General features: G+C 44.6%; 2 protein-coding genes and 1 non-coding gene across 3 annotated transcripts; all 3 read right to left on the reverse strand.

Annotated features, from left to right (window-relative positions):
• Positions 1–11,566: 11,566 nt before the first annotated feature.
• PPP1R8 (protein phosphatase 1 regulatory subunit 8) lies at positions 11,567–47,199 on the reverse strand. The gene is made up of 7 exons (XM_040421903.1): positions 47,092–47,199; positions 46,841–46,901; positions 28,704–28,857; positions 27,688–27,905; positions 12,828–12,972; positions 12,453–12,517; positions 11,567–12,370 (listed from the first exon to the last, which is right to left on the reverse strand). The coding sequence occupies exons 1-7, from the start codon at positions 47,139–47,141 to the stop codon at positions 12,029–12,031; spliced, it is 1,035 nt and encodes a 344-aa protein (XP_040277837.1). The 5' UTR covers positions 47,142–47,199; the 3' UTR covers positions 11,567–12,028.
• On the reverse strand, positions 33,422–33,569 carry LOC120996851. Its single transcript, XR_005777949.1, has one exon.
• An 18,859-nt stretch (positions 47,200–66,058) lies between the features above and the next one.
• On the reverse strand, positions 66,059–93,945 carry STX12 (syntaxin 12). Its single transcript, XM_040424339.1, has 9 exons — positions 93,767–93,945; positions 88,684–88,753; positions 88,488–88,587; positions 86,668–86,805; positions 85,088–85,131; positions 74,464–74,569; positions 74,275–74,347; positions 72,868–72,950; positions 66,059–66,840 (listed from the first exon to the last, which is right to left on the reverse strand). The coding sequence occupies exons 1-9, from the start codon at positions 93,861–93,863 to the stop codon at positions 66,745–66,747; spliced, it is 807 nt and encodes a 268-aa protein (XP_040280273.1). The 5' UTR covers positions 93,864–93,945; the 3' UTR covers positions 66,059–66,744.
• Positions 93,946–144,179: the final 50,234 nt, after the last annotated feature.

A 144,179-nucleotide genomic window follows, 5' to 3' on the forward strand; every position in this document is an offset into this window, starting at 1 on the left:
GTTGGGCAATGTGTTTTGGGGTGTCATTTTACATATACCCATGCTGGGTGAGAGAAATATCTTGGTCAAATGCCAACTTTGTATAAAAAAATGGGAAAAGTTGTCTTTTGCCAAGATATTTCTCTCACCCAGCATGAGTATATGTAAAAAGACACCCCAAAACACATTGCCCAACTTCTCCTGAATACGGCGATACCACATGTGTGACACTTTTTTGCAGCCTAGGTGGGCAAAGGGGCCCACATTCCAAAGAGCACCTTTAGGATTTCACAGGTCATTTACCTACTTACCACACATTAGGGCCCCTGGAAAATGCCAGGGCAGTATAACTACCCCACAAGTGACCCCATTTTGGAAAGAAGACACCCCAAGGTATTCCGTGAGGGGCATGGCGAGTTCCTAGAATTTTACATTTTTTGTCACAAGTTAGCGGAAAATGATGATTTTTATATATTTTTTTTTTTCCCTTACAAAGTCTCATATTCCACTAACTTGTGACAAAAAATAAAAACTTCCATGAACTCACTATGCCCATCAGCGAATACCTTGGGGTTTCTTCTTTCCAAAATGGGGTCACTTGTGGGGTAGTTATACTGCCCTGGCATTCTAGGGGCCCAAATGTGTGGTAAGGAGTTTGAAATCAAATTCTGTAAAAAATGACCAGTGAAATCCGAAAGGTGCTCTTTGGAATGTGGGCCCCTTTGCCCACCTAGGCTGCAAAAAAGTGTCACACATCTGGTATCTCCGTATTCAGGAGAAGTTGGGCAATGTGTTTTGGGGTGTCATTTTACATATACCCATGCTGGGTGAGAGAAATACCATCAGCGAATACCTTAGGGTGTCTACTTTCCGAAATGGGGTCATTTGTGGGGTGTTTGTACTGTCTGGCCATTGTAGAACCTCAGGAAACATGACAGGGGCTCAGAAAGTCAGAGCTGCTTCAAAAAGCGGAAATTCACATTTTTGTACCATAGTTTGTAAACGCTATAACTTTTACCCAAACCATTTTTTTTTTTATCAAAGACATGTAGAACAATAAATTTAGAGCAAAATTTATATATGGATCTCGTTTTTTTTGCAAAATTTTACAACTGAAAGTGAAAAGTCATTTTTTTGCCAAAAAATCGTTAAATTTCGATTAATAACAAAAAAAGTAAAAATGTCAGCAGCAATGAAATACCACCAAATGAAAGCTCTATTAGTGAGAAGAAAAGGAGGTAAAATTCATTTGGGTGGTAAGTTGCATGACCGAGCAATAAACGGTGAAAGTAGTGTAGGTCAGAAGTGTAAAAAGTGGCCTGGTCTTTCAGGGTGTTTAACCACTGGGGGCTGAGGTGGTTAAATGAGCCTCAAGTTGTGTGCCATTCATCCTCCGGTTCCGCAGGGCATTGTTCACAATAAAACGGTCATCAGTGTGGGATGTGGCCAAAGGACATCCACTTCTAATGCCTCTTTGTGACTCTTACGGTCTCTCTGTAGCAACCTGCTGATGACACTGACATTCTAAGCTCAGTGGCTACATCTGAGAACATCCTGCGCGAAGCCTTGCATGATGAGGACTGTTTAAACACCAAATATAATTGAACCAGGAAATTTATTGGGCGATTCATAGACCAAACACCTGTTGTGAATTTTGCCGTTAAGCTCCTTGTTAGAGAACAGTAAGTGATGCAAAAAGTACTGAAACATAGAATAGTTGGACATGTGCATTCAAAAGTTTAGAGAAGGTCCCATTAAGCACACCTGTAAAGGTTAGAGTGCATTTTAGATTCATCCAGAAATTTCACCCACAAGCCAACTATCCCTATCCTTCTGTGAGTAGTGTATGTTATCTGTGATACTAGCCCCCAACAGATTATTTTGTCACCCATGTCTATGGCCTTGATTACCACACGATTTTTTATTTTAATGCTCATGTTCCCCAACTCATTCAGATGAGGCTTCCCTAGTGCAAATCTTGTGTTTCTAGGGTACTCAACTCTGAAGAGGTATAGCCTGACCAGCCTCTATTATTATATAAAAGCCTATTTAAAGCAGTCACAAAAACCTAGTCACCAAAATGTCAAATTTTTCTAAATAATTCAGATGAATGAAGGGTGTAGCTGTAGACTTCCCCAATGCAGATCATAGAGCACTCAAGTCTGACAAGACCTGCAGACATCCTCTATTACAACCTAGAGGCCTCATGGACAGTCATGAAGACCTTGTCACAGCCAGGTCTCAATCCACTAAAAAGGCTTACACAAGGCTCAAGTGAATCTATTTAGCTTGAATTCTACTCAAGGAGTGGCTAGTTCCAAACCACAGATTATCAGCCTCATAGACTTCCTGCAGGATGGATTTGGAAAAGGCCTGAGTATCAACATAAATATAAATTTTGGCCACGTCTATCCTTCAGATCTGTATCAAAATGGGACTTTGCTCTTAGTCCTAAAAGGTTTAAGCTCATCTACCTTTCAACCTCTGGAAGAGGTACCACATAAATACCTAACCTATAAAGGGTTATTTCCTCCTGGCCATGACATCTGCCATGAGAGAGAGGAGATCCTAGCCTTGTCATCTGTGGATCTGTATTTCAGATTCCTTCCTGTAAGGGTCTTTCTAATTTAATTGCCAACCTTTACTCCAAAAAATTGATGGCAGTAATTAGCTCAGTGGCTAGTGTTGCTGCCTTGTTAGGCTACTTTCACACTAGCGTTTTGGTCAGATCCATCATGGATCTGCAAAAACACTTCCGTTACAATAATACAACCGCTTGCATCCATCATGAACGGATCAGTTTGTATTATCTGTAACACAGCCAAGACGGAACTTGGGACGGATCAGTTTTCTATTGTGCCAGAGAAAACTGATCCGTCCCTGTTGACTTACATTGTGTGCCAGGATCCATTTTGCTCAGTTTCATCAAGCGGACAGCAAAACGCTGCAGGCAACGTTTTGGTGTCCGCCTCCAGAGCGGAATGGTGACTGAACGGAGGCAAACTGATCCGTTTTGGACCGCTTGTGAGAGCCCATAACAGATCTCACAAACAGAAAGCCAAAACGCGAGTGTGAATGTAGCCTTATGCTAAGGCTAGTTTCACACTAGCACTCATACACTGCCTGTTGCCTGCTGGATCTCTCTGTATTCCAGCCCCGCCAAAAGCTATTGCCATCCAGCCCCATTAAGGCAGCAGTTTTCGTACGGCCAATTGTCCGCATATTTTGCCAAATTGCAGCTGGTTCTCTACCAGTCCCCATTATAGTTAATGGGAACGGATGGCAATGCTGTTGCTTGTTAAGCTTAGGCTGAGTTCACACTTCAGTTATTTGATCAGTTATTTCTATCAGTTATTGAGAGTCAAAACCAGGAGTGGAGGTTACACAGAGATAAGGTATAATGAAAAGATCTGTAACGGTTCTGAGTTTTTGATCCGCATCTGGTTTTGGCTCACAATAACTGATGGAAATAACTGATCAAATAACTGACGTGTGAACAAGGCCTTACTTTGTTCAGAACTCTGATCAATCTAATTTTGTTAGAGCCCCTCTGCTAGAGCAGTGTCCAACTCTTCAGCTTATTTAAAGAGGACCTAGTTTAAAAACTAACTATATCAATGGGCAGAGCGGCGCCCAGGGGTCCCCCTGCACTTACTAGTATGTCTGGGCGCCGCTCCGTTCGCCCGGTATAGGCTCCAGTGTGTGCAGCTCCCTCTGTTGTACGGGGCAGAGTTTTTGTATTAGGGTTGTCCCTTGCTGCAGCACTGGCCAATCGCAGCGCACAGCTCATAGCCTGGGACTCCCCGTACAACAGAGGGCGCTGCAGACACCGGAGCCTATACCGGGCGAACGGAGCGGCGCCCAGACATACTAGTAAGTGCAGGGGGACCCCTGGGCGCCGCTCTGCCCACTGATATAGTTAGTTTTTAAACTGGTGAAAGGTCCTCTTTAAGTCTGATCCTGCTGGATCAGATTTGCATGCAGCTTGGAGCTTGCACTGTATGTTGAATTTGCGGCTGTCAGAGAAAATGGCTCTTAGGTAGTTGATTTTAGGGTTCTTTCTAAATCCCCATCATTGTGCTGCTGGTTAGAACATAAGGGAAGAGTAGATGTCTAAGGTTAAACTGTTTCTCTTAGGCTGGGTTCACACTTGAGCGCATTTTATATGCGCGTTTAACGCGCGTTTTTGTCGCGCGTTTTTATGCACGTTTTTTGCAATAGTAAACGCGCATTTGACGCGCGTTTGTGTGATTGACTGCAGTGTCCTATGGCCACAAACGCGCGTCAAAATGCCCCAAAGAAGCTCAAGAACTTGTTTGAGCGTAGGGCGTTTTTCAGCGCGTTCAAACGCGCTGTAAAACGCTCAAGTGAGAACCAGGGCCATAGGGAAGCATTGGTTTTCATGTGTTGAGCGTTTTACAGCGCGTTTGAACGCGCTGTAAAACGCTCAAGTGTGAACCCAGCCTAAGTCTTAGGGCCCTTGCACACGACTGTATGCCCTCCGAGATATACGGTCTGTGAGTGGGCCACATGTCCCAGTGCGTCAACGATCCACCGCATCATTGACGAAATCCCGCGCCTGCGCCGTTCACTTCTGTCTTCGGCGCAGTGAGTGAAGGCCGCTCTCCTGATGCCGGCTTCCTCACTGTGACGTAGCCGGCGCAGGCGCAGTGAGGAATCCGGCACCAGGAGCGCATCATTCACTCACTGCGCCGAAGACAGAAGTGAACGGCGCAGGCGCGGGATTTAGTCAATGATGCGGTGGACCGTGGCATCAATCAAGAGGAGCGGGGCGGGCAGAACAGGGGACCTGGGCGGCATAAAGCGTGAGTGGACAGAGCCTCTAGGTGCTGATTTTACGCCCACATAGCACCTAGAGGCTCATTAGCATATAATAAAAGTGCTTATTTTTTTACAAAAACAGCTGCAGGGACTGTTAGAAATCGCTAATGTCAGTCAGCTACATAACAGTATTTCTGGTGGTAGAAACCCTTTAACAGCAGCATAAGCTTACTGCCCTAAGTATGTTACTTCTTTATAATAAACACAGGGTAGGAAGACCTAGATATCCTTATGTAGCTGGGGTAGGCAACCTCCAGCACTCTAGCTATTGGGAAACTACAACTCCAAGCATGCATACTTCCTCTGCTCTCTCACAGAAATGAATTAAGCATGCTGGGAATTGTAGTTTCACAACAGCTCAAGTGCCAAAGATTGCTGATCCCTTTTATATAGGCTCATGGATCCATATTTAAATAGTTAAAAATTCCATCTGTCAGACTAGTACACAGGGGCATAAATACCCCATTATTGTGCTGCTGCTAGGACCAAGTGAATATAGATTAACATTAGAAATCAAAGCTTCCTTATCTTAAGGGAAAACTATAACTTGTACTATTATACTCAAGAAAAACATCCAAGCCCCTCAAACTCTTTTAGTGAGTTCACCATCACCACCTCCTCAGGCAGAGAGTTCCATAGTCTCACTGCTTTTACAGTAAAAAATCCTTTTCTATGTTTGTATAAAAACCTTCTTTCCTCCAGACGCAGAGGATGTCCCCTCGTCACAGTCCTGGGTATAAACAGATCATGGTAGAGATCTCTGTATGAACCTTTGATATTTTTATACAGTTGCAAAAAAAAAAGTATGCAAACTCTTTGGAATGATATGGATTTCTGCACAAATTGGTCATACAATGTGATCTGATCTTCATCTAAGTCACAACAATAGACAATCACAGTCTGCTTAACCCCTTAAGGACACAGCCTTTTTACACCTTAGGACCAGGCCATTTTTTGCAAATCTGACCAGAGTCCCTTTAAGTGCTGATAACTTTAAAACGCTTTGACTTATCCAGGCCGTTCTGAGATTGTTTTTTCGTCACATAGTGTACTTCATGACACTGGTAAAATGAAGTCAAAAAAATTTATTTTTTTGCACCAAAAAATACCTAATTTAACAAAAATTTGGAAAAACTTGAAAATTTCAAAGTTTCAGTTTCTCTACTTCTGTAATACATAGTAATACCCCCCAAAATTGTGATGACTTTACATTCCCCATATGTCTACTTCATGTTTGAATTGTTTTGGGAATGATATTTTATTTTTTGGGGATGTTATAAGGCTTAGAAGTTTAGAAGCAAATCTTGAAATTTTTCAGAAATTTACAAAAACTAAATTTTTAGAGACCAGTTCAGGTCTCAAGTCACTTTGCGAGGCTTACATAATAGAAACCACCTAAAAATGACCCCATCTAAGAAACTACACCTCTCAAGGTATTCAAAACTGATTTTGCATACGTTGTTAACCCTTTAGGTGTTGCACAAGAGTTATTGGCCCCATTTTAGAAACTACGGGATAGGTTTGCAGTTTTGTTGGTACATATGATTTTTGGTCGCTCTATATTACACTTTTTGTGCGGCAAGGTAACAAGAAATAGCTTTTTTGGCACCATTTTTTTTTTTTTGTTATTTACAACATTCATCTGACAGGTTAGATCATGTGGTGATTTTATAGAGCAGGTTGTCACGGACGCGGCGATACCTAATATGTATACAATTTTTTTTATTTATGTAAGTTTTACACAATGATTTCATTTTTAAAACAAAAAAAATGTTTTAGTGTCTCCATAGTCTAAGAGCCATAGTTTTTTCAGTTTTTGGGCGATTATCTTAAGTAGGGTGTCATTTTTTGCGGGATGAGATGACGGTTTTAGGGGTGCATATGACTTTTTTATTGCTTGCTATTACACTTTTTGTGACATAAGATGACAAAAAATGGCTTTTTTTACACAGTTTTTATTTTTTTACGGTGGTCATCTGAGGGGTTAGATCATGTGGTATTTTTATAGAGCCGGTCGATACGGACGCGGCGATACCTAATATGTATACTTTTTTTTTATTTATGTAAGTTTTACACAATGATTTCATTTTTGAAACCAAAAAAAAATCATGTTTTAGTGTTTCCATAGTCTAAGAGCCATAGTTTTTTCAGTTTTTTGGCGATTATCTTGGGTAGGGTATGATTTTTGCGGGATGAGATGACGGTTTGATTGTTACAATTGTGGCGTACATGCGACTTTTTTGATCACTTTTATTACCTTTTTTGGGAAGTAAGGTGGGCAAAATTTCAATTTCATCATTTTTTTTTTTTTTATGGCGTTCACCGTTCGGGTAAAGTAACATGACCGTTTTATAGATCAGGTCGTTACGGACGCGGCGATACCAAACATGTGTAGGGAATTTTATTTTTTTCATTTTTAATCAGTGATAAGTGTTTTTTGATTTTTACTTTTTTTTTGACCCAGACCCACTTGGTTCTTGAAGATCCAGTGGGTCTGATGTCTGTATAATACAGTACAGTACAATATATATATTGTACTGTGCTGTATTTTACACTTTGTCTGAACAGATCTATGCCTTTTAGCACAGATCTGTTCAGCACCATGGACAGCAGGATGCCTGAGACGGCGGCCTGTTGCCATGGGAACCTTCCCCGTCTGCTCAGTACTGGTCAGAACTGCGCAGACGGGGAAGGGTAAGGAGGGGATCTGTCGGGGGGCTCTCTCCCTCCCCATCGGGGGGGCTGCAAAGGCACAGCAGCCCCCCGATGGGAGAGGGAGGGAGCTCCCTGCGCTGTTAACCTTTTCCATGCAGCGGTCTGTACGGACCGCTGTATGGAAAGGGTTAAACGGCTGACATCGCATCGCAGATGTCAGCCGTTTATACCAGGGTGCCAGCAATGTGCTGGCACCCTGGTATACCCACTAGAAGCCAACGATTATACAAGGGGAGGCGGGCGGGGGATCGCGATCCCGCCTGCCCGCAACCCTCCCTCTGCACCTCCCACCACCATAAAATCATTCGGGGGTGCAGGGGGGGGGGGGGGTGAATAAAACATTATTTTAGGCATATAAAGTTTCTGATCCCCGCGGTCAGGGACCGCGGGGATCAGAAAATGCAGAAATCGCAGCAAACCGCAGGTCTGAATTGACCTGCGGTTTGCCGCGATCGCCAACATGACGGGACCCCCCCGCGCATTTAGCCTAGGTGCCTGCTCAATGATTTGAGCAGGCACCGGGTTCCGATCACTGCCAGCCGCACGGCAGTGATCGAAAATACACAGGGCGTACATGTACGCCCTGTGTCCTTAAGTACCAGGGCACAAGGGCGTACCTGTACGCCCTATGTCCTTAAGAGGTTAAACTAATAAAACACAAAGAATTAAATGTTACCATGTTTTTATTGAACACACCATGTAAACATTCACAGTGCAGGTGGAAAAAAATATGTGAACCCTTGGATTTAATAACTGGCTGAATCTCCTTTGGCATCAATAACTTCAACCAAACGTTTCCTGTAGTTGCAGATCAGACGTGCACAACGGTCAGGAGTAATTCTTGACCATTCCTCTTTATAGAACTGTTTCAGTTCAGCAATATTCTTGGGATGTCTGGTGTGAATCGCTTTCTTGAGGTCATGCCACAGCATCTCAATCGGGTTGAGGTCAGGACTCTGACTGGGCCACTCCAGAAGGCGTATTTTCTTCTGTTTAAGCCATTCTGTTATTGATTTACTTCTATGCTTTGGGTCGTTGTCCTGTTGCAACACCCATCTTCTGTTGAACTTCAGCTGGTGGACCGATGGTCTTAAGTTCTCCTGCAAAATGTCTTAATAAACTTGGGAATTCGTTTTTCCCTCGATGATAGCAATCCGTCCAGGCCCTGACGCAGCAAAGCAGCCCCAAACCATGATGCCCCCACCACCATACTTCACAGTTGGGATGAGGTTTTGATGTTTGTGTGCTGTGCCTCTCTACATAGTATTGTGTGTTTCTTCCAAACAACTCAACTTTGGTTTCATCTGTCCACAGAATATTTTGCCAGTACTGCTGTGGAACATCCAGGTGCTCTTGTGAAAACTGTAAACGTGCAGCAATGTTTTTTTTTGGACAGCAGTAGCTTCCTCTGTGGTATCCTCCCATGAAATCCATTCTTGTTTAGCTTTTTACACATCGTAGATTCGCTAACAGGGATGTTAGCATATGCCAGAGACTTTTGTAAGTCTTTAGCTGACACTCTAGGATTCTTCTTCACCTCATTGAGCAGTCTGCGCTGTGCTTTTGCAGTCATCTTTACAGGACGGCCACTTCTAGGGAGAGTAGCAGCAGTGCTGAACTTTCTCCATTTATAGACTATTTGTCTTATCGTGGACTGATGGAGATACTTTTATAACCCTTTCCAGCTTTATGCAAGTCAACCATTCTTAATCGTAGGTCTTCTGAGAGCTCATTTGTGCGAGGCATCATTCACATCAGACAATGCTTCTTGTGAAAAGCAAACCCAGAACTGGTGTGTGTGTTTTTTTTTTTTTTTTTTTGCAGGGCAGCTGTAACCAACACCTCCAATCTCATCTCATTGATTGGACTCCAGTTGGCTGACATCTCACTCCAATTAGCTCTTGGAGATGTCATTAGTCTAGGGGTTCACATACTTTTTCCACCTGCACTGTGAATGTTTACATGGTGTGTTCAATAAAAACATGGCAACATTTTATTATTTGTGTGTTATTAGTTTAAGCAGACTGTGATTGTCTATTGTTGTGACTTAGATGAAGATCAGATCACATTTTATGATCAATTTGTGCAGAAATCCATATAATTCCAAAGGGTTCACATACTTTTTCTTGCAACTGTACATAGTTATTACATCACCCCTCCGCCATTTTTTTTCTAAACTAAAAAACCCTAATTTTGATAACCTTTCAAGGTGCACAGACTGGCTTGGATACACCCTCCGTGCACTTAATTGCCTATGGATTAAAAGTACTGTTTCTCCAGAATAAAGCAAAAGAAAGATAATACATTCATCCAAGCTAGCTATTCAAGGCATTGTGTCCAATTTAACATTTTTCCTGGTGGCAGATTCCTTTAATTACTTTACACAGTTTAGAATGGATATTTTACTCTGTAATCCTTCTACAAGATCATTAATAAATACATTAAATTAAGAGAATGGGCCTAATACTGACCCCTGTGGTACCTCACTAGTAACAGTAATCCAATCTGAGTGTGTACCACTAATAACCACCCTCTGTTTTCTCTGACACACACACACACACACATTTTCCTCTAGTCCAAGCATTCGCCTATTAATATCTGGACTGGAGAACGGTTATAAAGAGTACCTCTTGTTTTGGATGACCTGCCCTGTCCTCTATTACACTGAAAACGCACTGATTTGAATGAGCACTGTAATGCTCTCCCCCTGTGGTGATCCAAAATGGAAATAAGACAATATCCACAGACCATAGTCAATTGTCAGAAAACGAACATTTCATGATTTGCAAAAGCAGAAACTTTCCGACAAGCGCCTGCTCATCATTGCTATTACATGCAGCGATCTCCTACTCAGTATGGGGAGGAGTGATCGCTAATGTCATTGCTTGTCCCTATACAGACTTTTTTCCGGCAGTAGATGCTGTGACCGCATGGATGATGTGATTGCCCAATGAACAAGCAGTTTGCTTGTTCATCGGGTAATGGGCAGCGCTTTTACACCACCAGATAATTGCTAACGAGCGTTCCTATGAACGCTTGTTAGCGATCATCTGGCCGAGAATTGGTCCATGTAAAGGGCCCTTAAAGCAAAAGAACAGACTTCCAGGTTCACACTTCCATCAGTCCTTCAGGTAGCTTTGAAGCCTGATGGGCTCTTAACAGGAATCGGTCATCTCCAAAATACCTTCTAAACTAGAGTAAAGGTGCATTTACACCAACAGATTATCTGACAGATTTTCAGACCAATCATTGGTTAGATGGCCGTGTACACACAGATATTTTGTTATATACATCAAGTATTGGTCTAATAGGACAGAAATTGGTCAGATAATCTGTTGGTGTAAGTACACCCTAAGTGTTATATAATGTCAGTGACGCCGAGTTCAATTATGTAATATTTATCTTCAAACTCAATTGCAAACCAGCAGTAAAATGCATTGACAGGACTCTGGAGCTCACGCACATAATGGAGAGGACTCAAAGAGGAGTCCTCTCAATGTATTTTACTGCTGTTCTGTAGGAGCACAGCGTCAGAATGCAAGTGAGTATGATGATATCCGCATCAAAGAACTATAGACTGTTACTCTGGTTTGGGGTGTTTTGGAGCTGACAGATTCCCTTTAATTAAATGGGGTTTGTAGAGTGTGCCAATATTTTTGACAGCAAGTACAGCAGTGCAGACTTACCAGAAAGCCTGACAGGCTCCGCTTACACGTGCTATTGGGTCTTACCCCTCTATATCCTGGATCCATTTTTTTAATCAAATGCATTTTTCAGGTTTTTTTCAGTGGAAAAGCAAAATAAAAACACAACTAAGAAAACCTCTACCTGGTAATGTGGATTACGGAGATTTTCAGATAAAAGAATAACCTGAAAATTCCCTATATAAATCCTTCACCTCCAACAATTCTTTAGTGAGGAGGATGAGGTCATAAACATGTCATCTCAAAATGGAGTAGGTGCCATATTGTAACTGATTTTCTTTAGGTTGTTATACAAACATTTGAATAAAACACAAAAGTAGTTAAAATAGATTAAAAGTATATCTAATCTTACAGATCATTAAAACCACTTACATATACAAAACGTATAGCTGTACATATGCATGTGGGGGTATATCCTATTGTCCTGATAGGAGAAGACATGTTTCTCTGTGGTGAAAGGGTGTACTTTGTCCGGTCTTCATTAGCGGGGCTTATTTATGGAATCCAGGTGGCTGCAGAGTGAAGTGCTCCTTAGCAGTGTAAAAAGTTCCCTGCATTCCCTAGTGCATGCACTAGGAAACCAGGATATACTGAGCTTTTATATAAAGCAATATCTGCATTTAAAAAAAAAAAAGAATTCATCTAGTAGGTCAAGTTCTTTTTTTTATTTCAGAGCCCACAATGTAGCAGTGAGTCCACCATCATGAAAGCCACAGTTTCTGGAATACGTGGAAAAATGACTCCTCAACGTGTGTGTGCCCCCTTAGATAACAGTTTCTATTTGTCTTTTAAATAAGGGGTGTAGGCTTTTTTCCAGGCCATGCTTCCTTTGCATATTTCTTTTTCTTGGGCTCATTAACAGTATCTGCAGTGAAGCTGGATGATGTAGGGGCAGCAGTCATGGGGGCAGCTGTGGGTGTGGTTGGTGCAATATCCACTTCTGGAGCCAAGTTAGGGAAAGGCATGCCACCCATCAGAGCTGTACCATGGCCACCAGCTGTCTGTGCTCCTGACTCAGCATGAGTGGGAGGGAGACCTCCATACAAGCCTCCAGAAAACGGGAAGTTCTGCACACGACGTCCCACAGAGTCTTCTAAGCTAAGAGATCCAGACGTTTCAGTCTTCTTTTTCTGAGGGAAGAGAAATACAGATTTGTATGGAAAAACAAGTTAGGTTTGAAAGCACTAACTCTGGCAAGAAAATGTAATTTACCTTCACTGGAACTACTGCTGTCTGCACCATATTCCTGAACCGACCAACTGAAGGGTCTACATCCTCTGTTAGAAAAAAAAAAAATTATGTGTGATTTACATAGACATTATCATCATAGTGGAACACAGTGAAATTAGGGTCTCAAATATGAGGCAAAAGTGCATTACACACAGATCAGTAAAAGACCGCCAGATGCTCTCCGTCCATATCATAAAACCTCACTGTTACTGGCTTCAGGTATAATCATTTGAATTGACACTTTCATAACAGCAGAACATAAAAAAGTGTTATCGGATGTCACAATAAGCTGTCAAATGATATTCATGGCCCTAATGTGTCCCTTGTAATGTCCACAACTGTTATGCATTTCTTCACCTGGATTAATAACTTCATCATCTTCACTAAAGGCGACTCTGTAATTCCTCTTCTTCCTTCTAGATCTCTGGATGTCCAAGTTGCCCTCTTCTATGGTTAGTGTAGATATTCTCTTGTTGTGAGCAGTGTTGAACTCTGTAAGATTCTGGAAAAGAAAAAATATAGTTTGAAAATCACAGCCCATTTCAAACCTGTGCATATAATATAAATGACTTCACATTGAAATGATCGGTCCATTACAAATTGCTTTACTATACAGTGGGCGGAGCCAGAAGCACAAGGCGCTGTCCACTCTGCAGTGGCTGTGCTGGCGGATGCCAGAAACTGCAAAGATTGAGCCTGCTGTCCACTGTTAACACCCTGAAACAGCTGATCATGGGGGGTGAGAGTTGCAATTGCTAAGTGTTTGTCACCTTAGGCTACTATCACACTCGCGTTTGGTGCGGATCAGTCATGGATCTGCACAAACGCATCTGTTCAGATAATACAACCGTCTGCATCCGTTCAGAACGGATCCGTTTGTATTATCTTTAACATAGCCAAGACGGATCCGTCTTGAACACCATTAAAAGTCAATGGAGGACGGATCCGTTTTCTATTTTGCCAGATTGTGTCAGTGAAAACGGACCCGTCCCCATCGACTTACATTGTGTGTCAGGACGGATCCATTTGGTTCAGTTTCGTCAGACGGACACCAAAGCGCTGCAAGCGGAATGGAGACAGAACGGAGGCAAACTGATGCATTCTGAGCGGATCCTTTTCCATTCAGAATGCATTAGAATGCAAACTGATCCGTTTTGGACCGCTTGTGAGAGCCCTGAACGGATCTCACAAACGGAAACCAAAACGCCAGTGTGAAAGTAGGCTTAGTAACAGAAACCTAATTTAACCCCTTCAAGACCCTGCCATTTTTCACCTTAAGGACCAGGCCATTTTTTGCAAATCAGACCAGTGTCAATATATGTGGTGATAACTTTAAAACACTTTTACTTATCCAGGCCATTCTGAGATCGTTTTCTCGTCACATATTGTACTTCATGACACTGGTAAATTGGAGTAAAAATATTTCATTTTTATTTATAAAAAAAATACCAAATTTACCAAAAATGTTGAAAAATTAGCAATTTTCAAAATTTCTCTTTCTGCTTTTAAAACAGATAGTGTAATTGTGTGATTAGAGATAAGCGAATTTCATATTTAGAAATTCGTTCACGCTTCGTTTACTGGTAAAAGGTGAATAGCGTTATGGATTCCGTTACCACGGACCATAATGCAATTCTGATCGAATGCATAACGGAATGCCTTTAGAGGCATGGTGATGGACCATGTGATGAGTGCAGTGACGTCATCAAAGGTCCTTGGTCCTTTAGCCATGTCCTGAAGAAAGTAGAGGAGATCCGCTACACGATCAAGTGGATGGGGCGAGTTAAATTTGTTTATTATTTTTAACCCCTTAATGGACATTTTACTAAGCATTCTGTATTAAGAATGCTATTATTTTCCCTTATAACCATGTTATAAGGGAAAATAATAGAAGTTCGGGTCTGGGTACCAAACATGCCGATTTTTCTCACGCACGTGCAAAACACATTAAAATGCTTTGCACTAGCGCGGAAAAATCGTGCATTTTCCCTCAACGCACCCGCATCTTGTCCGGCCCTCACACGCGACGCCCCTGTGAAAGAGGCCTAAGGGGCTAGATCTCACAGGCTTCCATAGAAGGCAAGCCCCGATGCCTAAGGCAGGCATCGGGCTTGCCTTCTCTGCCATCGGGTCCCCACAACTGCAGCGCGGGGATCCGATGGAGATGCGGAGGGCACGCATACCCTCCACAAACCCTCTGCATGCCACGGTCAGCAGCATACAAGGGGTAATACACCGGCTTCAGTGTTTTTACTGATGCCGGCATATGCAGCAGGGGCCCAGCAGTCAGCTCCTGCACCCGCCCGATCAGCCCGCCATACATGTACGGCGCTGGTCCTTAAGGGGTTAAAAACTGTAAAAGGCCCTGTTGTGCACATAACTGACTTACAGCCTATACCAAGCCTCCAATTTCATTAACAGCCATGGAGAGATTTGTTCTGATTCATACAAATATGTCACAATGTGTATGAAAGATATATGGCGTCTCAAGTAGACACCATGAGACACATAGGCCCTGATTCATCATGGCTTCACTCCAGAATTTTGGCTTCAAAAGGTCACAAAATGGGCCTTTGGTGCATTTTAGGGCTCAGTTGAGCAAAAATTTTGACTTTTTGCATTTTTACACCACCCAATAAGGGTGGAAAAGTGAGTGTCTTAGTTTCACTCCTGATTTATCATTGAGACTTTTTTTTAAAGTTACAATCTCACTCCAGTAGAGGGTGGAGTAGGAAAGCTGAAGTAGCATTTCTAGACAAAAGTGTTAGGCCCCTTTCAGTATTCCAAGCGGATGCGATGCGCGAGTTGAACGCATTGCACCCGCACTGAATACCGACCCATTAATTTCTATGCGGCTATTCACATGAGCGGTGATTTTCACGCATCACTTGTGCGTTGCGTGAAAATCGCAGCATGCTCTATATTCTGCGTTTTTCACGCAACGCAGGCCCCATAGAAGTGAATGGGGTTGCGTGAAAATCGCAAGCATCCGCAAGCAAGTGCTTGCGCAAGCATCCGCAACCATGTTATAAGGGAAAATAATACAATCTACACAACCCCGAACTTCTGTGAAGAAGTTCGGGTTTTAATACCAAACGTGCGATTTTTCTCACGCGAGTGCAAAACGCATTACAATGTTTTGCACTCGCGCGGAAAAATCGCGCGTGTTCCCACAACGCACCCGCACATTTTCGTCTGAAAGAGGCCTTAGGCTTCAAGGGGTCATCCAGGTGAAGATAATGATGACCTATCCTCAAAATAGGTCATCATCACATTGGGGGTGGGGGTCAAAGTCCTGTCACCCCCACCGATCTGCTGTTTCAGGGAGTCGGCTGTGCTTGGTATTGTAGCTCAGCCCCATTCACTTCAATGGGGCTGAGATGGAACTGGGCCATGTGACTGATCTACAGCTATGTCACGTAGCCTAGAAAGAGGTCGCGGTGCTCATAGAGCGTCCAGCCTCTTCTAAAAGCATGCTTTGTGAGGGTGCTGGGTGAACCACTGCCAATTTTATGTTGATGACCCATCCATAGGTTTGTCATCAAAATAAATTACCGGATAATCCTGTGGCATAAAGTACAACATATACTCATACTGAAACGGTCAGGACTCCATGTGCATTTGGGCAGGCTTTATTGTGTGCGAAGGCCATATAAAGTTACATTTTGTAGCTTTTATAACTTTTGCTAGTAAGGTTTGAATATGTAAAGATGACCTTGATAACTTCCCAGCCAGCCCATCCTTTGGAACACAGCCAAGGGGAGAGGCATGAGGTCAGCAGGAAAGGCCAGATCACGATTAGGGTGTGGCACGTGGCAGATTTTGTTGAAGAAAGTTTTCTGAAACTGAAAATCAATTCCATTCATCTGAATGGGGCTTGCAAAAATCCATGTGCCTCCCACCGAAACAACCCCATTCAAATAAACGGAACTGATATTCAGTGAAGGAATTTTCTGAAACACAATCTGCTGTGTGTGAAGGCATCCTTAGGCCACCTGCGCAAGTGCTGGTGAACGCACATGGAATTTCCACACAGATTTGTGTGCGTTTCTGCACCATATCCACAATTTCTAACATCAGTTTTTAGTGTGCATTTGAGGCAATTTTACCGCAGATATCACCCTTCATTGGAAAAGGGTGAAATCTGCAGCAAAAACTGCAAACATAATTGACATGCTCCTGATTTGGAAATCTGCACGGCAGGTCAATGTCCTCAGTGACAAAATTTGCAAAGTGTACATGAAATTTGTTTAATTTCAAACTTTGCTGGTACTGTGTTACATACATTTGTTCTGCACAGAAATCCACTCGGAAAAACCACACGTATTCCGCAATGTGTGCAGGTGGCCTTAGGGTATGGCCGCACACAGTTTCTTGGATTTTTAGCCAAAGCCAGAAGTGGATCCACCAGGAATAAATATAAATCCTTCCTTTATATTTCAGATTCCTTTTACATCCACTTCTGGCTCTTGGAGAAAATCCTGCAGGCAGATCTGCTTCAAAACCTTGTCTAAAAAAACATTGTGTGGCTGTACCCTTAACAAGTGGCTTGGCTTCACCACTTTAAAAAAATGTAGCTCCCTCTGCTGACCAGTAGTGGAAATTTTTTTAAACCACTTCCTGACCAAGCCTAATTTTGCAAACCTGAGATGTCATTTTACGTGGTAACAACTTTGAAATGCTTTTACTTATCCAAGACTTTGAGGTAATTTAGTTTTTTTAGAATGTTAGAAGGCTTAGGATTTTAGCAGAAGAAAATTTTCAAGAAAGCCTACTTTAAGGACCAATTGAGTTCTGAAGTCACTTTGAGGGGCTTACATAAAAGAAACTACCCATAATTGGCCCTGATTAAGGACTCTGTCTGAAACATGTTAGTGTTACCTGTCTGACCGGGATTGGAAATAAATGTTAGTTTTATTTATCCTACTGCTCCTGCTGCTGGATGCGGTCTTCTATAAAGAAAAATCACCCCACAATTTGTTACTCATTTTCTGATGAATGCAGCAACACCCCATAAGTGGGCACACGTCCGGCAGGCCTGGGCGATTAATTGATAAACAAAACCGACCATCAGCCCGATTAACCAACAGCACTTTGCGTATCCTATGTAGTTTTTTTTCGGTTTAGTGTTTGACACCTTAGTGCCCACCTTTTTATGGCGGTCATTAAGGGGGTTTAATCAAAAGGAAAGACCGCTCACCACCCAAAATTCGCTTGCACGGGAAGGGATCGCTCCCACTACAAAATCAAATAAATCCCAACAGGCGTATCGATTTTCTTCAATGCTTTATTGTTCCATATAGAGGACGCGTTTCAGCCCGTCCAGCCTTCCTCAACTGCATGTTAACAATTGATAATATCAGGTATTTATAGGTTTAGTCACATGACCCTGCCAATCAATTCAAACAGGAAGTGACATCACATCAAAATTAGTATCATATTAAAAACACATCACTTCATAATCCCTATTAAGGGTCTTAATAGGGATTATGAAGTGATGTGTTTTTAATATGAATTTTATGTTTCCTTGCAGACTACTACGACGCGATGATGGGAGGAGACTCTCGTTATAATATTCACAGGGGTATCTTTTCAGCGTAGTATTCGCAAGGGTGTTATTTAAATGTAGTTTTGATACTAATTTTGATGTGATGTCACTTCCTGTTTGAATTGATTGGCAGGGTCATGTGACTAAGCCTATAAATACCTGATATTATCAATTGTTAACATGCAGTTGAGGAAGGCTGGACGGGCCGAAACGCGTCCTGTATATGGAACAATAAAGCATTGAAGAAAATCGATACGCCTGCTGGGATTTATTTGATTAAGGGGGTTTAGGCTGGGCCTGGTCTAAGCGCTGCACGGTTCGCCGTGCTCCTGCTCTAACAGCCCAGACAGACAGGAGTGCCAATCCGGGCTGTTTAACCCGTTACATGCTGCATGCAATGGTGCCCGCTGCATTTAAGTGGTGACATAGGGAGCAGACTCCCACCGTCTCCCATCGGCACCCCGCAAATGCAATTTAGGGGTGCAGATGTGTGTATAGGCAAGCTGGGACCTGGTGTAGGCCCCAAGCCTGCCTTGAGTGTTCCCAAAGAGGCGCAGCCTGCTGGTCAATGTCAGTATAGCTCTGACATTAAAAAGCATTGCACTATAGGGACAGTGCATTGTATTTTAGAAGCAATCAAAAGATTGCCTGTAAGGCTAGGTCTACACGACGACATGTGTCACGCGACACATAGGGCACAACTACACTGCAACATATATCGCACGACAATTTTTATAATGGTAGTCTGTGGTGTCGCATTGCAACATGCAACAAGCTGCGACTGCGACAGTCGCAGCAAAATCCATCTTGGGTTTTTTGCGACTATCGTTTCGCAGTCGCAGCGTGACATCATAGACTACCATTATAAAAATTGTCGCGCGACATTGGTGCGACAAATGTCGTGTAGACCTAGCCTTAGGCTCCATTCACACGTCCGCAATTTTTCTTCCGCATCTGTTCCGCAATTTTGCGGAACAGGTGCGGATCCATTTATTTCAATGGGGGAGTAATTGCTGTCCGCATAATCACTTCTGTGACGCGGTTCCGCAAAAAAAATGAAGCATGTCCTACTTTTGGCCGCAAATTGCAGTCCGCGGCCCCATTGTACTCAATGGGTCCGCAAAAAAACTTCACCAAATGTCATCCGCATATCATCCGTGATTCACACATCCGCAATTGAAGATTCAAAGGTTCCTCCTTCCTTTTTTATTTTTGCTGAAACACGGAAAAACCGAAACAAGGAATGGATGTAGATGCACTTTCGTAAAAAAACTGAAGGTTTTTACGGAAACACGGATCCGCAAAAAAACGGACCGTAAGGAAAATTGCGGACGTGTGAATGGAGCCTTATAGTCACCTTATGAGACTATTAAGTGGTTAAAAATTAAAAAAATTCCAATAAAAATATGCTTTTTTTCCCCCATTGAAACTACGGTTTTCAATGAAAAAGAATTGCAAAAATAAAATCCCCCCCACATGTTTGGCATTGCTGCCTCAGTAACGACACGCACATCATAAATATCATGTAAATTATCCCCTACGGAGAACGACAAAAAAATTATAATAATCCAGAATTGCTCATTTATTCTTAGTCGCCACTGAAAAAAATTTAAGTGATTAAAGTAATAACAAGTGATCAAAAAGTATTATTTACCCCAAAATGATACCAATGAAAACTACAAGTCCTCACACAAATCAAGCCCTCACACAACTCCATAGAAAGATGTGTCTTGGGATGTGGCTATGCAAAAAAAGATTCTTTTTTTCTATTGAACAAAAGTAGTAAAACTTAAAATAAAAAATACATGTATTTGGTATTGCTATAATCGTACTGACCCAGAGGATAAAGATTTCATGTTATTTTTGCCAAAATATGAACGCTGCAAAATTTGACTTAAAACTCAGTTGCAGCATTGCAGTTTTTTCCTCATCTCCCCCTCAGAGTTATTAAAAGATAATCAAAATGTTGTGTGTAGCCCAAAATGGCACCATTAAAAACTACAACTTGTCCCGCAAAAAAAGCCCTCATACAACTACATAGACGGAAAAATAAAGTTATAGCTCTTGGAAGACGACTATGAAAAAGAAATAAAACGTTTGGTCAGGCTGGTCACTAAGGGGTGTACACACATACAATCAGGTCCATAAATATTGGGACATCGACACAATTCTAACATTTTTGGCTCTATACACCACAATGGATTTGAAATGAAACAAACAAGATGTGCTCTAACTGCAGACTGTATTTACATCCAAATCACCTGGCTGTACATTCAAAATATGATCAAACCATTGGTGTCGTATAACACCCTAAGGCTACTTTCACACTTGCGGCAGAGAGATCCGGCAAGCAGTTCCGTCGCCGGAACTGCCTGCCGGATCAGGCAAAATGTATGCTAACTGATGGCATTAGTAAGACTGATCAGGATCCTGATCAGTCCTAAAAATGCCTGATCAGTCGAAAAAATGCATTGAAATGCCGGATCCGTCTTTCCGTTGTCATCCGGCATTTATTTTTTCACCTTTTTTTCAGTCTGCGCATGCGCAGACCGGAAGGACGGGTCCGGCATTCCGGTATTCTGAATGCCAGATCCGGCACTAATACATTCCTATAGGAAAAAATGCCGGATCCGGCATTCAGGCAAGTCTTCAGTTTTTTTAGCCGGAGATAAAACCGTAGCATGCTACGGTTTTCTCTTTTGCCTGATCAGTCAAAACGACTGAACTGAAGACATCCTGAACGGATTACTCTCCATTCAGAATGCATGGGGACATACCTGATCAGTTATTTTCCTGTATAGAGCCCCTGTGACGGAACTCTATGCCGGAAAAGAAAAATGCAAGTGTGAAAGTACCCTAAGGCTCCATTCACACGTCCGCAATGTGTTTTGCGGATACACGGATCCGCAAAAACACGGAAAGCGGCAATGTGTGTTCCGCATTTTGCGGACCGCACATTGCCGACATAATAGAATATGCCTGTTCTTGTCCGCAATTGCAGACAAGAATAGGACATGTTCTATTTTTTTGCGGAAACGGAAGCACGAATGCGGAAGTGCAGATCCGCAAATGTGGATGCGGACAGCACATTCCGTCCCCATAGAGAATGAATGGGTCCACACCCTTTCCGCAAAATTGCGGAAAGGATGCGGACACATTTTGCGGACGTGTGAATGGAGCCTAAGGGTACTTTCACACTAGCGTTTTTCTTTTCCGGCGCCGAGTTCCGTCCTAGGGGCTCAAATCCGGAAAAGAACTGACCAGTTTTATCCTAATGCATTCTGAATGGAGAAAAACGTAGCATGTTGTATTTTTACCTCCGGCCAAAAATCCTGAACACTTTGACTGAACGCCGGATCCGGTCTTTTTCTTATTGACTTGCATTAACGCCGGATCCGGCGCTGTGTGTTCAGTCAAACCGGATCCGGCTTTTGGATGTTAAACACGAAAAATGTGAAAAAAAAGTCCATAAATGGCGGATCCGTTTTTTCCAATGCATTTTTTTTATTGTGATCAAAATCCTGATCAGGATTCAAATGTAATCCGTTTTCACACGTTTTTCCGGATCCGGCGGGCAGTTCCGGTGTCGGAATTGAACGCCGGATTAAAACAACGCTAGTGTGAAAGTAGCCTAAGCCTCGCCCGAGTCAAGCCACACCCCAAATAATCATTCAATAATCGAAATCGAGGTTACATGTTCAATTAATAACGATTTTCATTTTTGTCATAGTCGCCAAGCCCCCAATCTCATGGTTCAAAAGGGATAACAATTCTGGAGGGTAGATTTTGCTGTAATGGTTTTTGGACACTATGTTGCATTTGAAGAGACCATGGGGTACCGCTACAGTGAAAACACCCCAAAAGTGACCCCATTTTGGATACTACAGCCTCCAAAGAATTTTCAAGGGGTGTAGTGAGCACCAACAGGCATTTCATAGAATTTAGAAACGCTTGGCTGAGAAAATGAAAAAATAAATTCTGCATTTTACAGAAACACCCCACATGTGGTGGTAAACTGCTGTTACGGGCACACGGCAGGACGCCCAAGGAAAAGAGCGCCATATGGATTTTGGAGGGCAGAGTTCACTGGGATAATTTTAAGTTGCCATATGAGATTTAAAGACCCCCTGATGCACCCCTAGAGTAGAAACTCCAAAAAAGTGACCCCATTTTGGAAATTATAGGATAAGGTGACACTTTCATTGGTACCATTTCTGTGATATATATGACTTTTGATTGCTTTAGATTACGCTTTTTGTGAGGCAAGGTAACCAAAAAATGGAACCATTTTTATTTTTTACGGTGTTCACCTGACAGGTTAGATCATGTGCTATTTTTATGGAGCATGTTGTTATGGAGTTGACAATATCAGATAGGTCTACTTTTATTTTTATTTTGTTTCAGTTTTACATAAATGCTATTACTGAACAAGAACCCCTAAAATATAACTTTTATTTATATGCAGATAAAATAGTAAACCCCAAGCTTATATCTATTAAATGTAGATATGATGACCTATATCCGATGCCTGCACTGAGGATACAACATCAGCACAGTAAAATAATACAATTTCAGCAAGGAAAAAAGTAACCGGCCTATCATCTGCGTTTATGATAGACCCTACAGAGATGCAAAAGATAACCAGCAGTTGTTTGATAAAAACTCCCGGTTACTTGCATACAGATGATCAAGATGTTAGGAGACTCACGGTTACACATGACCAGGTTGTCTGTGGGCCTGCAGCCGAGAAAATAGGGTGGGGGAAGATCTTCTTTCCCCGGGTTATCCCTGTCGGCTATCTCTGCCTAAAAGCAGAGCACCTGCCCCGAAAAGGTTCCCTAGATGTCCCTGCTGAATAAACAATCCTCCTGACGCGTTTCCCCAAAAGGAGATGTCCAAATGGTTCATCAGGGGACAGCATTTTGTTGATACAAAAATGCTGCAAATAATCAGACACATATGATAAGGGCACCGAGATAAAAAGGACCGCACCAGTGATGTTACGGTTGTTTCTTTTATAGGCTATGTTGAAAACCGCACGTCTGACGTCACTTTCCGGTCATGTGGTCAGACAAAACATTGCATTGCATTGATTTATATGTTTATGATTCTCGATTAGAAATTATATATACCCAGATTCATAAAGATAACGGCGAAGCTGGTTATAATAATCGCAAGCGCTTTATAATGCATACTAATTAGGGCGGAAGGACGTCATCTAGGTGCTGTGGAGCGCATCTGAAAAGCGCCGACAGACGGTGGAACGCATAGTGCGTTCCAAATACCGGAAGTGAGGTAGATAAGACCGGATTTACCTTGTTTAAGACAGCGCAGATGCAGCAGAGTGCTACCATGGTTAGGTGACGCTACCCTCGTGCTCCGATAGTTCCTTCTACTATACAGCGCCTAAATTAAAGTAAATCACTAACAGGCTAACTCTGGTGCCCCATTGGGAAATGGAGACAGGGACAAACTATATTTATGGAATCACTGGTTAAATCACAACCATGATAAGGTGATCCAGGGTGTCCCTATAGAATTGTGTACATTTAATTGGCCATATTTGTCTAGAACATAAAGGCAGGATTTTGGTCTGTACACTGACTTGGTACCCAGATACTTTTTTGTATAATCAAAACACTTATTGGACCATCTAGGCTACAGAAAGCAAGAGTAGGAGATCTATTCATTAAGACCCACTGGATTCACAGTTTTACATAATAAAAATGTCTCCTTTTTCTGAAAACCATATTTTTATTTTTCGGGCGATTATCTTATGTAGGGGCTTAGTTTTTGTGGCATGAGGTGACAGTTTGATTAGTACTATTTTGGGGTACATACTACTTTTTGATTGTTTGGTATTTATGGTGACAATTTTTTTTTTCTTTTTTGCCAGGGTTTTTATTTTATTTTTTATGGTTTTCACCTGACAGGGTAAATCAAGTGATATTTTTATAGAGCAGGTTGTTACGGACGTGGCGAAACCTAATTTGTCTATTTTATATATTTATTTTGGTTTTACACAATAAAAGCATTTTTGAAAGAAAAACACATGTTTTTATGTCTCCGTTTTTCTGAAAGCCAAACCTCTTATCTTTTGGGCGATTGTCTTAGTTAGGGTCTCATTTTTTGCGTGATGAGATGATGGTTTGATTTTGGGGTACATACTACTTTTTGATCGTTTGGTATTACACTTTTGTGATGTATGATTACAAAATAGTTTTTTTGGGCACGGTTTATTTTTTACAGTGTTCATCAGACTGGTTAGCTCATATGATATTTTTATAGAGCAGGTTGTTACGGATGTGACAATACCTAATATGTTTGTTTTTTTTAAAGGGATTCTGTCACCTCGTTTTAGCCTATAGAGATGCGGACATGCACGGCTAGATCGCGCTAGCATGTCCGCAATATACCTGTCCCATAGCGCTGTGTCCTTTTATTGTGTTTAAAAAATGATTTTATAGATATGTAAATAAGCCTGGTAAGGAGCCCAAGGGGCTGTACTAACCTTCTTGGAGCCCAGCCACGCCCTCCTGTGAAAGAGCACAGCACCGCCTGCGTCCTCCGAATCTCCTCCTTGCTCACAGTTAGATTGCCGTATAATTTTTTTTTCTACTTTTTACAATTTTATGTCTCTTTTTATGGGCTTTTTTTAAATTGAAACTTTTTTATTTATTTATTGTTAAGAACACTTATTTTTTATTTTTGTCCCACTATGGGACTTCAAAATGTCATGGTCTAATCCCTGTTTCAATACATCTGTATTGTGCAGTATTGAACTGTCAGTGCTCGTCCTAAGGCATTAAGTACCGGCCAGTTAGGACGAGCAAGCTGTTAACAGACAGCAAAGTGAAAAAACTATTTTTCCACTGATCTGCCATTTTAGTGTCCAATATGTTGTGCCCAGCATATGTCAGTGTAAAAACTAAGCCCTCTTATGCTACATGCACACAACATGTAAAAAAAAAAAAGTTTGTTAAAAACAGACACTGTCAGTTTTTCATGGCGATTTTGCATCAATGTATCCATTTTCTGGCCGTGTGTTTTGCATCAGTTTTTCATGTCTGTTAAAAACGGACATGAAAAATGGATGAATTTGACTGGCAGTTATTTCTAGACCCACCCTTCTGAGAACACCCACAGGATGGTAGGCCCCAGCTAAAATAATGTCCCCCCTAGTGTAGGATTTTTTTTTTTGTTGCTGCCCCCAGCTTTAATATTGCCCCCATGTAGGCCCCCAGCTAAAATAATTTCCCCCATAGTGTAAGAATTTTTTTTTGTAGGCCCCCAGCTTTAATAATGTCCCCCATGTAGGGCCCCTGGTAAAATAATGTCCACCATAGTGTATTTTTTTTTTTTTTTTTTTACTGCCCCCAGCTTTAATAATGCCCCCAATGTAGTCCCCCATCTTAAATAATTTCCCCCATGGTTTAAATAATGCTTATTCACTTGCTTGCGCTGCAGCAGCCTCTTCTCTTTTCACTGAACGAGACCTGCTGAACGAAGGTGCACGGTGACGTCACTGCGCGCTCCCACGTGGTTAGGTCACCAAGCATATCGCAGGTCCTGCTTAATGAAGAGAGAAGAGACTGCCGCACCGCGAGCAAGTGGATGAGGCGAGTTTTTTTTTTTTTACCCCTCCTGGGTAAAGTGTACCCGTTTTTAAACGGCCATTAGACGGGTGCACTCCTGTAAATCGGCCATTAAAAACTGTCCCATTGATTTCAATGGGTCCGTCTGACTGTTAAAACGGCCAAAAATAGGACATATCCTGTTTTTGGACGGACGCTATTCACTGGCCGTTAAAAGAACGGCCATGTGAATAGCCCCATAGACTTTTCCTGGGGCTAAAAATGGTTGTGTAACGTGCATGAGGCCTTAGTATTATGCAGAGTTTCCTGTTTTTTTTTAAGCACCCTACATGTGGCCATGATCTTTTAACTGGACATACACCAGGGATCAGGAATGAAAGAGCCCCATGCGCATTTTGACTCCCATTGTGGTGATTTACACATCTTGTGTTTTAGAGGTTCTGGGGTGAAATAATAAATGGAATCTCCGAGAAATGAACCCATTCTGGGAACTCCACCCCTCAAGGTATTACAGGATGGAGAGAGCTTTTTGACTACACAGATATTTTGCAGAAATTAACTGTGCAAAATGAAAATTGCAAGTTTTCTACAGTTAGGGCTTTCAGTGCCCAATATATTGTGCCCAGCTGATGCCACCTAAGCCCCACACCACACATCTTAAATTTTTAGACTGGATATGGAAATGCCATTAATATGGATGTAAGCTACTTCATGGGGACAGAGAAGGACTCAAAAAGGAAGGAGCTCCATTTGGCTTTTGGAGAATTTGCTGGAAAGGTTTTCGGGTGCTACATCACATTTGCAGACACCCTGCGGTACATGTAAAGTGGAAACTCCCTATAGGTGGCCACATTTTGGAAAACGACAACCCTCAAGTTATTTATCAAGTGGTGGACTAAGCATTTGGACAGTCAGGTATTTAGCAGAAATAAATCAGCAGGTGACTGTAAAACGAAAATTGCAAGTTTTCCACAGATTTCAGTGCACAGTATGCTGTGCTCGTGCCACCTGAGACTCACACCGCGCCCCTTTAATGGTTAGGCAGGTTCTGCTGGATATGGAAATGCCATAAATGTGGACATAAACTGCTGTTTGTGGACATAAACTGCTGTTTGGGTACATACACTGCAGGGTTCAAAAGGCAAAGATCACCTGTTGGCTTTTGCAGCCGAAATTTTGGTGGACTGGTTTATGGGTGCCATGTTGCTCTCAATCAATCTCTGGGGTACCAGTACAGGCAAGGACCCTGGCGTCTGCTCCTCCCTGTACCGATACTCAGTATTAACATACTGGGCGCGGAAACTGCAGGGGGGCACAGTAAGGCATTTGAAAAAAAAAAAAAAAAGGGGCAAGGATGGCAGAATCAGTGGAGGGCGTCCGGACTGTCTGCATAAGCAAAGTTACTTAAAAAAAAAAAAATATTCCATGAAAGGTCCACTTCAATGATTTCTTTAGTCCCACTAGGGGACCTGACAGTTTATACAAGCCATCAGCAGATCACAGACAGACAATCTAGAAAAGCAAGATCTAATCGCCATATAGCAGTGATGGCTAACCTCCGGCACTCCAGCGGTGGTGAAACTACAACTCCCAGCATGCTCCATCCATTTCTATTGAGTTCTGAGAACAGCCAAGCAAGGGGGCATCTTGGAAGTCCTAGTTTTACTGCAGCTAGAGTGCCGGAGGTTAGCCAGGCATAAAGCTATGACAAACATATCTATAGCAGGTCTTGGGGTCCGTGGAGAACCAATGGGGGGGGGGGCAGCAGAGGGAACACCCTCTCTACCTAACCACCTAGATGTCAGCATCTAAGAGGATAAATGGCCATCACAACAGGAGCCCAGGTATTAATAACTGCCAGACTCCCATGGTGATCTCAGTTACACCTTCCAAGGCTGTGAGATCACCATTAAGAAAAAGGACGTCAAGGTGTGGCAATTGCCCGAGGGCCTTGACTTACTACAATCTGCTGCAGTCACATGTTGTATAATTGTAGAATGTTAGCCAAGTCTGAATACACTAAATTGTTCTCATTAGCAACAGAAACTGTCTACTTTAGATAAAAATAACTCACGTCTAATTCTGTCTCCTCCTCTGGAAGGCCCAGAAGACCTTTCAGCTCATCATCGTCTCCAGCTTTATCATCTCCTTTCAAAGCCGATGGAAGTGTTTGAGGTTTCTCTCGAAGTGTGTACATACGAGTTGACGCACCAAACGAAACAGTGGAGTCAATGGGAATCTGTTGTGGCTTGTGTGGTTCTAAGCGAATATGGCCAAGGAAAGTCCCATGGGCTAGAAAAAAATAAATAAATCGATTACTGAAAAGTCACCAAGATATATTATAAACTCAATAATTTTCTTCTACGCCAACAGAAATTTTGGGATCAGAGTTTAACCGGTTTGTGTTCATCTCTATAGACACACATACTAATGTTTGACACTGTACAGCTAGGATATAAATATATGACCACCGCTTTAATGGCAAATCTTGTTGTATATCACACTGCAATTAAAGAGATTTGGCCGATACCCTGTCAGTCTGTTTCTACTGACAAAGATAGGGCTAGGGCTAGGGCTACACGACGACATGAGTCACAACTACACTGCAACATGTGTCGCGCGACAAGACAGTTTTTATAATGATAGTCTATGGCAGGCATGGCCAACCTGCGGCTCTCCAGCTGTTGTAAAACTACAACTCCCACCATGCCCTGCTGCAGGCTGATAGCTGTAGGCAGTCTGAGCATGCTGGGAGTTGTAGTTCTGCAACAGCTGGAGAGCCTCAGGTTGGCCATGCCTGGTCTATGGTGTCACACTGCAACTGCTCCTGTCACAGAAAAATCCATCTTGGATAAAAATAAAAATAGTCGCACAACATTGGTGCGACAAAATGTCGCTCGACACATGTCGTCGTGTAGCCCTAGCCTAATGGTCGGAGACACACAAAAAATGGGAACCTTTGTTCTAAGGTAGTACATTGATGACGCAAGTTAAATAAAGTATTGGGCCTCATTATACAAGATGACAACCTGATATGGATATTCAGGCACCAAAGGCCTTGGTCATGAAGGGGGGACTTGGTATACTTACTGCTGTTGAGATCTATGAGAAAGACTCTCTTCAAATGCTTGTGGTACACTAGGGCTGAATGGACTCTGGAACATGACTGATGGTCGATTGTGAAGTCACACATATCTGGGTTCCTCCCAAACAAGTAATATTTCTTCTCATCAATGATAAGTTTCTGAAGGAGGAGAAATAATAAAAAAAATAAATAAATGCAAAACGATAATGAAGCTTAAAAATCCCCCAAAGTCAAAGTATAGATCTAAAAAAAATTATTTTGGAAGAAAAAGGATTCAAAACATAAATACTTGGTACATCATAAACCAGGGGTTGGTAATCTGCTAATCACCAATCACTGCGGTAATGACTAAATGGAGACACTTGACAAGCACTTTCATGTCGACAAACTAAAGCAAGTCCAGAGGAGCTTGGGAAAGCGATGATCTAGGTTTTCACAACACTGCAGACCTCTCTCCCTCGTCTTGTTGCTGCTGCTCTGCTCAATTGTGGAGGGCATTTGGGAATCTTTGGAGGAACTGTAAATGGTGGCCATCTGGAACTACAGAAAGTGGATGCACTGGTGTCTTTGTTAACACTGGTGTCAGCATTAAAAAGGACTGTCTGCTTGTTTACTGACCTTTTGCAAATAGATTGCACATTAAAAAAATTGTAAAGCTAGACGTAGAAATATAATATATACTGTGGGTGACACTTCTATGGGTGGGATGCATCTGTGGGTGACACTTCTATGGGGGGGGTTAGGGGTGGGCGATATGGCCTAAAATCTATATTGCGATATAATTTTAAGCATGTGCGATATGCGATATATATTGCAATACATTGTTTTCTATATTGGGGGGGGGGGTTAAACTTTTTTTTTTTTTTACTTTTTATTTAATAACTATTAGCCTCCTTAAGGGCTAGAACCCTTGTCATATTCACCCTAATAGAGCTCTATTAGGGTGAATAGGACTTTACACTCTCCCTGCTGCCATGTGCTTTGTGCACACAACAGCAGGGAGCTGACCATGGCAGCCAGCCTCTGATGTGACCCCCCCAGCCTCTGATGTGCCCCCCCCCAGCCTCTGATGTGCCCCCCCCCCCCCCAGCCTCTGATCCGCCCCCTCTGGTAACTCAAACCCACCCCCCTCCCTCCCCTCCCTGCGATGGTATGTTAGTGAGCAGCATTATACTCACGTGCGCTGTGGCCGCCGGGGGCGCTCCTTCTCATAGGTCTGTGCGGCGCATTGCTAATGCTATAAGCATTAGCAATGAGCCGCACAGACAGAAGAAGGAGCGCCCGGCGGCCACGGCGCACGTGAGTATAATGCTGCTCACTAACATACCATCGCAGCCAGGACTTCAGTAGCGTGACTCCTGGCTGCCATGGTAACCGATCGGAGCCCCAGCATTACACTGCTGGGACTCCGATCGGAACTGCCCACTGCCACTAATGATGGGGGGAAGGAGGGGGACCCTGTGGGATATGGCGGGCACATTCAATGGTGGTGCAGTGGCCACAGTCCCTCCCCTCCTCCTCCTACTCTGTCCTCATTGGTGTTCAGCGGCAGCCGCGCAGTGGGGAGGGACTCCCTCCTTCTCCCTCCACTGTGCCGGCTCGGGAGAAAATGGTGCGCGCAGAGAGCGCGATCATATCGCGGTCCGGCGATATGGCGAAAATCCATATCGTGGCCCAAATTTATATCGCATATCGCCTATACCGCCCACCCCTAGGGGGGGGTGCATCTGTGGGTGACACTTCTATGGGGGGGGGGCATCTGTGGGTGACACTTCTATGGGGGGGGGGGGGCACATATGTAAAGTGTAGGCAATCCATATATAAAGTGTAGGCAATCCACGTAGTACTCACTATGAAACTCCAGTACTAGCAGGCAGGCTGGTCACTCACTTAGTCACGCACATGCTCCTCCCACTTTATTAATGAAGCAGGCGGAGCATGCACCTGACCAAGTGAGTGACCGGCCAGCCTGCCAGTACGGGAGTTTCATAGTGAGTACTAGGTGGATTGCCCTACCGCAGAGGATTTCTACACTTTAAATATGGATTGCCTACACTTTACATATCAATACTGCTGTGTGCGGGGCCTGGTGTAATAGAGTACAGTGACTGCACCCGCCGTGATTCCAGCAGTTGCCGGCCTCCAGACCCTCCTCGCTGATACATCGCAGGCTGCGCTGTGCAGCCTCACGGCCTGCGATGTATCAGTGTTAGAGTTAAAATGGCAGCATTCGCCCAATAAGACGCACTTAAGGGGGGGTGCGTCTTATGGGGTGAAAAATACGGTATGTCTATACCCCTCAACAATGAGCCAACTCTATATAAATACAACTATGCAAACATTTTGCTGATAGCTTCATCTCTAATACTTACAGCCACCTCTATATAGGCAATTACATGTATGCTGTGCCAAGGTATTGCCATACCATCTCTCAGGGGAACCGCACCTTTATTTCTTGTGGGTATTTTACCTCTATTTTATCATGTCATATATATATCTTTATTTAAATAATATGTACAACTTTTTGAGCTGCAGAGACTCTGTTGTGTTTGTAGGTAGTTGTTTACTGACCTATCCCCAGGCACCCCTGCCGATCAAATGTTTGAAGAGAAGGAAACACTCATACGGGCGCCATCTTCTTTTCTCTGTTAACCTGCTCGTCATCGCAACCACAGTGCCGAGCAGCTGTTATTACAACTATGGCGTCCCTATTCAATTCGATGGGACTGCTCTGTCCTATTCACTTGAACAGGACTGAGCCATCCCATTGAAGTGAATGGGGACCCCATAGTTGTAATTACACCTGCTCACCGCTGCATTTGCAAAGGCGAGCAGATAAACAGAAAAGAGACGGCAGCGCTTGTATAGGTGCTGCTTACTCTTCAAACAGCTGATCAGCGGGGTGCCGGGAGTCGGACCCGCGGAAGCAGACAACCCCTTTAATGGTGGCATTATAAGAGGTCCTGTGGTTGCACAGTAAATAGAGGCGCTGTAGGGGCATTACTAAAGAAGGACAACAAGGGTGCTGTAAGCAGGCCTATTTCATTTGTACAATTTGGAATCTAGTGGCGTTAATGTCCTGAAGAGATTTCTCTTTTTATTAAGGAATAACTTCTTAAGCTCTCTAGTAAATCTATAGGAACCCAAGAATGCCTACTCCTGTCACAGACTACAGTGCATTGAAAAAGTATTCATAACTCTTGAACTTTTCCAAATTTTTTCACGTTACACCCACAAACTTAAATGTACTTTATTCGGATTTTATGTGACAGACCAACAAAAAGTAGCAATGTGTGAAGTGAAAAGAAGCTTTGCACATCTAGAGACTGAAATTTTTGTCCATTCTTTTTTGCAAAATAGAAAAGCAGCCCCACAACATGCTGCCGACACCACCATGCTTCACAGTAGAGGATGGTGTGTTCACGGTGGTGTGCAGTCTTAGTTTTCCGCCACACAGTTTTTTTTTGCATTTAGGCCAAAAAGTTCAACTTTGGTCTCATCTGACCAGAGCACCTTCTTCCACATGTTTTCTGTGTCCCCCTACATGTCTTGTGGCAAACTGCAAACGGGAATTCTTATGACTTGCTTTTAAAAAATTGGCTTCTTGTCACTATTCCATAAAGGCCAAATTTGTGGAGTACACGACTAATAGTTGCCCTGTGGACACATTCTCCCACCTGAGATATGGATCTCTGCATCTCCTCCAGAGTGGACCACGGCCCTCTTGGCTGCTTCTCTAATTAGTGCTCTCCTTGCCTGGGCTGTCAGTGTAGGTGGACAGCTGTCTTGTTATGTTTACAGTTGTGCCATAAATCTATTCTCGGATGATGGATTAAACAGTGCTCCGTGAGATGTTCAGAGTTTTTTTTAACCTAACCCTGCTTTACACTTCTCCGCAACTTTAACCCTGACCTGTCTGGTATGTTCCTTGGTTTTCATGATGCTGTTTGATCACTAATGTTCTCTAACAAACCTCTGAGGCCTTCACAGAACAGCTGTAGTTATACTGAGAATACATTACACACATGTGGACTCTATTTACTAATTAGGCGACTTCTGGAGGCAATTGGTCACAGTGGATTTTATTTAGGGATATCAGAGTACAGGGGGCTGAACACAAATACACGCCACACTTTTCAGATTTTTATTTATTAAATAATTTGAAAACCAAGCATCTTTTTCTTTTCACTTAACACATACTTGCTAGTGTTGGTCTATCACAGGGATCAGCAACCTCCAGCAGTCCAGCTGTTCTGAAACTACAAATCCCAGAATCCTCCTTTCACTTCTATGGGTATTACAAGAACAGCCGAGTAATTGTGCATGTTGGGAGTTGTAGTTTCACAGCATCTGGAGTGCCGAAGGTTGCTGATGCCTTGTCTATCACATAAAATGCCAATAAAACATGGGCGTGACGTGAAAAAAATATGGAAAAGTTCAAGGGGTATGAATACTTTTTCAAGGCACTTTATATATACTGCCTATGTGGGACATTTATCAAACTGGTTTAAAGAAAAACTAGCTTAGTTGTTCATAGCAACCAATCAGAATACACCTTTCATTTTTCAGAGAGTTCCTTTGAGAAATAAAAGGCAGAATCGGATTGGTTGCTATGAACAGCTAAGACAGTTTTGATAAATCTCCCCCTATCTCTTCATATAGTATACAAAGAACCTGCAATAAAATGTATAAAGGTAAACACCACACTGTGTAATACAATAGTATCTGTACAGCAAGTTATAACTCAGTGTCACTTCACACCCTGAGCTTAAATGCTTACGGCAGTTACTATAGCACTTCTTGGACCCAGATACCACGGATAAACCCTGGAGAGGATCCAGAGCAGATATCTAGGTTAGTATCAAGTGCACTGTAGAAACCATTACTCATATACTGCAAGAAAGGAAAATTTCTCAGAGCTACTAAATAAAACAAAAGATGAACATATAAAGAGGATAATAAAATACAAGGTCCTAGCGTGTACAAGATCTCAGAATTACAGAGGGATTGATGTGAGGATTACAGAAAGAGTCTTAGCCAGTAGAGAAGTCACTTACTGAGGGAAAATATAACTAAGGCCGAATGCATCCGGCCTGGCACCCTGCTGAGAGCAGGAGCGCACGGCATCATTGGTTGCTATGCAGCCGTGCGCTTCATGCCGCCGCTACACTACAGTAATACACTCGTATAGATCATACCAGTGTATTACTGTAGTGCAACACCGGCATAAAACGCACGGCATCATAGCAACCAATGACGCCGTGCGCTCCTGCTCTCAGCAGGGTGCCAGGCCGGGATACCACGGACCGCTCACGGCCGTGTTCCACAGCCGTGTGCATTCGGCCTAAAGCTGACCATACACATTAGATTACTACAGGTAGGGATGAGCAAACTTCATATTTTGAAGTTCGGGTTGTGGTATATGCTGAATTGCATTATGCATTCCGTCATGGAATTGCGTTATGGTCCGTGGTAACGCAATTTAGCATATACCACAACCGAACTTCAAAATGTGAAGTTCGCTCATCCCTAATTACAGGTATATGCACAGAAAAAATAAATAAAAAATCTACTGCCTATGATTAGTGTTGAGCGAACTTGTGTTTTCAAGTTCGGCGTACAAGGTTCAGGTCATCTAAGAATTCCGTTATGGATTCTGCCACCACGGACCTTAAGTTATGGTCCGTGGTAGTTGCCTCCATAGCACAATTCTTAGATAACCCGAAACTTGTACGCCGAACTTGAAAACACAGGTTTCACTTATCCTACCTATGATGGCTTCCTGTCTGTTCGCTGATGGCAGATGTTAGGAAAAACAAAGACTGGTCATGCTGTATTTCAATATAGGTCACTGCCAGAGGCATCAACCACCGGATCTCTCTTGACTATAATGGGAGCTGACCGCTTTCTGGCATAAATGCCAGGTTTCGTCAAGACAAATACCACTGCATTCAGCATCTTTTATCGGCCGACAGCCGGCATTTACGCCAGATCAGGCTGCCGGATCATCTCAATAGAGATGTGAACATAGCCAAAACCATCCAAGATCTACCAAGTATGCTTCGACAGCCCTAATCTTAAGGCCATGGATACAAATGCTCATGCATATATACCGCTTGAAACATACCCTCCAATCATATCTGCAAAATGCATTTAAATTTTAAAGCATATCCACAGGACGGCCTGGCCGCTTTCAGATATTCCACATAAGTGAACCGGAGAGACAGCCACATCTCTCCACTCACAGCAGCTGAGAAATATGGGTTGGGGGGGATCCCCATTCTCAATTACAGGTGTCAGTCTTGTGGATACGACCCTTTAATACAAAGCACTGGATGTTCTGTAACCTGACTGCTTTAATAAGGGGTTGCTCGGGTTCAAGCTGACCCGGATATATACCCTTCCTCACCCAGGCAGCCCCTCTCAGATGGGCATCGGCGTTGAACCCCTCGCAGGGCAAGGGAGAGCATTGAAGCATGAAATGTTTAATTTTATATCAAGACACGGAGGCTCATATTGCTATCTCTCTCCCCTAAGGTAACCCCTCCCACCAACCAGTCCATAAATAGGCCCACCTTAGGCCTCTTTCACACTTGCGTTGTTGGGATCCGGCATGCACTTCCGTTGCGGAGGTGCCCGCCGGATCCGGGAAAAACGCAAGTGTACTGAAAGCATTTGAAGACGGAACTGTCTTCCAAATGCTTTCAGTGTTACTAATGGCACCCAGGACGCTATTAAAGTCCTGGTTGCCATAGTAGGAGCGGGGATCGGTATACTTACAGTCCGTGCGGCTCCCCGGGCGCTCCAGAATGACGTCAGAGCGCCCCATGCGCATGGATGACGTGATCCATGCAATCACGTGATCCATGCGCTTGGGGCGCCCTGACGTCACTCTGGAGCGCCCGGGGAGCCGCACGGACGGTAAGTACACTGCTCCCCCACCGCTCCCCACTACACTTACCATGGCTGCCAGGACTTTAGCGTCCCGGCAGCCATGGTAACCATTCAGAAAAAGCTAAATGTCGGCTCCGGCAAATGCGCCGAAACAACGTTTAGCTTAAGGCCGGATCCGGATCAATGCCTTCCAATGGGCATTAATTCCGGATACCGGCCTTGCGGGAAGTGATCCGGATTTTTGGCCGGAGCAAAAAGCGCAGCATGCAGCGGTATTTTCTCCAGGCCAAAAAACGTTCCGTTCCGGAACTGAAGGACATCCTGATGCATCCTGAACGGATTCTCTCCATTCAGAATGCATTAGGATAATCCTGATCAGGATCTTCCGGCATAGAGCCCGGACGACGGAACTCTATGCCGAAGACAATAACGCAGGTGTGAAAGAGCCCTTAGTGACATCTTCCTCTTTCTTTGCTGCTCCATGGCAGATAAGTATTCAAGTTTCACTGTCTATAGTATTTTTACTGCCCATGTAAGGGTTTTTTTCCACAGAAAGATTTGGAATTCTTTTATTTTTTTCCCTCATTTAGGTGTTCCCTCATTTGTTTCGGTTATTTTCTCTTTATATATATAATTTACATCGTTTGCCCCTTATACCTTTCCTGAATTTCCTCCTCCTCTCGGTCACTTTGCGCCATCGACGCCTTCCCCTTTTTATCTTTCCTTCCCTCTCAGTTTGTACACCCTCACCTGTTCTGTGTGGGGGGCCTTTCGGCGCCATTTTTCTACACTTGGCGCCTCCGTCAGCTCTCCTTGCGCCCGAGATCTCGCGAGGTGATGGGATTTCGGGCGCCATCTTGTTTTCTCCCCAGTCGCTCGAGATTTCTTTCCTGGGCGGTTACCTTTGCTAGGGCGGCGCTTTTGTCCCGCGCTTACTCCGCTCCCTATTGGCGATCGGGAGGGGGTGGGGGGCGTGTCCTCCCCCTCACTTCACTGAATTGCCATTTGCGCTTCATCTGCTGGTCTGTGTCTTCTTATGGCGATTCCCTACAGGAGTGACTAACTCCATTCAGTTGCGCAATTATGTCCCATCCTGACGATTTTAGCCCTTCAGTACCTGCCAGTTCACAGGTGGCCATTACTCAGGTATCCTCCCCTGCTCCTCCTGGGGCTGCTTCTTTGCCCTCAGTGGATGCCCAGACCCAGGCTCTGCAGCAATCTCCCATGCCATTGCTTCCGCTATGGGGTCCATGTCCTCTATTATTTCCCAATCTATATCACAGGCCCTTGTCCCTCTGGGGCCTCCCCGCATTCCTCCACCTGATACTGTTGCCTCCAGAAATCTAACAAAAGACAGCGTAGTTCTATCAAATGAAAGCGTGCTCAGCACACGCAAGAGAGCCTGTCCACGTCAGGCGGAAAAAGCGCGGCCGTGGAAGTCACCTCGCAATCAGCCCATGCCCAGTTCGAACTCCGACATGGAGTCTGATGAGGAGGCTTTGGATTTACCACCAAGGTGATTCAGATAACGATATTGAGGGCGCTATGGTGGACCCGGAGGTGGACGATAACGTCCCTTTGTCACGGCCTTCTACTAGTATGGCCCCGGATGCCACCACTTTCGGCTCTGTCTCCCTAACGGATCCTGCTGGGGAGCCCCTTTTTGATCCTGATAATTTACATCATCCTAGGTCTGCAGAGTGGATCCCCGCCCCACATGTTGCCCATTATTTAGAGGCCAGGATTAGGACGCCCTTATGTAAGGAGACACTAAATAAATTAAGGGCCGAATGCCCTTGCCCGTTGATACCTAATAAGGTCTGTGAGAGCCCTAATGTTGACCCAAAAATGGTCCAGTTCCTGGCAAAGAGAGGGTTTAATCCCCGCAGGGGCCTGGATTCTGCACTTCGGGCTTGCCAGGATAAACTCCTGGATATTTTAGGACCCCTTGCAAAAATCTTTGATATAGCAGAGTCTGCTAGAGCGGACAGCACGCAGATAGACCCAGAGGAACTCCGAGGATGGGTACAGCGTGCAATCTGCGTTGCGGGGAACGTGAATACTTCCCTCGCGATTGAGAGGAGGAAGGCTATCCTCATGAAAAACTGGCCAACATGGCTTTGACTGAAGCCGGCAAGGATGCTCAAGGGCTCCTTTTTGGCAATTCCCTCATAAAAAGAGCTAGGAAAATTTGTAGGGGCCTTCACGGCCTTGGACAAGGCGCAATCATCAATGCGCAAAGTTTTTCACAGTAGGGTCTCTACCAGGGCCGGCAGTGTTAGGGGCCGACTGTCCGGCAGAGCGCATTTCAGACCAGTAACACAGGTTAAGGTTCCTTCAACCAACGTCCAGCATTTAAGGACCAGAGACAACAAGCCTCTTTCTTCTCGTCCAGAGGTTTCAGAGGTACTCCGGGTTCAATTTCAGTGAGTCCTCAAAATCAGCTCCTTTCTTCTTCCCTTTACATAGGAGGCAGACTCCAACATTTTTTACATGCCTGGTCTCATCACATCCGACCCGTGGGTCCTGGCTACTATCAGGGGTTTTCAGATAGAACTGATAGACGCCCCACTTTGTCTTCCTCCATCCAGGTCGAGGAGCTCACGCCATAGTCTCGCCGGCTCATAGACGCAGAACTCCTATCCCTTCTAGAAAAAAGGGCTATAGAAAGAGCTCTGTTGTCCCATGGGGGTGTCATCAGCGACATTTTCCTGGTAGAGAAGGAGGGAGGACAGTTTCGTCCGGTTATAAACCATAAACGTTTATGTTCGATACCGCCATTTCAAAATAGAGGGTATCCACCTGCTGAGGGACCTCCTTCTTCCGGGGGACTGGATGGTCAAGCTCGACCTGAAAGATGCTTACCTTACAGTGCCGGTTGCCTGGCAGTCCAGGGACCTGCTACGATTCCTGTGGGGGGGGGGGGGGCAGGTCTGGCGTTTCACCTGCCTCCTGTTTGGCCTTTCCTCGGCTCCGTGGTGCTTCACCAAGATCATGAAGCCAGTGGTCTCATGGCTTCGCAGTCAGGGTGTCTGTCTGATAATCTACTTGGACGACATGCTGGCTCATTGCCCAATATCCGTCCATTCTTCTGGCTCACCTGCGTTTGTCCATCTCCCTTCTCACCGGCCTCGGGTTTGTTATCAATCGAGAGAAATCTTGTCTTCAACCGTCAAAATCCATGGAGTTCTTGGGATTCAGAGTGGATTCAATTGCACGCACTCTTTGCCTTCCCCTGGCCAAGGTTCGTTCCATCCGCAAGGAGCTGCATCACACTCTACGGCTTCCCCGGATTTCCCTACGTCACTTGGCCCGTATCTTGGGTCTCCTGTCGTCCTCTATCCAGGCGATTTTTCCTGCCCCACTGCATTACCGGGCTCTTCAACGACTCAAGATTGCACATCTACAGGTGGGGGCTCAGTGGTCCTGGACCAGGACACCAGAGACGAACTGACGTGGTGGATTCACAATCTCGACGCGTGGGAATGGCAAAGCCATCGTGGGCCCCCAGACGGATTTTGGTTATAGAGTCGGACGCCAGCCTACAGGGGTGGGTTTGCTCGCTGCAACGGCGTTTCCACCGGGGGCCCTTGGTCAAACGTCGGAGGCGACTTTACACATCTACGCTTTGGAGCTTTTAGCGGGCTCCTTCGCGATTCAGAGCTTCACTAGCGACAAAGTCAGTGCTTGCATACGGCTCAGGATGCACAATGTGTCAGCTGTTTGCTATGTGAACTCCATGGGCGGCAACTCGTTCGGCAATGTTAAACGCATCTGGCGAAGGAGTTCTGGTCTTACTGTCTAGACAGGGGCTTCACGGTAGTGGCGGAGTATATTCCGGGTCTTCTCAATTACCATGCAGATTGGAATTCTCGGTACATCTCGGACTTCAGCGACTGAGATTGGAGTCAACGGTGTTCTCTTCCATCGAGTCCCTCTGGGGGCCTTTTGCCTTAGACCTGTTTGCTTTCGCGATGGAACGCTCAGTTGGCCAGGTATTACAGTTGGAGACCGGACCCTCAGTCGGAGGCGGTGGATGCACTTCTCCAGGATTGGTCAGGCACCCTCTCCTATGCCTTCCCACCCCTTCGCGTTGATTCCCTGTGTGCTGTCCGCAGGTGCGTCGCCAAGTGGCAGAGATAGTTCGGGTGGCTCCCTTCTGGCAGGCCCAAGTGTGGTTTCCCCAACTTCTGGAACTGTTTATCGGGACCCTCGTCTTCTCCCGTCCCTGCCGGATCTCCTTCTGGGCCCAAAGGGCCAGCACCACCCCCTCCTGATGGACAACTCTCTCTTCGTCTTCTGGTGTGCAGAGTTTCGGGGGTCGCTGGAGTATCTGAGACAACTAGATTCCTACTGGAAAGTGCGTGGGCCCTCGGTACCAGACGAGCCTACCGGGCGCCTGGGAATCTTGGTCTCGTTGGTGCATGGTCCGGAACCTGGATGCCGTTGCGGCACCTGTAGAGGATATTTTTACAGTTCCTGTCCTCTCTTTTGAAGACGGCAAGGCGTATCGAACTATTAATTTTGTACAGGTCGGCTCTTTCCTCCCGTCATCAAGGGTTCTTCCGGTTGACCGGCGGGGTCAGCATCCGTTGGTTGCCGTTTGCTCAAGGGTTCTTGTCTCTCTCGGCCTCCTAGACCCCGATTCACTTTATGGGACGTTTCTTGTGATTATTGATTTCCTTTCTCGTTGGCCTCTTAATTCGGATCTCTCTCTTCGTCAACTTTCTGCGAAACTTGTCACCTTATTTTGCCTAGTATCTTGTAATCGAGTTTCTGATGTCCGCACTTTGGACTTTGACGCGGTTTCCTTTACCCCCGGGGTCTTTTCAACATTTTCCGCCGTACCAAAACCGGTATCAGATCGATATCTTACCCTGCCTTTCCCGAGTCTTCTGCGGTTTGTCCCGGTTTCGTGTTTCAGGGAGTACCTTTCACGGACTTCGTCCCTGCGACCCTCTGCAACTTTTTATTTCCTTTCGTAGACCTTTCGCACCGGTCACCAGTGTTACCCTGTCTCGCTGGGTTAAGTGGATTCTGTCTCTCGCGGGCATAGATACTTCTATCTTCACAGCCCATTCGGTTCGGGGTGCTTCTGCCACGTCCATGGTGGTCTCGGAGCCCGTCTGGAGGATATTTTGAGATTGGCGAACTGGTCCAGAGCTTCTAAGTTTAGGGATTTTTATTTCAGACCTAGTCCTCATGCTTTTTCTTCGGTTATTTCCTCGCTTTAAACTTGCAATATGAGCCTCCGTGTCTTGATATAAAATTGTATGATTTTCCTAGTCTATGACGTAAAGTCATGATTTTATGAAAGGACACAGAGGCGAGTATTGCCTCCCTTTCCCCTCCCGGCCTGCTGGGTTTGTATTCTATTTTTCCAAGGAGGGTATATCTGCTAGATTCTTATTGTATTTAAATTAGGTTATTTATGTAGGCTGGTACCTTGCCAAGCTTTGGCTACAGTTAATTATATTGTTATTATTGGTCGATGTTTGCCGTGCCATTACCACGCATTTTTGTTCTCCTTTTTTTCCTTAGGTTGAGTTCCCTGGTTCCGGAGTGGTTCTTAAAGTTCTATACTTCACGTGCCAGTGCTGTCACCCCAGTTTGGAACAGCGTTATGGTTGTCTCCCGTTGGAGTTTCACCGGTTTGAAGAGGTTCCAGGTGTCTCATTTGGGGCCCGTTGGTTCTGCAGTGTGACAAAGAAAGAGGAAGATGTCACTAAAGGAGGGCCTATTTATGGACTGGTTGGTGGGAGGGGTTACCCTTAGGGGTGTTTCTGTATGGTACCTTTGTTATTCTTCTTTGCTGCTGTTGGATTTTCAGTAAAGAGAGAGATAGCAATACTCGCCCTCCGTGTCTTTCATAAAATCATGACTTTACGTCAGACTAGGAAAATCATACAATTTTCAAGGCTGACCCCACTAACACATGTTGAGACATCACAATATAAATTATTTACAAATGGTCAGTGTGACCAATAATTGTCTCTTGGTTACATGTGCTGTTTGTTGTCTTATATAAAACGTAACATTTAATTATTTTAGTAAAATATTTCTACCTATTACTAAGATTTACAATTATCAGCTGTGTCTGAGTTTGTTGCTTTTTACCGTTGTAACTTGTGCTTGCACTGTTTGTGTCACAGTGCAGCTAACTAGGAGACTGATATCTATTACTCGTGCGCTGGAACTTAGACAGCTTGTCTTGTCCATCTTGCACTGCGCAGGTCATTGCACTTGCACATTTAGCTTGCTATGTCTAACTATTGCGCCTGCGTTCTAACTTGGAGTATAGATAGTATTTCCTTCCAATGCGCTTGTCTGAACTTTTCTCCATCTAAGAAGTAGGTCTTATCCCAGCGCATGCGTCAGAACTTTACCATTCTGCCTTCAAGTTTATCCCATTGGGCATGCTGAAAGACTTAGAGCTTGAGAGCCAGTAGATTCGGATATTCATGCGCTAGCTTTACACTTATAAATAGGGTTCTCTTATCCACCTATACTGCGCATGTCGGTGGACCTATATACAGAAATAGGAGAGTCCTGATTATTGCGCCTGCGTTCAGTCTCAGACTTTTAGAATGTTATTTTCCAATGCGCTTGTCTATAGACTTTTCTCCAATTTAGGAAAGGGGCTTATTTCGGGATATGCGGTGAAATATTATACCATTCCGCTCGCAAGTAGCTTTTATTGCGCATGAATGAGATCAATTCTAAATCTTGTACATAACTTTGAACTTAAACTTTTATGAATTATATCATATTAAATCCAATATATATTGCTCCTGCACTAGGGCTTAGATCATATTATCTGATCATATTGGATATGCTTATTTTAAAAAAGAATCTAATTTAGCGCATGCGTTGGAACTTATTCCTTTTTGTTAGGAAACAGTTTTTATTGCGCATGCTACAGAAGCGCATTGCGCATGCAAACTGTAGAATGCGCAATGAAAACTGTAAGTTCAAAGTTATGTACAACAAGATTTAGAATTGATCTCTTACATGCGCAATAAGAGCTACTTGCGAGCGGAATGGTATAATATTCACCGCATATCGCGAAATAAGCCTCTATCCTAAATTGGAGAAAAGTCTATAGACAAGCGCATTGGAAAATAACATTCTAAAAGTCTGAGACTGAGCGCAGGCGCAATAATCAGGACTCGCCTATTTCTGTATATAGGTCCACTGACATGCGCAGTATAGATGGATAAGAGAACCCTATTTATAAGTGTAAAGCTAGCGCATGAATATCCGAATCTACTGGCTCTCAAGCTCTAAGTCTTTCAGCATGCCCAATGGGATAAACTTGAAGGCAGATGGTAAAGTTCTGACGCATGCGCTGGATAAGACCTACTTCTTAGATGGAAAAAGTTCAGACAAGCGCATTAGAAGGAAATACTATCTGTATACTCCAAGTTAGAACGCAGGCGCAATAGTTAGACATAGCAAGCTAAATGTGCAAGTGCAATGACCTGCGCAGTGCAAGATGGACAAGACAAGCTGTCTAAGTTCCAGCGCACGAGTAATAGATTATCCAGTAGCGATTGGACTAGCAAGAGAATGGGAATGACCAGTTTGCTGTACCATCCTACTTGGTCACCCCTGATATAGGCTATTAAGACGAACATAGTAACAAAAAAGTTACTCATTAGTTCATGAGACGATGACCTCATTATAGGAAGGCTTTAAAAGCCTGGGTCCCGCCCCCTTCACTAGCAGACTGCCCGAAACCCCTGAGGACGCCAAGGAGTTGGCGAAACATGTTGGGGGGCAGATTGTGAGGAGCTTTTAGACAGTGTGACTAGTACAGTGACCGCATGGAAAAGGGGAGCCTGCGAAGCAGGAGACATATCAGTCTCCTAGTTAGCTTGCACTGGGACACAAACAGTGCAAGCACAAGTTACACGGACAAAAAAGAAACAAACTCAGACACAGCTGATAATTGTAAATCTTAGTATCGGTAGAAACATTTTACTAAAAATAATTAAATGTTACGTTTTATATAAGACAACAAACGGCACATGTAACCAAGAGACAATTATTGGTCACACTGACCATTTGTAAATGTTTTTTTTGCAGCATGAAATGCTCAGATGCTCATCTCAGAGGGGCTGCATGGGTGAAGAAGGGGATATGTTATGGTTCAGCTCTGAACCCGGACAACCCTTTAATTTTCAGATCTGCTGCTGCCCATTCCTGCCTCTGGGAGACCAAACATGGGCTACTGAGGCTAACTTGGACCTGAATAGGAGTGGGCGTCAACTGCATATTAATTTACAACTCATAGGGCATGTTCACACGGCCAATTTTCCGCGCAGATTTTTATACATATTCTATGCAGAAAACTGCACGTATTTGGCTTCCCATTGCACCCTACATCATAAGGCATGGATGTGAAGTCCAATGCACAGGAAGAAAAAATAAATAAATAAAAAAGCACCTATTATCTTAAAGGGGAATTCCACAATCGCTTTTAGCCGACCATCAGATTAGGGTACTTTCACACTTGCGTTGTTTGATTCCCGCAGGAATTCCGTTGCCTGAACTGCCTACCTGTATGCAAACGCATGTCATTTTTTCTGACTGATCAGGCATTTTTCAGACTTGGGGTACTTTCACACTAGCGTTTTTCTTTTCCGGCATATAGTTCCGTCACAGGGGTTCTATACCAGAAAAGAACTGATCAGGTATATCCCGATGCATTCTGAATGGAGAGTAATCCATTCAGGATGCATCAGGATGTCTTCAGTTTAGTCGTCTTGACTGATCAGGCAAAAGAGAAAACCGTAGCATGCTACGGTTTTATCTCCAGCGAAAAAAACTGAAGACTTGTCTGAATGCCAGATCCGGCATTTTTCCCCATAGGAATGTATTAGTGCCGGATCTGGCATTCAAAATACCGTAAGGCCGGATCTGCCCTTCCGGTCTGCGCTCCGCGCAGACCGGTAAAAATTTGAATAAAAAATACAAGACGGATCCGTCTGTCCGCATGACAAGCGAAGAGACGGATCCGTTCTTGAAATGCATTTGTGATACGGATCCGCACCCGGATCCGTCTCACAATCGCTTTCAGTCACATCAAAATCGGCGGATCCGGCGGGCAGTTCCGAAGACGGAACTGCTCGCCGGATCACACTGCCGCAAGTGTGAAAGTAGCCTTAAAGGGACACTGACAGGCCCAATTAGCATATTTAGGCATATATATGTCAGTACAGGTCTTATAAAGTCTATTAAAATCATCTAAGTATCCCCCCTGTCCAACTTATAAATACCGAAATATTAAGTTTTATAACCTGCTTGTCCGGTCACAAATCTGCCCAAGGGGCGCGTTTCATCTGAAAATGCGCCCAGCCAGTCGCTCCCAACTGCCGTCTGAAGCCCCGCCCAGCTCATCAATATTCACTTCGCTGGGCGGCGGCTACAACTCTCCCGACTCAAGTGCCCGGCGCATGCGCATAAAGCAGGGGCTGCAGCGCTCTGTACGCAGGCGCGATGTGACCCCGGCCGGGCGCATGCGCTGAAGATTGGACGGAGGACGTGCCCAGAGGATCGAATGGGCTGTGCACAGAATCTTGAGTCGGGAGAGTTGTAGCCGCCGCCCAGCGAAGTGAATATTGATGAGCTGGGCGGGGCTGCAGACGGCAGTTGGGAGCGGCTGGCTGGGCGCATTTTCAGATGAAACGCCGCCCCTTGGGCAGATTGGTGACCGGACAAGCAGGTTATAAAACTTAATATTTTGGTATTTATAAGGTGGACAGGGGGGATACTTAGATGATTTTAATAGACTTTATAAGACCTGTACTGACATATATATGCCTAAATATGCTAATTGGGCCTGTCAGTGTCCCTTTAAGGTACTTTTACACAAGCGGCAGGACGGATCCGACAGGCTGTTCCCCCTGTTGGATCCGTCCTGCCGCTATTTCGCCGTGCCGCCGCCATTGACCATAATGGGGACGGGGCGGAGCTCCGGCGCAGCACGGCAGTTCACGGTGAGAGCGCCAGACTGAAAAGTCGGACATGCAGTACTTTCAGTCCGGCGACTTTTCGCGTTGCTGCGCTGGAGCTCCACCCCTGTCCCCATTATAGTCAATGGGGATAAAGCGGCGGTCCGGCGAAATAGCGGCAGAACGGATCCGACAGGGTTAACAGCCTGTCGGATCCGTCCTGACGCTAGTGTGAAAATAGCCTTATCAGGATCCTGATCAGTCAGAAAAATGCATTGCAATACCGGATCCATTCTTCCGGTGTCATCTGGCAAAACGGATCCAGTCTATTTTTTTTTCACATTTTTAAAGGTCTGCACATGCGCAGACCAGAATACTGGATCCGTCAATGCGCCAATTTGAATGCCGGATCGAATACATTCCTATGGAAAAAAAATGCCGGCATTCAGGCAAGTCTTCAGTTTTTTGGGCCGGAAATAAAACCGTAGCATGCTGCGGTATTATCTCCGTCCTGAAAAGTCAAAAAGACTGAACTGATGCATCCTGAACGAATTGCTCTCCATTCAGAATGCATTAGGATAAAACTGATCAGTTCTTTTCCGGTATTGAGCCCCTAGGACGGAACTCAATACCGGAAAAGAAAACCGCTAGTGTGAAAGTACCCTTACTGTGGCTCCGGAGGGCTCCTAAAAAGTATGTGCTTTATAAAATCAATGCTTATCCAACACAAGCACCATGAGGGACTCCTACTAGAAACCCTGGGCATCTCTACAGAACACTAGGGCCCCTGTGATTAGGAAATGGTGGGCCCCCTCAGGTGTTACCCTGTGACTAGTGTTAAGCAACTTTGCGGTTTCAAGTTCGGCGTACAAGGTTCGTGTTATCTAATTATTCCTTTATAGATTCCGCTACCACGGACCATAAGTTATGGTTCGCAGTAGTGGAATCCATAACGGAATTCTTGGATAACCGGAACCTTGTACTGGAAACACAAGTTCACTCATCCCTACTAGTGTTGAGCGAACTTGTGTTTTAAGTTCTGCATCCAAAGTTCGGGTTATCGAAGAATCCCGTTATGGATTCCACTACCACAGACTCTAACGGAATTCGGAATCCATAACGGGATTCTTCGATAACCCGAACTTTGGACGAAGAACTTAAAACACAAGTTCGGCAGACTGTTCAGCAGATGTACCTCAGAGCACCATTGTAAAGTGGCAGCATATTCCGGTGCACCCTCAATGCCAGGAGGCTGCCTAAGATGGGCAGACACCAGCCTGCTGTGCACTCACCTCTATGAGCTTATCTCCTTTAACCACATCAAGATGGAGTCCTGGAGGAGGCTTCCCTGCCCTATGGAGAGAAATACAGCATGACTACCCAATGGTAGAAGAAGTCACCCTGCACAACATGGCTCCAACTCCAGACCACACCTCCCCCAGATCTTATTTCTGCGCCTGAGAAGCAGCCCCATGCTCCTGCACTATGCACTACTATAGAGTGCACTGCACCAGCAGCCCGTCCTCCCACGGCCCAGTCTCACCAGCTCGGACACTCAAAGATGCATTTGTCAGAGTTCGGATTCGCCGCCATCTTTGCTCCTGCTCCTCCTCCGGTAACATTCTAGGGTAATACAAACGCGACATCCGCCGTTACCTCTGCGCATGCGTGTTCGGCTTCACTCGTCCGCCAACCAACTGCGCATTGCCAGCCAGCAGCGTACACTTCCGGTGTGGTCAATGGCTATGTGAAGCGGGTGTAGAGGGTTCAATGGGGTTTGCCTCGGTCGATAACAGATATTTAATAGGATAGAACGTTCCAGAAACAAGAAGAAAGATCTGTGGTTTGAGCTTAAAGGGAATGGGTCATGATAATGACATACCTTAAAGGGGTTGTCTGAGGTAATTAAAAATCTTAGATAAGCACCCCAATTGCATAAAATAAAAAATTATGGTAAGCTCATCTTTCCCTTGTTTATGGAGTCGAGCTGGTTCTCTTGTATATAAATTGCAGCAGCGAGGTGCTGGCATACAGCACATAATCACCGCCCCATAACAAGTAACCATGGGACCCCTTATCAAAACCTGGAAGGGGGCCCTCTCCACCATGACCACGTTTAGAATCATGTTAAGAATATGGAAAGTTTCATTATTATTTTGGTCTCCCTAATGCACACAGTGATGTCATAAGTAAAGGCAGATTCACACTGGCGATGGAACTGCCGATTGTCGGGAAGGAAACGTTCCAGAAACGATAATTGGTGTTCTTGCATGAACGACAGGATCACCCGATGAACGAGTGAAACGCGGGTGATTGGTGGCACATTGAGATTGCCAGATTATCGGGAATGACGATTATTGGCTTTTGTAAATGCACCTTAAGAGGATAAGGCTCACAGTAATGTCACAGTGAGGGTCCATTCACGTGTGAATGGACCCTAAAGGTGGGTTTACACAGGCCGATGGTACAGCCCAGTGGTGGGCAAACTTTTTTGTCAACTGAGCCAAATATCGCCAAAACCACGATTGAAATTTCTTTCGAGAGCCACATTTTTAAAACCTAAAATATTGCGTCAACAGTACCAGTGAGGACTATTAGGGCTCATGCACACAACCGTGTGCCCGCCGTTGCCATATTGCAGGCCGCATACGGCGGGTCCGCAATACATGGGCACTGGCCGTGTGCAGCCCGCATCAAGGACCCATTCACTTCAATGGGTCCAGGATCCGGGATATGAGTGCTACAGAGTGCTTCCGTGGTGCTTCTGGCTGTGCGTCCAAACCGCAAAAAAGTAGTGCATGCACTACTTTTTTGCGGTGCAGAGGCACAGCCGGAAGCACACTGTAGCACTCATATCCCATTGAAGTGAATGGGTCCATGATGCGGGCTTCACACGGCCGTGTGCAGCCTGCATCATGGACCCATTCACTTCAGCATGCGCTACTTTTTTGCGGTGCGGGCAGTCTGATGCGGATCGCGAACCCCATTCAAGTGAATGGGTCCGCGATCCTCATGCAGCTACCCCATGGTCTGTGTCCGTGCATTGCGGACCGCTATTTGCGGTCCGCAGCACAGGCACGGTGCCCTTACATTCGTGGGCATGAGCCCAGAGTGTGTTTTTACATACTTTTATATGTACTTTCTTTTAGGCTACTTTCACACTAGCGTTCGGGGCTCCGCTTGTGAGTTCCGTTTGAAGGCTCTCACAAGCGGCCCCGGAAGGATCCGTCCAGCCCTAATGCATTCTAAGTGGAGGCGGATCCGCTCAGAATGCATCAGTCTGGCACCGTTTGGCCTCCGCTCCGCTCAGCAGGCGGACACCTGAACGCAGCTTGCAGCGTTCGGGTGTCCGCCTGGCCGTGCGGAGGCAAACGGATCCGTCCAGACTTACAATGTAAGTCAATGGGGACGGATCCGTTTGAAGATGACACAGTATGGCTCAATTTTCAAATGGATCCGTCCCCCCATTGACTTTCAATGTAAAGTCAAAATGGATCCGTTTGCATTATCATGAACAAAAAAAAAAAAAAAAAAATTATTTTTTATGTTCATGGTAATGCAAACGGATCCGTTCTGAACGGATCTAAGCGTTTGCATTATAGGTGCGGATCCGTCTGTGCAGATACCAGACGGATCTGCACATAACGCAGGTGTGAAAGTAGCCTAATTTGGATCTTGATTATTATTTCATTTTATCTTTATCATTTTTTACTTTTATTAAACTTGTCTGCAGATGTGGATGTAATGTGGATGACGCACTTATGGGGGATATCTGTGGATGACGCACTTATGGGGGATATCTGTGGATGACGCACTTATGGGGGATATCTGTGGATGACGCACTTATGGGAGATATCTGTGGATGACGCACTTATGGGGGATATCTGTGGATGACGCACTTATGGGGATATCTGTGGATGACGCACTTATGGGGGATATCTGTGGATGACGCACTTATGGGGGATATCTGTGGATGACGCACTTATGGGGGATATCTGTGGATGACACATATATAGCATAAGATGCTATATAAGTGCCCTCCACAGATATCCCCCATAAGTGCCCTCCACAGAAATCCCCCATAAGTGCGTCATCCACAGATATCCCCCATAAGTGCCCTCCAGTAAGTAAAGTAATGTATTAGTGGGGGGAAGGGAGGAGGCAGGGACACTTGCGGCGGGGCCGGTGCAGTGCCTGGCGCTGTGCACACACCGGGGGCAGCTCCTACCTTTCTGCTGCAGGACATTTCGCTCCTCCTGGACCTGAGCGACGGCCTCTTCACCACTCCTCACATGGTCGGTGTTCTGCTGAAAGTCCGCCGCTGCCCGCCCTTCTGCTGCTGTGCGCAGCGTGACATCTCACCCTCCGTCATGCGCCTCCTGCCCCGCCTGCCTGCTTCATTCATAAAGTGGAAGGAGCAGACAGACGGGGCAGGAGGCGCATGACGGACATTTTGCAAGCTTGAGCGGCGCGATATGGCTGCGCGGCCGCCCACCCGCCAGCCCGCACCAAAGAGCCGCATTGAAGGATAAAAAGAGCCGCTTGTGGCTCGCGAGCCGCACTTTGCCGACCACTGGTACAGCCCATTGTTGGGAAGGGAACGTACCTTCCCGACACTTGGCTGCTCGATCACTGAAGGAGAATTCTGCATTTACATGCAGCGATCTCCTTCACAGTTGAGGACAAGGGAAGGCTATAGCTATCGCTCATCTCCATATAGACAGCACGATCTGCTGCCCAGAAACGCTGATCGATGTGCCTGCACGAACAACAGGATTGGCGACAAATTAACGGTTGTTCACGATAATCTGGCTGATTATTGGCAAATCCACCTTAAGGCCTCTTTCACACAAGCGAGTTTTCCGTACAGGTGCAATGCGTGAATCTCTGTGTTACGTGAAAATCGAAGCATGTTCTATATTCTGCATTTTTTATGCAGCCCTGGTCCCATAGAAGTGAATGGGGCTTCAGGCGTTTTTCACTGATGGTTGCTAGGAGATATTTGTAATTCTTCTTTTTTTTTTCATGCACATGAAAAACGCATCAAAACTGATAGCATCCGCGTGAAGAAAAAACTGAGCCACTGAACGCAATTGCAGACAAAACTGACTGCCCTTGGATGCAAAGCTATCAGTTTTTTTCCTTAACAGATCTGGACACAATCCGTATAATTCGTGTTAAGTAGGCCTTAGGGCTCATGCACACGACCGTATTTTCTTTCCGTGTCCATTCTGTTTTTTTTGTGGACCGTATGCGGAACCATTCATTTCAATGGGTCCGCAAAAAAAACGGAAGGTACTAAGTGTGCATTCATCCATATTTTTTGCGGACAGCAAAATACATACGGTCGTGTGCATGAGCCCTAAGATTGAGTTCACACTTCAGTTATTTCGTCAGTTATTTCCATCATTTAGGCTACATTCACACAAATGTATTTTGTTTCCTTGTCCGTTCCATTTTTTTTTTCCAGATTGGATGAGGACCTATTCATTTCGATGGGTCCACAAAAAATGCCATGTGCTGTCCGCATCCGTATGTCTGTAGCCCCGCAAAAAATATAGAGCATGTCCTATTCTTGTCCGTTTTGCGGACAAGGATAGGCATTGTTACAATGGATCTGCAAAAAAATGGATGCAATACGGATGCCAAAAGGATATCATCCGTATTTTTTGCAGATCAGTGTTTTGCGGTCCGCAAATTGCACGATTTTCCCTGAACGCACCTGCATCGCATCCGGCCCTCACCCGCGACGCCCGTGTGAAAAAGGCCTTAGGCCCCTTTCACACGGGCGAGTATTCAGCGCGGGTTGAACGCATTGCACCCGCACTGAATCCTGACCCATTCATTTCTATTAGGCTGTGCACACGAGCGGTGATTTTCACGCATCACTTGTGCGTTGCGTGAAAATCGCAGCATGTTCTATATTCATCGTTTTTCACGCAACGCAGGCCCCATAGAAGTGAATGGGGCCGCGTGAAAATCGCAAGCATCCGCAAGCAAGTGCGGATGCGGTGCGATTTTCACGCATGGTTGCTAGGTGACGATCGGGCTGGGGACCCGATCTGTATTATTTTCCCTTATAACATGGTTATAAGGGAAAATAATAGCATTCTTAATACAGAATGGAAAGTAAAATAGTGATAGAGGGGTTAAAAAAACAAAAAAAAAACTCACCGAGTCCACTTGATCGCGTAGTTGCGGATCTCTGTCTTCTTCTGTAATGTTGAGCTGCCGGCTAAGGACCTGTGGTGACGTCACATCACATGATCCAATCACATGGTCTCTCACCATGGTGATGAACCATGTGATTGGACCATGTGATGAGCACAGTGACGTCATCAAAGGTCCTATTCTTGTGCACAGCAAAGAAGAAGACAGAAGAGAAGCCGGGCTGCGCGATCAAGTGGATTAAGGTGAGTTACATTTTTATTTTATTTTTTTAACCCCTCCAGCCCTATTGTACTATGCATTCTGTATTAAGAATGCTATTATTTTCCCTTATAACCATGTTATAAGGAAAAATAATACAATCTACAGAACACCTAACCCAAAGCCGAACTTCTGTGAAGAACTTTGGGTACCAAACATGCCGATTTTTCTCACGCGCGTGCAAAACGCATTACAATGTTTTGCACTTGCGCGGAAAAATCGCGCATTTTCCCGCAACGCACTGGCATCTTATCCGGGCCAAAAACATGACGCCTGTGTGAAAGAGGCCTTAGAATTTAGCCCACGGTCAGATTGGCCCACAAGAGCACTAGAGTACCCTAGTAAAACATTTCAATGTGTCTGTGTACATGAGCGTTTTTTTCACACATCAGTTCTGCGTTGCGTGAAAAACACAGCATGTTCTATATTCTGCGTTTTTCACGCAGCCCTTGCCCTATAGAAGTGAATGGGCCTTCAGTGAAAAATGCATTGCATACGCAAGCAAGTGCTAGGAGATGTTGTTTGTAAACCTTCAGTTTTTTATCACGCGCATGAAAAACGCATCAAAACGCATTACACCCGCGTGAAAAAAATCTCACAGGCAAGCAGGCTGTAAGGCCCCTTTCACACGGGCGAGTATTCCGCGCGGGTGCAATGCGTGAGATGAACGCATTGCACCCGCACTGAATCATGACCCATTCATTTCTATGGGGCTGTGCACACGAGCGGTGATTTTCACGCATCACTTGTGCGTTGCGTGAAAATCGCAGCATGCTCCTCTTTGTGCGTTTTCCACGCAACGCAGGCCCCATAGAAATGAATGGGGTTGCGTGAAAATCGCAAGCAAAATTAACTAATGCCAACCTAGGCAATGAGACCTATCTTGACCCAGGTATTAATTTAAAACTTCACTTTTATTTCTCAATAGACTAAAACCTAGATATCAATAGGTAGATGAATGAATTGCTTATCTTTTATTAATTTTCCTACAGACCAAAAACCTAAAGATAAAATTACAGTCCCTACTTCAACAGGGATTGAATTGATAAACAACAAAGAGAAGGGCCGGGAGAGTGCACTAGCTCCCACCTTCTCACTGAAATTCCAGTGTCGCCGTTTGCGGGGCTATTACTAGCTCTATACTGCTGCTCGTTTGGCAGTGTAAAGCAGAGGGGACCTATACGGCATCAAACCTCTGTCAGGGGGGAACAAGTGGCTCCCACACACACAGCAGGTCAGCTAGAAACTGAAAGGCTAGGAGCACCGCAGGTTAGGCAGACACTAATAGGTGTGTAACAGGACTACTTACACTTGATCGCTGTATTGAATGCTAGTCCATGCGGACAAACACTGTTTATTCACTATGAAGGAGGAGACTGTGCATTAAAACAACAAACTGCCCCCCCTGCATAGAAATGAATGGGGTTGCGTGAAAATCGCAAGCAAGTGCGGATGCGGTGCGATTTTCACGCATGGTTGCTAGGAGACGATCGGGATGGAGATCCGATCATTATTATTTTCCCTTATAACATGGTTATAAGGGAATATAATAGCATTCTGAATACAGAATGCATAGTACAATAGGGCTGTAGGGGTTAAAAAAAAATTTAAAAATAATTTAACTCACCTTAGTCCACTTGATGGCGCAGCCCAGCATCTCTTCTGTCTCCTTTTTTGCTGATTGCAGGAAAAGGACCTGTGGTGACGTCACTCCGGTCATCACATGATCCATCACATGATCTTTTACCATGGTGATGGATCATGTGATGACCGGAGTGACGTCACCACAGGTCCTTTTCCTGCAATCAGCAAAGAAGGAGACAGAAGAGATGCCGGGCTGCATGATCAAGTGGACTAAGGTGAGTTTAATTATTTTTTTATTTTTTTTAACCCCTCCAGCGCTATTTTACTATCCATTCTGTATTCAGAATGCTATTATTTTCCCTTATAACCATGTTATAAGGGAAAACAATACAATCTATTCTACAGGAAACTGATCGCAAGCCCGAACTTCTGTGAAGAAGTTCGGGTTTGGGTACCAAACATGCGCGATTTTTCTCACGCGCGTGCAAAACGCATTACAATGTTTTGCACTCGTGAGGAAAAATCGCGCATGTTCCCGCAACGCACCCGCACCTTTTCCCGCAACACCCATGTGAAAGAGGCCTAAGGAGTATCACAATAGCATCAATATTTTGATGCATTGTGCAACCCTATGTCTGATGGGTCGTTTGTGCAGCATTTACCAGTTTTTTTTATACAAATCCCATTCAGATGTGTGAATATAGCCTTAGAAGTAAAAGGTTGTCCAGTCGAGACAACCATTTTATGGCTGGCCGTGCACATCCATAGCCATGAAAGGGTATTCCAGAGGTAAAAAATGATGTTGCATTTGCAAGCCCTTTGCTCAGGGGCAGATTGGCCATAGACCTTACAGGGAAATTTCCAAAATGGACGATGCCCCAGGGGGCCACCAAAGCCCTCATCTCTGACCAGGTACATAGTGAGCTGTCAGCAGTAACGCTGTGAGAATCAGGTGCTCATGTACCCAGCCAGTAATCGCACATGTCCTCCTTAATTCAACTGCTAAGCCCATTTATCCATATCTTAATCAGAGAAAAATGGAGGAGGAGGACAGAAAATGGCAGCTATAGATGGCCCCCACAGAGGGTAAGATTTTGGGGCAATATATTTTGCTGCACTGTAGTATATTGTTCTGCTGGGACTGTATATTGCGCTATGATATTTCTGACCCCACCTATTTGTGTTGCCCCTCATTCTGTTGATTTGGACCCCCCTAAAACATGGGGCCACTTTTAGTTTTTTTTTTCTCTTTTGCCTATGACAGAACCCCTGGAGAGACCCCCTCCTCCTCATCAGGACAGGAACCATAACCGCCTTTTAAAAGATGGATTATCCCCTCTACCTCCAGTTCTGTTTACTGTCCTAAGGAGCAGGAGGGAATCGGATCCGCTGGAAGATAAGATGAAGATGCAGCTGCGGGGGCCCCGGCTATTGCTATAGTGTGAGGAGGGTTACCCCGTGCCACATAAGACTACTCTAGGAGCCGCTGCAGAAGTCTGGCCTCCCTTTTCTCTCCCTACCCCTTCCGTTCTCCTTCTCGGATCCTGGGAGGGTTTCGGCCTTTCTGAGCTCCTGCGAACCTCTGCGTTCGCAAGTTCGGCCGCCGGCCCGCGTGCTGATTCCTTTACTCCCGGGTTGCGGCGGTGGAAGGAAGTTGACGCTGTGGACCGGAAGGGGAGGGAGCCGGCTTGTTCACATGTTCGGCCAGCGTGCTGGATTCCTTTATTCCGGGTTGCGGCGGTGGAAGGAAGTTGACGCTGTGGACCGGAAGGGGAGGGAGCCGGCTTGCGCGCGCCGAGGAGAAAAGCCCAGCCAGCTGTCTGCCATACCGAGTGGAAGAAAGTGGCAGTGCCTCCATTCTGGCTTGTGTTTGCTGTAGGAACATGGAGCAGGCTCAGCGCGTTGAAACCACCAATGATACATCGGTACCAGGGTGGGGTAAGAGGGGTTATACCCCAGCATGAATTGTTTGTAACAGTGCTCACAGGGTCATGTTTTGTGCTTGGGTGTAGTCTTCCAGGAAGACCTCCAGAGCAAAAGAAAAGGGATGTGCGGTGTGTAAAAAGAAGCTACCTTCTGCCTGGGCAAAACCCCTATGTCAAGGGTGTATCAGCAAGTTAATGGAGAAGGAAGCTCCGTCTTTAATGGGCAGCATTAAGTAGATGATCCGTGAAGAGGTCAGAGAGTCGGTTAGCGGTTGGATAAAAAGCCGCCCCAGTACTTTTTCGGCTGCAGCAAAGGACTCCCCCTCCAGTGACAGTGATATACAGTGCTGCCCATAATTATTCATACCCCTGGCAAATTTTGACTTAAAGTTACTTTTATTCAACCAGCAAGTAATTTTTTGACGGGAAATCACATAGGTGTCTCCCAAAAGATAATAAGACGATGTACAAGAGGCATTATTGTGGAAAAAAACATTTTTTCAGCTTTTATTTACATTTGAGCAAAAAGTGTCCAGTCCAAAATTATTCATACCCTTCTCAATAATCAATAGAAAAGCCTTTATTGGCTATTGCAGCAATCAAACGCTTCCTATAATTGCAGACCAGCTTTTTGCATGTCTCCACAGGTATTTTTGCCCATTCATCTTTAGCAATGAGCTCCAAATCTTTCAGGTTGGAGGGTCTTCTTGCCATCACCCTGATCTTTAGCTCCCTCCACAGATTCTCAATTGGATTCAAGTCTGGACTCTGGCTGGGCCACTCCAAAACGTTAATGTTGTTGTCTGCTAACCATTTCTTCACCACTTTTGCTGTGTGTTTTGGGTCATTGTCATGCTGAAATGTACACTGGTGCCCAAGGCCAAGTTTTTCTGCAGACTGCCTGATGTTGTCGTTGAGAATCCTCATGTATTGCTCTTTTTTAATGGTGCCGTTTACTGTGATTAGGTTCCCTGGTTCATTGGCTGAAAAACACCCCCAAAGCATTAGGTTCCCACCACCATGTTTGACAGTGGGGATGGTGTTCTTTGGGTTGAAGGCTTCTCCTTTTTTACGCCAACTGGACACTTTTTGCACAAATGTAAATAAAAGCTGAGAAATTATTTTTTCCCCCCACAATAATGCCTGTTGTATATCGTCTTATTATCTTTTGGGAGACACCTATGTCATTTCCTGTCAAAAAATTACTTGCTGGTTGAATAAAATTAACTTTATGCAAGCAAGTTCAGTCAGTTTTGTCTGCGGTTGCGTTTAGTTGTTCAGTTTTTTCCGCGCGGGTGCAATGCGTTTTGATGCGTTTTTCACGCGTGTGATAAAAAACTGAAGGTTTACAAACAACATCTCTTAGCAACCATCAGTAAAAAACGCATTGCACCTGCACTTGCTTGCGGATGCAATGCGTTTTTCACGCAGCCCCATTCACTTCTATGGGGTCAGGGCTGCGTGAAAAACGCAGAATATAGAACATGCTGCGATTTTCACGCAACGCAGAACTGATGCGTGAAAAACAACGCTCATGTACACAGACCCATTGAAATGAATGGGTCAGGATTCAGTGCGGGTGCAATGTGTTAACGTCACGCGTTGCACCCGCGCGGAAACTTCGCTCGTATGAAAGGGGCCTAAATCTACTTTCTCTGTCCTGCTCAGTTCCATCCTTCAGCTGCAGCATAAAGGATATGCCCCCTAAGCTGCCGGCTTGAAATAAATCTAGCAGAACAATTGCAGCCAAAATAGGAGGATCTCTGGATCCATGAGAGGTACAGGGCTGGTTCTAGATTTGTTAGAAAGAGCTAGGTTATGTTTGATTTTTTACATTATTCATGGGATAGTACCTTTTAAAGGCTATGAACACCTTCAGAGGCAGTTTTGTCATTGCATATTACGAATTTTAGGCTAAAAATTATTTTTAATCACTTTAAAAATCATTTTATTAAAAACGTTCAAAAGTTTTTGTCCTACGGCCTTCTGTCTGTATATCTGCAGACTAGTGCTTTCTGTTTTATGGTTCAAAAATACACATTCTCGCTAAATTCTTAGCAAACTGATCAGGGCCGTCTTTAATAAGGGGCAGCTGACCTGGGCCCAGTTGCTCCTGGGGGGCCCAAGACAGCTGCCTCTTGAGTCCTGCTGGCCACTGCCCCGGGTGTCAGGCTGTCACAGGGGGGTGCTGCCATGCCATGCCTGCCGACACTCCAGGCAGTGAACTGTGAGAGCTGTGATTCTCTTAGGAGAAAGGACCTTAGATGGCATCATCACCATGTGACCAGTAACCTAGCAATATTACTGGTCACATGGCTATGAGGTCATCAAAGGTCCTTTCTTTCTACCAGGAGTGTTGCTGCAGGAGAAGTTTGCCTTAAAGGGGTATTCCCATCTTGCTACTTCATCCTCAATTGCTGCCAGCTAGCTGTTCACTTCCTGGTTTTCTGCTGCTAAGGCTGGGCGGGCTTAGGAAGTTTGAGTGAAGGCCGGCCACACCTCCTTATGACATCACTCTGAGAACTCAGTCCTGCGTGCTAGTTAATTTGAAGAGAATGACTCATCAGTCTGGCAGCCTGCAGTGTCTGTGAGGCCCCTCCCCCTGCTGGGGGAATCAGAGAGCCATGTGAAGTGAGCTCAGTGTACAGTAACAGGTGGCTCTTCTGCACAGTTTTACACATAAAATCTTAGTCTGATCTTTTACAAACCCATTCTGTGCATCAAAAACTATAATTCCATATTATACATTATATGTATAAAACTACTGCGCAAGTGCGGCCCATGGATGCGGCCGGCGAGCAGTGGCCGTATCCATGGGCAGCGAAGATAAACAATGAATTTTGACAATTAAATTATAAAGAAAATATATATATTTTTTTTATAATATATATTTAGAAAAAACTTAAATGGGGGATAAATAATTTAATGAAAAATGATTAATAACATGGGAATACCCCTTTAACTGTGGATCTTTTTTTGTGAAGATTACATCAGGAAAAGGTGACGGGCTGTTATGCTAATATACTGTAAGCTACTGTATACTGTGGGGTGCTGTATACTGTGGTTTGCTCTACTGTATACTATGGGGTGCTGTATACTGTGGTGTTCTATATTTCTCTACTGTACACTGGGGTGCTGTATACTGTGGGGTGCTATACTGCTCTACTGTATACTGCGGGGTGCTATACTGCTCTACTGTATACTGTGGTGTGCTATACTGTTCTACAGTATACTGTGGGGTGCTATACTGCTACTGTATACTGTGGGGTGCTATACTGCTCTACTGTATACTGTGGGGGCTGTATACTGTGGTGTGCTATACTGCTCTACTGTGGGGTGCTGTATACTGTGGTGTGCTATACTGCTCTACTGTATACTGTGGGGGGCTGTATACTGTGGGGTGCTATACTGCTCTACTGTATACTGTGGAGTGCTATACTGCTGTACTGTATACTGTGGGGTGCTATACTGCTGTACTGTATACTGTGGGGTGCTATACTGCTGTACTGTATACTGTGGGGTGCTATACTGCTGTACTGTATACTGTGGGGTGCTATACTGTGTGGCTGCTCTACTGTATACTTTGGGGTGCTATACTGCTCTACTGTATACTGTGGGGTGCTATACTGCTCTACTGTATACTGTGAGGTGCCATACTGCTCTAATGTATACTGTGGGGTGCTATACTGCTCTACTGTATACTGTGGGGTGCTGTATACTGTGTGGTGCTATACTGCTCTACTGTATACTGTGGGGTGCCATACTGCTCTACTGTATACTGTGGGGTACTGTATTCTGTATAGTTTGGGGTTCTGTATACTGTGGGGTGCTGTATAGTGTGGAGCGCTTTACTGCTCTACTGTATACTGTGGGGTGCTATACTGCGGGGTACTGTATACTGTGAGGTGCTGTATACTATAGGGTGCTATACTGCTTGCATACTGTGGGGTGTTGTATACTATAGGGTGCTATACTGCATACTGTGGGGTGCTGTATACTATAGGGTGCTATACTGTATACTGTGGGGTGCTGTATACTATAGGGTGCTATACTGCTTGTATACTGTGGGGTGCTGTATACTATAAGGTGCTATACTGCATACTGTGGGGTTCTGGGGTGCACTGTAACGCTGAGGTGAGCCGAGCCCCAGTCTCCTTCCTGCAGAGCTGTGCCCACTTCCAACCCTGAGCCAAGCTGCCCAGAGAACTGATCCTGAGCCGCTGGAGTCTTCAGAACTGGAAGTATTTACAGTCATTCACTGTACTCTACCAGGTGTGTGGATTTTATTTGTGTGTGTTGGGGTGGAGGGCGTGATTGCATGCTAGGGTGTGGGAAGGCGGGATCCAGGGGGCCCAAGTAAATTTTTGCCCAGGGTCCAATCAATATTAAAGATGGCCCTGAAACTTGAATAAAATTAACTTTAAGTCAAAATTTGCCTGGGGTATGAATAATTATGGGCAGCACTGTGCTTTTTGGTTTGGAGGTCTTACCTTTGGTCGGAAGGTGCTTCAGGCTGTGGTCCCACCCTAGATAGGTTTCTTGCCTAATCTCCAGGGGTGCGGTCATTGGCGAAAGATAAAGATTGGATTACACTTACCAGTAATCGATTTTCTTTGAGCCTATGACAGCACCCAATTAATTCCCATCCCCCCCAAAAAATATGTATATGTGGGTATGTGTATATATATATAAATAAAAAGTATTTTGTGTATAATGTTAGGTTGTGAAGATATGTTTCTTAGTTCTTGAGAAAAGGACTGGAGGTAGAGGGGATGATCCCTCTTTTAAAAGGTGGTTCTGGTTCCCGTTTCCTGTCCTGATGAGGTGGTGGTCTCTCCAGGGGTGCTGTCATAGGCTCAAAGAAAATCAATTATTGGTAAATGTAATCCAATCTTTCAAGGGCTATTTTAAGTTCCAAGTCCGCCCCTGCCTTTGCTAGATACAGTATTAATTTGGCAAATGTACCTTTCTGTGAAATCTCCAAGCATTTTGTATTCAGCTACCCTTTCCCCTACATAGGAAGCTCTGTAGTTCTCTGCCTCTCCACATACTGAATACAGATTTCACTCCCTGCTGTGTTGAGACATCAGCTACTCATCTGACCATAGTGTTGGGCTCTGTTCCGCACACCAAGCCACACTCTTTTGGTTCTTCCCCTCAAGCTGCATCATCATAACCTTCCTCATCACTCCCCCTAGCTGTGTCACCTATCCACCTGCAGCTCTGATCATGTCCAGGGGTGGACTAGGAACTTAATATGGCCCTGGGGGAAAAAAAGGTTTTAGGTGGGTCCAAATTGAGAGAAGGTAAGGAAAACAAGTAAGCAGGGCCAAAACATGTAGGCAGGACCAGCAGTACCATAGTGCAGAAGAAAATACTGCCCCAGCAGAATACCATAATGCAGCACAAAATACTGCCTTGACTGTATCATTGTCCTGAGGATTGCGATACAGGTGCTTAAGTGCCTGGTGCGCCAACATAAATTAGTGCTGAGAGCATCAGATCTTTATGGACGTAGCTGGCGGCCATAAGAAGGGACTTAGGTGGCCAGTCCATCCCCGATTGTGTCCCCCTGACGTGTCACTGTATGGCGCATTTACATCTGCCCACTTCACCTTTGAATCTTGGATCTCACCAATTAACAGGGCATGTGCCTGCTAAACTTCCATTGTCAAACAGAACGTTAATGGAGCTCCCCAGTCCCATATGTGATTTGTTCACCGCCCTCCCCCCCTTTCATTAGCTTTCTGGAGCTGGTGAAAGGTGCGTGCCTGTATGGAAAGGTAAAACATTCGGGCCAGGACACTTAGGTAAATCCCCAAGAACAGGACCATTCCAGTATACAAATAATAAACCAGTATTTTTCTAAGCACACATTTGGAAAATGGCAACTTATGAGATTTAGCTACGTAGCCAAGTCAAATCTCATAGGTACTGCTGCTTATATAAAATTAATCGGCAATTACTTCTTGGCAGCAAAGTGGTTTTCCAATCTCAGGCCCAGGCTTGCTCAGATAGTTTCATACCTCTGGTTCCCTGTTGCATAATTGCCATTTTTAGCTTTGTGGTCACAGGCTACAAGCCTGCTCTTTGACAGACTAGGAGTAACGTAGGCTAGGACTCCACAGTGACGCCCTAGACTTGTGGCAAGACGGCATCATTTCGGAGACTTGTAGGCAAATTGTTTTTCAGTGGTAAAGAAAGTTGCATGCAACCTTGTATGAAGCTCTTTTTCTGCCTATAAGGAAACAATGGAGATGTCCATACTTCAAGGGCATCACCGTGGAGCTCCAGCTTTATAAGACCCATGCACATGAGAGGGGACTAATAACAGGTAGGTTCAGAGCTTTGAGTTGAAATGAACAAAACAGCTCATAAAGACTCATTAGTTTCAGGGCCATCTTTAATATTGATTGGACCCTGGGCAAAAATTTACTTGGGTCCCCTGGATCCCGCCTTCCCACACCCTAGCATGCAATCACGCCCTCCACCCCAACACACACAAATAAAATCCACACACCTGGTAGAGTACAGTGAATGACTGTAAATACTTCCAGTTCTGAAGACTCCAGCGGCTCAGGATCAGTTCTCTGGGCAGCTTGGCTCAGGGTTGGAAGTGGGCACAGCTCTGCAGGAAGGAGACCGGGGCTCGGCTCACCTCAGCGTTACAGTGCACCCCAGAACCCCACAGTATGCAGTATAGCACCTTATAGTATACAGCACCCCACAGTATACAAGCAGTATAGCACCCTATAGTATACAGCACCCCACAGTATACAGTATAGCACCCTATAGTATACAGCACTCCACAATATGCAGTATAGCACCCTATAGTATACAGCACCCCACAGTATGCAGTATAGCACCCTATAGTATACAACACCCCACAGTATGCAAGCAGTATAGCACCCTATAGTATACAGCACCTCACAGTATACAGTACCCCGCAGTACAGCACCCCACAGTATACAGTAGAGCAGTAAAGCGCTCCACACTATACAGCACCCCACAGTATACAGCACCTCACAGTATACAGTACCCCAAACTATACAGAATACAGTACCCTACAGTATACAGTAGAGCAGTATGGCACCCCACAGTATACAGTAGAGCAGTATAGCACCACACAGTATACAGCACCCCACAGTATACAGTACCCCAAACTATACAGAATACAGTACCCCACAGTATACAGTAGAGCAGTATAGCACCCCACAGTATACAGTAGAGCAGTATAGCACCCCACAGTATACAGTAGAGCAGCCCACAGTATAGCACCCCACAGTATACAGTAGAGCAGTATAGCACCCCACAGTATACATTAGAGCAGTATGGCACCTCACAGTATACAGTAGAGCAGTATAGCACCCCACAGTATACAGTAGAGCAGCCCACAGTATAGCACCCCACAGTATACAGTACAGCAGTATAGCACCCCACAGTATACAGTACAGCAGTATAGCACCCCACAGTATACTGTAGAACAGTATAGCACCCCACAGTATACTGTAGAACAGTATAGCACCCCACAGTATAGCACACCACAGTATACAGCACCCCATAGTATACAGTAGAGCAGTATAGCACCCCACAGTATACAGTAGAGCAGTGTACAGTAGAGAAGTATAGAACACCACAGTATACAGCACCCCATAGTATACAGTAGAGCAAACCACAGTATACAGCACCCTACAGTATACAGTAGCTTACAGTATATTAGCATAACAGCCCCTGTCACCTTTTCCTGATGTAATCTTCACAAAAAAAGATCCACAGTTAAAGGGGTATTCCCATGTTATTAATCATTTTTCATTAAATTATTTATCCCCCATTTAAGTTTTTTCTAAATATATATTATAAAAAAAATATATATATTTTCTTTAAAATTTAATTGTCAAAATTCATTGTTTATCTTCGCTGCCCATGGATACGGCCACTGCTCGCCGGCCGCATCCATGGGCCGCACTTGCGCGGTAGTTTTATACATATAATGTATAATATGGAATTATAGTTTTTGATGCACAGAATGGGTTTGTAAAAGATCAGACTAAGATTTTATGTGTAAAACTGTGCAGAAGAGCCACCTGTTACTGTACACTGAGCTCACTTCACATGGCTCTCTGATTCCCCCAGCAGGGGGAGGGGCCTCACAGACACTGCAGGCTGCCAGACTGATGAGTCATTCTCTTCAAATTAACTAGCACGCAGGACTGAGTTCTCAGTGTGATGTCATAAGGAGGTGTGGCCGGCCTTCACTCAAACTTCCTAAGCCCGCCCAGCCTTAGCAGCAGAAAACCAGGAAGTGAACAGCTAGCTGGCAGCAATTGAGGATGAAGTAGCAAGATGGGAATACCCCTTTAAGGCAAACTTCTCCTGCAGCAACACTCCTGGTAGAAAGAAAGGACCTTTGATGACCTCATAGCCATGTGACCAGTAATATTGCTAGGTTACTGGTCACATGGTGATGATGCCATCTAAGGTCCTTTCTCCTAAGAGAATCACAGCTCTCACAGTTCACTGCCTGGAGTGTCGGCAGGCATGGCATGGCAGCACCCCCCTGTGACAGCCTAACACCCGGGGCAGTGGCCAGCAGGACTCAAGAGGCAGCTGTCTTGGGCCCCCCAGGAGCAACTGGGCCCAGGTCAGCTGCCCCTTATTAAAGACGGCCCTGATCAGTTTGCTAAGAATTTAGCGAGAATGTGTATTTTTGAACCATAAAACAGAAAGCACTAGTCTGCAGATACAGACAGAAGGCCGTAGGACAAAAACTTTTGAACGTTTTTAATAAAATGATTTTTAAAGTGATTAAAAATAATTTTTAGCCTAAAATTCTTAATATGCAATGACAAAACTGCCTCTGAAGGTGTTCATAGCCTTTAAAAGATACTATCCCATGAATAATGTAAAAAATAAAAATCAAACATAACCTAGCTCTTTCTAACAAATCTAGAACCAGCCCTGTACCTCTCATGGATCCAGAGATCCTCCTATTTTGGCTGCAATTGTTCTGCTAGATTTATTTCAAGCCGGCAGCTTAGGGGGCATATCCTTTATGCTGCAGCTGAAGGATGGAACTGAGCAGGACAGAGAAAGTAGATTTAGGTCCCTTTCATACGAGCGAGTTTTCCGCGCGGGTGCAACGCGTGACGTTAACACATTGCACCCGCACTGAATCCTGACCCATTCATTTCAATGGGTCTGTGTACATGAGCGTTGTTTTTCACGCATCAGTTCTGCGTTGCGTGAAAATCGCAGCATGTTCTATATTCTGCAAGTGCAGGTGCAATGCGTTTTTTACTGATGGTTGCTAAGAGATGTTGTTTGTAAACCTTCAGTTTTTTATCACACGCGTGAAAAACGCATTGCACCCGCGCGGAAAAAACTGAACAACTAAACGCAACCGCAGACAAAACTGACTGAACTTGCTTGCAAAATAGTGCGAGTTTCACTGAACACACTCTGAACGCATCCGGACTTAATCCGCAACGCCCGTGTGAAACCAGCCTAAGAGCAAACAGCGGGTGGCGCTATACAGATCGATTTAATTGAATAACTCAATGACTATAGTACATTTTTCATTACATGCAATTATAAACGTATTCAGATCCAGGTGCTGGTCTGAAAACTGTAGATTAATTTTTTTGTGAGACAACCCCTTTAAGTCCACACAGGCATACCAGAAATGCCATATTAGAGGGCCATTCTCCAATAGAAGTCCTAGCTTTAATGAGGTTATCTGCTTTGAATTATACCTTTTTGGTAAAAGGGTACCCCAAAATTGGCTGATTATAAGGTGTCCCACTGTGGGGTGTTCACAGTGATCAGTTACTATATATTTACTTGCAGTGCCCCTACAGGGGAAACAAAGCATTACACAGTTCCCACTGAAATCAATCTGCAGTCCTTGTAATGAATGAGTTGTCCAGACGAAATATCCTTCTAGACAGCTACTTATATAGTGCCAAAACCAGGATTAGATCTTGCCATAAGAAAGCAGGGAAACCTTTCATAATGGTTAGGGTAGTATTTACCCACATTTGGGGTCATTTATCAAACTGGTGTAAAGTAGAACTGGCTTAGTGGTCCATAGCAGCCAATCGGATTCCACCTTTCATTTTGGACAGCTCTTTTGGAAAATGAAAGGTGGAATCTGATTGGCTGCTATGGACAACTAAGCCAGTTCTACTTTACACCAGTTTGATAAATGAGCCCAGTTAGTATGTTGCACGGCAATATACTGTATATGCTGCTCCACAGGTTCATTCTGCAGGCTTGTAGACAAGATGGATTTTTTCATATTACAGAATACCAATTTTGCTAATGGAAATAAAATCATGAGTATATCCAGCAGTGATTGATGTCCTGTGGGAATAAAGAATCCTTCCCATCTGCATCAGGGTAGAGTTGGGTAGCCCCCATACATATAAGATGGTTGGTCGATCTTGACAAATTCAGGCGACTTTCTTCTAATATGTATGGACGCCTTATACATGTGTGCAGCACGTTCAACCTGAAGCGACTTCTTCTTTGTACTCCATTCACACACAAATCAAACTGAATGACGACAAGACGTAAAGGATATGTCCTTGTTTAATTCATTTTTCATATTTTAACTTCTAGATATATTACCTACTTTTCTGTGTGACCCATCAACATCAAAAAGTAGAAAGTTAATGAGATAAAGTATATACAAGGATATTATAATAATGTGCATCTACATAGCACACACATCATAAGAATAATCCAGAGAGTAGAAAATATTGCAGGGTTCCTTTTTCACTACAGATACAAGTTTATGAATGTCATTTTTCTAAACACAGAAAAAGCTATAGATTTTATGTACAACCTAAGGGCAGGAGGTGGAGGGTCCTTGTGCAGATTAACAATGGTTAATAGGTGAGACCGTATCTACAAAGGGCTGGTCGACAGCCCATGGTGCTTAGCAGCAGAATGAAAGATCAGTGTAGTGTCATAATGTGCTATGGGATGCCATATCCTTAATGTCAAGCTTCATGTGGGCCATTAGTAAGTCAGCTGCATAGATAGTTGTCCTCGATTATTGAAATCTACCCTCGATCCATGACGGTCATACTGCTCAACGTATATTGAACTCCCGCGTCCCACTTCTACAACTTTTTGGAACACTGCCTCTTTACGTCTACTTGGGGTGGACTTTTTGCACACTAGAAAATCAGCATTTACAGATAGGTGGGAGACATCATCATAAGACTTGGGCTTGGGATCAGAAGACATATGGATCAGGACTTTACAGACAACCATATAATAAAGCCTAGGATAGCTGCTACGATAACAAGGATGAGGATTAGGATGCAAATCTTCTTCCGTGATTTTTTCTGAGGGAAAAAGTAAAATATAGGTTATTCATTATAAACGGCAATGTTTTACAAACAACTACTGATGTCATGCATTGCCAATCTCATGTGCCTTTAAAGAAGCACTGCCACAAAAATCTTTATTCTCTGACCTTTCAGAAAGGTACATGATGTAAACTGTAATGTTCTGAGTTATAACCTCCCTTCTGATCCTTAGCTGTGTCATGTGATCAACACTCTGATCTCCAACTGACACAGGACAGGAAGTCAGTTACCTCTCATTCCTATGAGACCGACATTGAGGGTTCTTATAGGAATACATAGATAAACTGGCTTCCTGTCCACACATAAGATGCTGTGGATCAGAAGGGAGGTTATAACTCACAAATACAGTCACTGGTAAGAAAATTACCTTCACTACAGTTTAAATCATGTACCTTTCAAACAGGTCAGAAAATAAAAACATTTTGTGGGAGTGCTTCATAAAGGGCAGAACTTAAAGGGTTGTCTCACTTCACCAAATGGCATTTATCATGTAGAGAAAGTTAATACAAGGCACTTACTAATGCATTGTTATTGTCCATATTGCCTCTGCTGCCTTCATTCATTCACAGGGCCGGACTGGCCTGCCGGGATACCGGGAAATTTCCCGGTGGGCCGGCAAGCCTGAGTGCCGCAAGGCCGCGGCCCTGGTGACAAGTGGGGGCGGCCGCGGCCGGCGGCAGGGCAGAGCAGGAGATGAGCGCTTCCATTGCGGAAGCGCTCATCTCCATAGTCATCTGTATTGCCGTCCTCAGGACGGCAATACAGATGCCTGTGCTGCGGCAGAGGAGGGAGAGGTGTGTCCCCTCCTGTTCCTCTGATAGGCTGCCGGCCTAGTGCTGGCAGCCTATCAGAGGCCGGTGCAGGCGGCGCGATGACGTCATCGCGTCGCCTAACTGCCGTATAGCGAGGGACACAGACGGAAGAGGCGGTCTGCATCGCATCGCATTGCTGGAGGTAAGTATAAGTGTATTCTTTTTTTTTTTTTTTTTTTTTTTAATATAGGTACAATACTGGGCAGGCACATGATAATGGGGGGACGGCTGGGCTGGCACATGATAAGGGGGGCTACTGGGCTGGGCTGGCACATGATAAGGGGGGACTGCTGGGCTGGCACATGATAATGGGGGGACGGCTGGGCTGGCACATGATAATGGGGGCTACTGGGCTGGGCTGGCACATGATAAGGGGGGACTGCTGGGCTGGCACATGATAATGGGGGGACGGCTGGGCTGGCACATGATAAGGGGGGCTACTGGGCTGGGCTGGCACATGATAAGGGGGGACTGCTGGGCTGGCACATGATAATGGGGGGACTACTGGGCTGGGCTGGCACATGATAAGGGGGGACTACTGGGCTGGGCTGGCACATAAGGGGGGCTACTGGGCTGGGCTGGCACATAAGGGGGGACTACTGGGCTGGCACATGATATGGGGGGGCTACTGGCACATGATATGGGGGGGCTACTGGCACATGATATGGGGGGGCTACTGGCACATGATATGGGGGGCTACTGGCACATGATATGGGGGCACTCTGGCTACTGGCACATGATGATATGGGGGCACTCTGGCTACTGGCACATGATGATATGGGGGCACTCTGGCTACTGGCATATGATGATATGGGGGCACTCTGGCTACTGGCACATGATGATATGGGGGCACTCTGGCTACTGGCACATGATAATGGGGGGGCTCTGGCTACTGGCACATGATATGGGGGGGGGCTCTGGCTACTGACACATGATATGGGGGGGCTCTGGCTACTGGCACATGATATGGGGGGCTCTGGCTACTGGCACATGATGATGGGGGGGCTACTGGCACATGATAAGGGGGGCTACTGGCACATGATAAGGGGGGCTACTGGCACATGATAAGGGGGGCTACTGGCCCATAAGGGGGGCTACTGGCACATGATATGGGGGGGCTACTGGCACATGATATGGGGGCACTCTGGCTACTGGCACATGATATGGGGGGGCTCTGGCTACTGGCACATGATATGGGGGGGGGGGGCTCTGGCTACTGGCACATGATATGGGGGGCTCTGGCTACTGGCACATGATGGTGGGGGGGCTCTTATTTCTGGCACATGATTGGGGGCACTCTGGTTACTGGCACATGATATGGGGGGCTCTGGCTACTGACACATGATATGGGGGGGCTCTGGCTACTGGCACATGATGGTGGGGGGGCTCTTATTACTGGCACATGATTTGGGGCACATCTTACTGCAGATTATTGGGGGGCACTATAGGGGCATCTACTGAGGCTAAAAAGAAGATATTTTATATGGGGGGCTCTGTATAGGGGCATTTTATACTGGGACACATTATGGTGGGTACTATGGGGAAGGGGGGGAGCACTATGGGGGTCATCTACGGGGGCACTGAGAAGGGGTATTTTATATTGGCACATTATGGGAACATTAGCTCAACTGGGGGCATTACAAAGGGGTATGTTTTGCATATTATAAGGAGAATTATTACTACTGGGAGGGCATTATAGTGGGCTTTATTACTCCCCCATGGTATGACCCCCTAGTAGCAGCACCAGCCTCTCCCTGCTCTGCTATCCCTCTGCCCTTTCTCCAAATCCTTATTATGAAATCTTTCTCATTAGGTTAAAGCACAACATCAGCTCCGCCGAGCCCCCGGCCAAAGTGTGGAAGTGGCGTCCGAGATCCCCAAGGGCCAAGCCAAGTAACTGTAAGTTTTTATGGGGGTTCTACAAAAGAGCTATCGTGGGGCAAAGTTCATATTCGTGTTTACACACGTGTTTTAAAATGAATGCTTTCTCCTATTATAAACAAGTAAATAATGACGCAATGCTGTGGGGCTGGTGTGCAACTTTTTCCAGGGCTGGTTTTTATCCCCAGTCCGGCCCTGTTCATTCATCACATTATACACTGCCCGTTTCCATGGTTACAACCACCCTGCAATCCAGCAGCAGTGATCGTGCTTGCACACTGTAGGAAAAAGTGCATACCTATGCACACACCCATGGTCTCGGCCACCATAGAGGCCGGTGCCTTTTTCTACAGTGTGCAAGCACGTCCACCACTGATGGATTGCAGGGTGGTCATAACCATGGAAACGTGAAGTGTATAATGTGATCGAAAAAGGAATCAAGTCAGCAAATATGGACAATCACAATACATTAGTAAGTGCCTTGTATTAACTTTGTCTACATGATAAATGCCATTTGCTGAGGTGAGACAGCCCATTTAAAAGGGAATGTGTCACTTATAATTTTTTCTGCCTATTAAAACCAGATAGCAACACATCCATTTTTTTATTTATTTTTATCTTATGATTGTAGATTTTATTTTCTTCTATTTCCTGGACATGATTCCTGAGATTTTCTTAAAGGGTTTCTGTCACCAGAATTAACCCTATTAAACAGCATAAGAATAGTAGAGATAGGGCTCTTTCACACGAGCGCATCCAGTTAGTGGAATCCGCTGCGTGAATGACGGCCAAGCCCCGTTCCGGACAGCAGAGACACGAAGCATTAACATGATTGATAATGCTCTTTGCTTCTCTGTGACCTTTTTACTACAAAATCACATTGAGATAAAGTGGTTACCGTGATTTTGTAGTAAAAGGATCAATGCTCCATTACAGCAGCCACCATTGGCCATAAACAAAATGAACAGGCAGGAGGTAACCTTGTAGACTTCTATGGGAGAGTTTTCTAGGCATGCTCTGTGACCTGTGGAAGGTCAGGAGGGAGTAGATAAGCTCCGATATCACCTACAAGGAATGGTGGACCCTGTTTTATCTATGTATCTAGGGAATACCTGTCGATGGAATCCTGCCTGCAGTAAAGTGATCTGTACAGACCAAGAAGTGGCGCCTATTATAAGCCTAACTGACCAGTGCAAAAACTGCAGGAATTTATGGTTTTTATTAAAGTCTACCCATAAAATGTATTTTGGTAATATACTTCATTCCCCTCTCCCTCCGTTTTACTTACAAAATATAAACCCAAAGTTAGCACACCGCTGCTCCTTCCTGTGCTCCGCTAAAGCCTTACCTAGCACCTAGTGCTAGCAGAGTGGGATTGGCACAGACAGGAGCGGTGACATTTGTGCCCGACTGTACATTGCTCGCTGTGGGCCCACAGTGGAATCTGTACACCACTGACATGTCAGCAGTGTAACAGTGTACACATTACAAAATGCTATAGAGGCGATTTTGTAAGTAAAACAGGGGGGGGGGGGGGGGGGGAAGTATATGACAAATGTATTTTACGGCATTTTGAATGGTTTTTAATAAAGTTCAAAAGGTTAGGTACACTTTAAAATATAGACAGTGACATGGAAAACTAAAAACAGCATTACCAAAAATTCTTTAAAATACAACATAAAAACTTGATTAAAACAACAGGTCTTTTTCTGGAAACACATTACCTTTAACTCTTCTGGAACTAAAAGACAACTGCTACACAAACATTGGGGGGGATGCCTGAATGACTTCTGAAGTAACAAAGTCGCCGGTTTTGGCATATGTCATATTTGCACTAGAACTTGTGACTTTTTTCCCCCCTCTTTACAACACTTTGCAAAAGGATAGAGAAAAGAGGGGTTGGGTCAAAAAATGTTCTGACAAACCCATGAATTCAATTTTAAATCTTTAGGACTGCCTAAAGATAATGCACCTCTTGATAAATTTGGAGCAATTTACTAGATACAAAATATACCCTCATATGAAACACCTGGCCCTCGCTGTTGAACCTTGGTTTGTAGGTTACTTATTCATGCCACCTATTACATGTATTACTTACATCACCACGATACTATGCTGTTACCTCTAATAGGATGAACGGATTAAAAGGGTTGTACTAAGATATAAACTTAAAAGGGGTTATCAATATCCCTATAGCATACTTACCTGCACCCTGGTACCCGCATCCCTCCAGATCCCTACACGGCTGCTGTTGCATCTCCCCGTCACACGGATCAAAATATCTGGCAACGGGGGGAGCAGCTAGTAGCGGGCCGCGACCGTGACCAGCCTCCCTAGCAACGCGGGTGACGCAAATTAGGCTGGTCATCATCGCGGCCTGCTACTGACTGCTCCCTCCATCTCCAGATGTTTTGATCTGCACAACAGGGAGATGCAGCGACAACCGTGCAGGGAGCCGGAGGGACGCGGGTGCCAGAGAGCAGGTAAGTATGCTCTAGAGCAGTGTTTCCCAACCAGTGTGCCTCCAGCTGTTGCAAAACTACACCTCCCAGCATGCCCGAACAGCCAAAGGCTGTCCGGGCATGCTGGGAGGTATAGTTTTGCAACAGCTGGAGGCACACTGGTTGGGAAACACTGCTCTAGAGGAGGGGCCCGGGCATTCTGTGGGTATTGGATAACCCCTTTAATCCCCTACCAATCATAAGAACAAGAATCCAAAGTTCTTCGAATGAATGGAGTGGTGGTTGAGCATGTGCGCCAATAATTCTGTATGATACTGCCAGAGTTGGGCACTGTACATGGCTATCTCCGGCAGTACCATAGAGAATAAATGGAGTAGCCAATTCATTCTTTCGGGGAACACGGGACACCTATTCTCGTGGGCTGTTACAGCATTTGGACCCCCACCAATCCTGTGGATAGGGATAAGTTAAATCTTGAGACAACCTCTTAACAGTCAAATTAATTGATTTACCGATGTGTCTGTGCCTACAAAAAGTGGTAGAATTTAGCACAACTAGGGTTTCTATACTTTTTTTTTTTTTTTTTTCCTCCGCTTGTTCAAAAAAGTGTTTACACTTAGCGGGAAGTGGGAGCTTCTGTAATAGAGGCATGGCGCCACAAATATGGCGGTAAATTCTGCCTGAAAGTAAGCCAACCAATAGTAGTTCTGGTCAGAGAAAAGTGTCTATGCCTGCACCACATTTATCATCCGGCCTGAGCCCCTGTGATACATCTGGTGCAGCTCCATCTACGGGCAGAATATTTTGCGGAGCAGGGGTAGATACATTACTGCACATTAAGAATTTACCTGATAATATGACGCCCTCTGTAACTGCTCAGTTCCTCTTTCTACATGAACTTCTGCGCTTTCAACATTGGCTTCTATACTATCTGTATTAAAAAAAAGATGACATTATAGATTGTCCATTTGCATATATTATATATTTTTTAAATATATTATATATAAAAAAATGATATATCATATAAACTTTATTTCTCTCAGCAATGCGGGCACATATGAACATGGGACCAACACAAATGCCTTCAGCTGCCAAGTGCACATGTAACAGGTCAGCCAGTGTCATAGGTACAGAACTGCTGACAGATGCTCTTTAAGAAACAGGTTGAAAATTGTACATGGAAAAATGCATAAATCCATTTTTATATCGCATGGCATTTACATTTTCCTACACTAGGCAGAGCTTTGTTGTCACATGACTATTACATGACAACTGATTATCAGGTAAATTTAAAGGGGCTTTCCAGGATTGCAGAGACATGAATGCTTTCTCTTGAAAACAGTGCCACACCATGGGTTGTGCTTGGTATTGCAATGAAATGAATGAGATTGAGCTGCAATACCATACACAATCCATGGACAGGTGTGGTGCCGTTTTTGAAGGACAGCATGCTTTTAACAAGGTCACTGGAGTGGGAATAAAAGGTGTCATGTATGTAGTAACCAGGAGCTGCTACGATGTAGAAACAATATTGTAACTCTTGGTACTAGAAGCACAAACCCAGGGGTTGTCCACCCGTGGGGGCCTCTCAGAACGAAACCCTCCATGTCACCGGCCGGTAAAGAGAACCATACTTCCCTGCTCCCCGCCACAGGTTTCCAGCTCCTTTGGTCCACCACTGTTGTGCTTTGCTCTGCTTGTCAGTCAGCCAGTCTCACAATGGTCATGTGTGCCGCTGCAGCCCATGAATGGCCACGGCTGCGACGTGTCCCCCATGCCTTACGTGATGCATGAGACACACGTCACTGCTGCAGCACCCCATCAAACCAGATGTTGACACGCTGGACTAAAGCTCGTCAATAGGGGAACAAAGGGGGAGCAGACAGGTATGCTTCCATCCACATGTTTGCCAACATGGGGGTGGATGGGATTCAGAGAGAAAGGCTCCCAAAAGGTGGACAACCCCTTAAAGGTGGAATGGCCCCTGAATTATTACCATCTAATTAATAAATTAAAATTGATCCACAGTTTAGTTAGAAAACTAGGAGCATATTGCTCTATAGTTCCTCAGGTTGGATGCTATTATTCGGTATTTGAGTTTTAGCCAATATAATATACTGTGTAATATAATACACAGATTCATGTCATATAATTAGCCATTTGCTAACTTTATAATCTAACCGTTATACATTTCAATCCCTTTTCCTATGTGTAGCATAAAAAAAAAAAAGTATGTGTTAGAAGAGGATTTTTACCTATCATCTCTCCTTGGTCATGAATCATTACTGCCAGGTCTTTAAAAATCTGATTCACATCCAGAATATCTGCCTGGAGGGAAGAAGCATAAAGGGCATTAGGGTACGGAACGTAGAACTACATTTATAATATAGAATTATACATGTATTAGGACACTCCTAAAAAAATGAACTACAATGACATCTCACCTCTAATATCTGGATCGCATTCTCTCTCTCTTTTATAAGTTCCAGATCCTGTTCTGTGATTCCAAGATCTTCCTCTTGGCTTTGCATTTGGTTCCAATCATCATTACTTGAAATAAAAAAAAATCAAATATCCGAGACTCATTCAATAATAATACACCGCTATAAACCAATTGTCAGCTGGAGTGTATCTAGTTATATGGCATGTGTTTCAGATATAAAATCGAGAGAGATTATATAGAGAGAGAGAGAGAGAGAGAGAGAGAGAGAGAGAGAGAGAGAGAGAGAGAGATTATATCGAGAGAGAGAGAGAGAGAGAGAGAGAGATTATATCGAGAGAGAGAGATTATATCGAGAGAGAGAGAGAGAGAGAGAGATTATATCGAGAGAGAGAGAGATTATATCGAGAGAGAGAGAGATTATATCGAGAGAGAGAGAGATTATATCGAGAGAGAGAGAGAGAGAGAGAGATTATATCGAGAGAGAGAGAGAGAGATTATATCGAGAGAGAGAGAGAGAGAGAGAGAGAGAGAGAGAGAGAGAGAGATTATATCGAGAGAGAGAGAGAGAGAGAGAGAGAGAGAGAGATTATATCGAGAGAGAGAGAGAGAGAGAGAGAGAGAGAGAGAGAGAGAGAGATTATATCGAGAGAGAGAGAGAGAGAGAGAGAGAGAGAGAGATTATATCGAGAGAGAGAGAGAGAGAGAGAGAGAGATTATATCGAGAGAGAGAGAGAGAGAGAGAGAGAGATTATATCGAGAGAGAGAGAGAGAGAGAGAGAGAGAGAGAGAGAGAGAGAGATTATATCGAGAGAGAGATTATATCGAGAGAGAGAGAGAGAGAGAGAGAGAGAGAGAGATTATATCGAGAGAGAGAGAGAGAGAGAGAGAGAGATTATATCGAGAGAGAGAGAGAGAGAGAGAGAGAGATTATATCGAGAGAGAGAGAGAGAGAGAGATTATATCGAGAGAGAGAGAGAGAGAGAGATTATATCGAGAGAGAGAGAGAGAGAGAGAGAGAGAGATTATATCGAGAGAGAGAGAGAGATTATATCGAGAGAGAGAGAGAGAGAGAGAGAGAGAGAGAGAGAGAGAGAGAGAGAGAGAGAGATTATATCGAGAGAGAGAGAGAGAGAGATTATATCGAGAGAGAGAGAGAGAGAGAGAGAGAGAGAGAGAGAGAGATTATATCGAGAGAGAGAGAGAGAGAGAGAGAGAGAGAGAGAGATTATATCGAGAGAGAGAGAGAGAGAGAGAGAGAGAGAGAGAGAGAGAGAGAGAGAGAGATTATATCGAGAGAGAGAGAGAGAGAGAGATTATATCGAGAGAGAGAGAGAGAGAGATTATATCGAGAGAGAGAGAGAGAGAGAGAGAGAGAGAGAGAGAGAGAGAGAGAGAGAGAGATTATATCGAGAGAGAGAGAGAGATTATATCGAGAGAGAGAGATTATATCGAGAGAGAGAGAGAGAGAGAGAGAGAGAGAGAGAGAGAGAGAGAGAGAGAGAGAGAGATTATATCGAGAGAGAGAGAGAGATTATATCGAGAGAGAGAGATTATATCGAGAGAGAGAGAGAGAGAGAGAGAGAGAGAGAGAGAGAGAGAGAGAGAGAGATTATATCGAGAGAGAGATTATATAGAGAGAGAGAGAGAGAGAGAGAGAGAGAGAGAGAGATTATATCGAGAGAGAGAGAGAGATTATATCGAGAGAGAGAGAGAGAGAGAGAGAGAGAGAGAGATTATATCGAGAGAGAGAGAGAGAGAGAGAGAGATTATATCGAGAGAGAGAGAGAGAGAGAGAGAGAGAGAGAGAGAGAGAGAGAGAGAGAGAGAGAGAGATTATATCGAGAGAGAGAGAGAGAGAGAGAGAGAGAGAGAGAGAGAGAGAGAGAGATTATATCGAGAGAGAGAGAGAGAGAGAGAGAGAGAGAGAGAGAGAGAGAGAGAGAGAGAGAGAGAGATTATATCGAGAGAGAGAGAGAGAGAGAGAGAGAGAGAGATTATATCGAGAGAGAGAGAGAGAGAGAGAGAGAGAGAGAGATTATATCGAGAGAGAGAGAGAGATTATATCGAGAGAGAGAGAGAGAGAGAGAGAGAGAGAGAGAGAGAGAGAGAGAGAGAGAGAGATTATATCGAGAGAGAGAGAGAGAGAGAGAGAGAGAGAGAGAGAGAGAGAGATTATATCGAGAGAGAGAGAGAGAGAGAGAGATTATATCGAGAGAGAGATTATATCGAGAGAGAGAGAGAGAGAGAGAGAGAGAGAGAGAGAGAGATTATATCGAGAGAGAGATTATATCGAGAGAGAGAGAGAGAGAGAGAGAGAGAGAGATTATATCGAGAGAGAGAGAGAGAGAGAGAGAGAGAGAGAGAGAGAGAGAGAGAGAGAGATTATATCGAGAGAGAGAGAGAGATTATATCGAGAGAGAGAGATTATATCGAGAGAGAGAGATTATATCGAGAGAGAGAGAGAGAGATTATATCGAGAGAGAGAGAGAGAGATTATATCGAGAGAGAGAGAGAGAGAGAGAGAGAGAGAGAGAGAGAGAGAGATTATATCGAGAGAGAGAGAGAGAGAGAGAGAGAGATTATATCGAGAGAGAGAGAGAGAGAGAGATTATATCGAGAGAGAGATTATATCGAGAGAGAGAGAGAGATTATATCGAGAGAGAGAGAGAGAGAGATTATATCGAGAGAGAGAGATTATATCGAGAGAGAGAGAGAGATTATATCGAGAGAGAGAGAGAGAGATTATATCGAGAGAGAGAGAGAGAGAGAGAGAGAGAGAGAGAGAGAGAGAGAGAGAGAGAGATTATATCGAGAGAGAGAGATTATATCGAGAGAGAGAGAGAGAGAGAGAGAGAGAGAGAGAGAGAGATTATATCGAGAGAGAGATAGAGAGAGAGATTATATCGAGAGAGAGAGAGATTATATCGAGAGAGAGAGAGATTATATCGAGAGAGAGAGAGAGATTATATCGAGAGAGAGAGAGAGAGAGAGAGAGAGAGAGAGAGAGAGAGATTATATCGAGAGAGAGAGAGATAGAGAGAGAGAGAGAGATTATATCGAGAGAGAGATTATATCGAGAGAGAGAGAGAGATTATATCGAGAGAGAGAGATTATATCGAGAGAGAGAGATTATATCGAGAGAGAGAGATTATATCGAGAGAGAGAGAGAGATTATATCGAGAGAGAGAGAGAGAGAGATTATATAGAGAGAGAGAGAGAGATTATATCGAGAGAGAGAGAGATTATATCGAGAGAGAGAGAGAGAGAGAGAGAGAGAGAGATTATATCGAGAGAGAGAGAGAGAGAGAGAGAGATTATATCGAGAGAGAGAGAGAGAGAGATTATATCGAGAGAGAGATTATATCGAGAGAGAGAGAGAGATTATATCGAGAGAGAGAGAGAGAGAGAGAGAGATTATATCGAGAGAGAGAGAGAGAGAGATTATATCGAGAGAGAGATTATATCGAGAGAGAGAGAGAGATTATATCGAGAGAGAGAGAGAGAGAGAGAGAGAGATTATATCGAGAGAGAGAGAGAGAGAGAGAGAGAGAGAGAGAGAGAGAGAGATTATATCGAGAGAGAGAGAGAGAGAGAGAGAGAGAGAGAGAGAGAGAGAGAGAGAGAGATTATATAGAGAGAGAGAGAGAGAGAGAGAGAGAGATTATATCGAGAGAGAGATTATATCGAGAGAGAGATAGAGAGAGAGATTATATCGAGAGAGAGAGAGAGAGAGATTGAGAGAGAGAGAGAGAGAGATTGAGAGATTATATCGAGAGAGAGAGAGATTATATCGAGAGAGAGAGAGAGATTATATCGAGAGAGAGATTATATCGAGAGAGAGAGAGAGAGAGAGAGAGAGAGAGAGAGAGAGAGATTATATCGAGAGAGAGAGAGAGAGAGAGATTATATCGAGAGAGAGAGATTATATCGAGAGAGAGAGATTATATCGAGAGAGAGAGATTATATCGAGAGAGAGAGAGAGAGAGAGATTATATCGAGAGAGAGAGATTATATCGAGAGAGAGAGAGAGAGATTATAGAGAGAGAGAGAGAGATTATATCGAGAGAGAGATTATATCGAGAGAGAGAGAGAGAGAGATTATATCGAGAGAGAGAGAGAGAGAGAGAGAGAGAGAGAGAGAGAGAGAGAGATTATATCGAGAGAGAGAGAGAGAGAGAGAGAGAGAGAGAGATTATATCGAGAGAGAGAGAGATTATATCGAGAGAGAGATAGAGAGAGAGATTATATCGAGAGAGAGATAGAGAGAGAGATTATATCGAGAGAGAGAGAGAGAGAGATTGAGAGAGAGAGAGATTGAGAGAGAGAGAGAGAGAGAGAGAGAGAGAGAGAGAGAGAGAGAGAGAGAGAGAGAGAGAGAGAGAGAGAGATTATATCGAGAGAGAGAGAGAGAGAGAGAGAGAGAGATTATATCGAGAGAGAGAGAGAGAGAGAGAGAGAGAGAGAGAGAGAGAGAGAGAGAGAGAGAGAGAGAGAGAGAGAGAGAGAGAGATTATATCGAGAGAGAGAGATTATATCGAGAGAGAGAGATTATATCGAGAGAGAGAGATTATATCGAGAGAGAGAGAGAGATTATATCGAGAGAGAGAGAGATTATATCGAGAGAGAGAGAGAGATTATATCGAGAGAGAGAGAGAGATTATATCGAGAGAGAGAGAGAGATTATATCGAGAGAGAGAGAGAGATTATATCGAGAGAGAGAGAGAGATTATATCGAGAGAGAGAGAGAGAGAGAGAGATTATATCGAGAGAGAGATTATATCGAGAGAGAGAGAGAGATTATATCGAGAGAGAGATTATATCGAGAGAGAGAGAGAGATTATATCGAGAGAGAGAGAGAGAGATTATATCGAGAGAGAGAGAGAGATTATATCGAGAGAGAGAGAGAGAGATTATATCGAGAGAGAGAGAGAGATTATATCGAGAGAGAGAGAGAGATTATATCGAGAGAGAGAGAGAGATTATATCGAGAGAGAGAGAGAGATTATATCGAGAGAGAGAGAGAGAGATTATATCGAGAGAGAGAGAGAGATTATATCGAGAGAGAGAGAGAGAGATTATATCGAGAGAGAGAGAGAGATTATATCGAGAGAGAGAGAGAGATTATATCGAGAGAGAGAGAGAGATTATATCGAGAGAGAGAGAGAGATTATATCGAGAGAGAGAGAGAGATTATATCGAGAGAGAGAGAGAGAGAGAGAGAGAGAGAGAGAGAGAGAGAGAGAGAGAGAGAGAGATCTCTCTATCAAGGCATGGATACTGTTCCTTATGGGCTTATTCAAGTGGACAATATTCCCATCCAGGTGCTGTCCCAGTGTAGAACACAGCACCAATATTGAACACTAACCCAAATCAATGGGTTAGTACACGAGTGATTTTCCGCACAGACCATTGGTCCACACTGAGAAAATTGCAACATGCACCATTCAGCTCCAATTTCTTGCAAGACTGATTCACTCAAGTCAATGGGTATGTGAGCCCCATGAGTGGAATCCGCTTTTGGAGACTACCTTAACCCATTCCCGCTCTGTGGTTACTATTACATCACAGAGCACAGGTACTTAAAGGGAACCTGTCACCAGTTTTATGGTGTCCTAACTATGGGCAACATAAATAAGTGACTGATTCTCTTAGCAAAATGATGGGTCAGTTTCTTTAATTGACCCAGTCAATCTGCCAACATCTTGTATTGAAAAGCTCCAGCTGATAATGATGAGTCATGAATATTCATGAGCTCCTGACTCTACCCGCCTACCTGCTGCTGATTGACAGTTATTTTCCATATGAATCAGCAGCAGGTGGGCAGGGGAGTGGCTATATCTCTGAATTTAAAAAAACGCTGGACTCACTGACATCACGCTGGACTCAAATGAGCTCATTAGCATGCGGCATGTGGCATCTTTGTCTGTATATTATGAGGTAACCATCTGTCACACCAGTAAGTGAATATATCTAAGGTACTTTTTAGTAGTTAATGATTGTATATAATTAGTTAGATTATAATCAAATATCCACATGACAGGTTCCCTTTAACGTTTTGTGCAGTAATGGCGTGGGCTTAGAAGCTGGGCTCACACAATCATTAGTGGGTGCTGGCTGTATTATACAGCAGACAGTCAGCTCTCACTGCCGGGATCAGAGCAGAGCATCGAGCCAGGAGATGCACGGAAAAGGTCTCCACAGTAACTCCTGCACTCAGAAGGCTCGCCCACATGAGTCCAATGAAAGCCTTCATGACATAGCGGAAGTCTTTCCTTCACTCTTGTTGGACAGGATGTGTTAAAGCTAGTGGAATATTGAGCACAAAAAGGCCCGCTTGCCGCAGAGTTTGTAGCCAAAAGCCTCGGTTGACTCACTGGCCCCTGAAAAGCTGGAGGCTAATACCAGTGAAATGCGTAGGTGCTTTAATAATAAGCATAATAGCCAGAGTAGAGTTAGGTTTCCAGCTACAGCTGAGGATCACCCTTTTCAGGACAAGTGCTCTGTTTGTATCCGGCTTAGGTTTTAGTTTCTCACGCAACCTAGCCAGGTTATAGGGTGACTGGCATTTCCTGGTTTTAATGAGACTTGGGTATGCTTGAGGGATAAATTACACTGAGGGAATGTGACTATACCCCTTCAGGTATCTGTAGTAATCTATGGGATCCGAGACAACTCCAATCCCGGCAGTTTAACCTCTCAGATGCCATGGCTCCATATCAGCAGCTGGTCAGAAGGAGGGAGCTCACTTTGTCCTCTGATTGGCACCCCACAAACGCAACAGCAGGGTCCCAAATATTTGGCAGCCAGACGCCTTCAAAAGGACTTGAGGCCTGTCATGTTCAGGCCGTTATTATATTCTGTCTCCAGCCTCCGAACAAGCCTGCCTGTCAGAATGACTATGCACTGTAATATAGGAACATTACAGTGCATCATAGTACAAGAGATCAAGAGACCAAGAAAATGGTAGGTTCAAGTCCCCAAAGGGGGCTAAAAAAAATATAAAAAAAAAAATAAGTTAAAGGCTATGTACACCTTCGAAGGCAATCTTTTTAAATTGCATTTTACTCATTCTGGGCTAAAAATCTTTTTTTTCCAATTGATCTTTAATACAAATATTGTGCATTTCTGTCACAATGGGTTAACTGTCTAGCTGTGTGAATGGTACTTTTTACTTTCACTTTGTGCTGTCATCTAATAACCCTTATCTCTAATTTACAAAAAGGTCAAACACTTAGTTAAGCCACATTCTTATCAGTAAGAAAAGAACTGAGTTTTAATGAGTGTTTATAATGTCAGAGATAAGGAGCCTGTCAGATTAGTTGGTTGATGGAACAGAGTGGAAAATTCAGATCCTACTACTAGAGCATCTCAGCCCTGTACAGAAAAAAGGGTTCCATATTTTTAATAAAGACCCAAAAATGATTTTTAGCTTAAAATGAGTACAATGCAATAATAGAAAAATGGTGTACATAGCCTTTAAAGTTCAATACATTTTAATTAAAAAAAGAAATACAAGATATTAAAAACTATATAATGAACAAAATGCAACAGCTGTGTCCTCGAGCACTTAAACTATTAAAATGTCCAATTATTTAAACCTGCATGGTGAACGCCATAAAATGCTGGAATTGTTTTTGTCACCTTGCCTTCCTAAAAATTTAATAAAAATGATCAAAAACTCACATGTAGAAACATATACTAGAGACCTTCCGTGTCTTTGGGGAAATCTCTAATTTTAAAATTAATTTAGATAAATCTGAGGCCATTGGAGTTTCTTTGACTCCCACACAAATGAGAAAGTTGAAGGATATGTCCCCCTTTAAGTGGCCATCCACAGCGTTAAAGTATTTGGGAGTGATGATACCAGCCAATCCTACACAGCTGTTTCACCTGAACTACTCACCACTATTAGCTAAAATCCAAGTGTTTCTAAATAAACCCTTGAAACCCAGGATTTCCTGGATAGGCAGGAAAAATGTTATAACCACATATGTTCTGCCACAAATGCTATATCTGTTACGCTCTCTCCCAATAGTAATACCTAGATCCTTTCTGGACAAAATAAGGTCTATTATTGATAAATTTTTATGGGCTAATAAGAAAGCTAGGTTGCCATTCTCCCTGCTTACCAGGAAAAAGAAACATGGAGGGATCTCATTACCTGACATGTATGCGTACGTGCAGGCAATTCATCTAGAGAGATGGTTAGCTTTAGCTAGACGAGAAAGAACCTCCCCTGCATGTGCGTATGGAAAGAGAAATACTAGGGAAACAAGGTGCATGTCTGCTATGGCACAAAACCCCTTCTTTGGGTCCACTGGGACTCATAAGTGCCATTACCAAGGGCACTATTAAGGAATGCCAGAAGTCACCTGCACTGAATCTTAGTAGAGGGGGATTATCCCCGGTTATGCCTCTTGATGTATTACCCTATGCTCTCTCGGACAAAGTGATGGAGGCTAGCCCAGTTTGGGACTCAATGTCTGAGTTCAGAATAGGAGACCTATTGAAGTTAACTTCCACCTCTGATTTCTATGAATCTCTCAGCGGTGAACCGCCGAGAGTTGGTTCAGATATACAGAAATGGGATTTTGAAGTTACATGTAGGAAGTTTCTTTCTTCTAATCGCCTGCAGAAGGTTGACCCCTCTTGGCTGGAGACCATGGTACTGCTACCAAAATCACCAACTAAGAGCCTATCACTAATATATCGTCAGATTTTAGAAAAAAGAGGAGATTTGGCCCCTTCTTACATAGGTGATTGGGAAAAAGAATTAGGTATCAGTTTAGATAACTCGAGCAGATCCTTCATTATGTCACATTCGCATGGATTCTGTAGATGTGTCAAAGTGCAAGAGAACTCACTTAAAACCCTCACTAGATGGTATCGTACACCTGAATTTCTATATAAAATCCACATCAGTAACTCGAGTGAATGCTGGAGATGCTTAGAAGGTCTAGGTAGCCTTTCCCACATATGGTGGTATTGCCCGAAAATTAAGCAATTCTGGAAATTAGTGGAGGACACCATGAATAAGATCTGCCCAGGACATTTATCACTCACTGCTTCCCTAGTTTTACTATGGAAACCAGAAGGCAAATTTATTCCCCATAAAAATAACCTTCAGACACATATGATTGCAGCGGCCAAATTACTCATCCCAACATTATGGAGAAACCCCGATCCACCTAGTATAACAATGTGGTATGATAAAATGAATCACATATGTAGAATGGAGGAGCTAGCGAGCTGGGAAAATCATAGCAGACAAGGTTTTCTGGACACTTGGGGACCATGGAAGTTGCATATGGAAGCTCAACAATGAGAGTAGATACAACCTAGTTGTGTGTACTGGGGTTCTCGTTCTTCCCCTACTCCTCTTCCCTCCTTATGAGGGGGTTGGAGTGGATGAATTAGGAGACCTTCTAGGGGTTAACAAGAGCAGATGGAGTTGAAAGTCAACAACATATAATCTACAGGGATAAGTATAAGTTTGGGTGAAAGGATTGTGTACCCAGACTGAAATATAATATAGTGATCTTGACCAAAAGCTATAAAGATATAGCTTCTATGGGAGTGAACCTACTCAACTACTCAACATTTCAATGTATTTTATTTTTATACATCGATTCAGTGTTCTATGTGTTTTATGTTTTCTTACTTGTGAAAAGACTTTCACTACAGAACTTTTGAATTAACAATGTATGTGAAACGTATGTCTCACAATGCGTGATGAGTCAGGTTGGAAGACAGTTGCTTAAATAGGATACAGGTTATATGTGTGACATGCGATGTAATACTTTACTGACCAGTTGTTCTGGTATGCCTCTTTCTCAAAAGTACTTAAATATTTGTAATGTATGATTTATTTTGTTGATAATATATTAATAAAAAGAGAATTATAAAAAAATAAAAAAAACTCACATGTATGGCAAAATGGTATCAATCAAATCTAAAGCTTGCCTCCCCCCCCCCCAAATTTTTTTTTATAAAAATTAATTAGCCCTCACACAGCAACATTGGCAGAAAAAGAGAAAAGTTATGGGCAAAGATGAAGAGCTTTTTCATTTTCAAAAAGTAGTAAAACAGAGACCATATAGATTTGGTATCTCCATAATCATACTGACTCACAGAAGTTAAAGAGGGCCTGTCGCCACAAAATGCAATGCAATCTGAAAGAACCATGTTATAGAGCAGGAGAAGCTGAGCAGATTGGTATACAATTTTGAGGAAAAGATTCAGTAAAACCTGTATGTCTGGGCTCACCGAGACCCCCACTGATCTTTAGAATGAGGGGAGAGAAGTGCACGCACATTGTGCTATCTCTCCTCGCCGATTGACAAGAAGACAGACGGACTCAATGGAAAGTCTATGGGCCTGTCTCACGCAGCAAGAAGAGAAAGTGCCATATGCGCACAGTGCACCTCCCCTCGTTCTAGAGATCGTGGGGGTCTCAGTGCTCACACCCCCACTGATATAAACTTTTGATATGTCCCTACAACATATCAAAAGTTTGTTAAAAGTACAGTGCCACTTTAAGTTGTCCCACCTGGATAGACCCTCTATAAATATCCATGTTCTCTATTTGTCAGCAATCACGTGATCACCTAGTGTCCCATACTTACTTGTCAAACGAAACAAGTGGTTCTTCCTTCTGCCTCTCATCATTCTAGGACAATAAACCATAAAATAAATTAATAAGTGAAATGATGTGTCTCAATATACATTATAAATGCAGCAAACAGAATACATTGGTTTCCCAGCTACATCCCTCTAGATAACCCTAAATAAGCTATTAACTTAAAGGGGTATTCCAGTTAAAACAAGGAATCTTATATCCACAGGATGCCCCTTTAAGTCTTAAAACTGCAAAAACCTCTACTATCCTGATACATTAGGCACAATTAGAGTCATCGTCTCTCTGTAAAGTGCTGTTCTTTATGTATTATTGAGAAATGTGCCAAACATATATGGAAAATGTTGTATGGATATAACCTGCCATACCCGACCCAGCTCTAAGAAAAGTGATCCGTTTCCCAAGCATGTGTGGTCAGCTGTGAAAATGTTGTTCGTGATGCTGACAGAGGTGAGCTGTCATGTCCCAACACACATTAAATGATCCACATGTAGAAGAACAACAAAGTACAACCTGCCACCTCTGTCCAGGTAAGGATGTCGCCCTAAGACACCCGACAACAAACGTGTTTGGGTACAGCAACCTCAAACTGTGAAGTTCTGGGTACTTCCCAGGATCATCCACTCTGCACCAGCACTGCAGGATGAGGCATGACCAGCCACTGACCACTTGTCCTTCCTCTTAGCTTGGGCAGGAACCCAGGAGTCGTTGCTGATGGACAGACACTACCAAGTTCTAGAGGGCTTGGTGACAGCATCCATCTGAACACCAGCCATGTTCTGTTAATGATTTCTATGTAAATATGACAGTACGGCTGGAATACAATTGCAATGGAATTTTTACTTTAAAGTGTACTTATCGTTTCAGAAAACTTTTGAAATGTCAGAGTGATACGTCAAAAGTTTCAATCAGTAAGGGTCTAGTCTACTAATTGGTATAACAAAAGGGGCGGAAGCGCTCAGCAGAGCCTTGTAGCCTTTGGTTCTGATCTGCTCAGCTCCACCCAGAGTAGAATGAGAGTGTACAGGTCCATTGGTAGACTGCTGGCCTGGCTCTCCAAAAAGAGTCAGAACCAAAACTCAGCAGAGCACTACTACAATGGGCCTTAACCTTTTTGTGCTTCTGCAGGGACCTCCTCCTATGCATGGGTCTACAAATCTGTTTACGGCTAGCCTGGCTCTCCAAGAGGAGTCAATCAGAACTCAGCAGAGCACTTCTACCATGGGGCTTTCAGGAAGCGTAGCTTAATCGCTTTGTCTTACTGCAGAAGGGGCATAGCAGTCACATGACAATAAGGATGAAGAGAGGGGACATGGCTGAGTTTCTGGGAGATACGGGAAGGACTCTATATATTTCTACGTTTTAATTGTAATATGAGACAAAATAGGACCAAGGGAACGGATGAGATGAAGAAAGGAAATGATGGGATATTCTGTATCCAGTGTTCCTTTAACTATCCTCAGTTTATTTATACTGTATGATCTGTTAACATGGTTTCCAAGAAATTAGCCAACAGTCTGACCATGCATTATACGGGCTATCCCAAGACAAAGCTTGGATTGAACTTACAGACAGACGGGACCCAGCTCTGGCACGTGCTACTGTCTCCTTCTCCTTCTCGGACACTTGTCTCTGGACGGCTTGGAAATGGTTTAGTGCAGCAGAAAAATCATTCATAAGACGCTCCTTCTGCAGTTTTTGCTGACGCTGTAACAAAGGATAATAAAATAGTGAGCAATACAGAATATCAAAATGTCAACTTTAACACTGAAAAAGGGCAAATGGAAAATAATGAACCTTGTGGAATCTGCCAAATTTAATCCATATTAATCTGCTTTAGTGATGGCTAAATGGCATTGCTTTATAGGGGTTCTCCAGGATTTTGACATTGATAGCCTAGACTCAGGATAGGTCATCAATATAAAGTCAGTGGGCGTCCGACTACCAGAACCCCGCTGATCAGCTGTATGAAAAGACCATGGTGCTTAGTGACTGCTTAGGCCTCTTCCTAGGCCATGTCACGTTCAGTCACGTGGCCTAGGTGCAGCTCAGTCCCATACAATTGAATGAGGATGAGCTACAAGACGAAGCCCAGGGTTATACAATGGACTGCACAATGCTGGATAAGCTGTGAGGAGGCCACAGCACTCACCAAAGCACTGCAGTCTCCTCAAATAGGTGATCGGTGGGGATGCCAGAAATCGGACCCCCACCAATCTCATACTGATGATCTATCCCGAGGATAGGTCAACAATATGAAAATTCTGGAGAAACCGTTTAAGGCTACTTTCACACCAGTGTTTTTGCTGGATCCGTCATGGATCAGCAAAAATGCTTCCGTCATGATAATACAACCGTCTGCATCCGTTATAAACGGATCCGGGTGTATTACGTCTTATATTGCAATGATGGATCCGTCATGATTACCATTAAAGGGTTTCGGTCACCCCAATTTTCGCTATTAAACAGGCTAACATTATACATGTGCAAATGTCACCTGAATTAAAAATAACTTGTCAGTATGCCCCCGTTTGTACAATTATAACTTTTATTATATGCAAACTAGCCTCTCGGAGCAGGGGAAGGGGCCTTGCCCCTGCTCCTAGAGGCTCCGTTCTCCCACCTCATGTCACGCCCTTCTACTCTTGATTGACAGGGCCAGGCCAGCGTTGGTCTCCTCCTGCCAGCCCTGTCTGCCGGGGAAATCTTGCGCCTTTCAGAATTCGGTGCAGGCGCAGTGAGGAAGCCGGCAAGCGTCCTTCACTCACTGCGCATTCACCGAATACTGAACGGGGCGGCCCAGGCGCGAGATTTCCCCGGCAGACACGGCCGGCCGTAGGAGACCCACGCTGGCTTGGCCCTGTCAATCAAGAGTAGAAGGGCGTGACATGAGGTGGGAGAACGGAGCTTCTAGGAGCAGGGCTCAGAGAGGCTAGTTTGCATATAATAAAAAAGTTATAATTGCACACAAAAAGGGCACACTGAAAAAAAAGAATAGCAGAGTTAAATTCAGGTGACATTTGCACATGTAGAAGGTCAGCCTGTTTAATAGCAAAAAAAATTGGTGACAGAAACCCTTTAAAAGTCAATGGGGGACGGATCCGTGTTCTATTGCGTCTTGCTCCTCACCACATCGCGGACAGAAAAACGCCGCTTGCAGCGTTATTCTGTCCGCGATGGGGACGCAAACATACTGGAATGCATTCTGGTGCTTTCCGTTTCGTTCAGTTTTGTCCCCATTCAATGTCAATGAAAACTGAAGCGTTTTCCTCCGCTATTGAGATCCTATGACGGATCTCAATAGCAGAAAGCGCAAGTGTGAAAGTAGCCATATTTACATGGTGTTTGTTATATTCCAATTTGAATAAAAAAATAAAATAAAGTGTTACCTGCTCTGTGGGAGACAATGGAGCGGGAACAGATGCAAGATCCTTCAAGTAAGTGTTGGTTTCCTTGGCTAAAACATTAGTGGAATGCTGAATTTGTTGTCTGCACAAAAGGGGAAAAAATAGGGATTAAACTTCAAGATCTCAGGAGACGTTCACACATTCTGTGAAATAAAATCACTGCTATTCTATAACTCACAGGTTCTGTTGGAGTTTACTAGAATCTTTACTGGTTCCAAGCTGATTCAACAAAGTCCGAATCTGAGCAGCTAAAGGGGTTAAAAGAGCAAAAGGGTTAGATCTAGCAGGACAAGCTGAAAAACAAAGCAACAAATCAACCATAACCTAAATAAAATTGTCTAAATTGGACAACCCCCTTTTAAAAATACAGCTACCTTGGGATTCCGGTTGTGTGAAGTTATCCCCTATCCTAGTTATCTCTGGAACTCCCATAGAAATTAATGGAGCGGCTGCGCACATGCTCCATTCATTTAATGGGACCCCCTTTCTCTTGATTGGTGGGGGTCCCAGCAGTAGATGGGCCTGAGTAGTTACAGACGAGAGTCTTCACAGTGGTGAACATGCTCCATGTGGGAGCTGCATCCCCCATTACGGACACTACTCATCTGGAGTGGATTCGCAGCATTATAATGACTTACGGTATGTGAATTCCTTCCTGGCTGCGGAACTGTAGTCACATAATGCTGCACGTCTAATCCAGTGTCCATAACGGGAAATACAGCTCCCACAGTCAACACACAGCTGAAACTACCCTAAGGCCCCTTTTACACGAGTGAGCTTTCTGCGCGGGTAGTGGTACAATACGTGACGTGAACGCATAGCACCCTCACTGAATCCGGACCCATTCATTTCAATGGGGCTGTGTACATGAGCGTTTTTTTTCCCACACATCAATTCTGCGTTGCGTAAAAAATGCAGCATGTTCTATATTCTGCATGTTCTATATTCTGCGTAGCCCTGGCCCCATAGAAATGAATGGGGCTTCAGTGAAAAACGCATTGCATCCGCAAGCACTGATGATTGCTAGGAGATGTTGTTTGTAAACCTTCCGTTTTTTATCACGCGCGTGAAAAACGCATCAAAACTGAACGCAATCGCAGACAAAGCTGACTGAACTTGCTTGCGAAATGGTGCGAGTTTCACTAAACGCATCCAGAGCCAATCCGCCACGCTTGTGTGAAAGAGGCCTATGCATCCATTCAATGCAGCTAAATCGTGAGCGGGACTGCACCATTCAAAATGAAAACCCATGACAGAAACCACGCCAGTGGATATGTGGTGGATTTTGACATGGGCAAAATCTCTCACGTGAATCTACCCTAAGGCCTCTTTCAGACGGGCGTTGTGGGAAAATGTGCGGGTGCGTTGCGGGAACATGCACAATTTTTCAGCGCGAAAGCAAAACATTTTAATGCGTTTTGCACTCGCGTGAGAAAAATCGTGCATGTTTGGTACCCAAACCCGAACTTCTTCACAGAAGTTCAGGCTTGGGATCGGTGTTCTGTAGATTGTATTTTCCCTTATAACATAGTTATAAGGAAAAATAATAGCATTCTGAATACAGAATGCATAGTAAAACAGCGCTGGAGGGGTTAAAAAAAAATAATAATTTAACTCACCTTAGTCCACTTGATCGCGCTGCTGGCATCTCCTTCTGTCTTCATCTTAGCTGTGTGGAGCAACAGGACCTGTGGTGACGCCACTCCGGTCATCACATGATCCATCACCATAGTAAAAGATCATGTGACTGACCATGTGATGTCACCACAGGTCCTGTTGCTGCACACAGCTAAGATGAAGACAGAAGGAGATGCCGGGCTTCGCGATCAAGTGGATTAAGGTGAGTTAAATTATTATTATTATTTTTTTAACCCCTCCAGCGCTATTTTACTATGCATTCTGTATTCAGAATGCTATTATTTTCCCTTATAACCATGTTATAAGGGGAAATAATAATGATCGGGTCTCCATCCCGATCGTCTCCTAGCAACAGTGTGTTAAAATCGCTCCGCACTTGCTTGCGGATGCATGCGATTTTCACGCAACCCAATTCACTTCTATGCGGCCTGCGTTGTGTGAAAAACGCAGAATATAGAGCATGCTGCGATTTTCACGCAACGCACAAGTGATGCGTGAAAATCACCGCTCATGTGAACAGCCCCATAGAAATGAATGGGTCGGGATTCAGCGCGGGTGCAATGCGTTCAACTAACGCATCGCATCTGCGCGGAAATCTCGCCCGTGTGAACTCAGCCTAAGGATGTCCGTTTTTGAAGCCAAAACCAGGAGTGGATTGAAATATACTTTCTCTTCTTTTAGGGTTTACTCCTGATTTTGGCTTTACAAAAACCTGAATGTGTGGCAGCATCCTTGGGGAAGGTTCACACAGAGCCAGAAGTGGATCCAGCAGGAAGAAGTATAAATTCTTCCTCTATAGTTCCAATTTTTTTTAAATCTATTTCTGGCTTTGGCTGGAAAAATGTGAACCTACCCCCAGGGTACGCAAGGATGGCGGATTCTGTCCGCAACAAAATCTACCACGGATCACATAGCAGAAACTGCTGCGTCGTTCTGTGGATTCTCCTGTGGGTATTTATGCGGACTCGCTCTAGGTTTAGCTCCATTGAATGGAGGTAAACTGCGAGCAGGATCCTGTTGCAGTAACCGTGTCGAGAATGGACTTGTACATTCTTGGCGCGATCTTGAAAACCGGGCTGCAAAAAGCCTAAGCTGTGTGAACTGCGGCGCGGCCTCCCACTGAAAACAATGGGAGGCAGTTTCAGAGATCACTGTATCGATCGTATGTGGAGGTGATCGCTTCATGTAAATGCAGTCTTCGTCTCCGCTAACATTCAGGTAATTATCAGGAACGTCTGGCTGGTTTCCAATAATTGCCTGACAGATCGCCCATGTAAAAAGACCATTAGATGGACGAAGCAGCATGACCACTGTTCCATTAGCTTCAATAGTTAAAGGGGTTCTTCAGTTTTATTAAACTGATGATCTATCCTCTGGATAGATCATCAGCATCTGATCGGTGGGGGTCTGACACCCGGGACCCCTGCTGATCAGCTGTTTGAGAAGGTAGCGGCGCTGGCAGTAGCGCCGCGGCCCTCTCGCTGTTTACCGCAGGCCCAGTGATGTCACGACTAGTATCAGTGGCCTGGGCAGGGCTAAGCTCCAGTCAAATGAACAGAGCTTAGCCCTGCCCAGGCCATTGTTACTAGTCGTGACGTCACTGGGCCAGCGGTAAACAGCGAGAGGGCCGCGGCGCTACTGCCAGCCGCTGCTGCCTTCTCAAACACCGATCAGATGCTGATGATCTATCCAGAGGATAGATCACCAGTTTAAAAAGACTGCAGAACCCCTTTAAAGCATCTGCTAACAGCCACTTAGAATTAGATCACAGGACCCCTAGAAGTAGGACCCCCACCTATCAGGCATTTATGGTGTATTCTGTTGATATGCCATAAATGCTCAGGATGGGTTGTCCAGGATTAGAAAAACATGGCTGCTTTCTTCCAAAAACAGCACCGCAACGGTCCATGGGTTGTGTCTGGTATCGCAGATCCGCTCCATTTGAGTCAATGGGGAAGAGCTGCAATACTGCACACAACCTGCGTTTAGGGGGGGTGCTGCCGTTTTTGGAAGAAAGCAGCCAGGTTTTTCAAATCCTGGACAACCCCTTTAAAAAGGCACACTCCTCTCCTCGGCATTTATGTCACATTAACAGAAAACATTATAAATGCCTGATAGGTATTGTAATCCTGGACAACCCCTGGTGGGAAAAAAGTAGCCATAAACTTTCTATAGTTGTCGCTGGAACGCTGGTTTAGTCGACCGCTGTTCTTCCCATCATCCCCTTACACATTCGGCAGAGTGCCAAGGCTTGGGACTTGAAACTCCTACTCCCCTATGCAGGCAATGACGATGAGGGTTTGAATCATAAGTGCCCCCCGGTGGTCAGGTGTTATTGCTGTGAAGTCAGAGGTGTACGGCCGTACATTGACTGCTCTGCCTTCACAATGTCATCTGATTTCAGCTCCTGGCAGAGCAATCAAAGAACAGTCCTTTGTAGGTCAGAAAGTTTCCACCATGAAGAAAGGCTGTTCTTCCTGAGCACAAGCCTGCCATTATAATCACAGGGGACAGACCTCCCAACTTTGTGGACACTGTGAAAAATCCATTTTTCCTGCAATAGTTCTCTTATGAAATAGAAATTTCTAAATTTTAAAGGGAATCTGTCACCTGGTTTGACCATATTAAGCGGTCACCATTGCCATGTTTAATAAAATACCTTATCTCCTGCAGTGTTTTTTTTTTCTTATATTCATGCTTTTATTTTGCTAAAAAAAAAGCGATCTTTGTATTATGCAAAAGAACCCTGTAGGGGCCCAGAGGGGCGTTATTCTTCACCCCCCGCAGTGCCTAGACCGCCTTTATTTAGAGCCAAAGCACGCCTCCTCGTTATGCAGTATCGTCCCACATCCTAGTTTAACGGCGCCGTCCCCTCTGCTACGTCAACTAATTCATTCAAGCCACGCACCTGGAATCTTCAATTCGTCCACCTACCTGAGGACAACAGCGATAAGAAGACGTCACTGGGCTCGGCGCATGCCCAGTGACACTTTTGAGGCTAGGTTAAACTAGGGTGTAGGACGATACTGCATAACGAGGAGGCGTGCTTTGGCTCTAAATAAAGGCGGTCTAGGCACTGCAGGTGGGGGGCGTTACTGGGCTCAGAGGGTGAAGAATAACGCCCCTCTGGGCACCTACAGGGTTCTTTTGCATAATACAAAGATCGCTTTTTTTAGCAAAATGAAAGCATGAATATAAGAAAAAAAAAAACACTGCAGGAGATAAGGTATTTTATTAAACATGGCAATGGTGACCGCCTAATATGGTCAAACCAGGTGACAGATTCCCTTTAAATTTCATCAAATAACGAAATCGTATACCAGGTGGGCTGTAATATATAGATAGGACCCAGACAAACACTTTCTGGATCAATATTGTAAATTTAGTAATACCTCAGATCAAAAAGAGGGACATTGATGGAGCACAGAGGGACTTGGGAGGTGTGGGGTGCGGATCACAAGGAGAAGGGGCTCTTCCATCCACTTGTACGGGATGTGCTGCTTTTCCTGACCCCATGTACTATGCTGATCCAGGCGGTATGTACGCACACGGGCGTAGTCACAGTATTATGTACATCTGACAGCTCACGGGACCCCATCGCGGCCGTCACCTGCCGTACTCACTGTTATTGGTGATCCTCTGGATGTTGCCACTACATGTCTGGATGATGCTGGTGAAGTCTCGCCCACGGGCTGTGCTGTGTGACCACTGGCCGGACATGATGCTGTCTTGTCGGCCTGGGTCTCCTCCGTCTACCGTGCCAGTCACAGGAACACTGCGCAGCCGCACAACAACGCCCGAGGCTGAGATGACGTCAGGAGGAGGCGTGGTGACGGAACTGCTGCTTCCTGACATAGAGGGATGAGATGGGATTGTGGGCGTGGCCGCGTTACTCAGTGCGGTCGCTACAGTATCAGCATTGCTAGGAAGTACTGGAGGGGGCTGCTGTGGGGTCCGTGCACACCTTCACCAGTTTCCGCATTCCGCAATTGGTACATGTGAATACAATTAAAATAGAAATAGTAAATTCAACATGTGAACGCCACACACTTGATGTTCAGTAACCCTGACACTGGGTTCAGACCTGAGCGTATTTGATATGCGTTTTTTGCGCGCGTTTTTGTCCATAGTCAACGCGCGTATTACGTGCGTTTGTGTGATTGACAGCAGTGTCCTATGGCCGCAAACGCGCGACAAAACGCCCCAAAGAAGTTCAAGAACTTGTTTATGCGTCGGGCGTTTTTCAGCGCGTTCGAACGTGCTGTAAAACGCATAACCGATGCAAACCAATGCTTCCCTATGGGACTGGTTCACATTTTCGCGTTTTACAGCGCGTTCGAACGCGCTGAAAAACGCCCGACGCATAAACAAGTTCTTGAGCTTCTTTGGGGAGTTTTGTCGCGCGTTTGCGGCCATAGGGCACTGCTGTCAATCACACAAACGCGCGTAATACGCCTAGGGCCCACCAGTAGAACTGACTCTGGGGGCCCACCCTATAGTTGTATACAAATATAGCAAATTCATTTTTTCAGCCCTTAGAGTGCTGTTTTTTTTTTAGCATTTCCATCATAGCATTTCAAGATCCATCTTTTTTTTAATTTTCGCACTGACTTAGGGTGGGTTCACACTAGCGTTATGGAGTCCGTTATGGCTTTCCGTTATAACATGGTTAAAAAACTGAAAATAACGGAATCCATAGGACGGAAGGACAGATCCGTTTTGCTGCCCATAGACTTGCATTATGACGGAATGCAAAACGGAAGCCTTTAAAAAAAGACATTCCGTTTGCTCTCCGTCCTAATTGAAGTCTATGGGAATCAAAACGGATCCGTCCCCATTTAGTTACACTGTGTGTCAGAACGGATCCGTCTTGCCCCGCACCACATCGCGGACGCTGTTTTTCTGTCCGCAATGGGGACGCAACCAAACGGAACACAATGCATTTTGGTGCGCTCCGTTTCGTTCAGTTTAGTTTTGTCCCCATTGACAATGAATGGGGACAAAACTAGAGCGTTTTCTTCCGCTATTGAAATCCTATGACGGATCTCAATAGCGGAATTGAAAACGCAGATGTGAAAGTAGCCTTAGGGTGCATTCACATCACCGTTTAGGGTGGGTTCACATCAGCGTTATGTATTCCGTTATGGCTTTCCGCTATAACATGGCTATAACGGAATCCATAAAACGGAAGCCTTTAAAGGTATTCCATTTTGATCCGTCATAATAGAAGTCTATGGGAATCATAACGGATCCGTCTGGTTCCCGTTATGCAAGACTGAAAACAAAGTCCTGTCGACAGGATAACAGTATAACGGGACCCAGACGGATCCGTTATGATTCCCATAGACTTCTATTAGGACGGAGCATGTTATAATGGAAGCATTAGGACGAACCATGTTATAACGGAAAGCCATAACGGAATCCCTAACGCTAGTGTGAACCCACCCTTAGCTGTGCTAGACTAGAGCTTACTTTTTTCAATGCCACCATGTGGGGGTAGATATCTTTTATTGATTAACCTTTATTCTGAAATAGTTTTTCATCTTTTTAATGATAATTACTGTGCAGAATAAATAACTATATAACTGGTGGCAATACCAAAATGTATTTCATATTTTACTAATTGACAGCTTGTTGATTTGTGGGACAAGTTATAGTTCTTTTTAGCATTATTTGGGGGATATATACACAAAATGATTTATTTTTTGTTTCATTACTTTTTTTTGTTTGAATAGGAAAAGCAGTAAATCAACTATAATTTTTTACTTTTTTTGTAGTTGTAGTTTTTCAGGGCCACAGGTTGGACATCCCTGGTCTGTGGCATCAGAGGGGTTAAACAGCCAGAATCAAATAACTCACAACTGTCCTGGATCTAACAGGTTAGTCCTGGATTTTAGTGGCTGTACCAAGGTCACGGAATGGCTGAGGTATATCCAGCTCTCAACTGTCTCTGCGTCCTTAGGTCTGCTCGATGGTTCACCTTTCAACTCAACCTTTCCAGCAGGCACAGTGTGGTCACACATACATAGCGCTGACGGGCAGGAATTATCCTGTGCTCATACAAAGGACAGCAGCGCAACGTATGTGTGACAGCATCGTGCCTGCTGGGGAGCGCGGGAGCTGCTCCGATCATAAGGGAATGCTTAGGTGAGTATGGGGGGCACTGCTGAGAGGCATAACTATTGTGAGAGGGCACAGTATGGGCATAACTACTTTGTGGGGGCAAAAGATGGAATAATTACCATGTAGGGGCACTAAGGGGACAGGGCTGGATAGAGCATGTATGTGTAGGCATTGGACAGATTAAGAGGCATGGCTTAGTGTTAGAAAAATTGCACTACTCTGATTTTCAAAAGTTTGGTAGGTTCGGAATCAGTATTCTTTGATAGCCATAAGGCTGCAATTCACAAGATGTGACCGTCGTGTGGCCAGAAACCTCAAGTTCCTACGGTCTGCAAATTAATTTCGGTTATCTACTTTCTTACTGATAGTTGGTGGACTTCAGCTTTTTGGTCACAGAGTGGCTGCATCTTGGCGTGGCCGTGCACTGGCACTATAGGGGACACCACTTCTAGTGCAGAATATCAAGTATGAAATAGCCAGCACCAGCAAGTGATGGTGCGGACACAACTGCTACGCCTGCATCATTGCAACGGTGGTTTGCATTAAAGAGGTTCTCCGGGCTTATTCTATTGATAACCTATTCACAGGATAGGTCATCAATATCAGATCAGTGGCGGTGCTGGGTGTCAGACTGATCAACTGTGCAGGGAGATTGCGCGCGCGCAGTGCGCACGTGCCTTCTCTCTTCCATGCTGGGAGGTGTAGTTCCTTGTGAGCGTCACAAAGTTTTTAAATTGAAAATATTTTTATTTTTTTTAACAGTAAATACCTAGTTTTCTTTGGGGACTGGCCTGGGGAAATGCCCACACTTTCTCCTCTTGCTTGCAGCCTGATAGGTTTCTTATTTGCTCAGTCTCCTCCACACTGTCAGTGAGAGAGAAGTGCACACTAAGTGCAAGTGTCTGCCTGCCTTTAGACTGTAGCACACAGATGCCTCCATCACTTGTTTCACACAGCCCAGCTCTGCAGAGCCAGAGAGCACCCAGATGTAGGCGGGCAGGCAATGTGTAAAAGCCGTCCAGCAGAGAGAAGCTGCGAGCTAACAGGATGGGGGGCCTGGTCAGTTCAGCCTGGTCAGTGGAGCCCATGACTGGAGAGGATGTGCCTTATTGTTGCAACTACACAGGATGCAAGTGGAAAGTTGTAATGTCATCCTGCCTCTTGCTTTCCCTGACACAGTAATTGAGATTGTATGCCACACTGCTGATACTTATGGGAACTCAAGAAAGAGGGGTCGGGGCAGGGAAATACAGTGGCAGCGCTTCCTTGTGCAGAGAGAAGCTCTCATAAAGACTCCTTTACTGAATAGATCAGGGGCCAACCGAGGGATTCACCGGCTCCCCGGTGGGCCAGTCCGAGCCTGTTCACACATAATGGTTGAGGTGCTGTTCAGAGTGCGTTGAAAAAAAACTGCATGTCAACTGTAGGTGTGAACGTGTTCCTTCAGTGCAGGATGTTGCAATGTCAAAGGAAGGCAGAATGACAGACACAGTCTAAGGCCTCATTCACACAAACAATACAGATTGTGTCAGGATGCGTCCAGTGAAACTCGCATGATATCGCCAGCAAGTTCAGTCAGTTTTGTCTGCAATTGTGTTCAGTGCTTCAGTTTTTTTCCGTGCGGGTGCAATCAGTTTTTGATGCGATTTACAAACAACATTTCCTAGCAACCATCAGTGAAAAACGCATTGTATCCGCTAGGTCTAATAATCGATCACAATTTCCTGTTCTGTACAAGTAACTTTTCAGTATCTATTGCATTATCATCCCAGGCAGGATTACAATGACAGATATCATCTATGTATAGATAACATAGGATCTACCATTCACAATAGGTGATGGTCATAACTTATCCCAATATGTACATGTAGTTCTCTACTTGTTCTAGTGATCGTGAGGGTCTCAGAGCTCAGATCCCCACCGATTTCAATTTTTGATATGTCAAAAGTTTTTTGAAAAGTAAGTGGCCCTTTAAATCTGCACTCCTCAACATTGATTGCAATACCAAGAAGGACAAGACATAAGGTTATGCAAATCGAGGAAGCGGTAGTTGTTGCTAAGATCTTCAGATTATCAAATTTTCAAACACCTAGCTCCAATCAGTGGCATGTGGGAGGGGCATAAAGACCAGATTGAAAGCAAAGATTTTAGCCACATGTAACCCCAAAAATAATATCTAGTAATGTGGCCAGAATCATTGAGCTGAGAGACCTTGGTTTATCACTCTGGCAGATCTCTATGCGCCTAGGTCGAGATGTCAGCACTGTTCAAAGTTGCACGTCCCAATGGTTGGGAGAACAATGCCGAACTGGAATGACAGTAATAGGTGCACAGACGGATCATCTGATTAGAAGAATGGCGAGTAGTGATCCATTCTGTACTGCAATTGAAATTGGACGTCACATCCCAAGCCTAGGGCGGCAAACCGTGTCTACACAAACCATCAGAAGGCATTTGCATGTCATTAAGCTACGAGCCAGATCTCCAGCTACAGGTCTTCCACTGACCTCACGCCACCGCTCTCTAAGGTTATCATGGTGCACAGCAAGAGGGCAATGGAGGTTGGAATGGAGGTCTATCCTCTTCTGTGATGATTCCAGATTTTGTCTTGAATGCAATGATAGCTGGAAACTGGTCTGTGGATCACGTGGGCAACGTTATGAAAAGACCTTCACAAGGAAACATCACACTGGTCCTACTTCCAGGATCATGGTGTGGGTGGCATAATGTACGGTAGCTGGACCCTTATTGTGTTCATTTCAAGTACACTAACAGCTCAGTGTTACATTGATTTGGTCATGGAACTGCAGTGATCCAGCATCACTGCTAAAAAGTTGCTTTGGTCCTAAGAGTTAATGCTTGATGTTATGCTTTGTTTGTGATCCCAGGAGCTGTCTGTAGGTGGCGCAGCTTAGTTATTGTGTCCTACTCAGAAGGAGCAGGGCTTGTCCTTCCTGGTAGTCTGATTGCATCAGCCAGGTAATATGGCTCTGCCTATTGTTTGTTTGTTTGTGAGCAGTGATGGCCAGTTCACAGTGTTCGCCGACGAACACATGCGATCTGCCATCTTCACTCCCAAGTCGGCGATACAGAGGTAAGTCCTTACCTGGGCCTGCGCCGCGAGCCGCTCTGAAACACATGCGGTCACCAGGAGAGGCAGTTCCGAGAACAGCCTTTATCCGGCTGTTCTCTGAACAGCCCGCTCCCGGTGACCGCATGTGTTTCAGAGCGGCTCGCGGCGCAGGCCCAGGTAAGGACTTAACTCTGCATCACCGGACTTGGGAGTGAAGATGGCAGATCGCATGTGTTCGTCGGCGAACACTGCGAACTGGCCATCACTGCTTGTGAGCCTGGCAGAAGCTGATGGCAAAGAAAGGGGATTTTTCTATTTTTTATTGCAAAACAGGAATAAAAAATCCTTTGTGGGGTAAAATTTAGTTTTGATATTACAGCATTCAGTATGCTAAAATTGACTTGGAATTCTTATCCTATGGATCAATACAATTACAGTCATGCCAAATTATCATATTTTTTTGTTTTACTACTAAAAAATCTAAATTTTATCCTCATTTTCTGACAGCCATGACTTTTTTTTATACTTCTGTGTACTGAGTTGTATGAGAGCTTATTTTTTTTGCGGGACAAAGTGAAGTACCATTTTTGGGGTACGTATGACTCTTTAATCGTTGGTATTCAATTTCTTTTTGGGGGAGGGGTGGGACAAGGTGACCAAAAAATGGCAAATTGCCATTTGTGTTATTTCTTTTCATTATGGCATGCACCGCAGAGGAAAAATATTTTATTTTAATAGTCCAGACGTTTTTGGTCATGGCGATACCTGTTATGTTTATTGTTTATTTATTTGTATGTAAAATTGGTTAAAGGCGGTGAATACATTTTATAAGATTTAAAAAAAAATAATAATATTATGTCAATATGTTAATATCTTATGTAAAAAAACTTTTTACATAACTTTTACCCCCCATAGGGGCCTAGAACCTGGGATCTTCTGATCGCTTGTCCCATAGACCATAAGGCCTCTTTCACACGAGCGTGTCCGGATAAGGTCCGGATGCGTTGTGGCAAACCCGCGCGAGTAGGTACGCAATTGCAGTTTAGTTTTTATCGCGCGGGTGCAATGCGTTTTGCACGCGCGTGATAAAAAACTGAATGTGGTACCCAGACCCGAACTTCTTCACAGAAGTTCAGGTTTGGGTTCAAGGTTGTGTAGATTGTATTATTTTCCCTTATAACATGGTTATAAGGGAAAATAATAGCATTCTGAATACAGAATGCATAGTACAATAGCGCTGGAGGGGTTAAAAAATAAATAAAAATGATTTAACTTACCTTAATCCACTTGTTCGCGCAGCCCGGCTTCTCTTCTGTCTTCATCTGTGAGCAATAGGAGCTTTGATGACGTCACTACGCTCATCACATGGATCTGCTTGAACAAGTGGATTAAGGTGAGTTAAATTATTATAATATTTTTTTTTAACCCCTCCAGCGCTATTTTACTTAGCATTCTGTATTCAGAATGCTATTATTTTCCCTTATAACCATGTTATAAGGGAAAATAATAATGATCGGGTCTCCATCCCGATCGTCTCCTAGCAACCGTGCGTGAAAATCGCACCGCATCCGCACTTGCTTGCGGATGCTTGCGATTTTCACGCAGCCCGATTCACTTCTATGGGGCCTGCATTGCGTGAAAAACGCACAAAATAGAGCTTGCTGCGATTTTCATGCAACGCACAAGTGATGCGTGAAAATCACTGCATGTGAACAGCCCCATAGAAATTAATGGGTCCTGATTCAGTGCGGGTGCAATGCGTTTAACTCACACATTGCACCCGCGCGGAAAACTCGCCCGTGTGAAATGGGTCTAATAGAGGACTATAATGGTCTATGACAGGGATGCTCAACCTGCGGCCCTCCAGCTGTTGCAAAACTACAGCTCCTAGCATGCCTGGACAGCCTACAGCTATTAGAGCATGCTGGGAGTTGTAGTTTTGCACCAGCTGGAGGGCCGCAGGTTGAGCATGCCTGGTCTATGAGATTCTGACAGTCTGCCTGCTGAGCCATGCCTTGTGCACATCTTTGTGGGCAGTTTGTCATGACAGGCCTTTGAACTTTCAGCAGATCCCAGTCTGTCATGATAACCAATCGGACCCTGTGATTTCACTGCAGGGTCTCCGATCGGAGCCCACTCCCTCTGCCTAACTCCACAGAGGCTGCAGTCGCCATTGAGTGGTAAAATTACAGGGTTCGGCATCAGCCGGGTGCTTTCTATATTATACATCTGACACCTGCTATGTATGGAGTGGGCTAAGCGCAGCAGCTTTCTCCATACATTCGCTTAGCCACAATGACATACAGGTACGTCATTGTGGCTGAAGGGGTTAAAATGACAAATAAATCTTATACTTGCCCTCATTCTCTGCTGGCTGGTCAGGTTCTCCTGCCACTATTTGTTTACAAACAGCAGTGACTTGCCTGGATATGGAATGTGACACTAGTTGTTTGGAATGGCCAAGTGTGGCCTGGGAAGCACGTCCCAACCAACACATTGCATGGGTGGCAGACTCGATCTTGATAGAGGGTCTGTGGTACAGTTGCAGCTCCCTGGGCATCCAGAAATTAACCCTTACCGACATCTGCCATACATGTATGGGGAAAGTTAGGCCTGTATTAGACCTGCAGATCAGCATTTGGATTGTCGGAAAGGAAGCGTTCCTTCCCAGCAATTGCCCTCTTCTTCAGTGGAAGAGACGCTGCTATTACATGTAGTGATCTCCTCCACAGTACTGGGAGGAATGATCGATATTGCAATCGCTCGGCCTCATACAGAATCATTATTTGCTGGCAGCAGAGCGCGATTGGTCAACACGATCTGGTACCGCCTGCATAAAAAATTTGATTGCCCGATGAGGTAATAGGCGGCACTTTTACACAGGCAGATCATCACTGTTAGAGATGATCTGCCCGACTATCTCCAGGTCTATTACACCCCTTATATCTTTAAAGATAGCGCCCACTAAGGAGGCGCCTGTCTGCCGCCTGACAACTCCGATCACAAAATTGTACCCCTCAAATGCCGTGATTAATTACATCTGCATTTGAGGGGTCATTTACCAGGAGCAGGCTGCTCCTGGTGACCAAAATGCCAAAGTTATTAAGATATTAAAATATTTATCCCAAGCAGTGAACACAGTAGCAGAAAAACAAAATCAAAATGGCTGAATCGCAGTTTTTTTGGTTACTTCATCTCCTGAAAAAAATGTAATAAAAAGTGATCAAAAAGTCAAACATACCCTAAAATGTCAGTACAACTACAGGTCAATCCCAGTAGAAAATGAGCCCTTACACAGCTCCATAGACATGAGTAGACATAAAAATGTTATGGGGGTCAGACTATGGGGATGCAAAGAAAAACGTGTTTTTTTTTAAAGTATTAAATATCAAAATTATTTAAATAAAAAATGTAATTTTGATATTGATCTATTCATACTGACTGGCAGAATAAAAATAATATGTCATTTTTACCACATTGTGAAAACTGTAAAAACTAAACCTGTAAAATTGTTCATGAAGGGAAGGAGTATTTTGATACTAACTGTAGTGCTGGGAGCTCCATCCAGTACACCATGGATGGAGCTGTGGAGTTGGTGCTGGAACTAAAACAAAACAGCTACTCAGCGGGGATGCAGGGTTCAGGACCCCCCGCCAATATTATACCGAAGGACTGTCATGAGACTAGGCTATCAATATCAAAATCCTGGACAACAAGGACTGTTGTGTTATAGCTGTTGTAAAAACGGTTGCACGTCCGTGTGACACCTACATGCTTAAGTGCCTCCCTGAGAGGGAGAAGACTTGTAAAGAAACCTATCTTGTTCACATGCCCCATGTCCATTATATTTCCCACAGATTAACAACACCTAACACCACCCCACATCACACGTGGAAAATGCACCATTATTTTAGGCAAGCAAAGTCACAGAACAATAAGATGGACATCAGATCATCCTGAGTACTTCAGTCATCTGACCTTTGCTTTGAATGAAGCTTGTGATGACTATTAGCCTCACATTGAGAACAGAAGAGCCTTTTATTTGGGAAGGAAACCAAATATCCTCTACACGTCTAAGCAGGCAGCGATGCTCTGATGTCTGTCACATGCTGTCTGCTGACTTGTAATTCATTTCTCATAGACATCTGGAATTCGTTCAACATTCCATCAGTGAAGTGAAGCTTGTTGGACCATCATGAGAAGTACAGTCGTGGCCAAAAGTTTTGAGAATTACATAAATATTGGAAATTGGAAAAGTTGCTGCTTAAGTTTTTATAATAGCAATTAGCATATTCTCCAGAATGTTATGAAGAGTGATCAGATGAATTGCATAGTCCTTCTTTGCCATGAAAATTGACTTAATCCCCAAAAAAACTTTCCACTGCATTTCATTGCTGTCATTAAAGGACCTGCTGAGATCATTTCAGTAATCGTCTTGTTAACTCAGGTGAAAATGTTGACGAGCACAAGGCTGGAGATCATTATGTCAGGCTGATTGGGTTAAAATGGCAGACTTGACATGTTAAAAGGAGGGTGATGCTTGAAATCATTGTTCTTCCATTGTTAACCATGGTGACCTGCAAAGAAACGCGTGCAGCCATCATTGCGTTGCATAAAAATGGCTTCACAGGCAAGGATATTGTGGCTACTAAGATTGCACCTCAATCAACAATTTATAGGATCATCAATAACTTCAAGGAAAGAGGTTAAATTCTTGTTAAGAAGGCTTCAGGGCGTCCAAGAAAGTCCAGCAAGCGCCAGGATCGTCTCCTAAAGAGGATTCAGCTGCGAGATCTGAGTGCCACCAGTGCAGCGCTTGCTCAGGAATGGCAGCAGGCAGGTGTGAGCGCATCTGCACGCACAGTGAGGCGAAGACTTTTGGAAGATGGCCTGGTGTCAAGAAGGGCAGCAAAGAAGCCACTTCTCTCCAAAAAAAACATCAGGGACAGATTGATCTTCTTCAGAAAGTATGGTGAATGGACTGCGGAGGACTGGGGCAAAGTCATATTCTCCGATGAAGCCTCTTTCCGATTGTTTGGGGCATCTGGAAAAAGGCTTGTCCGGAGAAGAAAAAGTGAGCACTACCATCAGTCCTGTGTCATGCTAACAGTAAAGCATCCTGAGACCATTCATGTGTGGGGTTGCTTCTCATCCAAGGGAGTGGGCTCACTCACAATTTTGCCCAAAAACACAGCCATGAATAAAGAATGGTACCAAAACACCCTCCAACAGCAACTTCTTCCAACAATCCAACAACAGTTTGGTGAAGAACAATGCATTTTCCAGCATAATGGAGCACCGTGCCATAAGGCAAAAGTGATATCTAAGTGGCTCGGGGACCAAAACGTTGACATTTTGGGTCCATGGCCTGGAAACTCCCCAGATCTTAATCCCATTGAGAACTTGTGGTCAATCCTCAAGAGGCGGGTAGACAAACAAAAACCCACTAATTCTGACAAACTCCAAGAAGTGATTATGAAAGAATGGGTTGCTATCAGTCAGGAATTGGCCCAGAAGTTGATTGAGAGCATGCCCAGTCGAATTGCAGAGGTCCTGAAAAAGAAGGGCCAACACTGCAAATACTGACTCTTTGCATAAATGTCATGTAATTGTCGATAAAAGCCTTTGAAACGTATGAAGTGCGTGTAATTATATTTCACTACATCACAGAAACAACCGAAACAAAGATCTAAAAGCAGTTTAGCAGCAAACTTTGTGAAAACTAATATTTGTGTCATTCTCAAAACTTTTGGCCACGACTGTACACTCTGGTTGAGCTATTTACAGTATAATGGTACTGGTTGCACTCCACTCTGGTCTAGAAATGTCCTGCGTCATTGCTGTCACTGGAATAGCCAAGTGTGTGGTCAGTCTGAACCATTACTGTTCTTCACTGTTAGATGGGCAGACTATCGGAAACGAACATTCCTGCGAACGCTCCTTCCCGACAATATGCCCGTCTAAAGGTGCCGCTGATCACCCAGTGAATGAGCTAAACGCTTATTCATCAGATTATCATGTCTTTCGTCCAGGCTTTGATTGTGCTGTCTAAACAGCGATCTGCTGCCCAACAAGGCAGCTGCATGAGGATGAGCGACCACTTGTTCTCATATTGTGGAGGTCTCCTTCACTGAATGTCAGGAAGGAAGTCTGCTCAGTGCATGTAAATGCACCTTTAGTCACATGCAATAACATCTAATCCCTGGGGAGCGTTCACTGTGTAAAGGTGCTGCCATTCATCGGGTGCAGGCCTTGCTCTTTTAGACATCTAAATCATTGTTTCTGGGCAGCAGACTGTGCTGTGTAAGGCTACTTTCACACTTGCGTTCAGAGCGGGTCCGTCTGGTGTCTGCTCAGACGGATCCGCTCCTATAATGCAGACGTTTGTATCCGTTCAGAACGGACCCGTCTGCATTATAGTTTAGAAAAAATTCTAAGTGTGAAAGTAGTTCAGACGGATCCGTCCAGACTTTACATTGAAAGTCAATGGGGGACGGATCCGTTTGAAAATTGAGCCATATTGTGTCAACTTCAAACGGATCCGTCCCCATTGACTTACATTGTAAGTCTGGACGGATCCGCTTGCCTCCGCACGGCCAGGCGGACACCCGAACGCTGCAAGCAGCGTTCAGGTGTCCACCTGCTGAGCGGAGCGGAGGACAAACGGTGCCAGACTGATGCATTCTGAGCGGATCCGCATCCACTCAGAATGCATTGGGGCAGTACGGATGCGTTCGGGGCCGCTTGTGAGACCCTTCAAACGGAGCTCACAAGCGGAGCCCCGAACGCTGGTGTGAAAGTAGCCTAAACAACAATTTGCTACCCAGAAAAAAGTGATTCCCTCCAGTAATAATAAAACCCCCTGCAGTGCCTCCACTATTAATAAGGCCTCCATATATTGCCCCCATAGAAAGTTCCTCCAAAAGTGCCAAAGAAAAAAAAATCTGATACACCCATACCATGCCAACGTATGCAATGTGTTGCAGGCCTGTGGCCTCAGATGCCTGCACTCCTGCGCAGACAGTTGCGATGATGTCTTCACACCCCCTGGGCCGTTTATACGTCCTCTCTTCGGCTTCAGGCTTTGTGGTCTGTGCCTGTAAGGAGCCATTGTCTCCGGTCACCCACTTCAATATTTAACTGTATTGACATCTTGAGGATGCCTACCAGTAGATTGTGGTACTTGATTCAGAGCTCTAGACTAAACATGTGGCTGAAGCCAGAATGGGGCCTCCCTGATCCCATTTGTATGGTCCATTTCATACATGCATTATGGTAGGTAGGTAGATTCCTCTGTCCTTCCGCTGCTGTTTGCCTCCTGTATTCATTATTTATACTCCATGTCACAGTTCACACGAGGAACCTGATTCTGAGCTGTTGATGGACCATCCTCTAAGAATCACACATGCTGGAGTATTTACTGTCTTCTTGAGCATAATCAACTGTCTCTATAAAGGCCCTTTTACACAAGCCGACACATCAGGCAATTATTGGGAATGATCCGTTTTTTCCCCGATAATTGCCTGCTCGTAATAGGAGGTGAGGGATGCAGAGAGAATCATTGTTTCTGGGCAGCAGATTGCCGTGTAGACAGCATGATCTGCTGCCCAGAAACAAAGATATGGGTGACCACATCAGCGATGCTTTTATACGATGAACAGCATAGACTTCTATTATGACGGAATGCAATATGGAATGACTCCTGGCTTCTGTGGTGCATGCCGTCATAGAATTCCATTATAGTCCCTGGTAAAGGAATCCATTGCGTAATTTTTAGATAACCCGAGTGCCGAACTTGCAAATCGCCATTTCATTCAAGACTAATCATATAGTACATGACTAGCTCTTTCTAACATAGCTAGAAGCAGCCCTGTACCTCATATGGATCCAGAGATATCCCCATTCATTGCTCTAATTGCTCTGCTAGATTTATATCAAGCTGGCAGCTCAAGGGGAGTGTCTTTTCTGCTGCAGCTCAGGGGGCGTGTCCTTTCTGCTGCAGCTCTCTCCCTATCACAGCTCAGGAGGCAGTTGAAGGATGAAATTGAGTATCCTGGGCTGTGGACAAAGAAAAAAGAAAGAAACAGCCAAACAGCAGGAGGCGCTATACAGATACATTTTATTGAATAACTCAGTATTCAGACCCAGGTGCTGGTTTGAAAACAGTAGAATATTTTTTGCGGGACAAGCCCTTTAAATGAGGAAATCTGCCCATTTGAAAGGACCTTGGATTAGGTACTATAGCTATCATTCTTCTGTTTACCACCATCAAATCTAAAACCAAAACTAAAAATGAGGCTGTTGCAATAGAATGGTAATAGAGGCAGTTGTAATATTGAAATGTGCAGCAGGTGGCGCCCTTTCTCTCTCTTCTAATTCTTTATGAATAAAGATATGTTAACAGCAGAGGGCAGCATAATAATGTGCAGATCTAGAAGCTGGATGCATCTTACAGTATTAGGCCTCATGCACACGACCGTTGTGTGTTTTGCGGTCCGCTAATTGCGGATCCGCAAAACATGGATGGCACGGACAGCCATTGATATAACTGCCTATTCTTGTCCGCAAAACGAACAAGAATATGACAGGTTATGGTTTTTTTTTGCGGGGCCACGGAACGGAGCAGCGGATGCGGACAGCACACGGAGTGCTGTCCGCATCGTTTGCGGCCCCATTGAAGTGAATGGGTCCGCATCCGAGCCGCCAAAACTGCGGCTCGGATGCGGACCAAAACAACGGCCGTGTGCATGAGGCCTTACCCTACTATTATTGCAGATAACAATACTTATATACTTATTAGATTACATACACAATGTATAAAGTGAAACCTTAAGTTCACCTCTTTAAGAAGACCACTCTCGGACAATCCCACCAGAAGAGGTTTCACTGTATATATTTAACTTCATTGGGAACTTCATTTATTGGTGGCCAAAGTTCTTCCAAAAGAATCATGTTAGGCTAGTGGATTTGAGTGAAATCTTTTTTTTTTAAAAACGACTTATGAGATGTAAAAACGACATCTGCTTGTGAAAACGTGTACGGGCACCCTAACCGGAATATGCAGATATAATAATAATAATCTTTATTTATATAGCACCAACATATTCCGCAGCTCTTCATATATAGTCTATCCCTAGGATAAACCATCAGTGTATGATCATTGGGTGTCATGGAAAATGTCACGGTCATGACGGTCCTGCGTTAGGGAAGGATGTCACCCTCTTGCTGCAGCGGTGACACTGAGTTGTCACATTATACACTTCTCTTTCACCGCTGTTCTAAAGGAGAACTTGTATATATGTATAATTATAGAAATGTAGTAGATGTCAAAACCTAGCTTCTTATGATTCATTCAAGTAATGAACGTTGTACCAAAATAACCCAACCAAACACCTCTGCTTTCTTTACTGAGGTACAGTACAGCAAAGGCAGCGAGACCCTCCAACGCTGTTCGCATCTCCGAAAACAAAAGGCTGAAATAGCGTTATTTTTAGAGTATTTCCTGCTTGAAGCTGGCATGTACCCGGAGCGTGAGGATAATGGCAGCAATTTCTTCTTGTTCAGATTTCTTATTCACTTATCATAGATTAAAATGGACTGTGTATTTAGTAAAACCATCTAGTGGGGGCATTAAAGGGGTATTCCAGTTACAACAAGCTATCTCCTAGCTATAACCCTATGGGACTGACTGTAGTCTGAGCAGCATGGTGCCATTACATGTGCAGCCGCGTGACATAGCCATATAGTTTACTGCTGATTACCAGGCTGCGCTTATACTGATAAGGCTGTGTTCACATGACATTTTTGTTCCACATCACAAAAAAAACATTTATGTTAAGCATCCGTCGTGCTCATTTTACATTTCCGTCAGAGATCCATTATTTTTGACGTGCAGGACCTTTCCTACTGTCAAAAATAACGGATCTCTGACGGAAATGACATAAATGGCTGCAAAATGAGCCTAACGGATGCTAAAAAATACAGGATCCATTTTTTTTTCTGTTCTTCAAAACGGATCAGAAGAACGGAAAACAAATTGGTGATGTGAACAAACCCTTAAAGGTGATGCTAGGGAGGCTCGTCCCCATCTCGGCCTGCTATTGGCTGCGGACCCATAGAAATGAATGGGTCTGTGTGCAAACCGCAAAAAATGCAAACCGCACATGGACCAAAAGTACGGTCGTGTGCATGAGGCCTAAAGGGAATGTCACATCATTTATTTATTTTCTGATTGCGGTTTTTTTTTTAATTCTCTTTCCTGAACATGATTATGGGGGCAGCATTTAAAGAATTGCTTTACGGCAGCCACACGGTCCATAGACACAATGGACAGGAGCTAACCGCATAGACTTCTATGGGAGAGTTTTCCAGGCATGTTGTTGACCTGTGCAGAGGTCAGGAGGGAGTAGATAAGCTGTGATATCACCTATTGTGAACAGTGGATCCTGTGTTATCTATATATAATACCTGTCAATGGAATCCTGCCTGTGATGATAATGAGATGACTGTTAAAAAGTTACGGTATTCCTACAGACCAAAAAGTGGCGCATATATTTTTGGGCTAAATGGTGGAAAATTGCAGGATATTAAGATTTTTAAAAAAAATATAGATAGTGACATGGAAAATAATGCATGCAGTGGTATATGTCTGGCTGAAAAGCAGGCTGATCCCTGTCAGATCCCAAAATAGTAAATGAAGATCCGACGGAGCACGGCACTATCTGGCTATGCTGAATACCATAAACTCCGGTAGTCTGCATCCCAACTGCACTGTATATACGAGGTCTAACCTCAACACAATAGCAGCTTAGATACAAGATAAACAGATCAATTGTTAAATTCTGCCATTGACGTGAAGGAGAACAGAGGACTATGTAACTTGTTTGTGTTTAATTGCAGCACCAAGGACATAATAAACCCTGGCACACATGCAGGCATACCCACAAGAGCCCAATCACTGTATCATTTGTCTATTTCAGTTCAGTAGTTGAAAGCTCTTATTTGGCAACATTTTATTATGTAACAGCTAAAAACTAAGATCTTTTCTATCTGTGTAGGACAATAAATGATTCCTAAGGAAAATATACACCATTGCTCCCTAGGCAACAATTCACATGGGTCAGTTGTCGCAGATGTGCAGCAGAGGTTGTAAACAAAGCTGAAGCAATCCAGAAGTACTTGTCCTATTTTTACTACAATAAAATGTAGAATTGTTTCACCAGTTGTTGTTTTTTACTCTAAATGTTATTTTTTTTATTTTCATTTAGATTTTTTACTTAGAACATCCGGCATTAAATGTCTGCTCCCCAGACCACTTTATTTTCACATTTACTAATTTAAAGGGACTTTCCCATCTTATAAAGTTATAGTTTATGAATGGTAGTGGTGGACCTCTGGGATCCCCATGCAGAGAGCATGGCTCACAGGGTGAGACGTGCAGCGGAGAAGAAGGGAGTGGTGAGGGCAGTGCTGAGGGTGGTTGTAGTCCTCATGGTGACAACTCCTACTCTATTTCTCACCCAGGTCTCAGTGCGCACACTGGGTGTGGTGTCTCCTGATTGGTGGCTGGGGTGCCCTTGAAGGTGGATAGGTGGCAGGGGGCAAGGCCAGAGGACACCCTAAGGGCCAGTGGTTGATGGAGGCAATAACCAGGCCAGCTGGGGTATAATACATAACAGTCTCTTTATTGGAAATTATGAGTAGCACAGTGCAAATATACTGTAAGTAGTAGGCACAGTTCTCAAGTATTTCACAAGGCAGACATTTTCCCAAAAGGCTTTGCATAGGGGATAGGCAATATCATGGTCTCCTCTAAGTCTCTTTCCAAATATACCATGCAATCCTCCCAAATGACTAAAGGGGTGCAAGACCTTTCAATATATTTCTGCAATGCCCAACTGCAGTGTGCAGTCCTAGATTGTATAGCCAGTCGATATAGTGTGGCACCTAAAACAATTTAACCCAAACGACATGCAGTAAAGTCCAAAGCCGTAAACGTGCCTTTACTGTCTTTAATGTGCGTACACTTTCCTTTTAATTTTCCTCAAACATCTGGAGAAATTAAATCTACTGTCCCTCAGAGGTTGTCTCTGTCAGCTTGATATCTAACAAGGATGCTGTTTCCCCATATAAGTATACACACACAGGCTTCTGACTTGGCCTATTTGTCATCAGCACACACTAGATACGTCCTTTCTCTTGCTTGTTGACTAGAAGCAGGGGGGTAGCTGTAGAGGGAGCAGGGGAAGCTGCTACTTTCTCGCCCAAACTCAGAATGGCCCACCGACGAAGAGAACTAAAGGATTGTGTTGTCAGGGCTCCTTCAACAGTATTATACAATGAGATTGTATACAGAGACACTGTAAAAAACGGACAGAGCGGCTGCCGGGCCTCGTCTGAGAGAGTGATCTTGACTAGCCACAGGAGTAGGGGTTGCAAATCCCCACTATCACATCTACCTCCTACTACAAATCTCCTTCTACAAATTTCTGCAACCCTTTAAACCTAATAACCATTCCTCTGACCCCTGCTCCCTTGGTTCCTCTTGCAGGAGCATTATGGAACGCACGCTCTGTCTGTAACAAACTGTCCTACATTCATGATCTTTTCATCTCTCAAAAACATTCCTTTCTGGGTGTCACAGAAACTTGGCTGACACCCTCTGACACCTCCTCCCCTGCTGCACTCTCATATAGTGGATTTTATTTCACTCACACCCTCTGCCCCAGCTGCAAACATGGTGGAGGAGTTGGTCTTCTCCTATCAGACACCTGCTCCTACAACCCAACTCCACTGCCACCCTCCATTACACTCACTTAATTTGAAGTACACTCTGTTCGCATCTACTCTCCCTCCAAACCTCCAAGTAGCTGTCATTTACCGCCCCCCTGACCAAAAAACTCAGACAAGCTTTCAGGGCTGCTGAGCGGCGATGGAAGAAATCCCATTCTAAAGATCAATTCACCGCATACAAACAATCCTTCCTCATATTCAAATCCTCACTCGCTGATGCAAAACAGGCCTACTTCTCATCTTTCATATCTTCCCTGGCCCACAGCCCTAAACAACTTTTTAACACTTTTAACTCCCTTTTTTGTCCCCCAGCGCCCCCACCCTCTCCTCTCATCTCAGCTTAGGACTTTGCCACATTCTTCAAACAAAAGATAGTTAACATCAGAGAAAGCTTCAGTGCACAGTCCCCACAGACCCTCTACACAACTGCTCAGTCCTCTTCTCTCGCTTCTCCACCATTACAGAAGAAAAACTCTCCACTCTACTCTCCAGATCACAACTCACCACCTGTGCACTTGACCCAATCACATCCCACCTCAACCCTAACCTCAGCCATAACTCATCTTTTCAACCTATCACTAACCTCTGGTGTCCTCCCCTCTGGTTTAAAACATGCTACCATTACACCCATCCTCAAAAAGCCTTCACTTGACCCATCTTCTTTGCCCCCATATCACTTTTTCCATATGCCTCAAAGCTACTTGAACAACATGTCCATTCTGAACTGTCCTCTCACCTCTCCTCCCGCTCCCTCTTTGACCGACTACAATCTGGCTTCCGACCCCACCACTCGACTGAGACTGCCCTTACCAAAGTCACCAATGACTTACTAACAGCCAAAACCAAAAAATATTGCTCTGTCCTCCTTCTCCTTGACCTGTCCTCTGCCTTTGACACTGTCGACCACTCCCTTCTGTTGCAACCTCTCTCATCTCTTGGCATTACTGACCCTCTCCTGGATCATATCATACCTCACAGAACGGATGGTTAGCGTCTCCCACTCTCAAACCACCTCCTCGTCTCATTCCCTCTCTGTTTGTGTCCCGCAAGACTCCCTCCTAGGACCCCTGCTCTTCTCTATCTACACTTTTGGCCTGGGGCATCTCATAGAGTCCCATGGCTTTCAGTATCACTTTTACGCTGACGACACACAAATCTACCTCTCTGATCCAGACATCACCACCTTATTATCCAGAATCCCACAAATCTTCCATATCATCCTTCTCCTCTCGCTTTCTAAAACTTAACATGGATAAAACAGAATTCACAATCTTTCCCCCATCTTGCTCAACCCCCCCAAAAGACCTATCTATTACGATCAATGTCTGCACACTCTTCCCGGTCAACCAAGTCTGCTGCCTTGGAGTGACCTTGGATTCTGCCCATTCCTTCCGACCGCACATCCAAGCCCTTTCCACCACCTGCCGTCTCCAACTCAAAAAATCTTCAACATCCGCACTTTCCTCAACTTTGAATCTGCAAAAATGCTTGTACACAGGGGTGTAGCTATAGGGGGTGCAGAGGTAGCAGTCGCTACTGGGCCCAGGAGCCTGAGGGGCCCAAAGACCCTTGTGCCACATAAGACACTGGCATTATAGAAAGTGCATGCTGGTCAATTGACACCTCTGGCTGGAGGGAAGGGGTTAGGTCAAGAATTTGGCATGAGGGGGTGCCCTTTCAATGTTTGCCTCAGGCAGCAGGAAGGCTGCGTGCTCCCCTGCCCCTTTCCAACAAGCACTGAGGGAAGGGGGACCCAAGCTGAACTCTTGCACTAGGGCCCATGAGCTTTTAGCTATGCCCCTGCTTGTACATGCCCTCATCATCTCCCGCCTAGACTACTGCAACATTCTCCTCTGTGGCCTTCCATCTAGCACTCTCGCACCTCTCAAATCTATCCTCAAATCTGCTGCCTGACTAATCCACCTTTCACCCTGTTACTCTTCTGCCTTTCCCCTCTACCAATCCCTTGTCACGATCAGTGTGGGGGGGAAACTCCACACTGAACACAGGAGGGAAGGGGAACAGTAACTGGGCCTGAAAACTAGGGAAGAAACAGGTCACCTCCTAGACAACCCTAATCCGGGCCCTAACTATCTATCAATATGAATAGACCATGAAGGTAGGAATATTCATATGCAGGATACCTGGGCCTTTATATCCCTATAATGCCCTGGAAAAGGTTAGGACCAGAGAAAACCCATTCCTCCCCAGATGGACGAATGGAAGTCTCTGTCTCAGGCCCAGATACAAACAACAGGGAATATAACAAACAGAAATAAACGCGACACTTAACTTCTGTAGAGACGGAGGAGCAGGAACACCAGAGACAAACTCACACCAGCTCAGCCAAACTCAAATGAAGCTATCTACCGCATAGTCAGAAGGGTAGGGTCAGACTATAAAGGGTAGAAGTGATGACCACTGAGCAACAGCTGAGAAAAGGGAAGTGGTCATTAACCCTATCAACACTGAATCAAGAGAAATCAAGGAGGCTGTTAGAGTCCTCCACGCTCAGCCAATCTCCTTGATTTCCTGACATCAGTCACCTGAGGGACCATGACATCCCTTTACTGGCTCCCCATTGCCCAGCGAATTCAGTTCAAAATACTAATAAATACATACAAGGCCGTCCACAACCTGTCCCTTCCCTACATCTCTGAGCTACTTTCCTGATACATCCCCACACGCAATCACCGATGCTCACAAGACCTCCTTCTCTCCTCTCCTCTTATCACCTCTTCCTACAATCGACTCCAAGATTTCTTCCGTGCATCCCCCACACTCTGGAACTCGCTACCCCAACATATCAGACGCTCACCTACAGTGGAATCTTTCAAAAGAAACTTGAAAACCCACCTCAGACAAGCCTGCAACCAGTGATCCTGCTGCCTTTATACCGCCATGACCAGCTTCACCCTCACCTACTGTGTCCTTTTCCAAAACCATTGTAAGCCCTCACGGGCAGGGCCCTCTCTCCTTCTGTACTAGTTTGTAACTCGTCTTGTTTATGCATAGTGCAATTGTCTGTATTATTTATGTATACCACTTTTCATATGTACAGCGCTATGGAATGAATGGCGCTTTAATAATAAAAAAATAATAATAGGCTTCAAGTCTAGTAGGCCTGAGGCCTATGCGGTAGTGAAATCCCGGCGTGGCGTGTGTGCGCCTGTGCCGGGACACAGCACGCCATCACGCGCCTGGACATAGGTAAGTATTAAGCGTTTCGTTTTATTTATTTATTTTTATTTTATGTCCCAACTTTGGTTGACACGAGGGGGGGGGGGACACACAGGAGGACATGTGAAGAGACAGTACACTGGGGGGAAATTGCAGTATGGGGGGCAAATTACTATGTGGGGGAAAAATATTATGGTTGGATTACTATGTGGGGGCAAATTATTATGGGAGGGATTACTATGTTGGGGCAAGTTACTATATGGGGCAGTGTGGGAGAAATTACTGTATTGGGCAAACTATAATATGGGGGCAGTGTGGGGGAAATCACTGTGTGGTGGGAAATTAATGTGTGGTGGACAAATTACTATATGGGGCAGCATGGGGGGCATTGCTATTGGGGAGGCACTGTAGGGGCAATTCTATTATTTTTGTGGACACTATACTGGGATTATTACCTGGAGCACAATATAGAGTGTTGTTATTATTACTCGGGCACTCTAGGGGACATTATAACTGCTGTAGACACTATAGGGACATTTGAGGTAATTTCTCAAACTGATGTTAAGTAGAACTAGCTTAGTTGCCTGTAGCAGCCAATGAGATTCCACCTTTAATTTTTGACAGCTTTTGGAAATCCAGTTCTACTTTACACCAATTTGATAAATGACACCAATTATGTCTACTGGGGTCAATATTTTTTCAGCAGTATAGTACCTGGGACATTGGGGAGCACAACGGGCACAGCATTGGGAGTGGCAGCAGGATGACACTGTCGGGACACCAGGATGGGGAGGTTGATGGAAAAAATTAGAAATCTAACATGTCTGTAACACACTCAGTAGAGATGAGATGCAGCTGAAAGAATTTGTCATGGCGGTCTGGGTCAAACAGAGGAGAAGAGGAAAGAGAAGGTCCACATGACAGACGATGTCCCTGGATCTAAGAGGTATGTGGTGTTGTATTCTCCTCCAAGTCTTTTTTATTATAATTATATGTATTTAAAATTTAGCGTATTTTGGGGTATTTTTTTTAGTCTGGAGATGTCATATGGTCTAGATAGAGACCATGGCACTCACGATGCACCGCAGCTTCTTCATATACATAAAAACTAAACTAAAAAGGAGGGAGGGGCCCAAGTTGGGTAGACAGCCCCAGGCCTATCATACACTTAATCCACCCTGTGTATGGACAATATATAGTTAACACTGGCAGACCTAGTTAGGTTAGGCTACTTTTACACTAGCGTTCGGGTGTCCGGTTGTGAGCTCCGTTTGAAGGGGCTCACAAGCGGCCCCGAACGCATCCGTACTGCCCTAATGCATTCTGAGTGGACGCGGATCCGCTCAGAATGCATCAGTCTGGCAGCGTTCAGCCTCCGCTCCGCTCAGCAAGCGGACACCTGAACGCTGCTTGCAGCGTTCGGGTGTCCGCCTGGCCGTGCGGAGGCAAGCGGATCCGTCCAGACTTACAATGTAAGTCACTGGGGACGGATCCGTTTGAAGATGACACAATATGGCTCAATCTTCAAACGGATCCGTCCCCCATTGACTTTCAATGTAAAGTCTGGACGGATCCGTCTGAAGCTACTTTTACACTTAGAAATTTTTCTACAATATAATGCAGACGGATCCGTTCTGAACGGATCCCAAGTCTGCATTATATGAGCGGATCCGCTCTGAACGCTAGTGTGAAAATAGCCTAACCACTGGGGCACTGGGTCCCCCTCCTGGTTAGTTAGTGTGGAGTCTTAACAGAGGGGCACAGAAGACCTACATGTGCAAGCTCATGCACACTACGCCTAAGTCCAGAGAACCTTTCTCTCTGAGACTACAACTGCCAAAGATGCAGCTTTGTCATCAGAGTATCTCTGAAGGAAAAAGACCCGACATCTTAGAAGGTCCAGAACCATTATAGGGGTTGTCAGCTTTATTTATACTGATGACCTATCTTCAGGATAGGTCAACAATATCAGATCGGTGGGGGTCCAACTCCCTACACTGCCACCGATCATCTGTTTGTAGAGAAGGCTGCGCTCCTTGCGAGCGCTGCCTTCTTTTCTCTGTTTACCTGCTCGCCGTTGCAACTTCAGCAGTGAGCAGGTGTAATTACAAGTAAGCCGTCCTATTTACTTCTATGCGATAGCTCCTTCCTGTTTAAGTGTATAGGAAGGAGCCATCCCAAAGAAGTGAATGTGACAGCTTAGGTGTAATTACACCTGCTCACCTTACGACTACGAGCAGGTAAGCAAAGAAAAGAAGGCAGCGTGCATGGAGCGCGGCCTCCTCTTTAACCAGTTGATCGGCAGGGGGTTCCCGGTGTCAGACCCCCACCGATCTGATATTGACCTATCCTGAGTATTGGTTATCATTATAAATAAAGCGGACAACCCCTTTAAGGTTGTGCAAAATAAAGACAGCAAAGTATTTGCTTGTTTATGGCAGAAAGCACTGCTGTGCAAAGGATATATGGTATTGCCTTCGGCACCTACCACACTTTAAGGCATCATGCACACTACCATGCCGTTTTTTGCGGTCCGCAAATCGTGGATTCGCAAAAAAACAAAGCAATTTGTGGAACGGGCGGCCCATTGTAGAAATGCCTATTCTTGTCCGCAAAACGGACAAGAATAGGACATGCTATATTTTTTTTGCGGAGCCACGGAACGGAGCAAAGTATGCGGACAGCACACTGAGTGCGGCCCCGTTGAAGTGAATGGGTCCGCACCCGAGCCGCAAAAACTGCGGCTTGGATGCGGACCCGAAAGACGGTCGTGTGCATGAGGCCTAAGACATACTGGCCATCCAGATCTAAATTCTGCACCACCCTTCATTGTCAGGATTAGTGGGGTTGCCAGAGGTTGGACCCTATAAAGTGCTGGACTTTTTTTTTTTTTTAAATATCTCTTTATTGAAATGAGAAATCACTTTGTACAGCAATGGATATAAGAACAATACAGTACAGAAAAATTGCATCAACAAGCAATTATGCAAAAAAAAAAAAAAAGATCGTTCCCAATTCACATTTTACCATTTTACTCCCCAACTCCCCTCCCCTCCCTCCACCCATAACCCCATCCCCTTTCCCTCACCCCCCACCCCTGAACACCAATCTAAGACTTTCGGCCTTGAAGTGACTTCAGAACAAAGCCTCACCTCCCACCCTGGATGATACACTCGCCAAAGAGCTGAATTAAAGGGCTAGTCTCCCTAACCTACCTGCAAGCTGAGCTTCTAAGTACCACCCAGTAAGTCTAAATGGGGCTATGATTTCCTGGATTTCAACATCAGAAAGTTGCTTTTCTATGAACCTCCTCCATTTTTTAATAAACTTTTCAACCAGGCGTTCCTTATCCTGTTCTACCTCCAGTCTCTCTAGGTAAAGAACATTTTTCATCATTCCCATGACCTCCTCCCACACTGGGACTTCCTTCTCTAGCCAGTGTCGTAGGAGAGATTTCTTAACTGACATCAAAAAGAGATGTATACATGGTTTAGCAACCAACGATCCTATTTCCTCCTCCTGGTTTTTAGGTATGTAATGGAATATGCATTGCTGCGGTGTGATACCCACCGTGTCCCCCCAAATGTCATCAATAGAATCTATAGCCTGCTTCCATAGCGGTTGCACTTTCGGACATTCCCATATGGAATGTAGTAAACCTGCTTTCGGGAGGCTACACTTAGGACATTCACGCAGATAATGGGCAGGAGCATCTTGATAGGACAAATTAAAGGCATACGTTGCTCTATGCATGAGTCTTAATTGCGTCTCTCTCCACTGTTCATTACATGTTGCCCGTCTGACCAAATCCATGCCTTCTCTCATCTTTTTGGATATATTCGGGTCGGATAATTCATTCTCCCAAGGTTTATAGGCCCCTTTTACCAAACCTATTGTCTGGATGCTATGGAGTCTACGTTGTAATTCAGAAAGGGGCATGTGAGAGCTATCACTACCTAGCAAGGCCGAAAACCACGCTAACCTGTCAGAATCACCAACAGAATTTGCCTGAGCGTTGCAGTAGCTTCTAATCTGCTGATAGGGTAGAAAGTGAGCATCTTGAAAGCCAAATTGTGTTTTGACCTGGTCCCAATCTAGCCAACGGAGACCAGACGTTTGCAGTAGATCCTTGAGTCTCAGTATATCTTTCTCCCTCCACGTCTGGAACATACTATTCTCCCTACCTTGGGGAAACGCCGGCAGCGACCATAATGGTAGTCTAGGTGACAAGTAATAAGGAAGACCATAGATTTTCCTAATCGCCTTCCACGCCATTATGGTGTCCTTCAATAAAATACACTGTCTTATTGACACCGGTATGTCTTTTAATCTAGAATGCAATAGGGCCTCCAGGTTTTCTCCCTCAGCTAACTCCCTTTCAAATTTAATCGCCGAATAATAGCCTGTTCCCCACACCCAATCACGCACATGTCTAAAAAGGGCCGCCAGGTTATAATGACGGATATTAGGCAATTGTAACCCCCCTTCATATTTCAGCATCGTTAGTTTAGCATAGGCAATGCGAGGTCTCTTAGTTTTCCAGAGGAAACTGTTGAAAGCTCTTTGCATCCTATTTACATCAGTGTGTTTTAACAGCAATGGAATAGTCTGGAGCGGATAAAGAAGCTTTGGAAAGCTTACCATTTTGATCAAATGAGCCCTCCCACACAACGATAATGGAAGGTCCTGCCATTTTTCTAGTTCATTTTCTATTTTAAGGAAGAGGGGGGGATAGTTCAGAGTATATAATGACGCAGGGGTGCGACCTATCTTTATACCCAAATAAGTCAAATAATCCCTCCTAACCTCCAATCTGTTCTGAAAATATTTGGCTGCGGGAGACCTATGATCTAGGAACAGCAACTGACTTTTTTCCACGTTGACCTTATATCCCGTGGCCCTTCCATAGAGATTTAACGCCTCTAGAGTCTTCTCTAAATGAAGTTCCGGGGAACCAAAATATAGTAAGATGTCATCTGCAAAGCAACTAACTTTCAACACCTTGACCCCTATCTTAATACCCTCAAAAGTATCAGATTTGATTAGCCATCTCACCAAGGGCTCCATTGCTAAGTTGAAAAGTAACGGGGATAAGGGACAACCCTGCCTCGTACCCTTCTCCAGCGTGATTGGTTTGGAAAGAAAGCCCGGTATATTCACACGAGCCTGGGGGTTATTATAGAGCGCTTTCAAGAAATTCCGGAAGCGTCCTGTAATGTTAACTCTGTCCAGAACCATATCCAACCATTGCCAGTTTACATTATCGAATGCCTTCTCGGCGTCTACTGCCAATAACGCTGGAGAAGGCCCGGTCGCTGGATCTCTATATTTACTCAAAACAGTCAGGACTTTGCGTACATTAGTTACAGCCGATCTACCTTTCATAAACCCTACCTGGTGTGAGCCAATTAGATTCGGTAAGCAGATGGCCAACCTATTGGCCAAAAGTTTTGCCATGATTTTAATATCCTGGTTAATCAGGGAGATTGGCCTATATGCACTGGGCTGAGTCAGATCTCTGCCCGGTTTCGGGAGAATTTTAATATAGGCCAACCTGCCTGAGTCAGGTAAATTACCTCCGGCCATAACATTATTAAACATCCTAGTTAGCGTCGGGGAAAGTTCTGGGATCATGGCCTTGTAAAATTCCGCCGGGAATCCATCCGGACCCGGGGCTTTACAATTTGATAGCGACTTAATTGTCATCCCCAATTCTTGTTCACTGACCTCTTGACATAGCGTTTCCACCGCCTCAGTAGAAAGATGCGGCAAATCCGCCCTGTCCAAAAGATCCCTTGCTTCCTGAGAGTGGGGGGGGTCTCCTGAATACAGTGTTTGGAAGTATTCTCCTAGTATCTCCACTACGTCCTTCGGCTGAGAGCATAGTTTTCCCGAACTGTCCTTTAGTGGATGCAAGGCCGTTTGTTTGACAAATGGGCGTGTTAGGTTTGCTAATAGCCGACCCGCTTTATTACCGACCCGAAAAAACTTAGCTTTTTGGTAGTCTCCAAACCACTTTTCTTTTCTTTCCTGACAGTAGTCAAAACTGTGCTTAGCCGTGACCCATAAAACTTTATTAGGGGTTGAGGGAGTTTGCAGAAATTGAGTGTACATCTCCCGCACCTTTAGGGTAGCTTCCTCAAACTTCTTATTGGCTTCCCTCTTCTTTCCTATCGAGTAAGACATAATTTGGCCCCTAAGAACTGCTTTAGCCGCGTCCCAGAATAAATTCTGGTTCGATGCCTGTTCCGCATTATCCTGTGAGTATTCCCACCACCACCCTTTCAGCTTATCTAAGAATTCCTTGTCCTTGATTAAATGTTGCGGCATTTTCCATGTATAATCTTGTCCCCTGGGGACTATGTCCATTATTTCCATAACCACTGGGGCATGGTCCGAGATTAACAAATCTGAAATTTCTACCGACTTGACTTTAGAAAGCATCCTCTGCGATGTCAGGAGATAGTCAATCCGGGACCATGACCCCCGGGCATGAGAAAAATGAGTGTACTCACGATCCACTGGATGATGGTATCTCCAGGTATCGAAAAAGGCCAGTATTTTGTATCAAAGGGAGCAACGTCTGGGTCCGATTCTGTGAAGTAATCTTGTCTAGGGCCTCTCGATTTCTATCTTCCTGTTCGTTATGCACCCTATTAAAATCTCCCGCCACCAGTATCATCTGTGAGTCTTCTTCCAAAATGTCTTTCTCCAACGACTTGTAAAAGTCAGTCTGAGAGGTGTTGGGGGCATAGACATTTTGTAGAACTATCTGCCCTACTGGAGAATCCAAATTTATTCGCATCCTTCTCCCCTGATTATCAGTGGACATGGAGCGAATCTCGTATTGCAGGCGTTTATGGAACAAAACCATAGTGCCCGCCCTTTTACCCACTGATGGTGAACCTACTACCTGTCCCACCCATAATCTACGCATCCTAAAAAAATCAGCTTCTTCTAAATGGGTCTCCTGCAGGAATGCCACATCTACTTTGAGCTTTTTGAGATGGCGCAATACCGCCATACGTTTAGTGGGGGATCGTAGGCCCTTAACGTTCCACGTGACTACACGCATAGTAATTTCACTATATACGCGTTCTCTGCAGGAGAAGCCACCCAGAACAGATCAAGCACATATTGGTACCAAAGTAACTGCACCCCAACCATATTTAGATTAGTGTTCACCCCCCCCCCCCCATCCCGCCACCCGTACCCCCCCACCCAACCCCACAACATAGATAAAGCAAATGAGACTTCACTTTTTTCGCACATCTAACAGTGTAGCAGTTGTCACTACATATTTCAAACATCATCAGCAATCTCTTATTATATACCGTTTCCCGGCCCTTACTCTTTGGCATAATCAATAAGTAATAACGCAATAACAAAAGTGAACCAAAAAGTCTAATGATATCTCACGTGACTCTCAAGGACGACCTTATCATTTTTTAATGATACTTGGTGTTGTCCATATTCAACTCTGATCTGTTTCCAGGTGTCCTGGTTCTGTGGTTCTGGACCCCAATCTCCCCATCTTCTGAGAGGCTCCTCTCCCTCTGGCCGAGGAAGTAGATCGCTGGGAGGATGGAAACATGAAATCCGAAAATAAGGGATCCGAATCCAGCATCCCCAATGCTTCTCCAGGCGAAAGGAACGTGTCGACCGCCCCATCCTGACGAAAAATTCTCAGGGTTGCAGGGTAAAGTAAGGCGAACTTGATCTTGTTGTGAGCAAGAGCGGAGCATACTTGCGAGAATTCCCTCCTACGCTTGGCCACTTCTGCTGAGTAATCACTAAATAGGAGGATCTTGTTGCCTCTAATCGTTAAGGGCCTCACATTGCGTTCGAAATTTCGCTAGTATCGCTTCTTTAGCGGCATAGTTCAAGTATTTGGCTATAGCAGCTCTAGGTCTCATATTATTGGAACGCGCACCTGCTGAAATTTGCGGCCCCAAACGATGCGCCCTTTCCACTGTGCAGGTGCCGCGCAGTCCCAGTGCTTGTGGGATCTCCACCTCACAGATATCGACCAGTTGGTTCGGAGGAATCGATTCGGGAAGGCCGATGATCCGTAAGTTACTCCTCCTGGATCGATTCTCTAAATCGTCTAACTTCTCTTTTAGGTATTGGTTATCTCGCAGGAGGTCTCTGACACCGCTCTGGGCCTTCTCCAGGTCTTCCTCCACTAGCGCCACTCTTTGTTCCACCTCGGCAATCTGAGAGGTATGTTGCGCCACATCCGTCTGAAGTTGCTGCAGGGCTGACGAGACCGTGGCTTCCAGTGAGGCCTTAATATCTGGCGCTAGCAGTTTAGCCACTTCTATGGCCATAGATTTGCATGAGGCTGTTAATTCGTCAGCCGTGTTTGGACCACACTCTCCTTCTTCCTCCTCTGAACCCGATGCCTCTGCACTTTTCTGGGTCGACTGCGAGGATGAGCGGGTGAACCTGTGTCGCTTTTCAGCCGCCGGCGCCATTTTGCTCCTGGCTTTCAGGTCGTCACCTGGCGGGAGTGATGTTCGTGGTTCCTTTTGAGAGCCGCCTCTGACAACAAACTTTTCCATAGGTGCTCCCTACAGTGTCAGGGAGATCTGGGGGTTCCTAACGGTCCCGGTGTGCGGCGGTTTACTAGAACTTCGGGCCGGTCGAACGGAGAGCCTTTCACTCACGTCCCTCCATGTGCGCGCCGGAACCGGAAGTCAAAGTGATGGACTTTTATTGCAGACTGAATTCATTCATAAGCTTCTAGTCGGAATAATAGGAGGCACAACATACAGTCATAAGAAAGGTAAAAATTCTCAGACATTCGTCCTCAGTAACCTGAATATTTTGACATAGCCCTTATCTCTGTTCTCCTGAATAATTTTTTTAAGCTGAAATCTTCCGCTGGGACTCACACCAATTATGAGAATGGGGTCCCTGACTCACCTATGTGAATGTGGCTGTGGTCAGTGGTCAAACTCCAGCCGATCAGGAACATATCACCTACTCTATGGATCCGTAGCTGCTATGAAAATTTAGCACAAGACCTATGCCATTTACAACTAAACAAAACAAGCAACAGAGTGGAATATATATACAATCTAAACAGAGAAATCCTGATGCCTGGAACGACTAGTAGAATCGTCAGCCACTGATTGCACAAACCCATGGACATACCTAGCTAGCTCCGTCCTCTGCACTTAAGGCTACATGCACACAACCGTATGTGTTTTGCGGTCCACAGTCGCAGCATGTCGCATGTTGCAGTGCGACACCATAGACTATCATAAAAATTGTTGCGCCAAATTGGTGCGACAAATGTCGCAGTGTAGTTGTGCCCAAGTCACGCGACAAATGTCGTTGTGTAGACCTAGCCTGATGGTGTTTTTTAGGTGACCTATAATCCCATGGTTTTCATTATGCTCTCCTGTATTGGCATTATGTATTTTCGGAATCCTTATGCTATTTTTGCTTGTACTTACTATTACTCTATCTGCTTTATGCTTTAATTTTCCCAGAAAGGCATGAAGACACATACATGAGCATTTGTTTACTATGCCATATTTAGAGCCTGGAAATGCTCCAGGAAATAACAGGTAAGCAATCCATTCACAGGATGTGAGCAGGTGTAATGTAACCATGGATGGAGTCCCAAGTGAGGGTCCCGGAGGCAGAAAGAAAACTGGGTCAACAAGCTTAGCTGAAAACAACATTAGCATACATTAAATACTTAGAGATGGAAAAGATTAAGGATGGTTTCTCACATAGTTTTTGCCTTTTTTTCCCCTGGAGTTTTTTGCACTTTTGTTTGTCTTTTTTTATGATGCCAGATGCTACTTTAAAGAGATTTCATATTAATATCATATCCTTGGAGGTCCAACTTCCAGCACACCCACAAATCAGCTGTTTTTACAAACTTCTGCACTGGAACCAAGCAATGGAGCATCATCAATAAGTATGTCCCAGAAAACACCTACTATGAAGTGCACTGCAGACAAATGCCCAGATTTACTAAGGTGTCTGCGCCTAGAATCGGTCTGCCAGTTGGCGCAATTTGACACAACAAGGGTTTTTAATTTTTTTTTTGACTCACTTCAAAATGAGTGGGGCCTAAAATGTGCTATTTTTCACCAAAATTGCACCACAATTCTGTCAGAGAATTCAGTCTCAAAATAAGCCACCAATAGTTGGTACAGAGGTAGACAAAAATGTCTATCCCTGCACCACATTTATCACCCAGCCTGAGCCCCTGTGATAAATCTGGTGCAATTGTCTAGGGTTACACGGATTTTCTGCACCCTTAATCTGCCCCAGTGTTTTGTCATGACATTTTTTTGCATTGTGTTTGTGCGTTTTGATGTCTTTTTACAAACGCAGTGTGCTTTAGGTAGGCTGTGTTTTTGTATGGCATTTGCAATTCTTTTCCTGCATTTTACTGGTAGTAGAAGTGAGGAACAAGGAATTCCAATTTGGCATTTTTGTTTTAAGAAAAACCCTACCAGCAAATCTGTGTTGTAAAATAAGGTGTGTGGACGTGAACATAGCTCCGGTATGTACATGTATTTTCAATGTTGTGAAGCTGAAGATGTCACAGTAATTTTTGTTGTAGGTATGCTAACTGCTAAGGCTATGTCCACATCTACAGTGGAGGTTATGGCATGCAGCAACATTTCATCTGGCAAAATGCAGGTACTCACATCAGAAGGATCGCCTTAAGGCCTCATGCACACGGCCGTGCCGTTTTTTGTGGTCCGCAAACCGCGGATCCGGCAATATAAATTCCTATTCTTGTCCGCAAAGTGCGGACAAGAATAGGACATGTTATATTTTTTTAGCGGGGCCGCGGAATGGAGCCACGGATGCGGACATCACACAGAGTGCTGTCCGCATCTTTTGCGGCCCCATTGAAGTGAATGGGTCCGCCTCCGAGCCGCCAAAACGGCGGCTCGGATGCGGATCCAAACAACGGTCGTGTGCATGAGGCCTAAGCCTCATTCACACGTCAGTGTTTTCCATCAGTGATTGTGAGCCAAAACCAGGATTGGAGCCGCCACAGACATAAGGTATAAGGGAAAGATCTGCTCCTGTTCTGTGTTTAGAGCCACGCCAGGTTTTGGTTCAAAATCACTGACATGTGAATGAGGCATTATAGTGAACTAGACATTAGGCCCGTTACAATAACGGGCTCTAGAACAGTAGTGCATAAACATTAGTAGGAACAGTCTATATTAAATGGCAAGGGAACTTGACCACACTAACTGGTGGCTGAGACTGGTGCCTGTGGCTGGTGGCCGAGACTGGCGGCTGTGGCTGAGACTGCTCGCACTGACTAGTGGCTGTGGCTGGTGGCCAAGACTGGTGGCTGTTTTTTGTGATGTAAGGCACATTTTTTATTTTATTTTTTAACGGTGTTCACCAGACGGGTTGGATCACATACTATTTTTATAGAGCAGGTTGTTACGGACACAGCAGAGCCTAATATGTGCATTTTTTTATTTTTTTTACAATAAAAGCATTTTTGAAAAAATAAATAAATCATGTTTATGTGTTTCCATTTTTTGAAAGCCATATTTGTTTTATTTTTTGGGGGATTGTCTTAGGTAGGGTCTAATTTTTTGCGGGATGAGATGACTGTTTGATTGGTACCATTATGGGGCACATATGACTTTTTGATTGCTTGGTATTACACTCTTTGTGATGTAAGGTGATTTTTTTACTTTATTAAATACAAGCATGTTTGGAAAAAAAAATATGTTTTTGTGTCTCCATTTTCTGAAAGCCATATTTTTTTTATTTTTGGGACAATTGGCTTATGTAGGGGCTAATTTTTTGTGGAATGAGGTGTTTAATTGGTGCTAATTTTGGATACATATAACTTTTTTTATCACTTTTTATACTATTTTTTGGGAAGTGCAGTGGGCAAAATTGCAATTCCATCATAGTTTTTTTTTTTTTATGGTGTTCACCATGCGGTAAAAGTAAAATTATCCGTTTATAAATCAGGTCCTTATGGACGCGGCGATACCAAACATGTTTAGTGTAATTTTTTACATTTTTAACCAATTATGTGTGGATATAGGAAGTTTATATTATTTTTTTTTTTTGGACCCAGACCCACTTGGTTCTTGAAGACCCAGTGGGTTTGATGGCTTACAATACATTGCAGTACACTATATAGTGTACTGCAGTGTTCTGAACTCACACTAAGCCTGATCAGATTAGATATACCACAGCAAGCCGGATGCCTGTGAAGGCGTCCGGTTGCCATGGTAACCATCAGGACGTTGCCACAGCGCAGCGGCCAGATGGGGAAGGGAGCTCCCTCCCTCAGTTTACCCTTCAGGCATCGGGCCGCTGCCACAGCACAGCAGCGGCCCGATGCTTATCCCCTCCATACAGCGGTCCCTAAGGACCACGGCATGGAAGGGGTTAAGTGGCTGACATTGGTGCCAGCACCGATGTCGACCGTTTCAAGTAGAGTGTTAGCTGGACATTACAGCTAACTGTCTGCCCGCTGCCGCTCTGCCATCCTGAAAGGGGGAAGGGGGGGTGTTGCGCGCTCTGCCATCTTGAAAGGGGGGGTGGAGGGTGCTGCGCGCTCTGCATGTTGAAAGGGGGGGGTGTTGTGTGTGGGGGGCATTAACCCTTCAAGCATTGGGCCGCTGCCAGGGCAAAGCAGCGGCCCGATGGTTAGCCCCTCCCAGACAGCGGTCCCTAAGGACCGCGGCAAGAGAGGGGTTAATCGGCTGACAACAGTGTCAGCACCGATGTCGGCTGTTTCAAGCAGAGCTGGACATTACACCTAACACTCTGCCCGCTGCCGCTATGCCATCCTGAAAGGGGGAGGGGGGGTGCTGCGCAGACAGGTTTCTGGACACAGGGATTTTATTATATAGGACAGGTGCTGGCGGTGTCTGGCACGTGTCTTCATATGATGGAATAGAATACTGGAATCTAGACACAAGTGTGCACCTAAACTAAGGCATCTGCATGTAGTGAACAGAAAAAATAACAGAGACTGATAATTAGTGCTAAATTTACACCTCAGGAGCCTATAGGTATAAATAGGCTCCTTAAAGAGGACCTGTCACATTGAACAAGCAGAGTGATCAGCCAAAGTTATGATATAAAACAGCTCATAGTTGGCATACATTTGATATTCTTGCGCATAAACTGCCAAGTGATTACCAAACTTATTAAGAGGTCTCATCTTATGAGCCGAATGTGTATAAGTATGAGGGGTTGTGAGGGTTTCGGGCGAGATAGCTGTTGGACAAACGATCATTCAGCTGACCGTTATTGAATGTATATGGCCGCCTCAAAGGGGTTATCCCATGACTAATGTGAAAAATAAAAATCATATAGTACATGACAATCTCTTTCTAACATAGCTAGAACCAGCCCTGTACCTCACATGGATCCAGAGATCTCCCCATTCATTGCTCTTCTAGATTTTATATCAAGCTGAAATCTCAAGGGGGGTGTCTTTTCTGTTGCAGCTAAGGGGGCGTGTCTCAGCTCAGGAGGCAGTTCAAGGATGAAACTGAGCATGTGCGGCCTTCTCAGTGAGCCGGACAAATAAATAAGAGAAAAAACAAACAGCAGGTGGAGCTATGCAGATACATTTTATTAAATATATAATTTATTATTATTGATGACCTATCCTCAGGAAAGGTAATCAAAATCATATTGGCGGGGGTCCGACACCCGGGACCCCCGCCGATCAGCTGTTTGAAGAGGCCGCATGCTCGGTGGGCGCTGAGTCCTCTTCCTCCGTACATCGGTCACATGGCCTAGTTGCTGCTCAGCCCCACTGAAGTGAATGGGGCTGAACTGCAATACCAAGCACAGCCGCTATACTATGTACAGGGAAAGCAGACAGGAGCCAGCTGCACTCCTCAGAGCTCCGGGGACTCGGACCACCGCCGATCTGATAATGATGACCTATCCTGAGGATAGGTTATCATTCTCTATCACTGTAGAACTATGCCAAATTTTTAATTCTATACAATTTCAAAAGTATTCAGATACAGGTGCTGGTTTGAAAACCGTAGAATATTTTTGATGGGGCAACCCCATTAAGATCTTTCCTAGAGAGATATTTCATCCATAGCCCGATTTCATTGAACATATATGGCCAGTTGAAAAAAAATAAAGTGAAATATATATGGCTGTGTCTGGGAAATGGTCATTCACCATGTGGTTGTTTGTTCAACTGCTGTTCAACCATCAACCTACTTTTATCTAAAGTGTATGGCCAGCTTTACATTCTTGACCTAAATTTATGTGTTGATCTTCTCGCTCTGTTGCAAGCATGTTTTACTATACTCATTCCTAGTCCATTTGATGTTTTCTATGATCTGTGGCTCACTGTTTCCTCCAAAGATTACATATAACTACAATTTTTTTAAAAAAATTGTGAAAAGTGCACTGCATGAACAAAGCTTAAAACCTGTGATTTGATTGTGCATTTTATGCAGACTTTTACCCCCTTCTTCAGGAGGTGACTCACTCTTGAATCTTTTCTGCTAGGTAGTACATTACTCCGGCAGAACAGTGATGAGATAAGGTATTTCCAGTCTTGTTAATCTTTTTATGTAACAGATTTATGGAGCAATACTAGGGCAGGATTAGTAGTGTCTATTTATATGTCCTTGCCGTGACTTCACAGGTATTAAGCTGCACTAGTTTAGGTAAAGCAAGGTAGAAAAATGTAGTCATGACTGCATTCCGACATCTAATATTAGTACTGTAATTCCAACCTTTTCCCAGTCATGTAGGTCATTTACATTCCCGTCTGTAGAAAATAGTATATGTTGGATAATGGTGGTGGGCTTACCATAGAGCAGTTATGTAACACATATACCCGTGTCTGCAGATTTACAGATTTGCATGACTAGTCTGGTAACCCAAAAAGTGTTGTCTCTGTATATTATCATACAGAGAGTGAACTGATTTGGTGCCTCAGTCCTTGTGCCCAGTTTTTTTTTTCTTTTATTAGATTGGTGCTATTTTTGCCAAATTCCTCCTACGACAGATAGACAATGTTTGTTACATATAAATTATAAAACCAAAATAGTAGAGATCATAAGTAATACATATCTAGGGCTCATATCTGCATCATTTACTGTGAAGTGTGTAAGGATGATAAGTACACTCAAAATAAAGGCACTGGGGAATTTCTGTGACTTTACAGACTAGTAAACCTGGATCAGATCTGGCATCATGGATCCAGCACTGTGCAAGCGCCACTCTCTGCCACGTCGAATACACCTGGAAGAGTGTTGCGCTCTAACAACAGCTGGGGCACTTCTCAGGCAAAGCATGATGATCGGGCTAATTTGGGAACACTCCTTCCTGATAATCTGCCTGTCTAAAGGTGCTGCAGATCACCTGAAGAACAGTCGTTCATGCAGACACCCAAATCATAATTTCTGGGCAGGAGATTGTGCTGTCTAAGCAGTGATCTGCTGTATGAGGACAAGCGATGGCTACTGCCATCTCTCGTCCTCATACTGTGTAGGTGATCGCTGCATGTAAATGCAAAGCTTCACCTCCACAAACAAGCAGTCAGTTGTCAGGAAGGAACGCTTCCTCCCTGAAATCATAGGCGCAGTGTAAATGCTCCTTAAGTGTTACATGGGAGTCCTCTGGCTTTTGAAGCGGTTTTTCAGCTGTTTATTGACAGTTGGCTCCTGCTTCAATGGCCAGGATTGGAGGAACTATGGCATCTATATGGTTTCAGAAGCAGAAGACTCCCTTCTTAACCTCCATTGGCCACCATGACGTGATCACTTGGTGCTAATGGTTGCCATGGCAACCAGAGGCTGCCTTTGGCCTTGGGGCCTGCCATTTAAGTAAGCTTATTAGGGTTTAGGGCTGTCAGTGTAAAATAACATAAGTGGTGCAGTGTAATATGTCAGTGTGATCGCAGGTACAAGTCCCCTTGTGGGACTGGAAAAAGTAAAAACTAGACTGTATACGTGGGAGACCCTCCCACTGTCAGTTATGGGTAGACTGAATCTGGTAAAGATGGTACTCTTGCCCAAAGGTCTATATTTGCTATCCCACGCCTGTATGCCAGTTCCCAGGGGATTCTTTAAACGTATCCATGCTATAATAGCCTCCTTTGTATGGGGTATATCTAGGAGGAAACTCTCACTGTCAGTTTTACAGAGGCCGAGGTTACAGGGAGGAGCTTCCCTTCCAGACCTCTTTCTTTATTATATAGCAAGCCAATTCAGATTTCTGAGATACTGGGTAACTGATGCCTCAAGGCCTAACGCAGAATACTACCTGCACGAATATTTGCAAGTTCCCACGCTATGGCCCGTCCTGGAGGGATCTCGCCACATTCAAAAGGGTCTTCTCCCAGTGCATAAGCTAGCTCATCAGATATGGCAGGCATCTAAGTTAAATTCCTACAAGGACTGGCCAAGTGAAGCCCCCGTATGGGATAACTGTATGTTCCCACACCTGGCAAAGCTGGAAGGTGTGTCTGACTGGAAGAGGCATGGCATATCCACTTTGGGAGATCTATATGAGAGTGGGCACTTTGGATCATTTTCCCAGAGTCAGGATAAGTTTCAAGTGCCGCGCACACTTTTCTTCAGATACCTCTAATTAAGACATGCACTGCAGGCCCAATTCAGAGGTGATAATAGGAGTATTTCTAAATATCCTATTATAGGGGTTTTGAAATCGCAAGGCCCGAGAGGCATAGTTTCAGTGCTATATACACATCTGTTGGACTGCCGCCTGCTGGTGACCCCGTTGGCTGTCGAGGACAGATGGAAGTTGCTAATACCTTCTCTGTCTTCTGAGGATTGGGAGGAGGCATTGATGGCTCCGACCAAGGTATCACCCTCCATAAATAATAGGATGATTCAGCGTTTTATCCTTCATTGCAGCTACCTCACACCCACCAGACTTCAAAGGATGGGTAGAATTAGTCACTCCAGGTGCCATAGATGCGATGCCGAGGGAGCCAATTTTTGGCATATGATGTGGGATTGTGAGTTCATTCGTCAGTTCTGGATTTCAGTTCTGGAGGTCCTCGCAACTATGGTTCCTGTGGCGCTGCCGTTATGTCCCAAGATGTGCATTTTGGGAGTAATTGATGAAGAGTCGTGGTCACACTACCACAGAATCTTCTTAGCGGAAACACTATTTCTAGCCAGAAAGGCAATTGCCATAAGATGGATGGGAGATTCCGCCCCCTCGAAGGGACAGTGGCTCACTCTTGTGAATCACGCAGTCTCCATGGAGAATATTGTGTATAAGCATAGAGGGTGCCCACAAAAATTTGAAAAAGTCTGGGGTGACTGGTGTGCCTCTCCCCTCACCTTACATACACCGCGTCTGCACTCGACAGCTGACGGGCCTCATTGATCTTCTAACCAATATGTAGGTACTTTGCAGTGCTGTTGTCACTGATGTTAATGTTGGAGCATTTATGTGTGCGATATGCCTATCCTGTGAATATTGTATGCCATCAGAGCAAGAATCATGTCTTTTTACATGCAAGAATCCTGATAAATGCCAATGTCCCTATGCATCACTGTTTTCTTGGTATTTTTGAAGTGCCCCTGCGTGGGCCAGCATATTGCTACATGTATGCCATACTTGTGTCATTCTCTTTTAATAAAAAGAGTTAAAAAAACCCAAAAAACTAGATTGTATGGTAATGATATATATATTACAAATAGTGAATGTGACGCACAGGAGTCACTAATAACCAGTTGAGGTGCACTCAGTAAAGCGGACTCACCCTGTCCACTCCAACAAAGAAACTGAGTAAAACAAAAGGAACTGGGCACTCTCAGGATATCTGAACCATAAAGAATTTGAACCATATATGCTAATAAATTCTTTATGGTTTAGATATCCTGAGAGTGCCCAGTTCCTTTTGTTTTACTCAATGATATATATATATATATATATATATATATATATATATTGTGGGGGGTTAGCTCTTCTCCGGGGGTCATTCACACAAGTATCTTCGCCAGACTCCAAGTTTAAGGTCCAAATATCGCTTTTATTTGGCACCTCAGCAAAACAAACATAAATCATACAAAAAAAACACCTGCGCAGCTGGGCTCTAACTAAACAAGGTATCTTCCTACCTTACTTAAAGGGAACCTGTCACCAGTTTTATGGTGTCCTAACTAAGGGCAACATAAATAAGTGACTGATTCTCTTAGCAAAATGCTGGGTCACTTTCTTTAATTGACCCAGTCAATCTGCCAACATCTTGTATTGAAAAGCTCCAGCTGATAATGATGAGTCCTGAATATTCATGAGCTCCTGACTCTCCCCGCCTACCTGCTGCTGATTGACAGTTTTTTCCATATGAATCAGCAGCAGGTGGGCAGGGGAGTGGCTATAGCTCTGAATTAAAAAAACGCTGGACTCACTGACATCACGCTGGACTCAAATCAGCTCATTAGCATGCGGCATGTGGCATCTTTGTGAGTACATTATGAGGTAACCACCTGTCACACCAGTAAGTGAATACATCTAAGGCACTTTTTAGTAGTTAATGATTGTATATAATTAGTTAGATAATAATCAAATATCCACATGACAGGTTCCCTTTAAAGCATCGTTAGCACACAGTAATTACAAGCGGCTTTCCCAGCTCAGTGTCCCACAGCCGCCTGGCTGTACAGAGCCCTGTTCACACACAGTCTCACAACCAGTACCTTTATGGGGGAGTGTGGCCCAGTAGTCCCTCCGACTCCGGCCATGTGACCCTTGCGCCCAGGCGTCACGGCGTCCCCAGTGCTCCGGCTAGCACCTAGCCCCGTGGTCCCGCAGCCAGCCCGGCTGAAACCACTAATACAGAGCCTCCAGCTGGGCCCTGTTGCACAACAAATCTCCTTCCCCCAGACTGACACCCTGGGAGGTTCTTTATGCCAGCCCGAGCACCTCCAGCTGGTCTCACCTGTGGTGGAATAGGGGTGTGGACCGCACTATTCACCCCTTCCTTGCCTCTTACCTCTGTGAGATCTGTCACTATCTCACAATATATATTATCTGAATGTTTATCTAAAGTAACGAATATCCTTGCTTTCCAGGGACAGTACAATTTTTTTTTTAATTTGTTCCCTGGAAATATTTGCCCTTGGCAGTGTACATGACATTTAACATTGAGAGAAGGCCCAGCTGTTCTTCTTCGTTGGTAGACGCAGTATTTACGTCACCATAATTTATCTTGTATGAAATTCAAGTTCAAGATCATTACTTACTGTTAGAACATTTCATATACAGATGAACTGTATATTTATCATGTCTAGCTAACATTTAGCTATGTCTCGTCCTGTTTTTTTTTTTGTGAAAAAGCTATGCAGGGCTGAGCCTGGGCCAGTCCACAAGGTGGACAAGGTCACCTTTATACAAACTGTACATTTAAAGGAGTTATATGGCACCCAGCAGGTCCTGCAAAGGCAGCTTAGCCTACTTTCACATCTGTGTTTTCTTTCCGGTTCTGAATAATACAATCAGCTGCATCCGTTCAGAATGGATCCTGTTGTATTATATTGAAAACGAACATGTCAACGGGCGCCATATCTGTTTTTTTCGTGTCACCATTGACTTACATGGTTTGTGATGCTGAATCCAGCATGTTCAGTTTCCCATGCCAGACACAAAACGTTGCTTTCAACGGTTTTGTGTCCGGCATGGGAACGCAACAAACCTGAAGAGAATGCATTCTGGTGCACTCCATTCCAATTTGTTCAGTTTTGTCCCCATTGACAATGAATGGGGACAAAACTGAAGCGTTTACCTCCGGTTTTGAGATCCTCTGCCAGATCTCAAAACCGGAAAGGAAAAGGAAAACACAGATGTGCAGGTAGCCTTGAAGAGAGTCTGTCACCAGTTTTCTGCTGCCCTCACTTTTAAATCCTAACAGCTCCGGCACATGTCAATTAGTGCTCACATTCATGAGCTCACGGCTCTCCCCTCCTACCTGCTGCTGATTGACAGTTTTTTCCCATAAGAATCAGCAGCAGGTGGGCGGGGAGAGCCAGGCGCTCATGAATATCAGGACTCATTATGTGCTGGAGCTGTTCGGTACAAGATTTTGGCAAAACGGCTGGGCCAATTAAAGAAAGTGACCCAGCATTTTGCTAAGGAGACCTGTTACTAGCTTATGTTATCCTTAGGACACCATAAAACTGGTGACAGATTCCCTTTAATTACACAGAACACAACAGTAGGATTTTGTTTGTAATATACATACCATTTTGAAATTGTGTGGAACGGCCTCCTGGGAACCCAGTCATGTGACACTCCTTTTCTGAATATCCAATTTCCTCCGATGTAACTTCCTTTACCAGAATTTCATTCTGGGCTATTGACAGGACATCATTTCTGCTGTAGATGGGCCCAGAACTATTCCTCTCCCCAGTGAATGTGGAAACTCCTAAATCCACCTTTTTTGTGCATGCGCCAAAGAGATGAATCGTTAATTTCTAACGATAATTTGTTTTCCCTTAGTCCTAACAGCAGCACAGATGGGGTTAACCACCCCCTGTGGACTGGTAGGACCGACGGAATGTTTAATGAGCCCAAGCATAATAACTCAATTTAACAATTAAGTATCCCCTTAAAAGGACGGAATCAACCCCCAGCCCACTGTGTTTATAGCAAGAAAAAAATAGACTTACTAGGGTTGGATATTTGTGTGCTGCTGTTAGGACTAAGGGAAAACAAATTATCGTTAGAAATTAACGATTCCCTTATGTCCTACCAGCAGCACAGATGGGGAGATAGCAAGAAGAAACCCCTAGGGAGGGCCTTCCTGCCTGGCAGAACGAAGAATAGTTTGCCCAAAGGCCGAAAACTCAGCTAGTCTGGCATCTAGTCTATTATGGGAGATGAATGTCGATTCAGAGCTCCAGGAGGCAGCTTTACAAATCATGTCGAGAGGCAGAAGACTCCTCTCAGCAAAATAAGTAGCCACAGCTCTAGTAGAGTGGGTCTTCACAAACTCCGGAGGGCCAGAGATTGGGAAACAAAGGCTTCCCTAATAGCCTCCTTAATCCACCGACTGATGGAAGGTTTGGATGCCTTACAGCCTTTAAACTTATCGGCAAACAGGATTAGAAGATTTTAATCTTTCCTGAACTCCTTTGATTTATCCATATAGATCCAGAGACATCTCGAGACGTCCAGCGGATGTCTATCAGGTTCCTCGGAGGAGGTGGAAGATGTCGACAGAACCGGGAGGGATATCACCTGGTTGATGTTCTGGAAGGAAGGAACTTTAGGCCTAAAATACGGGAGAAATCTAAGAAGGACCCAGTCATGTAAAAAGATCGTATAGGGCTCATGTGCTGAGAGAGCTTGAAGCTCAGAGACCCTCTTAGCCGAAGTCACTGCAAGGAGAAACACAAGCTTCCAAGTGACGAAATTGAAATCCACCTCCTCTAACGGTTCAAAGGGGGGAGATGCTAACCCCCTGAGAACTACTGATATATCCCATTGAGGGATGGGTCTCAGTACTGTAGGATTTAATCTTTCAGCTTCTTTAAGGAACCGTTTAATGAGTGGGTCCTGAGAAAAAGGCCTGTTGAGGCAAGCTGAGATGGCTGAGACTTGAACCCTCAGAATAGAAGGGGCAAGGCCTCTATCAAGGCCGTCTTGCAGGAACTGAAGGATAGCAGAGAGGGGCGGATCTGCAGACGCCACCTCCTTTGATGTACACCAGGATGAGAATATCCTCATAATACGAGAGTAGGCTCTCTTGGTAGAGTCCGCTCTAGAATGAGACAGCGTTCTCAGGACCAACTCTGAAAGCCCTTCTACTCCGGGAAGGGACTGATCAACCTCCAGTCTGTCAGGTTGAATCTGAGCAGAGGTGAGTGTCCCACGACACCAGGGTCTGTTGCGGGGGGAGCCTCCAATATTGTTCTCGACTCATCTGGGTGAGCTGGGTAAACCAGGATCTTTTCGGACAAAATTGTATGATGGCTATCACCGAGGCCTGGTCCTGACGGATTTTCATCAATACCCTCGGAATCATGGAAAACGGAGGGAAGATGTAAGCCAGCCTGAACCTCCAGGATATTGACAGAGCGTCTATCGCCAGGGGATTGTCCTCCCTGTAAAGGGAGCAAAACCTCTCTACCTTGGCGTTGAACCTTGTTCCCATGAGATCCACCTCTGGCATCCCTCACTTGAGGACTATCTGCTTGAATATCCACGGATGTAAAGACCACTCCACCGTCGGAAGACTGCGGCTCAGCCAATCCGCTATCATATTGAGGGAGCCTTGAATGTGGATCTCAGATAAGTGGGAAAGGTTCGACTCTGCCCAATCCAGAATCAACCCGATCTCTGATAGGAGGGGAAGTGATCTTATGCCTCCCTGCTTATTGATGTAAAGTACCGCAGTCATATTGTCTGACTGGACTTTCACCGCTTTGCCCCGCATCTGAGGGGCGAAGTGAAGGAGGGCTAGCCGGATTGCTCGAATCTCGCGGAGATTGGATGAGAGGAGCCGCTCCTGAGGAGACCAGATTCCGTGAACTGGAGTGTCGTCTAGGTTAGCGCCCCAGCCTACTTGGGACGCATCCGTAGCCAATATGATCCAGGTTGGCTGGGTTATAGACTTCCCGTCTAAAAGTCGGCACCACCATCTGAAGGAATACCGAGTTCGCCAAGACAGGGAGCACAGGGAGTTTAGCCCGGCAGGGCTGCCATCACATTTGGAGAGGACCTCCGACTGTAGAGGACGGAGGTGCCATAGAGCCCAAGGGACTGCTTCCGCAGACACTGACATGAGCCCCAACATCTTCATGAGAGTCCGGATTGGGACTCGCCGGGGAACGGAAAGGAACTCTGTCGTGTTCTGAATCCGGGATCTTCTTTCTGGGGTCAACTGGAGAGACATCCCAACGGAGTTGATTATGAAGCCTAGATATCTTACTGAAGTCGATGGGCTCACGTTCGACTTCTGCCAGTTGACGATCCAACCTAGGTTAAACAGAAAGGAGATTGCTACCTGAAAATGTTGAGTTAGGACCGTTAGAGAAGAAGCTTTCAAAAGCCAGTCGTCCAGATAAGGAATCATGGTCAGTCCTTGAAGTCTCAAAGCCGCCACCACAGAAACCACCACCTTGGTAAAAGTGTGGGGGGCAGAAGAAATGACAAAGGGAAGGGCAACAAACTGAAGATGCCTGACGACCCCGGAAACCTGGACCGCGATCCTGAGATATATCCTGGAAGCAGGATGGATTGGGATGTGCAGGTATGCATCCTTGAGGTCCAGGGTTGCCATCACGTCCCCAGGATTGAGGACGTGAACTACTGACCTGACAGTTTCCATACGAAACTTCACCTTCCTTATGAACCGATTGAAATACCTCAGATTGATAATCATCCGGAGATCTCCTGAAGCTTTAGGAACCAGAAAAACTGGTGAATAGATCCCTAGGCCCCGTTCTCCTGCCGGAACCTCCTCCAGAGCCCCCTTGCAGATGTAGTCCTGAATGTAGGACTCCAGGATCGCCTACCTGGTAGCTTGTAGAAGGTTGGTCTTGACAAACCTGTCCAGAGGAATAGAGGTGAGGTTGATTTAATATCCCTCGGAAATGATGTTCAGGACCCAGGGATCCGAGATCTCTCGGATCCACTCTTCCCTGAAGTGGGAGAGACGACCCCCGACAGGTACATGAAACATAGGAATGGGGAAGCTTACTGGCAGGACGGCAGGAGTAACGGGACTTATCCAAGAGCCTCAAAGATGCCCGTAGTCAGGAGGTGGATTTTCCATCTTTGGCTCCTCCACGAGAGGGCCTCAAACCCCTTCGCTGCGCTCTCCAGTCCCTTCGAGACCTTGCTTGCAGGACAGACCTACCTCCGCGGTCTTGTCTGCCCCGCCTTCGAAAGGACTGCTGGGCAAGGCTCTTCCCCTTCTTGTCTAAAAGGCCCTCCATGATTTTATCCAGCTCTGAACCGAACAGATGGATGGGCTCAAATGGGAGGCCACATAAGCTATATTTTGAGGAATTGTCAGCGACCCAAGGCTTAAGCCATAAAGGCCTACGGGCTGCCGACACCAGGGCAATGGATTTGGCCGCTAGCTTCAACTGGAGCTGTGTGGTATCGCACAAAGTCTGTAGCCAGGTTGATGGTCTTGAAGGCAGCCAGTATGTCGTCCCGGGAAACCCTCTGGTCCACGTCGACTTGGATTTGATTCAGGCGAGACCGGAGGAAAGTAGAGACCTCAGAAGCCGCTATGGCTGTGGAAGCGGAATCCGCAGCTGCCGTATGACCCCGTCTTAGGGTGCACTCTGCTCTCCTGTCAAGGGGATCCTGCAGACTAGACCCATCGTCTGCAGGGACCAGAGTGCGCTTGGACAACTTGGCAATAGCCATGTCCACTTTGGGAATGGAACCCCATGAATCCACCAAGGGTTTAGCCATCGGGAACATGGATTTAAACTTCTTTGTTAAAACCGGACCTTTCTCCGTTTTTTTCCACTCTGTACGCATGACAGAAAGGAGGGTCTCATCCGCTTTGAAGACACGAGGTGCCCGACTAGCGGGACGGCTCCCCAGGGTCAACATCATGGTCCCCCGACCTGATGGACTTGAGCAATTTCTGTGTCTTTTCAGGGGGGAAAAAACACGATGTCAGCTCCTCCTCATCCGAGGAGGAAGAACCTAAGGAGACCACAGAAGGTCTATCCACTGGGACAGAGGTCTCCATAGGCGCCTGGGCAGGCATAGGAAGCCTTTCATTCAGCAGGCCTATGACTCCTTAAGGACACAGCCTTATTTCACCTTAAAGGGGTTATCCCACTTTGCATTTTCATACTTACCTTCTGCCAGCGCGCCTTTCACTTCCTGGATTCTGGCTGGGGGCGGGCTTCATCTTCATTGAAGTCTTCTCCCGGCCGGGCCGCGCGCTGGACTGAACGCACACCCCGCCGCGCATGCGCCATGGTGACTTATTCCTGGCCAGTCTAGTACAGAGCCGGCGTGCACGTTCGCGGGGATTCCGGAGAAGAGAGATGGCCGTAACCAGGGGAGACCGAATGACAACAATGAGGTAAGTGGGGATGAATTTTCTCCTAAACGGTGGGAATGGGTTATTCAAATATATTTACAAAAATGATCACTGTCAAATCATTAACAGATTTAACAGTGATCATTATGATGGGATAACCCCTTTAAGGACCAGGCCATTTTTTTGCAAATCTGACCAGTGTCACTTTAAGTGGTGATAACTTTAAAACGCTTTGACTTATCCAGGCCTTTCTGAGATTGTTTTCTCGTCACATATTGTACTTCATGACACTGGTAAAATGGAGTAAAAAAAAATCATTTTTATTTTTATATATATATACAGTGGAGGAAATAATTATTTGACCCCTCACTGATTTTGTAAGTTTGTCCAATGACAAAGAAATGAAAAGTCTCAGAACAGTATCATTTCAATGGTAGGTTTATTGTAACAGTGGCAGATAGCACATCAAAAGGAAAATCGAAAAAATAACTTTAAATAAAAGATAGCAACTGATTTGCATTTCATTGAGTGAAATAAGTATTTGAACCCTCTAACAAAAAAAGACTTAATACTTGGTGGAAAAACCCTTGTTTGCAAGCACAGAGGTCAAACGTTTCTTGTAATTGATGACCAAGTTTGCGCACATTTTAGGAGGAATGTTGGTCCACTCCTCTTTGCAGATCATCTCTAAATCCCTAAGGTTTCGAGGCTGTCTCTGTGCAACTCTGAGCTTGAGCTCCCTCCATAGGTTTTCGATTGGATTAAGGTCCGGAGACTGACTAGGCCACTCCATGACCTTAATGTGCTTCTTCTTGAGCCACTCCTTTGTTGCCTTTGCTGTATTTTTTGGGTCATTGTCGTGCTGGAACACCCATCCACGACCCATTTTCAGTTTCCTGGCAGAGGGAAGGAGGTTGTCGCTCAGGATTTCACGATACATGGCTCCGTCCATTTTCCCGTTTATGCGAATAAGTTGTCCTGTGCCCTTAGCAGAAAAACACCCCCAAAGCAAAATGTTTCCACCCCCATGCTTGACGGTGGGGACGGTGTTTTGGGGGTCATAGGCAGCATTTTTCTTCCTCCAAACACAGCGAGTTGAGTTAATGCCAAAGAGCTCTATTTTGGTCTCATCAGACCACAGCACCTTCTCCCAGTCACTCTCTGAATCATTCAGGTGTTCATTGGCAAACTTCAGACGGGCCTGCACATGTGCCTTCCTGAGCAGGGGGACCTTGCGAGCCCTGCAGGATTTTAATCCATTGCGGTGTAATGTGTTTCCAATGGTTTTCTTGGTGACTGTGGTCCCTGCTAATTTGAGGTCATTAACTAACTCCTCCCGTGTAGTTCTAGGATGCTTTTTCACCTTTCTCAGAACCATTGACACCCCACGAGGTGAGATCTTGCGTGGAGCCCCAGAGCGAGGTCGATTGATGGTCATTTTGTGCTCCTTCCATTTTCGAACAATCGCACCAACAGTTGTCACCTTCTCTCCCAGCTTCTTGCTAATGGTTTTGTAGCCCATTCCAGCCTTGTGCAGGTCTACAATTTTGTCTCTGACATCCTTGGACAGCTCTTTGGTCTTTCCCATGTTGGAGAGTTTGGAGTCTGCTTGATTGATTGATTCTGTGGACAGGTGTCTTTTATACAGGTGACTAGTTAAGACAGGTGTCCTTAATGAGGGTGACTAATTGAGTAGAAGTGTCTAACCACTCTGTGGGAGCCAGAACTCTTAATGGTTGGTAGGGGTTCAAATACTTATTTCACTCAATGAAATGCAAATCAGTTGCTATCTTTTATTTAAAGTTATTTTTTCGATTTTCCTTTTGATGTGCTATCTGCCACTGTTACAATAAACCTACCATTGAAATGATACTGTTCTGAGACTTTTCATTTCTTTGTCATTGGACAAACTTACAAAATCAGTGAGGGGTCAAATAATTATTTCCTCCACTGTATATATATATATATATATAGAGAGAACAAAGAAGTAGGACTGCACTCCAAGATAGTGATAAAATCAGCAAGTGGTTTATTCACCCATAATATGGCAAGTTTTGCGACGTTTCGGCTCACAAGAGCCTTCCTCAAGCATGGTAACAGTGAAAGTGAGAGCACTATAAAGGCATTTACAAAGTGTCCAACCCATAAGGGTGTGGTTACAATCAATTACAATTGCAAACATACGATGCATAGCAATACAAATAAAGTGCATGTGCATAAAGTGAGCAGTGGTATACAATTCATGACTAAGGGATGCCATCCCTACAAAGTGTATTAAAATGTATGTGATACTTCATCTAAGCTAAAATCACAATTATATAGGTGATAATATGATGAAGGTGGATCACAGAAGTCAAACCGTACCCGTAGGGTACATAGATGATGTCTTCCTCCTGTGGTCGGGCACTGAACTACAATTGAGGGAGTTTCACACATATTTGAATGATATAGATCCTGATCTTCAGTATACTATATCATACTCTAAAACGCAATTGTCATTTCTAGACACGAACGTCAAGCTAATTGATGGTATGGTTGGCACAGGCTTATATGTCAAATCGACAGATAGAAATACTATCCTACGTTATGAAAGCAATCATCCACGCAGCCTGGTTAAACACCTCCCCCATTCGCAGTTCCTCCGTACGAAACGCATTGTTTCAGACCACACTGAGTTGGAGACTACACTGGATACGATGTCAGATAAGTTTAGGGAGCGGGGTTATCCTCGCAGATTATTAGATGCACATAAGAACAAAATCCTACATATGAATACTGAAATAACACATACCACCTCTAAAAAAACTCAGAGGATACCATTTATGTCCACATATTCTGGATGTAGTATGGAGATAGGACGTATCCTGAAGGACAACTGGGGTATCCTAAGCAGGTCTATTAAAGATGTACCAGAGTTTAAGCTTCCGCCCCTTTTATCGTACCGTAAAAACAAAAATCTTAAAGACCACTTGGTCAGAGCGGATGCAGGTCCAAAGAAAACCAGCATACAGCGGACATTGACACAGCCGGGACTTGGATGTTATCCGTGTCTCGGTTGTGTCAATTGTCGATATATATGTAAAACTAGATCTTTCACACACCCGCTTACCAACAAAGAGTATCCGATAAAGTTCCATCTAAACTGTTCCTCGTCATATGTAGTTTATGTGTTGGCTTGTCCCTGTAACCTATTATATGTCGGGGAAACTTCCACAGAATTGAAAGTAAGGTTGAATAACCACAGGAATTCAATAAGGAAGAAACGTACTGACCTACCAGTGTCCAGACATTTTGGATCCCTCGGACACTCCGAGCGTGATCTAAGATGCTGGATCATTGATCAGGTCAGGCTTCCTAGAAGAGGTGGTGATCGCCTGACACTCTTGAAGAAAAGAGAGTTACGCTGGATATATGATCTGGATAGCCTGCATCCCAGGGGTCTCAATATTGAGTTCAGGTGAGAGACCTAGGATCTGTGGCTGACCCCCGGTCCCTTGGCATGTTTGCGCTTTGTCCTTCTCATTTTTGTATATTGGTGCTTGATAACCGTGAAAGATTTATCTACAATTATGAAAAAGATCTATTTTGAAACTAAAATATTTTTTCTCTGCTTTTTAGGATTTTATATTTTCACTAAATTGGATGTGGATCCTGGAATCAGACCCTTTGGAAGCTATGCGACCCGAGGTGGACATCAGCGTTCTTTTATTAATGCGTTACTCCAGATATGTCATTATATTTTAACAAGATAAGGTTGTTGGTACAATTGAGGGATCATCCCTCTACGACTGCTATTTTTTTGGCAATTGTGCTTGTAGTGGCGCTTTGGTCAGGTGTCCCGCCCATTTGGACGGGACCCCTG

The sequence above is a fragment of the Bufo bufo genome, chromosome 3 (genome assembly GCF_905171765.1).
Source record: "Bufo bufo chromosome 3, aBufBuf1.1, whole genome shotgun sequence".
In the NCBI taxonomy this organism is placed as follows: Eukaryota; Metazoa; Chordata; class Amphibia; order Anura; family Bufonidae; genus Bufo; species Bufo bufo.

What these genes read in the sequence shown, in the direction of transcription:
- STX12 (XM_040424339.1), bottom strand. Translation starts at nt 93,863, where the DNA reads ATGTCCGGCCAGTGGTCACACAGCACAGCCCGTGGGCGAGACTTCACC. An exon ending in CATTGTCTCCCACAGAGCAG is followed by an intron (nt 86,806 to 88,487) that starts GTAACACTTTAT and finishes CCTTTGTTACAG; the next exon opens with CGTCAGCAAAAACTGCAGAA. An exon ending in TGACCAAGGAGAGATGATAG is followed by an intron (nt 72,951 to 74,274) that starts GTAAAAATCCTC and finishes TTTTTAATACAG; the next exon opens with ATAGTATAGAAGCCAATGTT.
- PPP1R8 (XM_040421903.1), bottom strand. Translation starts at nt 47,141, where the DNA reads ATGGCGGCGAATCCGAACTCTGACAAATGCATCTTTGAGTGTCCGAGC. An exon ending in TGATGAAGTTATTAATCCAG is followed by an intron (nt 12,518 to 12,827) that starts GTGAAGAAATGC and finishes TTTTTCTAACAG; the next exon opens with AGGATGTAGACCCTTCAGTT. An exon ending in CAGCAGTAGTTCCAGTGAAG is followed by an intron (nt 12,371 to 12,452) that starts GTAAATTACATT and finishes CTCTTCCCTCAG; the next exon opens with AAAAAGAAGACTGAAACGTC.